General features: G+C 55.5%; 2 protein-coding genes across 3 annotated transcripts in view; one reads left to right on the forward strand and one right to left on the reverse strand.

Annotated features, from left to right (window-relative positions):
• Positions 1 to 271: 271 nt before the first annotated feature.
• On the reverse strand, positions 272 to 98,480 carry ACOT7 (acyl-CoA thioesterase 7; the record flags this gene model as incomplete). Of its 2 annotated transcripts, none has more annotated exons than XM_080692171.1 (9): positions 272 to 370; positions 12,040 to 12,224; positions 24,744 to 24,860; positions 37,713 to 37,799; positions 40,416 to 40,530; positions 44,830 to 44,921; positions 50,386 to 50,542; positions 61,391 to 61,508; positions 98,311 to 98,480. In XM_080692171.1, 9 exons carry the CDS (start codon positions 98,478 to 98,480, stop codon positions 272 to 274), a joined length of 1,140 nt encoding a protein of 379 aa, XP_080548297.1. The 2 variants fall into 2 exon arrangements, with proteins under 2 accessions (XP_080548297.1, XP_080548298.1); XM_080692172.1 differs by lacking the exon at positions 98,311 to 98,480 and adding an exon at positions 72,155 to 72,237.
• Positions 98,481 to 120,569: 22,089 nt separating this feature from the next.
• The window catches only part of ESPN (espin), a gene marked incomplete at both ends in the record, with an annotated part of 39,252 nt that continues 34,413 nt past the window's right edge, over positions 120,570 to 125,408 (forward strand). Inside the window, one exon of the mRNA XM_080691264.1 lies at positions 120,570 to 120,863. Within this exon, the coding sequence (XP_080547390.1) occupies positions 120,570 to 120,863 (294 nt within the window). The remainder of the gene's footprint in view (positions 120,864 to 125,408) is intronic.

A 125,408-nucleotide genomic window follows, 5' to 3' on the forward strand; every position in this document is an offset into this window, starting at 1 on the left:
ATTCGTGGGCTGGATTCCTGACATACCTTATGTGCTGGGAGCCTTCCGGAGCCGGCACCTGGGACAACACTGTGTAGCATTTAGACTGGAAGGATATAAATAAAAGCTTTGGTGGACAGGTTTTTGGGACGGGGCGTAGGTTAACACTGCCACACGGAAACTTCACACGACACCAGCTCTCAGTGGGAAGGGGGTTTTGGCCGTGGGGTGACCCCTAAGGGACTGGGCACGGGGCTGTGGCCGGCGGGTGCACAGGCCTGGCGTGGAGGGTCTAGGGCTGCGGCTCCATGTGGCCCTGCCGCTTCGCCTTCATCTGTAGGTACCGCCCCTTGCCTTCCTCGAAGCGCTTCTTCTCGTCCTCCGTTTCGGGCTGTGGAGCACAGAGAAGGGCAGGTTAGAGTGGGTGCCGAGCACGAGGCAGGTGTGGGCCCCTGGTGTCGGCCGGGATGCGGGAGGCTGGGGACCCCGCCCCCCAGCCTCCCGGGGCTGTGGGCGCCAGGCATGGGCCTCCTGCTGCACCTCCTCACGCGGCAGCCTGGCGGAGCGCAGTGGACATCACCTCCGTGTGGGTGGACTCACAAGCCCCTTGGTAATGAACTTCAGTTGAAAATAATGAACTGTGGGCGGTAAGGTTGGCACAAGAGCGGAGTGGGGTGGAAAGGAAGGAAAGACAGGGACACTGTTGCGACTACCTCGAGAAGGCCCCTCCACCAGGTGCAACAGTGCCCGCTTTTGGGGAGAGAAGGGCCCTATTAGGCTGCCCTGGACCACGCAGATGCTGAGAGTGGCCTGTTGGACCAAGGGCACCTGACTTCCGCGGCCTTCCTCTAGCGACTTGTAAGAAGCGGGGTCCACATCTTCAGCAGGACTTGGCCCAGGGCTGTGCTCTGCCCAGGATGGTCCTGGCTCCTGCCTACTGGCCTGCTGGGATGATGATGGCACTCCCTTCGCTGCGTGGCCCGACCCGGGCAGATGCCACGGCCCCATCCGGTACCGCCCTGGCCGGGATTCAAATCTAATGAGCGGAGCTAATCCTCCTGCGATGCTATTTCATTGCGACGTTTTGAGGGTGTCTGAAAGCCAAGGAAACGGGGCAGTTGCCCTTCATCCACCGTGACACGGAGCCGGCAGCTATTTTTAGGCCTACGTGTTTTACAGACAAATGGTATCCTGGCACAAGAGAACCACTGAGCAGAGGATGTAATAAGTCACACCAAATATCTCCGCCTCAGCCTCCTCCAGAATTGCCCTCTACATGTCACCAGGTGTAAACCGTCCGGCCTGGCCAGCTCGGAGCCAACGGGACACGCGGGTATTTAAAGACACAGGGCAGTGCTCCCTCAGGGGCCGATTCCCCTTTGAAGAGTCTTCAGCGCACACCTAAAAATGGTGGCTTTCCAAGATGCGGTGCGGAAGACGGCCCTTCTGCTGTTCTGGCTTGATCTCTGGCCGACTTCTGAAAAATAACACCCGAAGCTATACGACCTGACTTAAGACGGTCCAGGGAGACGAAAAGCTCTTTGTCAGCTTGAGCAGCAGTTCTAAGGGGGCAGGACCCTGAGCTTCCCAGGCCGCATCGTGCTGCACACAGCACAGAGCTCCGTGCACGGCCAGGCAGGACGTGCTCCATCAGAGCTCCTCCCGCTTCTGTGTGCTTGTGAAGCGTGTCCATGCACGGTTTGACCGGTGGACCCAGGGTCCCTGCCTGACACGCACAGCCAAGAAGCTCCCAGGCGATGCAATGCTGCGGGGCGTGGACTTGCTGTGTGGCGGCTCTGCCCCCACCCTGCCTCAAACGGGGGGGGGGGGCATCTGAAGTGGCCGGCCTCCCGGTACCCCCCTTGCTTGGTGTGGCTGAGGGGAAACTCTCTCCTGCAGCGGTCCACAGCTCTGCGTCCAGCCTGCCTTGCAGGAAATCTTATCTCCAGGCAAAGCAGGGCTAAGGAACTTATGTGGGTCCTGGGGGTGGGAAGCGGGGACTCAGGCCTGATGGCGTCAGGTGCCCCTGACTTGGGAGCAGCTTGGGCAGCAGAGCTGGAGGTGGGGCCGGGTGGGCTGGACCACATGCAAAGCTCCTCCCAGCCCCAAGGCCCCACCCTTTGCTGGGGGCCCTTCCTCTACTAGGGGAAGCATCTGCCCCCCAGGGAGGGGAAAAAGGACAAGAGGCTTGGAAACGAAGTCCTCAAAAGCAAGAGCGTGCAAGACAGTCCCGTGACAGGCGGCCTGACGAGGGGACTGGCCGGAGCCCTCTACTGAGCCTGGGTCCTGCCTGATGTAGGGAGACTTCCAGTCCCACCAGCACCCCTGGGAACGTGGAGCTGAGGGACACTGACCAGGTGCCGGGGTCGCAGCCAATGCCTCTCAGGGAGCAGGGGCCAGGAGGAGCAAAAGGCTCTGCAGAGCCATCACCGCAGCGCCCTGTGGGCCCCTGGGCTGTGCCCACTGGGTACTCCATCCTCTCCCTTGGTGACAGCCCTCATTCCCGTTCCTCTGTGTGGCTGCTACAGGCTGCAGTCCTGCCGCAGGAGCGGGGTGTCTCGGTGGTCCCGGGTTCCCAACTCCAACATGAGATGACCTTTCTGATGCTCTAGGGCCAGATGGGTTTGGGAACCCGCGTGCTACACAGCCCCCACCAAAAACACCGCGCAGCGGCACCAAGGGGCTGGACTCTCCCCGTGAGAGCGCTCTGCTTAACTTGGCTTAACTCGGGCCCTCCGAGGCTGGTCCCCCAGGGCCCCAGGGCTCAGAACACTGCCTGTCCTGGGGTTGGCCGAGGGGCAGCTGGTGGCCAGGTTCTGCGGCCATCCGCTTGCCCCATGCACCCTCAACGCTGGCCCTGACAGCCCTGGGCGATGCTGGGACAGAACCTGACACCCAAGTGCCAGCCAGCAGGCCCACCTACTGCATGCCCTTCCTTGATGGCCTCTTCGTCCTGCCCAGAGCCCGCGCAGCCGCATCTCTGGGACCAGGATGAGAGGGCAGTGTCTCCTTTGATCCTGGCCTCCCGATTACGAGCCCCGTGGCCCCACATGGTGCGCCGGCAAGGCTCTTCTCCGAAACAGAATGCCTCCTGGCCTTCCACACACACACCAGAAGTTCCAACACAACGGACGGCAGAGGAAGCCACTCACAGAGGACACCTGTCGTCGGAGGCCACGAGCGCAATGCCAGAACGAGCAACCCAGAGCCAGAAAGTGGACCAGCGGCTGCCGAGCGTGCCAGGGTTGCAGGGGTTGGCAGACCTGTTATGGTAAGGGTGTGCTTTTTTCTCGGGATGACAAAAATGTTCTGAAATTGTGACGAGATGCACAGCTCTGAATGTATCAAAACCACGCCAGGCGTGGTGGCGCATGCCTGTTAGCTCAGCACTTGTGAGACAGGAGGATCTGGGTTTGGGGCCAGCCTCAGCTACTTAGTGAATTCAAACCAACACTTTCTCTGCACCGGTGACTGACCAAGTCTCGACAGTGGTGGCCGCCGTGCCCTGCCCGTGTGGACCCACCAAATGGCAGAGCCAGGGACTGGCGTCACAGCACCGCAGAGAGCAGCGGTCAGCAGGTGGTGGCCCCAGACAAGGTCCTGATGGCCCGCCCCGATGTGTCCTCCAGCCTCCCAGGCTGCTGCGGCAGGGCTAGGGACCCGCCGTCGGGGAGTGCACGGGCATCTGGAGCCCGTGTGGAGCCACGAGGCAACACTAGGCTGGGTCTCCAGGGCTGAGACTGCGGGAGCCAGGATGGTGTGAGGGCGCCCTAGGGAGGCTCAGGGCGGAGCCCAGAGGGGCCTCGCAGCCCTTAGGTGCAGTGGGGCCCACAGGCTGGAGGAGCTTTCCTGGCCTTGTCTTCCAGGCACAGAAACACCACTTGCTCCAGGCGTTGGTGCTACCCTACAGCCTCAGCAGCCCACAGCCGTCGGTCCAGAGTGTACACCGAGCCCTGGGCGCCTCTGCGGGACGGGAGGAGGCGTCCTTGAGGTAAGTGCTGGGCGTGGCTGCTCTGGTGTCTCCGTGCTGTGCTTAATGCTTGCAGCAGTGAACTCATCAGCCTGGATCTGCCCGCATTGAAGCTGATGCGGCCTGGTGACGGACGTGTGCAGGAGGGTGCCAGAGCGCGGCCAAGGCTTCGCGAGACCCGGGAGCAGGGGCCGGCCGACGGCCATCGCCCCCAGTCTCTGGGATGGTGCTGTGTGCTGCACGTTCCCGGCTGAGTGCGCAGGCGGCAAGGAGCGGTATTCTGCCTCATTAGCCCCATCCTCGCCGAGCGTACCCATTCCAAGGTGCTGATGACCCCTCCCTCAGGTCCCCCGAGGGGCGACATCCAGGCCACTGCCACTGAGGCCCCAAGCGGCCAAGGCCCCGGCTCACCACCGCGGAACAGCAGGAGGGAGGGCAGTCTGCTCTGTGTGTGGTCTCCGGCCCAGGCGCGGTGGGCACTCGGCCTCCCCAGCCATGAGCTAATGAACAGTTCTCCCATCGAGTGCCCAAGGGGGCCGTGTCCCTGCTGGGTGCGGGGCCGGCAGAGCGAGACAGATGGCTCCCTGAGCCCCACCCACCGCACAGCTGCAGCCTCCCCCAGCAGCCCTCTCCGTGGGCAAAGCAAATAAATACATGCAGTGCTGGCTTCTGCTGTCTCATGGAGGCTGGGGCAGTGGGGAGAAGGGGCAAAGCTCTTCCACGGCGAACCAAATGTGTGTGTGTGTGTGTGTGTGTGTGTGTGTGTGTGTGCGTGCGTGCGTGCAGTACTGGGGACTGAACCCAGGGGCATTCTACCTCCAAGCCACACCCCCAGCCCTATTTTATTTTTTTTCATACTGGGGATGAAACCCAGGAGCCTTCTATCTCTATTTTATGTTTTATTTGGATACAGGGTCTCACTAAGCTGCTGAGAGCCTCACTAAGTACCTGAGGCTGCCTTCGAACCTGTGCGATCCTCTTGTCTCAGCCTCCCAAGTTACTGGCATTGCAAGCGTGCGCCACCACACTTGGCTTTTTTTATTTTTATTTGCAAACAAAGTCTTGCTACATCAATGAGTCTCACTACTTGCTGAGGCTGGCCTTGAACCTGCGATCCTCCTGTCTCAGCCTCCCAAGTACTGGGATTACAAGTGTGCGCCGCCATGCCTGGCTTCAATTGTCTCTTTCGGGAGCCCAAGGCTGTCAGTAGTGCAGAGGCCTGGAGACTTGGGGACAGGGCAAGCACGTCCAGCTCACAGCCCCCACCTACAGCTGTGGCCGTGTCAGAGGGAAAGGCGACCGCAGCGGAACTGGAGGGTAGTGGCCCAGTGAGCGGAGGGCGCCTGCTGGGGAAGGGACGGACAGGGCGGAGAGAAGCATGGCTCTGGGCTTTGTGGACCTGGCCGGGAGGCTCTGCTGCCCTGCTTGCCTTCCTGTGAGACAGAGGTCCCAGGGCAAAGCGCTTTTCGTGGTGCCTGGTGCACTGACCTTGTCCGACGCGTGCACACAAGCGTTCACATCTCAGCGCATCTGTGGGATAACCCTGATGTCCTCTTCCACGACCTCCAAGACCAAGCGCTCCTGGAAGCTGGCAGCGGCTCGAAGGACATGGGCTGGTGCCACGCATCTGCCCACAGGAGGCACTGTGCTGGGAGGACAGCCAGCAGCCCGCACACCCGTGGGACCAGCTGGGCCAGGTCCCTCGGCAGCCGTGGACGTGCACAGCCTCCACGCGCGGGCTCTGCCAGCACGAGGCGCCTGGGCCCGCGCCCGCCCGCCTGGTGGCTCCTGGCCCCTGGATCAGCGTCTCTTTTCTCTCTTCTCTTTGTATCTCTTGCCAAGTGCCGTCTTCTGGGCGCTCTTCCACGGGAGGGGAAGCCTGTGGCTTCCAGAGCCCAGGCTGCAAACCCAATGTTTTCCATCTTGCATTTTCTGGGCTTTGAGAGCACACATTGGAGCGCGGTGCAGAGGATGAGTGACTAAGTCCCACTCTCGGTGAAATCAATAGTTTGTCCTTTTTGTAATTACCGAGTGTCTGGTACGAGGAGGACTTCCTGTAGCAAGAGAACAACTTCCTGCGGACCTCAGAGACTCAGCCTTCCTTAATTAGGAAGCCGCGCGGTGTGCCCTCGCCATGCTTTAGCGAGAGACAAGAGGGGTCTTGGGACAGTCATGAAAGCAATTAAAGCGTCGCCTGGCTCCTGGGGATGCTTCTCTGGGCCCGCTGAGGGACGCCAAGTGAAGAAGAGGCCTGCCGGGCCAGGCAGCCGCAGCTCCAGCACTCAGCCCCTACCCTCAGCCCAGCTCAGGCCCCTGCCTCCTGGGGCCCAGCCGCATCTGGGAGGCCACCTGGCAGGGTGTCCACTGCAGCCAGCACACCTGGGCTGGTTATGCCCCCACTGCCCAGCGGAACTCCTGGCAGCAGCCTCCAGCAGGAAGGAGCACTTTCCTGCCCCTGCGCCCTGCAGAAACCCCTTCCTGGTGCAGCAGTGCCTCCGGCTCACTGGGCCAGTGGTGCTTGCCCTGTGGCACCCTCACGCCATCCACTGGCTCTCCAGGGCCCCCGCCTCTTGTGGGTCATGAGATCGTGACGCCCCCGCCCCATCCTAGTCTCTGCTGTGTGACTGAAGCTCATCCGAGTGGGGCCCCCTGCAAACCTCCAGGGTAGCAGACCCCGGCAGCCGGCTAGGCCAAGGCAGTGTGGGGCGCTCGCTGGCAGTGTGTCCACAAAGGGGCAGCTGCCGGGACACGCGGGCCATCAAGAGACACCATGAGCCGGGCGTGGTGGCGCACGCCTGTAATCACAGCGCTTGGGAGGCTGAGAAAGAATCAGCAACCTAGGGAGCCTCAGCGAGTCAGCGAGATCTTGTTTCAAAATAAAACAGGGCTGGGATCCGGGCACGGTGGGCACGCTTGTAACCCCAGCACTCGGGAGGCTGAGACCTGAGGATCGCGGTTTGCGGACAGCCTCAGCTACTTAGTGAGGCCCTTTGCAACTCAGTGAGACCCTGTTTCAAAAGAAAGAATAAAAAATAGGGCTGAGGGTGTAGCTCAGAGGTAGAATGCCCCTGGATTCCATCCCCAGTACCGCAAAAACATAAAAATCTAAAAAATAAAATAAGTCTATGGTATAGCTTGGAGGAAGAATGCTTCTGGGTCCAATTGTGTCAAGTTTGTATGAAGTAAAAGTGTGGAGTGGGAGACCTGAAGTAGTGGGGAAGACCTTTCAGGTTCCAGCATTTTCTATCCCAAGTCAGACACCATGCACTGAGGGCCGGTGGAGAGCACAACTGGACCGAGACTTTGTGAGCACTCCACTACGTGACTCTGGGCTGGCGCACGTGGAGGACGGGGCTTCTCTCCCGAGGCCAGGTGGTGTCCAGACCTTTCCGGAACAGACCCCACGCCTGCCACGCTCCAGAGAGCTGGGCTCCCTGCACTCTCCAGCAACCAAAGAGGGACCTGGACCCCGCCCTGCGGCTACAGCAGCAGAGGAGACAGAGGGCGACAGGGCTGCCAGGGGACGGCGACAGCATCCCACCCCGGGCAGGGCCACAGGCTGGCTCTCCCGGCCCGGGCGTGGCTGTCACCCACAGGGCCCGTGGCACTAGGGTAGGGCACTCCCTGAACTCGAGCCCCTGGCCCAGACAAGGGCCACGGGGTCTGGGAGCAGCCACCCTCTGTTGGCCTGACGGTCCTCAGTGGGGCCGGGTTTGGCAGTGCCAGGGATAGCGGAGGGTCCTCCTGTCAGGGCGGGAACGATACGCCCCAACTCCAGATGTGCCACGTGGACGCAACTGCACCCAAGAACCAGCTCCAGCCCTCCATCACCAGCGCAGAGGACCCCGGACCCCGCCTCCCCCATCCCTAGGGCAGGGAAAGCCCACAGTGGCGTGCTGCCTGGGCACACATGGCTTCCCTAAGCACACAGCAGCCCTACTGGGCACAGCCTCCCCCTCCCCGGCCTGTGGTGGGCACTCACCACCACCACCACCCTCGGCGCTGCCCACTTGGCCCTCCTGCAATGTCTGGGCAGAGCCCCGCTGGCTCCTGGAGGAGAGGGAAGATGGGTGCAGCCATAATATCCTCCCCGCCCCCGGTTTAACTTGGAACACATGTTCTTGTCATTTCAAGGCTGACTGAGAAAGCCTGGGCCCGGCCTGCCTCACCCGCTGTTCATTAGGTGTACGTGGCCCGAAGGAGCGTCCGCTGGCGCTGGCCTGGGCCTCTTTCGCCAGCTTCCTGGGAGCGAGCAGAGCAAGTGAGCTGGTACCCAAGCTCTCCGGCCAACACGGCACAGAGGGCGCGGAGGCCTCCTCTGTGAGGGCCGGGGCGGGCGCGGCCTGCAGGCTAGGAGCCAGGGCACCCTCCCCCCCAAGGCTCTCACCTCCTGGGCACCCAGCATGCTTCCCACCACACGCTGCTGGAGAAAGTCGTCCATCGGGGCGCAGGGTGTGGCGGCGCCGGTGCGCAGTCCCGAGCCCCAGGAGCTGGGTTCCCTGCTGTCCCTTCCTGCAGGCCACCTCCCTGGTCAGTGGCCGGGGCTTGTCCCCACCCTGAGGGCCGGCTGAGGCACCAGCTCCCCGGAGTGTGGCAATTCTGTCAGCACAGCCCTCCCCAGCACCCAGGGTTCTCCAAGAACCGACTCGGAACAGAACAGAGAGGCTGCGCCTGTGTCAGCGCCCCGGGAAGGAGCTAAAAATAGACAGGAGGCTTCAGTGGGGGCGGGGAGGCAGGCGGGGGGGCAGTGTGCACACACATGTGGCCGCATGCAGCACACGTGAGCACTGGTCCCCAAGCGAGCGCTGCGGAGGCCCAGCCATAGCTTCAAGGCCCTCTCTGGGGAGCCTGCCCTGCCCTCCCTGCCAGGAACTATTTTTAGCGACATCGTGGGCCCTGGACACCTCAGCGAAGAATCAAAGACAAGACGGCCTCATCTTTAGCAAGTGAGAGATACCAGCCCGGGTCCACAGGACACCGGCCACACGCAGGCTCCACCCTGGGAAACAGCGCGCCTTCCATGCGGGCAGTGTCCTTCTCCGACCCCTCTGCAGCCCAAGCCGCGCCTCCTCTACTGGGGTCAGCCCTCCTCCGACACTCTGACCAGGGCGCAGGTTTCTAGAAAGGGGGGCCCACGCCTGCTGCTGGGCTGGCTCTGTGAAGGCCACAGGTGTGGCCCTTGCGGCTTCCTGGACCACAGGCCACTCTCCATGTGAGGCTGGGGGGCGTGGGGTACCAAGGCTCTCCTCCCAGAGCCCCTCCTGGCCACAGTGGGGTCTCCCAGGAGAACTTAGGAGGTGCCACGGCACGCTCGACCGAGCGGCCAGGAGAGGGCTCGAGGCTCGGTGGGCAGGCATCACACATGTGCAATTCAGAAGCTGCAGACTACGGATCTTGCCGGAATACCCCACCAATTTGCACCAATACCTTTTTTCTTTTTGCAGAACTAGCAATTTAACCCAGGGGCATTCTACCCCCAAGCTACACCCTGTCCCTATTTTTTAATTTTTTAATTTGAAACAGAGTCACACTTAGTTGTGGGGGGGGCTAAATAGCTGAGGCTGGCTTCAAACCCATGATCCTCCTTGTCTTAGCCTCCCAAGTACTGGGAATACAACATGTCCAGCAGTCTTTTAATTTTTTTTTTTTTTTTTTTTTGGTACTGGGGATGGAACCTAGGAGCATTCCACCTCTGAGCTGTACCCTCAGCCCTATTTTTTATTCTTTATTTTGAAACAGGGTCTCATTGAATTGCAAAGGGCCTCACTAAGTAGTAGCTGAGGCTGTCTGCGAACCGTGATCCTCCCGTCTCAGCCTCCCAAATGTGGGGATTACAAGTGTGTGCCACCACGCCTGGCAGTTTTTTAGTATTTTGAAACAGGTTTCACTAGGTTGCTGAGAGCCTTACCACTTGCTGAGGCTGAGGCTTGAACAGGGCCGAGCAGGGATCCAGCAGTGGGGAGGGGCAGGAACGGGGCAGGGCCAGGCAGGGGCCGGGGGTCAGCCAGGTGTCCAGACAGGGCACACTGAGAAGGGTATTTCATCTGGGCGGGATCACGAGTTTGAGATGTCTGCCTGTCCTTGTGCAATGCGGCAGGGCTAAGCGCATCAGGTTGGGGGCACTGTGGACAGAGCCCACATCCCAGACAGAGGACAGGCTTGGGCTATGGGGGGAGGCCAAGATCTGGGGAACATGTGTTTAGGGGACCGAGGCGTGGCCAGGTTACGTCTAGGGGACTAAGGGACAGCCATGCTTTGCTTAGGCGGGTCGAGGTATGTCCTGCTTGTGTGTGGGGACTTAGGTGTGGTGAACTTGCGTTTAGGGGATCCAGGTGTGGCCTGCGTGTTTAGGGGGTAGAGGCCACGGAGCTGGGTTCAGGAGCAGGCCGGAGGCTCGGCAGCCAGGGTGGACAGGCAGGAGGTGGTCAGGCTGCAGAGTGTGTGGAGGGGGGGGTGTGCCCAGAGACCAGAGGGCCCGGAGAGACCGGCCGCCTGCGGCGCAAAGCCGTGCGGGCGGCGAGGCGCTCAGAGCCGCAGTCCTCAGCAGGGCAGGCGGGTAGACCGTGGGGTCATGGCCCCTCTGTCTTGGCGCTGCCTGCTTGGTGTGTTACTTTTACCAACGCCAGCGGCACAGGGGCAGTGCTGGCAAGGCGGCCCTAAGGGAGATCCCTCGGCCTTGGCCAGGAGTGCCATGCGGAGCTTCTGCATGGAGAGGCCCGTTCCCAACCAGGGGGTGAGGTTCGGGGGAGACGAGGGAGGGGAGCAGAAGGCAGGGCCAGGCTGACGGCTCGGCCAGCCCAGGGATGGAGGTAGGCCTGTGGGGCTTGCCATGGGGAGGTGGCGGGCGAGGACAGGAGGGAGGAGGGGCCGAGGGGTCCTCCCAGCCCGACAGGAGGACCGCCTTGTGAGCCCTGAGTAAGGAAGGTGCAGCCCAGATGGCCGGGTCACAGAGCCATCCTAGACGATTCCCAGGGAGGTCACAGGCACATCGGGGGCCTGGCTGCCCTTCAAGCTCCCGGCTGCCTCCTGCTCTCCTCCCCTTCAACCTGACTGAGCCCCGAATCCAGGTCCACTACCACACCACCACACCACCACAGCACCCACTGCACAGCAACCCCCAGGGCAGGTTGCGCCCCCACAGAGAGGAGGAGGTGGGAAGGTGAGGGGCAGCTGAGGCCCCCCGTCCCCACTCGTCACGGCTGAGGCCTTGCTGGGCTGGACGGGGGATGGGTGAGGCCCTCCCTCTCCACAAGAAATGAGCCGCCATGGGGCCAGCCAGCCAGCCAAGTGGCGCTCCTCGGCTGCAGGCAGAAGCAGCCAGCCTCCGCTGCAACACGTACCCATCACTGAGGCTGTGGCGCACTCTCCTCCGGGAGGCAGAGCACCAAGTGCTCCAGGAGCAGATGCTATGGGGGCGCAGGGGGCCCCACCAGCACTGTGGGAAGTAGGGCTCAGGCTGACAGGGGCCGTGTCGCCTTCGGAGGCCTGCCCTGACCAGGTGCCCTCATTTTCTGTGGGTCCCAGAAGAGCAGTCTCCTCAGTGGCAGACAGGAGATCCAGCTCACAGAGGGAGGCTGGCGGTCTGGTGCTGGCCAGGATGGGAGGAAGCCGCCTCTCGCGGTCACGCTAACCCAGCAGCATCTGAGACCCTCCAAGGCCCGTGCCTGGGCCTGAGACCCACAGCTCTGAGGGTGGGCCGAGGTCGGAGGACGTGGGCCCCTGGGGCAGCAGTCCATGGCGGATTCTTGAAACAGACAGGTGCACACCAAACCTACGCACCCTGTAGCCACCTCTGCAGAGTGAGGGTGGGCCAAGCCTGGCGGCCAGAGGCAGAGAGAGGCCAAGAAGCTCAGGCCCTCTGCTCTGTGCCAGGGCTGGGCTTGGCCTGGATCAGGCAGGACACCTTGGGAGAGCCCAGCCCTCCAACGTGATTAACATGATGCCAAGAGACCCCCGGGCACCACACTCGGTGGCCCGCACCACAGGCAGACGAGCTCAGGGAGTCGGCCCCATCCCGTGCCCACAGCCCACGGAGCAGAGCCGAGACTCCCCCTGGCATGCCATGCAGGCTGCGGCCCGGGCACACTCACCAGGAGCTGCGGCACGGGCAGCGGCTTGCCGTCCTGGCTCAGGGACACGTAGGTGAAGAAGGCACTGGCAGCCCGGTAGCGCTTCAGTGAGTTGTCCACCACGGGGTCGGCGTCCACCAGGACCTCGATCTCCATGGACTTATTGCTTGTGAAGGTCATGCGTCCGGAGATGGTGATCACGCAGCCTGGGGGGACAGAGCGGCGTCAGCGGGGCCTCTGCTGGGAGGAAGCGGGGCAAGACCATGCCACCCAGGGAGTTAAAGATGCTTGGTTAGGAACTACGGGACGCCACAGCCACAGACTATCAGAGCGCCATTAGTAGCCATGGGTGTTACGGCCCTCACGAGCAGGCCTCACGGCTGTCCCCAGGGAGCAGGGGGCCGCAGGTCAGCCTGGCCCACGCAGGGTCCCACCCCGCCCAGAGGAGCGGAGCTGCCACAGCCCGAGACGCGCCTCCAGTGACGATCAATCAGAGCCGGCTCACACAGCGGTTCCGCCACGCTGCTGAGCACCAGGAGGAGCCTCCTAGAGCCTCACTGCTCATGCGGGACCAGCATGCCATGCCGTCAAGTCGCTGGGGCCCCAGGTCCCTCCTGGGCCTCCTGTGATTAGCCCAGCTCCTCCTGTCACTGGGACCACTGCTGCCAGCCTTTCTTTTTGGCACTAGGCTTGAACCCAGGCGCTCTATCTATCACTGGGCCAAACCCCAGGCCTTTTTAATTTTTAGACAGGGTCTTGCTAAGTTGCCCAGGCTGGCCTTGAACCTGCCTCAGCCTCCTAAACAGCTGGGCTCACAGGCAGGTGCCACCATGCCCAGCTGCCAGCCTCAGACCCTGCTGGTCTTGCCATGGGACTGAAGCTTCACCTCTGAGCTGCTGGGTCTCCTGCCGGGCCCCACCCCACGGCGTCTGTGGCCATGACGAAGTCCAAAGTCACCATCCTGCGACACCGTCCCAGTGTCCCTCTCTCCCTCAACTCTAAGCCAGCCTCTCCTACCACGCCTTGGCCCGTGGCGCTCCACCTGGCAGCCCCACCGGGACCTTCTCTTCCACCCCTGCCCTCCTGGTCACAGCCCCCTCTACCAACTGGTCTTGGCCCCCATTCCCTTGACATGGTCTCTCAATTTCACAGAGCTCAGCTTTTCTCAAATAAATGGACACGAGAACCTCCTCTTAGAGGACCCGTAGAAGGAAAGGGAAGTCGTCAGCGCTGGCGTGATGACTACAGGCTGCGTGCACCTGGGGGCCTAGGGGCTGCTGCTGCGTGTCACCCCAGGCCACAGCGCTCCCGCCCAGCAGCCCGCCTCCCAGCGGGCTCCAGGGAGCCTATCTGTGCCGCCACTGCGGCCCCTGTCGCGGGCCCTCCACACACCGTGTCCCCACGGGACGCTAGAGAGCCAGAGCGGCCACAGGTGCCGCATGGCCAGTCCATGTTAGAGGCCCCAGAACGTTCCACGCCACACCTGCCATACTTACGCCGGGAGCTTCGTGCCGGACATGGCCATTTCTGGGAGGGAAGGAAAGAGCCACGTGACTAGTCACGACAGGTGGCACGACATGAACCGTAAGGCGGTCACCACATACCCTGGCACACACGCCTGGGAAGGGCCGCTCGGCTGGTTCTCAGCTAAGGGGCTGGAAGGGTCGTAGGCCCATCCCCATGCACGGCGGCCCTGCCTCCTGCCTGGTGACCACACGTAGGAGGCGGGCCGCTCGAGAGGGAGCAGCACGGGCCCCTCACAGGACACAGGAGCCTGCAGCCCCCACCTGTTGCAAGGGCAACTTCCCGGGGCCGTGAATTCAGACAAGAATCGTGCCTGCTGTCACTGCCCACGACAGCCCTTTCCTGCCGCGGCGAAATCCTGGCTGCTCGCGGTTTAACTTCTGTGTTGGAAATCTGAAGAAACTTAACTTCAATCAAAGAGCTCAAGAATGAAGATGTAGGGCTACAGTGCACCAGCAAACACAAGCAAACAAAAAAGAGGCTGATCCCTGCGCATGGGGCCAGATGACAAGAGGCCCAGGCAGTGCCCGGGCCCGGGCGGGCGTCGCCTGCCGCCACCTCGTGAGAGCGGGGCTCTGCCTTACAGCCAGAGCCACCATGCTGACCGAGCCCGAGGCTCGGCTCTGGCAGGGGGCCTGGGAGGCGCCGGGTCTGACTTGGCTGCCGACAGGCTGAGACTTAACTTGAAACCTGGGGTTGGAAGACCGATCCTGAGTCCCAGGTGCCAGGGGAGGACCCAAAGCTTCCAGGCCCTGCAGCACTGAGGCCTCCTGGGAACCCCCGGGGTCGGGGCTCAAGCTCTGCGGGCACCCCACATTCACCACACGTGCTACACTCCAGCCACGATGGCCTCGCTCACCTTTGCAGCTAAGCTCGAGTGTAGAAGCTGCTCCAGGGATCCCGGCTCCTCCTTTTATGTCTGGGGGACTGAATCCAGGGCATTCTACCTGAGCTACACCCTCCGCCTATATTTATTTATTTTTGCTTGTTTGTTTAGTTATTTATTTTGCGGTACTGGGGATGGAATCCAGGGGCAATCTACCTCCAAGTGACACCCTCAGCCCTATTTTTTTTTTATTCTTTATTTTTATTTATTTATTTATTTATTTATTTTGCAGGTCTGGGGATGGAACCCAGGGGCTTTTGACCTCTGAGCTATACCCCCTGCCCTATTTTTTATTCTTTATTTTGAAACCAGGTCTCACTGAGTTGTAGAGGGCCTCATTAAGTAGTTGAGGCTGTCCGCGAACCACAATCCTCCGGTCTCAGCCTCCCGAATGCTGGGATTACAAGCGTGCGCCGCCACGCCCGGCTCTTATTCTTTATTTTGAAATAGGGTTTCACTAAATTGCAAGGGCCTCACTAAGTAGCTGAGGCTTGCTTTAAACCTGCGCGATCCTCCTGTTTTAGCCTTCCAAATGCTGGGGTTACAAAAGCATGGCCACTATGCCCTGCTTAATCTTTTTATTTTTGAAACAAGGTTTCACTGAGTTGCAAAGGGCCTGGCTAAATAGCTGAGGGTGTCCTGAACCAAGGTCCCTCTGGTCTCAGCCTCCCAAATGCTGGGATTATAAGCATGCACCACCACACCTGACTTATTATTTATTTTGAAACAGAGTCTCACTAAGTTACTGAGGCCCTCAACAAGTAACTGAAGCTGGCCTTGAACCTGCAATCCTCCCATCTCAGCCTCCAAAGCACTGGAATTACAGGTGTGCGCCGCCATATACCCAGTGTCCCTTCCACTGTGCTCTTCCTGGAACAACATTCTAGCCATGCCTGTTCATACCTGTACAGCACCCAGCTCGTCTACCTGACTGATGTTCATTTCACGACCCTCCCAGCTTGGAAGCTTCACGACGGCTTGAGGAGGGGGTGGCCCATGTGGATGTCCCCAGCCCACAGGAACCCAGCACCCCGTCGGAAGCCCAGGGAACCAGGGCCCTCCCTGCCCTGGAGTGCACGGAGGGCACAGGGAGTGGCCTTCAGGGCAGGGGCCATCGCTTCCCTCCAGGGTCATCTCACACACTGTCCGCAGAACAGCTGCCCCAGAGCCGGAACTTTCTTTGTTCCCCGCCATGCCCAGCACCTAGAACGGCCAGGCACATGGAGGTGGGTGGATGGGGGTGCATCTGGGTGCAGAGTGCCCGCACTGTTTGGGCACTTCTCCGAGCTCTGGAGGGCTGGCCCCTAGAGAACAGGGCTTCTGCAACACCGTGGGCGCATCCTGGAGCGGCACTGGCCGAGTCCCCGCCCCCACCCGCCGGTGGGCCTATCCCCTCGGCAGTTTCTAACTACGTCACCTGTCCTTCCAGGGCCCCGGAGGCCTGCCGTTTCATGGGCAATGGCATGGGATCCTGCTGGCTGTCCCAAGTCAGAGAAGGGCGAGCAAACGGCTCAGCTCTGGGCTGGAAGGTGCGCCTGGCCTGGTCTGGGCGTGGGGGGTGGGGGCGGTCACGGCAGGGGAGCCAAGGGCCAAAGGTCTGGAGCTGCCCCCTGGCCTGGGTGCCCTCCTCCACAACGCTCCAGGGTCTTCCTGCTCAGACACAGCCTGAGCCCCGCTCAAGCTGCCGGCCACATGGTCGCCCCATCACCAAGTGCGGAGGCCAAGGAGCCTGTCGGGGGTCAAGGAGGGGTGAGGGCAGCCGTGCCCACGTGGCTCGCCGGGAGCGCAGGGCCTGACGTGAGCTCCCAGTGGGGGTCAGGCCTGCTTCCCACGCGGCCCGGGCAGGAGGAAGGTGGCCTGAGCCCACTCCCAGCTCTGGTGCCAGGGAGGTCACCTCACTGTGACCCTAGAGTCAGGAGTCCGAGTCCACTACCACGGGCCTGCCTCAGAAAGAGCAGAGTGTGCGACCCCAGGCAGGGACGGCCGGCAGCATGCTCAGTTCTGGCGGCCGGCTCCCCACGGAGGTGCTCCACTGGCCGCTGCTCAGATATATCCTAGGTGCCGGGCGTGGGGGGGGGGGCACGCTTGGAAGCCCAGCACCTGGGGGGCGGAGACAGGAGGATCGCAGGTTCGTGGCCAGCCGCAGCTACTTAGGCCCTCTGCAACTCAGTGAGACCCTGTTTCAAATAAAGACTAAAAAGTAAGGTTAGGGGTGTAGTTCGAAGGTACAATGCCCCTGGGTTCCATCACCAGTACTGCAAAAAAAAAAAAAAAAAAAAAGAAAGAAAAGAAAAAAGAAATGTGTCCTAGGACAGGGCCGACTGTTTACTACAAGGGGCAGGCGGGAAGGTTTGTAGAAACATCTGCTGAGCTGGGCACTGGGCCCTGGGACAGGCACAGGGTGGGCCCCTGCGATGCTGGCACGCAGGGCTTCCCGGGGAGATCTGGAGGGGAGTGCCTGGCTCACTCTGCGCCTCTCCAGCGGGGAGAGCAGAGCCCTCTGAGGGAGGCAGGCGGGCTCTCGGTGGGCTCGCAAAGGTGGCGAGGCCAGGCTTCCTCAGGCTGCGACGCTGTGCCAGGGCCCCGGGCTCCATGGCTTTGCAGAGGGGCCTGGGGAATCCAGGCATGCCCACCCACAGAGCAGGGGCAAGCCAGGGAGCTGTACCTCAGAGAACCCCGGTGCCAATGGGCCCCCGGGTGGCAGGCTTGGGTGAGGCTGTGCTGCTTCCCGTGGGCACCCAGCCTCAGAGATACCATGAGCAGGTGACCCAGTGACGGTGATCCCCTCCAAGGAAGGCCCCATGGGCCGGGCTGGCATTTTGGGGGTGACTCCCTCTGTATCATTTTGTTTTTGCGGGTCTGGGGATGGAACCCGGGGGCATTCGACCTCCAAGCTACACCCCTTGCCCTAGTTTTTGTTTAATTTGAAACTGGGCCTCACTAAGTAGCTGAGGCTGTCCGCGAACCGCAATCCTTCAGTCTCAGCCTCCCGAACCACCATGCCCGGCTTGTATCATTATTTTTGTGTGTGTGGTGCTGTGGACTGAATCCAGCAGTATTCTACATCCCAAGCCCTATTTTATTTTGTAATAGGGCCTGGCTAAGTTGCTGAGGCTGGCTGCGAACCTACGATCCTTCGAGGTCTCAGCCTCCCAGGCACTAGGATTCATGGGCATGTGCCACCATGCCCAGCTCTTTGTTGGTCTCTCTTTTGGTGGTTCTAACGTTCTGGTTCCTAAATGGATCTGGGAGCTGAAGTTAAAATCCCTGTTCTCCTGAGAACTCCAGAAGAGAGTGGTGCTGCTGGGCAAGACTGACTCGCAGAGGTGGCTTCGTGAGATGGGGCCTGTGCCAGTCCAGGCTTGAAGGGAGGGGCACACCAAAGCCTCGGGACGGCGGCCTGGTGGGGAGGGGCTCCAGCCAATGCCAGCTATTGTGCCTGGCCCGGTCACGCCAAAGTGACGGCCATCAGGGCCTGCGGGCAGCCAGGAAGAAAGAACACTGCATGGTGATGGAACGCTCCACGTCTCCCCTCAGGCCGCACGCGGTGCCCAGCGCTCGACGGGCGGCGGCGGCCGAGGACCTCGGTTTTTAATTTCCTTTTTCTCTCTGAGGTGGGGTCTTTTTATGCTACCCTGGTGGGCCTCGAACTCCTGGGCTCAAGCGATCCTCCTGCCTCGGCCTCCCAAGTGGCTCGGACCGTAAGTAGGCACCACGGAGCCCAGCTTTAATTTCCTTTCATTTTAATTACAGTTTGAATAGCTATGTGTGTCCAGGGACATCTTTCGGGGCAGCAGGGCTCTTGCCGTGGAGCTGATGGAGGCAGAGTGCGCGGGGCTAACGGGCGGAAGGAGGCTGAGCTGCCTTCGAAGGTCCCTGGACTCGTCAGCAAGAGGGGCCTGGGCCAAGGCCTAGGGGCCACCGCACAGAGCAGGGTCTTCCTACAGTGTCCTCCCGCAGGCTGCTTCCAACACAGCCCACAAGGACAGCCTCGTGGCCAGGACGGCATGCCCAACGTGACCCTCGAGGGCTGCGCCTCAGCTCCCGGCCCTGGATGCCTGGCAGCGCTCCTGCCGCGTGCCAGGTGACCAGAGCAACAGGCTCACAGCTCTGTGACCTCGTGGCCTCCTCAACCTTCTGGACCCCTACTTCCAGAACAGGAAAACGGGGCCACTCCAGCGCCTGGCACTGGGCGGTGGGAGGCATAAGGGCGCCCGGCAGTGGCGGGTCGGGGACGTGAGCGGCCGGGTCCCAGTGGCAACTGCTGTCTGTGGTAACGACCGCCGAGCCTGAGGCTGGCAGGTGCCCCAACCCGACTCCTGCAGGCGGGCGTCCCTCCCGGGGTGGCAGCAGCCAGATTACAGCCGTGTGCCAGGGATTTGGAGAAGAAAACAAAATTATAAAAAATAGCCTGAGAGGTTGCCAAGTGTTTCAAAGTTTACGAGTAGCTCAGCGCTTGCGCTCCAGGAAGGGCCGCGGCAGCGAACCTTAGGACTCCGAAACTGAACTGATACTGGTATTTCTTATGTAACGCTCCGAGGCCTCGCTACGGAGCCCTGTTTTCAACCTGATAGCCTGGAAGCTCACTCCTCAGCCTCCAGTTCTCCCCCACGTTTCCCCAGCCACCCCGTCTGGGTCACGGCTTGTCACCTTTGACCTTCCTCTCTTCTCTGCTGGGCGTCGTGCCCATGAAGCAGATGGCCTCTGTGTCGTTCCCAGTTGCCCGGGGCTCGCAGGGGACACCAGGGTGGACCAGATCCAGTATGTGGATGAAGCACTTCTCCTTTGGTCCCAAGGGCTGGGAGAGAATTAACTTGCTACACAGCTGCTCTGGTGCACGGGCGCGCAGTGGACTTGGAGTGCCAGGCTGTGGGGCCCAGGCTGCACACAGTGTCCCCAGGCGGCTACTGAGGCTGTGAGCAGAGCATCTCAAGACCACGGATGTGGCGTCGGGGGGATGGGTAGTCGGGGGCACAACAGGGGTGGGCTGCTGTGGTCCAGGCAGGAGGGAGGGGCTGTTAAAAGAACCCAGTCAGTCGGGCGTGGTGGCCCACGCTTGTGATCCCTGCGCTTGGGAGGCTGACATAGGAGGATCGCACAGGTTCGAAGCCAACCTCAGCTACTTAGTGAGGCTCTCAGCAACTTAGTGAGACCCTGTTTCCAAATAAAGTATAAAATAGGTCTGGGAGTATAGCCCGGAGGTAGAAAAGCCTCTGGGTTCTACCCCCAGTACCACACACACACAACCCCCCCCCCCAAAAAAAAACAAGTTTCTCTTTCTTTTTCTTTTTTTGTACTGGAGATTAAACCCAAGGGCATTCTACCTCTGTGGGCTATATCTACAGCTTTTTTTATTTATTCTTTTTTTAATTTTTAATTTTTTTTGCGATACTGGGGATGGAACCTGGGGGCATTCTCCTTCGAGCTACACCCCCAGCCCTATTTTTTGTTCTTTATTTTGTAATGAGGTCTCACTAAGCTGTGGAGGGCCTCACTAAGTAGCTGAGGCTGGCCTCGAATCTGAGACCAGCAGCCACTTAGGCTGCTCAAGTGTGGCAGGAAAAGGAGGAGGAGCCTTTGGGCTGTGTCTGAAGGCGGGGCATCCCAGGGTACAGAGGCGGCCCCTGCAGTGGCCCTGGCTCTGGACAGCAGGTTCCACCTCTGAATGTACCCCACCAGCCTCTCCTAAGAGAATGTCATTTCAATAATAATCCGAGTTGGACGTGCACGCCTATAATCTCAGTACTGGGGGGGGGTGGGGGTGGGTGCTGAGACAGGAGGACCGCAGGTTCGAGGCTAGCCTCAGCAACTTAACGAGACCCTGTTTCAAAAATAAAAAGGGCTAGGGATGTAGATTGGAGGCAGAATGCAGCTAGGTTCAATTCCTAGTTAAAAAAAGAAAAATCCTTATGCTATTTTTCCCCCCAGTCCTGGGGACTGGACTCAGCAGCGCCCTGGGTCTGCGAGCCTGTCTTCTCGTCAGTACTTGATTCCTGAAGCTCTGGGGACAGCTGCTGGCCCTTGCCAGGCCGGGCAGGTGAGCGGCCCCAGCAGGAGACCAGGCGGCTGGCTGCTGTGCCCCAGAGCAACCGTTCTCCAGGGTGAATGTGCCCTTCGCCACCGTCTCCTGGGCACACCACATGCAAGAGAGGCGCCCTGGACATGGGAGAGAGCCCACCGCTTAGCGTCCTCACACAAGCCGAAGTGATTTTTTTTTCTTTTGCGATCCTGGGGATGAAACCCAGGGGCATTCTACCTCCGAGGGACACCCCCAGTCCTATCTTTTATTCTTTATTTTGAGACAGGGTCTCAATGAGTTGCAAAGAGCCTCACCAAGTAGCTGAGGCTGGCTTCGAACCTGCGCAATTCTCCTGTCTCAGTCTCCCCAAATGCTGGGATTACAAGCGTGCGCCACCATGCCTGGCTTCAATACAGATGTAAAATAAATAAATAAATAAATAAATAAAAGCAGCTAAAGCGAGCTGGGGTCCGTGGGAGATAAACTCTCAAGGGAGAACACCCAAAGGGTTAAACAGTGATTCCCAGATTCCTTCATGTTACTTAGAGCCTCCAGATGTGACTGACAGTGCGGGACTAAACAGTGCTGAGGATGGCTTTAAGGAGCCGGGCACAGTGCCATGCACCTGTCCTGGCAGTACTTGGGAGCTTGAAACAGGACGGTGGCAGGTTCAAGGCCAGCCTCAGCAACTTACTAAGGCCCTCAGCAACTTTGTAAGACCTTGTTTCAAAATTAAAAATAAAGCCGGGCGTGGTGGCGCACGCTTATCATCCCAGCATTCGGGAGGCTGAGACAGGAGGATCGCGGTTCGTGGACAGCCTCAGCTACTTAGTGAGGTCCTCTGCAGCTCAGTGAGACTCGGTTTCAAAATAAAGAATAAAAAATAGGGCAAGGGGTGTAGAGCTCGGAGATCGAATGCCCCTGGGGGGTTCTATCTCCAGACCCACCAAAAAAGATTAAAAATAAGACGAGGGCAGGGGTGTAGCTCAGACACAGAGTGCCCCGGGTTCCACCCCAGTGCCCACCCCCCCACATACAAAGCAAGGTTAAGGGTCTCCACCAGGGTGGCAGGTCTGGCCCTCACGACTTCCCTGTCATGGCGGGAGGGGCAGCAGCCCATGGCGGGTGCCAGGCCCCATGGGAAAGCAAACACACTGGGTGTCGCCCTTTAGCTGCAAGGTCCCTGGCACACCCATCCTGTGTCCTCAGGCCCCAAGGAGCCAAGTGGGAGGAGCCCGCAGGAAGACGCATGCTGGGGCGGCACCTCTGCCCTCTGCTCACGATTAAAGGTCAGGACCCCGGGGGTGAAGGAGCCGCAGCCGGCGCTGCCCGCAGAGACCTGCGCTCCCCAGAAACGCCGCGGGGCCTGTGCCAAGGAAGTGCACCCTCGACCTCACAGGTGGCACCCCGGAAGACGACAACGCGATGTGACAGCGTCGGCCAGCCCCAGAGGACGCCGGCTGGGAAGTGGGCCAGACTCCAGAGCCGCTATTTCAGTCTGGCCCAGATTCCTTCAGAGCCCAGACAAGATGTCACCTGAGTAAAGCAGCGGCAGCCCTCGCTCCCTGTGAGGAGCCGCTGCTGCGCCCAGGGTCCCAGCGGGAGGCTGCCGCCTGTCACTGCAGCCGGCCTTCACGGCGGGTGGGGGGGTGTGGCTGGCTCAGCCCAGCCTGAGGGACTCTCTCCTGGGCCCCTTGCAGGAAACCAGTACACAGCATACTGTCCTAGGAGCCACCACTTCTGCAAGTCAGTATCTCTTTGCTTTGTAGATAAATGCAACCCTTTCAGTGTGTGTGTGTGTGTGTGTGTGTGTGTGTGTGTGTGTGTGTGTGTGTGTGTTTCTGGGGCTTGAACTCAGAAGCGATTTACCTCTAAGATATATCTCTAGCCCATTTTATTTTTTATTTGGAAATAGTCTCACCAAGTTGCTAAGAGCTTCACAAAGTTGCTGAGGCTGCCTTAGAACCTGTGATCCTCCTGTCTCAGTTTCCTAAGCACTGGCATGTATGCCACCACACCCAGCACACCCCAAGGCCTTAAAAAAAAACCTTTTGAAATAAGATCTTGCTAAGTTGCTGAGGCTGGCCTCAAGTTTGCAATCCTCTACTCACAGCCTCCCAAGTACTGGGATTAGAAGTATAAGCCACCATACCTGGCAAATATAAGCTTTAGAAAAAAATTCTCTGGCTGGGCATGGGGATGCATGCCTGTATCCTAGTACTTGGGAAGCTGAGCAGAAGGATTGCAGGTTTGCAGCCAGCCTCAGCAACTTAATGAGGCCTTCCACAGCCTAGCAAGACCCTATTTCAAAATAAAATAGGGCTAAGGGTGGAGTTCAAAGGTAAAACTCCCCTGAACTCGATCCCCAATACCACACACACAAAAAAAGGTCCCCGTCCAAGCAGTTTCTTGAACTAGCTGCCCCAAGACTCTCACCAACGTAACCCCTAGAACATGGCGTTTAGGAATTACAAAGGAAGACATTCGACTCCAAATACGGTTCATGATTTTCCTTCAGGCTTGGTCATTCCACTGACTGTAATCACCACACACCTCCTCAACTCTCCCTTCCGGGTACTTTCTGGCTGTTGGAGGCGCTGGGGTGCACGGCTTGGGGGCCCTTTCCAGCAGCTTCCTCGCTGCCGGCATGGGTTGACCGTGCCTGCTCTGGGTGTTTCCCTGAGCTGCAAAGCCCATCCGCTGAGGGGCTGACGCGTGGGAAATGGGCTGCGGCCGGGAGACTCTTTTTCCTGGTTCTCAGACACTTGGGGACAACTTAATAGAGAGAGTCCATGGAACACAGGCGCGTTCCACTGTGGATTTTTGAATCTGTGCTTAATTCTGTGGTAATTCCCAGGCAGGAGGAGTTCTAGAAAAAGATGCATGAATCATGACATGTGGGCTCTTCCCCTTCCCCAAAGATCACGCTGCTGTGGGCGCCATGCTCAGAGCACGGGACACGTGCGGACCTCGGGGAGGAGCAAGAGCAGGCAAGACCTGCTTGCTTTGAACATATTTTAAAAGTGACGCCGGGCGTGGGGCGCACGTTTGTCATCCCAGCATTTGGGAGGTTGAGACAAGGAGGATCGTGGTTCAGCTACTTAGTGAGGCCCTCTGCAACTCAGTGAGACCCGGTTTCAAAATAAAGAATAAACGATAAAGCTGGGGGTGTAGCTCAGAGGTCAAATGCCCCTGGGTTCCATCCCCACACCCGCAAAAAAGAAAAGACACAGAAGTCTGTATTTGTGGCAAACACCTATCAGTTGAGATGGGATTCTGCAAGCAAAACAGCAGAGAGCTAGGTCACAGACAGTCCTTACACTAAAGCCCACGTCCGCCACGGCGAGCCTGACCTGCTTCGGTTAAGGCGCAGGCGAGCAGCCACGCCCGCCGACCTCCCGGCACGATGGCCGCTTGCCGGTGTGTCCCGTGGTAGCACATGCAGAGGGCAGGAGGCCGGGGGCTCTGGAGGGCCTGCACCTCCAGTGGGTGGCTCTCCCACTCTATCGGGACACTTCTCCTACACTATCCCCCACGGCCAGGGCCTGGCCTCACCTGGCTCCTTCTACGAGCCGCCTCGTTGGTACGCGGCGCCCACAGAACCAGCCCCAGGCCTGCAACCTCACCCTCCACCTGCAGCCAGAGGCAGGCTGCTGCGAGGGGCCGCAGCGGCACCTCGGGAGACAGGACACAAACAGAAAGCACCCCACTCTGGGAGGGGCGTCCGCTTGACACCCCCGACGCGCAATTGCCCCAGACAAATTGGGTGAGCTGCGCTGTGCCGGCTGCCGAGCCCCGGCCTCTGAACTGGCACCTCACTATGTGCACGGTGGAGACCCCAATATGAGCAAGTCCAGTACGTGCAGACTGGTGGGGGCCACGTTGCTGGGACTCGATAGCTCTCTGGAAGACACCCCAAACAGTGCGGCCGCCTGGGCCAAGTAGGCGCCCTGGGCTTCGGAGGTGGCCCGGCCACGCCCTAGGCCACGGACCACAAATGAGACGCACGGGCCACGGGGCTTGGTGGCAACGGTCATGGTAACCGTGTGCACGGGGCTTCCCGGGGCTCCGCTGAGGGGCACCGTCAGAGGACGAGTCATGCTGGTCTTAGGATAAAGGCTTTATCATATCTGAATAGCAGAGTCAAACTCAATCAGTAAATGCTAGCCAGAGGACAAAGCGTGGGCTCCTGCTCCTCGTGGCACCAGGGTGGACATGGGGCATGAACACAAAGCAAACTGGACCAGGGACCAAAGGGCCGCCCCTTGTCCTCCGGCGTCAGAAGCACTCTCTTACCTTTGCGGATCTTGTCATGAAAATTAATGGCATCCACAGAAGCTGTGACGATGTTGGTTTTGCAGTGGCGGGCTGCCACGATCCCGGCCACCTCGTCCATGAGCTTCATGGTGACGCCTGCACAGAGAAAGGAGATCGTGGCAGGTGAGGCGCAGAGGCGGGACTGTCCATCCTGGCATCATCCCCGCCACCGCCCGCGGCCGGGACTGCAGCCAGCGCTGCTATGGGCCTGGGCTAAGGCCGGTGCAGCTATTTTTTATTTTTTTAGTGGAATTATGGATTGAACCCAGGGGCATTCTACCTCCAAGTTACACCCACAGCCCTTTTTCAAAAAAACTGTGTGTGTGTGTGTGTGTGTGTGTGTGTGTGTGTGTGTGTGTGTGTGTGTGTGTGTGAAACAGAGTTTTACTAGGTTGCTAAACGTCTCGCTATGCTGCCGAGGCTGGCCTCGGAACCAGCGATCCTCTTGGCTCAGCCTCCCAAGAACTGGGACTGCAGGCTTGTGCCCCAACACCTGGCTCAGCTCCTTTTTAAACTGGGCTTTCACAGGAACTTTTGAAAAGAATGTCAGCTGAATGCCCCAGCTGACATTCTTGGCCGTTGACAAAATGACAGCCCTTTTTCCATTCTCCAAAGATATCTCCTCTTGCCAAGAAGGCTTCATTGCAATCCTTGCTGCGAGGGCTGCAGTCAGAGATAATAACAAGTTGGTGGAGGCCTGGAGAACTCAGGACCCTCACACCCCTAGTGGGAATTCTAATTACAGTACTTTGGAGGCTGAGATAGGAGGTTGCAGGTTCGAGACCACCCTCAGCAATGTAGCAAGACCCTGTTCCAAAATTAAAACAGAGCTGGGTGTGATGGTGCATGCGTTTAATCCCAGGACCTGGGAGGCTGAGACAGGAGGAATGCAGGTTCTCAGCCTGCTTCACCAACTTAGTGAGGCCCTCTGCAACTTAGTGAGATCCTATTTCAAAATTAAAAAAAGAAGAAAATAGGGCTGGCTGTGCAGCTTGGAGGTAAAATGCCTCTGGGTTCCATCTCCAGTACTACGCACAATAAATAAATAAATAAATAAATAAATAAATAAATAAATAAATAAATAAATATTTTGGTGAGTCTGGGGATGGAACCCAGGGGCATTTGACCTCTGAGCTATACCCCCTGCCCAATTTCTTTATTCTTTATTTTGAAACCGGGTCTCACTGAGTTGAGGAGGGCCTCACTAAGTAGCTGAGGCTGGCCGCGAACCGCGATCCTCCGGTCTCAGCCTCCCAAATGCTGGGATTACAAGCGTGCGCCACCACGCCCGGCTTGTTTTTTTTTTTAATTATTATTTAAAAATAGGATCTTGCTAAGTTGCTGAGGCTGGCTTGGAACCCATGATCCTCCTGTCTCGGCTTACCAAAATATTAGATCACAGGCATGCGCCAACGCACCTGGCTAAAAGTTGTTTTTACAGAATCAGAGAATAGAAGAGTAGTCACTAAAACTAGGGTAGGGCAGGGGAGGTAGACAGTGGGTACCAGAATACAGTCACATTCCAGGAAGAAGCGTGGTTCTATAGGGCAGGAGAGTGACTATAGTTACCAACAATTATTATATATTTTATAACGTAGTGAGAAGAGTTAGAAAGTTCCAAATACGTAAACATTAAGGAGATGAAAAGTCTAATTAGTAACCCGATCGCCATGCTTGTACATGTATCAAACTATCACACTGTACCCCATAAGCATGCATAGTTATTGCCTGTCAATACAAAATATTAATTTTTCTCTAAGACTGGGGATTGAACCAAGAGACATTCTACCTCTGAGCTACAGGCCCAGCCTTATTTTATTTTGAAAAGGGTCTCACTAAGTTGCACAGGGCCTGGCTAAATTGCTGAGACTGGCCATGAACCTGAGATCCTCCAGTCTCAGCCTCCCAAGTACTGGGATTACAAGCACGCACCACGATGCCTGACTTTTTTTACTTTGAAATAAGGCCTCACCAGGTTGTTCAGAGTCTCACTACTTGGCTGAGGCTGGTCTAGAACCTGTACTCTTCCTGTCTCAACCTCCCAAGTACTGGGATGATAGGCATGTGCCACCACACCCAGCTTACAAAAAGATTTCTCTTGTATTTCTCTCTCTCTCTCTCTCTCTCTCTCTCTCTCTCTCTCTCTCTTTCTCGTGGTTGTGGGGATGGAACCCTTCCACCTCCAGGCTACACTCCCAGACCCATTTTATATTTTATTTGGAAACAGGGTCTCTTAAGCCAGCAGAGGCTGGCTTCGAACCTGCGCGATCCTCCTGTCTCCGCCTCCCAAGCGCGGGAATTACAAGCGTGCGCCACCACGCCCGGCACAAAAATATTTCTTAACAAAAAAATTGTATAATTACCTTCGGTTCTGTGTATAAGATGTATGAATCACAAGTGAATTTTGTCTTTAGGTGTGGGTGCCACCCCCAAGGCGTCTCATTATGCATATGCAAGACATCCCTGAACTTAAAATAATCCCACACCCGAAACACTTCTGGTTCCAAGCATTTCACCAGGAGGATAGGCCACCGGGGTGGCGGCGGCACACCTCTGAACATACTAAGTCAGTAGCTGGAATTTAGGCAAATCGCCTAGCATTTGAAGTCTATCTCAATAAACTGCTACGTAAAATCTTAAAAAGAAGTCATGGAAAGGACACAGTAGGACCAAGGTGTCTTTCAGCCTCATTCCACAGAGGCTGCTCTCGGCTGCACCCACCCCGGGTGACAGGTCCCTCTACACACGAGTCCCTCACCCAGTTACTGTTCCCTAAAACAACACGTATATCATATTAACTTCATTTTAAAAAATCCAATCCCCGGCCGGGCATAGTGGCGCACACTTGTAATCCCAGCATTTGGGAGGCTGAGATAGGAGGATCGCGGTTCACAGGCTCTGCAACTCAGTGAGACCCTGTTTCAAAATAAAGAATCAAGCCGGGCATGGCGGCGCACGCTTGTAATCCCCGCGCTTGGGAGGCGGAGACAGGAGGATCGCGCAGGTTCGGAGCCAGCCTCGCTGGCTTAAGAGACCCTGTTTCCAAATATAAATATATAAAAAATAGGTCTGGGAGTGTAGCCCGGAGGTAGAAGGGTTCCATCCCCAGTACCACCAAAATAAATAAATAAATAAATAATAAAAAATAGGGCTGGGCATGTAGCTCGTGGGTAGAATGCCCTTGGGTTCCATCCCCAGTAGAAAAAAAAATCAATCCGCGAGTGCACGCACGTCACTGCCAACGGGATCGACGTAAGGATGTGAGACTAACGCGCCGGTCACAGCACACACAGGATGCAATCCACACTGTAAGCTGCACAATACGGTCAACCATTTTTGACCTCTAAAGTCAGAGTGGTCAACAGAGGGCTCTCACGGGGTTCAGTCAGCTGTGTGTGCATGCACCCTGGGATATGAAAGAGTTTCTCATTTTTTTATTTTATTATTTTATTTGGAAACAGGGTCTCACTGAGTTGCTGAGAGCCTCACTAAGTAGCTGAGGCTGGCTTCGAACCTGCGTGATCCTCCTGTCTCAGCCTCCCAAGTGCGGGGATTACAAGCGTGCGCCACCACGCCCGGCTGAGTTTCTAATTTTATTTTTGTGGTGCTGAGGGTGGGGCCCAGGGGCTTTTCTACCTCCGGGCTATACTCCCAGACCTATTTTATACTTTATTTGGAAACAGGGTCTCACTAAGTTGCTGAGAGCCTCAGTAGCTGAGGCTGGCTTTGAACCAGGGAGATCCTCCTGTCTCAGCTTCCCAAGCGCTGGGCTTACAAGCATACGCCACCATCACGCCCGACTACTTTTTTTTTTTTTTTAAGGGAGGTCCTGGCAGGGCTGCGAGAGGCTCGGGGTTCAAAGGTTTGAGGTGAGGGCTCCCGTGCTGCTGGGCCTCTACGTGGCCTCTCTGAGGAGCTGCTCTTGGGGAATTTTACATCATTCTGGGGAGCAGACAAGACAGTCTTGCGAGGCTCTCCTGGCCTCTCCCTCTGGCAAGGCCCCAAGAAAGTTGTGGCAGTCCATGCTTGGCCCCAGGACTTCCAGGAGTCAAAAACACAAAACAGAATAGAGGTCACCAGCGAGTCAGGACTCAGACTCTGGAATCAGAGACACGGGGCCGCACACAGCTCACGGCCTGGCTGGGGGAGGGCACAAAGCGACGGACCCGCCTGGGACAAACGGACAGACCACGGTGGCAGGACAGCGGCCGCCGCCGCGGGACTCAGGGCTCAGCCACGCTGCTGGGCTCCTCAGTGCTCTGGGGCGGCAGGGAGCCTGGGATTGGAGGACGAGCTAAAAGGAAATAAAATACCCCAGGTGCCAGGACACAGGCTCCAGAGCCACGTGGACTTGCTGGGGGCAACCACAGGCATGAAGCCAGGCCCCAGGCATGTGGCCGTGGCCGCGTGTACCCACGTATACACATGAAAGGTGTTCGGTGGCAAAGAAGAGCCACAGGCTGAGTTCTAGGCTGATTTTTCTCATTAAAAACTAAGCTGTGGTTGGGCCTGGTGTCGGACACCTGTCATCCCAGCACTTGGGAGGCTGAGGCAGGAGGATCACAGGTTTGAAGCCAGCTTGGGCAATTTTGCCAGACCCTGTTTCAAAATTATAATTATCCTAGCCCAGGATGGCACATGCTTCGAATCCCAGCGCTTGGGAGGCTGAGACAGGAGTATTGCACAGGTTCACAGCCAGCCTCAGCTACTGAGTGAGGCTCTCAGCAACTTAGTGAGACCCTGTTTCCAAATAAAGTATAAAAATAGGTCTGGAAGTATAGCCTGGAGGTAGAAAACCCATGGGTTCTATCCTCAGTACCACACACACACAAAAATTATAATTATCCTAGCTCAGTGGTGGCACACACTTGTAATCCCAATACTTGGGAGGCTGAGACAGGAGGACCGCAGGTTCGAGACCAGCCTTAGCAACTTAGCAAGACCCTGTTTCAAAATAAAGCTGGGTGTGGTGGCACATGGTTCTAATTTCAGAACTTGGGAGGCCAAGAGAGGAGGATTGCAGGTTCGCGGCCAACCTCCACTACTTAGTGAGGCCCTCTGCCACTTAGTGAGACCCTGTTTCAAAATAAAGAATAAAAAATAGGGCTGGGGGTATAGCCTGGAGGTAGAATGCCCCTGGGTTCAGTCCCCGGTACCACACAAAATAAAAATAAATAAATAAATAATTGGGCTGGGTGCATAGTTCAGAGGTAGACTGTCCCTGCATTCAATCCCCAGCACCCCCCCCACACACATTATAATTATCCTGCCGTGCACTGAGTAGCGACATTCAGAGACAGCCCTGATGCTAACGGCCAGGCCTTCTGAGCTGGGACACTAGCAGGGAGACGTGCGGTCAGCTCTGCCCCGAGGAGAAACAACTTTACACCAAGGACTGAATGGATGGAGACTGGTGAATGAGGTCGCTGGACCCGGCCCAGCCCAACCGCCTATCACCAGATGTCACCCCAGGGTGGGGCTTGGAGCCAGACACTGGGAACAGGCACTAGTTCAAGCTTTTGGTGACCAGGACAGTGAGGCACCCAGCGCTGCAGGTGAGGTCTTCACAGCACTGGGCAGCGACACGGCGACAGCCCGGGCAGCAGGCGGGACGCTCCGGGCCCCGGCCTGGGCAGGGTCATGGGGAGCAGCAACGAAGGCAGGGATCAGAGCTCAGGAGGGAGAACCCTCTGGGGAAAGATGACTTGAACCGTCCCAAGTCAAGCACTTGGCTTTATAAAGGTGAGGATTTCGGTTCTGCTAGCGCTAGTGTCTAGGAGGCAGTGAACGCTAGGCATGGTGGCACACGCCTGTAATCCTAGCACTTGGGAGGCTGAGACGGGAGGATCACAGGCTCAAAGACAGCCGCAGCAAGTAGTGAGGCTCTCATCAACCTGGCAAGACCCTGTTTCAAAATAAAAATAAAGCAGGGCTGGGGTGGAGCTTGGAGGAAGAATGGTCCTGGGTTCAATCTTCAGTACCACACACACACACAAAATAAATAAATAAAAATGGCTCAAAGGTAAGCCGGGCGCGATGGCGCACACTTATAATCCCAGCGCTTGGGAGGCTGGGACAGGAGGATCGTGCAGGTTAGAAGCCAGCCTCAGCTACTGAGGCTTTCAAAAACTTAGTGAGACCCTGTTTCCAAAAAAAGGTCTGGGAGTATAGCCCGGAGGTAGAAAGCCTCTGGGTTCCACCCCCTGGTACCACCAAAAAAAAAAAAAAAAAAAAAAAAAAAAAAAAAATGGCTCAAAGGTAGACTGCCCCTGGGTTCAAGATCCAGTACCATAATAAATAAATAGTCCTCCCCAAGTTAGGCATGGTGGTGCACACTTGTAATCTTAATACTTGGGAGGCTGACACAGGAGGATCACAGGTTCAAGGACAGCCTCAGCAAGTAGTGCGACTCTCATCAACCTAGTGAGGCCGTTTCAAAATAAAAATAAAATAGGGTTGGGGGTGTAGCTGGTAGGTAGAGTGCCCCTGGGCTCAATTCCCAGTAACACACACACACACACACACACACACACACACACACACACACACTAGAGACATCAGAGCCAGAGGCAGGCACCTGAGAAGACAGATGTCGCCGGGAACTGCCCAAGGCGCCTGCCACCCCGCCGGTGTTTGCACTCCAGTGACAGCCGACTGAGAAGACCCCAGGGCGGCTTGGGGCCTCTGCAAGCCTGCGCTTAGACTGAACTCTGGCAGCCACTTAGCAGGAAGGGCACTGATCGCCTGGCAGTCGAGCCTGTGCTCCAGCCTGGAGTCCGAGGCCCCTCTTCCCGCCTCTGGTGGGGAGCAACCTGGACCTGCGGCAGCGTGGGTCCAACCTGAGACCTGTCTCCCTGGCACCTAACAGATAATGAGGTCAGTGGCTGTGCAGAGACGGCAGGATGGACACCCGCACACCCTCACCCATCCGACAGGCTTGTAAGGCTGCCACCAGAGCACGCGTTCCTCTACCACGCACACAGGACCTCACGTGGCGACCAGAAAAGCGACATCTGTTCAATCTGGTCAACTAGAACAGACCCAGCAGGGCACGGAAGCCCACGGCTGTAATTCCAGGACTTGGGAGGCTGAGGCAGGAGGATTACAGGTTCAAGGCCAGCTTCAGTAACCCAAATAAGAAATAAAAAGGACTGGGAGTATAGCTCGGAGGTAGACTGTTCCTTGGTTCAACCCTCAGTACCAAAAGCAGTAACAACAAAAACCGGAACAGCTCCCAGCCCTAAGATTGGTAACTTTCTCTGACGGCGCTGCCCTTTCTGGGCACTCTAACTCCCCAGAGGAGGCCACCAGCCATCTTCAACCCTGGAAGCCACTGGCCCACCTTCTACTTTTTGCCCATTAACAAAAACATCAAGCCCCAGGTCCTCTCCGCTGCGCTCTGTCCAGGCTGACTGATGCCTCCTCAGCTTGTCTGTGTAGGCATGCTGGTTTCAACACTGAGAAATAACGCCAGCAAATCACAGTCCACCGCAGGCTGTGCTTGTTGCCCGAGATTCTTAATTTAAAAGATGACAACAAAATTGTAGATATGCTGTCCTTGGAGAGAGCATTCGCTTCAGGAATTATGGGAAGGGAAAGAATCAGCCTCGCTTGGCTACAAACGTGTGGATAAACACTGAGTGCTAAGGATATTTTTGAATATAACATTTAACTGATTACAGTTCTTTGCGTTGCCTTTTTTTTTTTTAAGTATTAACAATATGCTGACTGGCTTAAAAATAGAGGCTTAATTTTATTTTCTCAGGGCCTGGCTGGCTGGCGAGGCTTGCTGGCAAACCCAGAGCAGCAGCCAGCGCTCAGGGCCCCGGGCTGCCGCCTGCCCTGTGGGCGAGGATCTGAGATGCCCCCATTTCTATATTTAATCCCGACTGGCGGCGTGTGGGGGCCGGCCACCTATCTTAAGAAAATGATAGTAACTGTGTCTAGTTTGACACATCCCACCCTTTGGGAATGACAGAGGGTATTAAAAGACCCAGGTGGGTGAGTGATAGAAGCCGGCGCCGGCTGCTCCCCCGGGTCCTGTCACCCAGCATGTCTGAGACCCGGAACCTGAGAGTTCTTGGCACGGGAATCTTAATTAAGGTCATTAATAAGAACTATTTTGGGCAATTAATGCACAGTGTAGTAAAATTTCTAAAGACAGTAACAAAGAGGCAATCGCAAGAACTCTGGGGCGGTCCCAGGTGGAGGGCCTTTGCTTCCCTCGGCAGAGGAGCTTGGGAAACCCAGGGAGACAGCGCGCTGCCTGGGTGCTCACTCCTCACCGTCCTGCGCTCTGCCCCAGGGAGCTCGGGGGTCACAGGTTCGCCAGCCCATGACTGCTGGAGCGTCAACAAGTCAGTGGAGAGAGCAGGGCGGCGGGAAGAGGCCTCAAGCCGGGCGTGGTGGCGCACGCTCGTCATCCAGCATTCGGGAGGCTGAGACCGGAGGATCGCGGTTCGCGGACAGCCTCAGCGACTCATTCCCCCCGGCCCCCTGAGCCGCTGTGCCCACCCCGCACCATGCCCTGCGCTAAGCGGGCAGAGCACTGAGCAAGACAGACAAAGCCCCGCGCGCCGGGCGTCCATCCGGTGGGAGCGTCAGGAGAATGTGCCCAGTGTGAAGAGCGTTCTGGGCCCTGAGCAAGCAGGGTGGGGACAGTCTACTTTACACAGACGGCTCAGGACATCGGGTCCTTTCCTTTTCTTCAGAGACCTGAAGAGACAGGCAGCTGCCGTTGTGGGACGGCAGTGAGCGAGGGAGCCTGGGCACCCGGTCCCGAGCTCCGGGCCCCAGGGAGTGTGGGCTCAGGAACCGTGGGAGGTGAGCCCCGGAGGGCAGGGGGCCTCGGGACCAAGCTCATGGAGGGCTGCCAGCGCAGAAATGGCTCAGACAGGAGCTATGGCCTCCGCCCGCAGCATCCCGAGCGGAGCGTGGTTCCTTCTGTCTGCAAGGTATTGGGAAGGCTGTTCTGGGGCGTGGAGAAGCGGGTGCCCACGAGAGGCCGGGCAGGGGCCGAGGTGTGGACCAGCTGCAGTGCATGAGGTGAGAGCCCAGAGTCCGACCTGGGATGAAGGTGGAGCCAAAAGGGCAGGCGGACGGCTGCGAGGGAGGCCAGAGGCGAGCCAGGGCGCTGGCATGAGCCCTGGCGGCGCCGAGGAGCATGGTGCCCGCACTGCGGCAGGGGATCACGCTGGAGCCCAGGGGAGGGGCCAGGGCTGGAGCAGGTTCACCAGGAGGGAGTCCAGGGGCGCAAGGACAGGCCCAAGCACCCCCATGCAGGCTGGAGGCGGAGGGCACGGCTGGCACTGAATGTCTGCACTGTCTGTCCCTGGCTTTGGCTGTCACAGTGGTCGGGGATGGCTTTCGGATGGCACTGGGCCCACCTGCGGCTGGGAGGCCCGCTGCCCGGGGCCATGCCTACCTAGACAGGGCCCACGCTACACCCCAGACCGGTTTTGTTTCTCATTTGGAAATAAAGTCTCACGAGGTTACTGAGCGCCTCACCAAATTGCTGAGGCTGGCTCTGAACCTGCGATCCTGTGTTAGCCTCCCAAGTTCTGGCCAATACAGCTTCACAGGGGAGTCCCGGTGTGCCTGGCTGACTAGAGGCTCAGGACAGCCACTGTCCTGTCATTCTTTTCCAAAAGCAAATTGACCACAGAGCTGGGGGGCACCACACATGCACCCCACACACTCGCGGACTGTTAGAGCTGGGGGGTCCTCTGCCCAAGAGGGCACTAAGTTCTACGCACCCCAGCCTGTCAGGGACTCCTCTTACCCAGTGGGCATCTGTCTACTCTCCTGACCCAGGTGCCCATGCTGCAATCCTAGGCTGGGGCCACAGGTATGACCAGACAGACCAGGCCTCTGGCTGCAGTGCGTCACGGGCTCAGGGCCAACCTCACACCACACACTGCGTCCCAGGGCAGAGTCCAGTTGGCCACCGCAGGGCGAGGACAGAGACCCACAGAAGGCAGGCGAGGACGTGCCCCGCCCAGGATGGCACAGAGGCGGCGGGGACCCGGGACGGGACACGCTCGGGCCCAGAGCTCGGCGTGAGGACCTGGATCTGGGGTCAGGAGTGTGTGTGTGTGGGGGGCGAGTTGTAAGATGAGGTGTAGAGCCAGCCTCTGCGCCCCACGCCTTCCTCCTCCTCTCCATGGGAGGATCTGTTATTCTTTCCCCAGTTCCAACACTTGGGTATTTTTAATTTTTGGTTTTGAGCAGCACGGGCTCAGAGCTACCCACTTTTCCTCTGTCCCACTTCTCCATGTCCCACCATTTCAACAGGAGAACTCTCCTCCCGGCAGGTTTCTTGCTCTGTCCTGCCCGGTCATCCCCGGGAGGCCTGCTTCTCGGCTCCTAAGTGCCCGTGTTCTAGTTCTGGGAGCTCTGCCTCAGAGGCTCCGCCTCAGGAGCCTCAGGAATCAGTTTAAAACGCTCTCTGGGGCCAAGCGCACACGGCCCTATGAGGCTTCGGTAGTGAGCACTGCAGGCCCCAGAGACCCTGGAGGCTGGAGCAAGAGGACTGCTTGAGCCCAGGAGTTAGGGGCTCAAAAATAGATAAAAATAAGGATCCTTCATCATTACTTGCTCCGTGCTAATACATGCCTTTTCCACAGCAGCTCATCCAGTACCGGAGACCACGCAGTTCCTGAACCCAGGTGGAGGGAAAGGGCCTTGAGGATGGCACTGCGGGGCCGTTAAGACTCAGGCTCTAGCCGGGTCATCTGGGGCCCAGAATCATCAGAACCAGCCGGGACCCTCATTCCCAAAGCTGCGGGTCCCAGCCCTATGCATCTCCCTTGGGGAGGACAGGGGGTCTGTGCTCTTAACAAGCACCATACCTGGCAGCCCTGTCCTGGTTTTAAGAGTGCTTTGTAGGAGAATTAAGAGAAGGTCAAAACAGTTCAGCCAGGTGCACTCCTATAGTCCCAGCATTCGGGGGGGCTGAGACCGGAGGATCGCAGGGTCATAGCCAGCCTCAGCTACTTAGTGAGGCCCTCCACAACTTAGTGAGACCCTGTTTCAAATAAGAATAAAAAATAGGGCTGGGATATAGCTCAGAGATAGAATGTCCCTGGATTCAATCCCCAGTACCACAAAAAAGAAAAAGGGCACCAAGCGTCTTTCTTAAGGAACCCTAGGAAGACAAGTTCTGGACCTAGAAAATAGCTCGTAAGAGGGACAGGCACACCGGCCAGCCGTGGAACGCTCCTCCCCCAGCGGCCCTCTCCCCCAGCACTGACATTGTCAGCAGCACAGAACTCCCAGGGGGCCGTTCATGCCCCGCACCCAGCATCGGACCAGCTGTGGGGCCTGGAGCTTCCGGCCGGCTGGCGGCCGTTGGGATAAGGCTGTAGGTCCCTTCACACCCTTCCTGGTGTCAGCAAGGGAGAGTGACCGGACCTGGGGGCGGATGCTGGGGTCACCATGGGCAGGCAGGAGGGGGAGCACGGGCTCCATAAAAGAGGACAGCTTGATCTGAGTAGACGGTGGCACAGGAGGAGCCCCGAGGTGGAGAGGCCGCCGCAGAGCTGGCGCGGACAAACAGCAGTGTCTTTATGATGGAACAGGGGAGCTCAGCCACCGAGGCCGCCGGGGACGGACCCAGAGCTGCAGAAACGCGGATGAGCTCTCCCGGATCTCACCCTGGGGCTCAGGCCAGCAGCGGCAGCGGCAGTCCTGCCGCCAGTGGAGCAGACACGCACGTCCTGGGTTACCTCCAGGTAACCGCACTTGGGGCAGCACAGAGGTACCAGGGGAGAGGATGCCACCTTAAATGATAAGATGCTGGCTAGAAGACCAGGCCCAGGGCCTAGCATGATGAAGACCGACGGGCAGGTGGGCCCGAAAGCTGGGGCACATCTAGTCAGATCTAGTCCCCGGGCTCACCACGGAAGCCACAGGCAGGCAGCGATGCCCGCCAACACCAGAGGAGGAAAACTGAAGGCCCCGAGTCCAGGCGCCCAACCCTAGAGAAAGGTGAAGGGTCCGAATTCAAGGACCACGAAAGGGCTAAGTGTCTAGGAAAAGCAAACAAGGATCAGGTAAATGGGACTGTATAGACAAAACACCGTAAGCTGGGCACAGTGGCGCACACCTGGAATCCCAGTACTTGAGAGGCCGAGACAGGAGGGTCACAGGTTCAAGGCCAGCCTTGGCAACTTAGTGAGACCCCTCAGCCACTTAGCAAGACCTTATGTCAAAATGAAAAATGAAAAGAGCTGGGTGTAGCTTATAGGTAGAACGCCTCTGGGTTTGATACCCAGTACTCTTCCTGCCAAAAAAAAAAAAAGAGAGAAGCCTTTTATGGGGCTGCTGGAAGGTGTGGGTGCTCAAAGCACCTGGGGGCGGAGGGGCCGTGGGAGCTGTAGTAAGCCCTTGCCCAGCTTCTCAAACCTCCACAGACAGAGCCACAGGTAAGGGCCGCAGCAGCACCCGTTTGGGTCCTCGTTTTCCTCTGTGATCGGCCGTCTACTGAATTGCAGCCTAGCGAAGGTTTGGAATCCAGGGGTATTAGATGCCACTCCCGTCAACAGTGAGGTGAGCTCTGCGTCTACTTGAAAAATGGAACGCAAACCTCCGAGGCGAAGGTGTGTTAATGAGCTCTCTCTTGCCAGCAGGCCCGGCACTTCCCTGGGGACACCAGCAGCCCTGGAGGCTCTACCCCTGACCCATGGGCCGTTATTAACTCGCAGCTCCGAGGTCCCAGCATCACGTGTTTCTGTCTGCAGGGAAGTCGTCATCCATCCGCCTTTTATTTTCAGTTTTAACACAAGCACCGACAGTATTTCAGTAATTTCTTATGCAACCTCTTAGAAGTTTAAATTTATACTTCTCTGAACGCAAGAACCGAAACTGGGTCAGATGGCAGCATGGCTCCCTGGGCCTCAGAGGGCACGGTGGGGGCCAGGGCAATGGCTGGAGGGGCTCCGCTCTTACCTCCGTGCACGAAGCCATGCAGGGTGCAGTCCGAAGGCCCCACCAGGTGGATCAGGCTGGACTGGCTGTAGCTCACGGTGTTCGGCTCTGGAATGGCCAAAGGCAGAGGTTAGTGGTGGTGCAGGGGGCTGACTCCTGAGGCCCAGAGATGACCATCCTGTGACCGCCCAACATGCGCCTGTTACCAAAGGCAGGATCTCTCTAAATGACAGGCTACCGTCCCTAGAGGGGAGGGCTCTCCAGGACCAAGTGGCCACGCTGTCACCAGGGACTCTCGGGTCCCACAAGGCCGTGCCTGCGGGCAGCCCTAACTGCCTCTTGCCTCTAAGCCTGGGCTGCACCGGAACCTCCACCGGGATGCAGGCATTCACCTTTCATTTCTCTTTTATCAAAAGCACTGACAGTATTTACGTAATCTGCACTGCCAGCCCAGTCCCTGAGCCGGCCCGGGATGGCGCAGCCTGGAAGGTGTCTAGGTTCCTCCCTCCCACCGGGCCAGCTTCCTGCAGAGCTCCAGCCACTCAGTGCTGCCACTGCGATGTCTTTAAGAGGCTGCACTGGAGAAAACAGTCAAAATGAAGTCCAGTCTGCAGGAGGCACGCAAGCATCCCCATCCCAAAGCCTCCCATCCTGCCCGGTGAGGCCTCGGCTGCCGGATGAGTGCCAGCCCCAGATGCCCGGGTATGTTTCAGCTGCAGAGAGGCGCGGTCCACGCCTGGCCCTAGGCGAGCAACATTTCTCAGCAGCAAAAAAAACTGGTGGAGCTTGGCCCAGTGGTGCACGGCTGTAATCTCAGTGCTTGAGAGGTGGAGACAGGACAGGTTTGAGGACAGCCTTGGCAATTTAGTAAGACTCACGCGTCTTAGTGAGACCCTGTTCCAAATGGGATGGGGTATAGCTCAAAGGCAGACAGCCCCTGGGTTCAATCCCCAGGACCAAAGGGGGGAAAAAAAGGGCTGGTGGGATGAGGGTGGTCCTGACCCAGAGGCTGGCCACTGGGGTCTCCTGAGTGACCACTGTCATCTACGAGGCTTTGATGTTCCTTGAGTTATGGGCAGAATTGCGTCTATCCATGAGCTATGTCTGCACCACTGGTACCTCAGAAAGTGACTGTCTACAGAGACAGGGCCTCTAGAGAGGTAAGGAAGTTAAAAGGAGCTCACTAGAGTGGGGCCAAATTCAACAGGACTGGTTCCTTCTAGGAAGAGACTACAGAGAGGAATGATCATGAAGACACAGGGGAAGGCGACGCCCACAGCCCAGAAAGGTCCGGGGAGAACCGCCCGGCAGGACCGCCCTCCGCACCTTGACCAGGGACTCCTGCAGCTCGGCGCCCGGGCCCAGGACCCCAGTCGGGGCACCTCGCTAATTAAGCAGTCTGAACCTACCCTTGTGAAATTTCAAACTGTGCAGGTAGCTGCCCAGTCATCACGAAGGACAGAACCAGAACGCAGTGAGCTGGGCCTGCAACGTTTGCTTGCGAGCTCTGAGCATCCGCTGTGGAGGCTCAGGGTAGAGGGGCCTGAGGCTGCGTTTCTGTGGTACTTTGCTTGTAGGACAGGAGCCTGGGCCATCTCCAGTGAGACAGAGAAGAACACAGCACATTCTACAAAGAGTTCTCTCGACACTACCAAATACGACCTAATCGCTGGGTGCAGAGGGGGACAGAGGAATGCCGTTACCAGGAAGACACCATGAAGAAGGGTCGGCCTATCCATGCGGGCTCCCAGGGCTCCTGGAGGGTCATGACTCCAAGATTCCTGCCCTGAATTATATCCATGAACCCCAGGGTTCCTCTTGTGGAAAGGCCTTTCTTGAGGAAAAACACCCCACAATCTATTTGGCGCTTTTTTTTTTTGGCAAATCTGGGGATGGAACCCAGGGGCATTTGACCTCCGAGCTACACCCCCAGCCCTATTTTTTATTCTTGATTTTGTAACAGGGCCTCACTGAGTCGCGAGGGCCTCACAAAGTAGCTGAGGCTGGCCATGGGCCGCAATCCTCAGGTCTCAGCCTCCCGAGTGCTGGAATGACAAGCGTGCCCACCACGCCCGGCCCCTAATTGGGTTTTGCGTGGACACTTTGTGAAGGCCTGGACCACCACTGAGGCTAGTTGGACTCTACAAGGAGACTGGTGCGTGGCACACGGGTCACCGCGAGGAGAGCAGGTGTCCCGAGCCGAGCATCCGCGTGTCGAGCCGGCATGACCCCAGGAAGGAGAAGACGCGAAGAGGGCTGCGCATTCACTCTCGCTCTGTTTTCTGAGCTGGAAATCCTAACAAAGACAAGCTCCCAGCCAGGCATGGTGGTGTGCCCATAATGCCAGCACTTGGGAGGCTGACACCGGAGGGTCCCAGGTTCGAGGCTAGCCTCAGCAATTTAAAGACTTTCAGAAGCTTAGTGAGAACTTATTTAAAAAAACACACACACTAAAAAGGCCTGGGGGTGTAGCTCAGAGGTAGGATGTCCCTGGATTCAGTCCCCAATACCAAGGAAAATAAGAATAAAAAATAAAACAACGAGCAAGAAACAAAGGCCACCAACAAACAGCATCTCCCGGCCGATGCTGGCCAGGGGCCTGCTCAGGGCAGGTGACAGGAGCCTGGGTCCAGAGGGAGCAGCGACCCTGGGAACTCGGACGCCTGGCAGCCCGGGGAGGCGTCAACCGTGGGGTCGGCGTCCGCCAAGTGCACCCCCGCTCACCTGGGTTAAGGGCGGGCTGGACGATGTCCCCGTTCTTCCACTTGGTGTCCATGCGCTCCAGTTTCTGGGCTTCGTACCGCTTCCGGCCCTCCTCCTCCTGCTCCTGCCGGGAATACTGAGGACGAGCCGCCGCAGTGAGGCTGGGCACGCTCGCCCGCTGCCCTTGCCCGCGCCTCGGCTGTCCAGCTCAGGCTGCCGCCCAGTGCCACCTACACTTTGACATTCCTTCCTTTTTTAAATTTTTAGTTTATCACTTGGTACTGGGGATTGGACCCAGAACCATTCCACCTCCAAGCGACACTCCCAGCCTGTTTGGATTTCGTATTTGGTAACAGGGTCTCACTAGGGTGCCGAGAGCCTCACTAAGTTGCCAGGGATGGCTCTGAACCTGCGATCCTCCTGCCTCAGCCTCCCAACTGGGTTTCTGGAACTGGAACCATCCCCCTGCCCCTTCCATGGTAACATACACTTGATAAGTAACAAGATACAAAACAGGTGAAAATATCACGTGGTCCATTCCTCAGGTGACCTGGCTGGTGTCTGGTTGGATCCTTTATGGAATCTCTTTTACTCCCATGAATATATAATAATTCCCATCACACTGCATGTGGGTCTCAACATAACTATGTTTTGCTCTCAGTTATACCCCAGCCCTTTCTTATTTTATTTACTTATTTCTTTTTGCAGTTTTGGGGATGGAACTCAGGAACATTCTACCTCTGAGCTACACCCCCAGCCCTATTTTTTATTCTTTATTTTGAAACAGGATCTCACTAAGTCGCGGAGGGCCTCACTAAGTAGCTGAGGCTGGCCATGAACCACAAACCTCCTGTCTCAGCCCCCCCAAGTCCTATTTATTTATTTATATTTATTTTTGCAGTACCAGGGATGGAATCCAGGGGCACTGTACCTCCAAGCTGCACCCCCAGCCCTATTTTTCAGTCTTTTTTAGTTTGTGAAGCGGGTCTCCCTGAGTTGTGAAGGGCCTTGCTAAATAGCTGAGGCTGTCCACGAACCACGATCCTCCGGTGTCCACCTCCCAAATGCTGGGATGACAAGGGTGCGCCACCACGCCCGGCGGTCCTTTTTATTTTGAAACCAGGCCTTGCTAAATGACCGTGCACTGGCCTTAAACCTGGAATCCTCCTAGATCCTCAGCAACTTGGTAAGACTGTTTCAAAATAAAAAATAAGCAGGGCTGGGGGTATAACTCAGAAGTAGAACGCCCCTGGGTTCAAGCTCAAGTATTAAAGGGGTGGGGGCAGACAGATTTTAAAAAGCCCCAAGGGGCACCTGAAGCTGCATAGAGAATTTGAGCTTCTCCTCCATAAATAATGTACACCCTAATGTTCTCTCATCTGGATTGATGACTGCAGAGCAGAGCTAAAGCTGTGTCTACTCAGTAAAATTGATGGCTGCATCCCAGTGTCCTCAAGAAACGCCTTTCAAAGGCCTTTGGAGGGGCTGGGGCTAGTGCACTCGCCTAGCTTGTGAAAGACTCGGGGCGCCATCCCCAGCACACAAACAGAAAGGGGAAGAAGAAAAGCTTTTTATTAAAAAAGAAAAAAAGAAAGCCAGCCCGGTGTGGTGGTGGCACACGCTTGTAATCCCAGTACTTGGGAGGCTGAGACAGGAGGATCACAGGTTTGCAGCCAGCCTCCGCTACTTAGAGATCTGCAACGGAGATGCTGTTTCAAAATAAAGAATTAAAAACAGGCTGGGGTGTAGCTTGGAGGTAGAATGCCCCTGGGTTCAATCCCCAGTGCCACAAAAAAGAAAGACAGACAGACAGACAGACAGACAGACAGACGAAAAGAAAAGAAAAAGAAAAAAAGAAAAACAGGAGCCAGCCCGTCTTATGACTCCTCACAGTCTCCCGGGTCTCCCAAGCCCGGCCGAGCTCTGCGGGCAGGGCAGCAGCCGGGCCCAGCGCTGGCCCCGAGCCACAGGGTGAAGATGCCTGGCCTCCTCCTGCGTGCTGCCTTTTAATCCGGGAACAAGCCGCTGGAACATTTTAATGAAGGGCTGGCACCTCGCTCTCAGCCCCAAGGGCTCATCAGCCCCGGCTGGTCTGAAGCAGCAGACATCGTGGCCCGCTCTCGGACGACATCTTCCAGCCTCTTCACACAAACACTCAGACCTTTGGAAAAAACCAGCGTGTCTGGCCCCAGGGGCCCGTCAGCCCCTCCGGCCGGGCCAGGCTGCCTCTCCAGCCACCCTGGCGGCTACCTGCAGCCATCACAGGCCTAAACACTGGGAAAATAACATCCTCGCAGGCTAGGAAAGAAGGTAGAATGGGGAGACCGTGGTGTATCCTACATGACACTGCTCACGGCCAGCAGGGCCCTCCCTTGAGATGCACATGTCCAGGAAATCATGTGTGCCCAAGACACCCCATATGTACCTATGTTAATGGGCATTCTACCTCTGGGCTAGGCCCCCAGCCTTATTTATTTATTGGCACTAGACATGGAACCCAGAGGAATTACCTCCAAGCTATACCCCCAGCCTGATTTTATTTTTTTTTTCAATTCTTTTTCAATTTTTTTAAAAAATTTTTTTCTTGCAGTACTGGGGATGGAACCCAGGGGCATTCTACCTCCAAGCTATATGCCCAGCCCTGTTTTTTATTCTTTATTTTGAAACAGGGTCTCACTGAGTTGCAAAGAGCCTCACTAAGTAGTAGCTGAGGCCGTCTGTGAACCCAGATCCTCCTGTCTCAGCCTCCCGAATGCTGGGATCACAGGGTGGGCCGCCACACCCGGCTCTCAATTTTATTTATTTGGACACAGAGTCTCACTAGGTTGCTTGAGAGCCTGGCTAAGTTGCCAAGGCTGGCTTTGAACCTGTGATCCTCCTGTCTCAGCCTCCCAAAGTACTAGGATTACAAGCACACGCCACCACGCCCGGCTTCTATTTTATTCTTTATTTTGAAGTGAGGTCTCACTAAGTTTCAGAGGGCCTCACTAAGTTCATGAGCTGGCGGCAAATCTGCCATCCTCCTGCCTCGGCCCCCCGAGTGCTGGGATGATGGTGTGTGCCAGCTTCTCCAGCTGGCATGGATGTTTGCTTAAGAGTGGTGGGGTCCCTGATCTGGAAGGGCCCTGGCAGCATTGGGACACCCAGGGTCAGGCTCCCGGCATGCACTCGGCCGCGAGCCAGAGAAAGAGCAGCTCTGATACCCTCAGCAACGGCTGCAACCCAGCCGTGAGGATCACACGTGCGCCTCCACGCCCGGTTCAGCTTATCGTTTCCTTTTCTTCCTTCTTTCTTCCACTTTTTTTTCTCTCTTTTTTTTGCAGTACAGGGGATTGAACCCAGGGCCACTCTACCACTGAGCTATATCCTCAGCCATTTTTATTTTTTAATTTGAAGCACAGTCTAAGTTGCTGAGGGCATCCCTAAGTTGCAGAGGCTAGCCTTGAATCTGTGATCCTCCTGTCACAGCCTCCCAAGTACTGGAATTATAGATGTGTGCTACCACATCCAGCATTTGATCAGTTCTCTCTCTCTCTCTCTCTCTCTCTCTCTCTCTCTCTCTCTCTCTTTTTGGTGGTACTGGGGTTCCTGGAAACCCTTCTACTTCCGGGCTACACTCCCAGACCTATTTTTATACTTTTCTATTTGGAAACAGGGTTTCTTCAGCCAGCGCACACGGCTGGCTTTGAACCTGCGCGATCGTCCTGTCTCCGCCTCCCGAGCCACGCCCGGCATTTGGTCAGGTCTAAAAATGTGTCCTACATAATCCATCACATGCACACACAAAGAAAAGCTCCTGGCCCAGCGCGGCTGAGCCTTGGGGCCAAGCTCTCTCGGTGGGCGCATGACCACCTCGGCCTCGGACCTGCGCTGGCCAAGCCTGGGGCAACTGGCCACAGCTGCGGAAAGAAGACTTCCAGGAAGTGCTCGTCCCGCAAGTGCGTGCATGGCGGTGTCAGTCTGCCCCAACCTCCCTGTGATGGGACCCTGGAATGAGCACATATACCCAAACCCATAGTGGCCGGAGGGGAGAGCAAGGCCCCATGGGAGACCTAAGTCGTCACCCCTGACCCCTGGAGCCCAGAGGAAAACCAGTCCCTAGGAGGGCAGCTGCCTGGCCGTGGCAGCCTGGTGGTCCCGGGCCTCGACAGGACATGTCATTCACCATGACAGTGTCGCCAGCCTGCTCTCTGGTCAGGGACCGTGACACAAAGGTCCTCCAGGGTGGAGGGGCGCCTGGTGCATGGGCTCTGAGCAGCTCGCACCCCTTCCTGGGGCGCAGTAAAACAGCCCACACAGCGGGGCCGCCTCCGCACTCCTCAGAGGAGAAGCAGGTGTCCTCCCATCCAGCAGGCCCTGCCAGGCCCTGTGCGCCTCTTGGCTAGAGGCCCCACCACGCCCGTGCATGCACCGAGTCCCGCAAGGGGCCGCTTACCACGACGGGGGGCACTTCGAGGACCTTGTCCACATTCTTCAGCGACAGGGGGACATACCACAGGGTGGCCTTATTGGTCAGCTTCTTGGTACCTTAGGAGAAGAAAGCCGCATGAGCGTGGGGAGGGACCACTGGGCAGGTGCTGCCTCCAGCACTGGACACCCTAGCAGACCAAACGCCGCCTCCTCTGGCCCTTAGCTCCCAAGGTCGTCTTTAACCTCCTAGCGGGGGTGGGTCTCTGCCATTGCACAAGCTTGAACACAGAACCAGAGACCCGCGAGCCAGGGAGAGAGGCTGTGCGGGCCGGCCCTGCCATCGGGAGCAGGCACCGCAGCCCTTGCCCTCGCCGCCCATGGTCCCACCAGCTGCTGGAAGGACCTCAGGCCGCATGCTTTAGGCCTGGGCGGGCCTGGGCTGGCGGGCCCTGGGACTCGGGATCTGCACCTGGTGTTTGCACAGGGGTTTGGTTATGAAAAGGCAGGATGAGATGGAGCCTCTCGGGTGGAGGAAAGACCCAGTACGTGCAAGCGGACCCTCCCCTCTGCCAGGGCTCAGGGGAGGCTCCTGGCTAGAGCTGGACCGGCCTCTTCTGAAAACCCCATCCCTATCTAGATGCTCCCACACACGTCAGACAGAGAAGCCCAGAAACGCAGGTGGCCTGTGCAGACACGTGCAGCCGAGGCCGAGGATACCCCGGGAGGAGGGGCAGGCAGGGTCACCACTGCCCAAAGCAAGAGGCCTGCTGGCTGAGAGCGGCGAGGCGGCCCCAGGGACTTGCTCCACATCCTCTCCTGCACACTCCACCCTGGGCTTTGCAGCCGGCCACCTCAAAGCTCCAACCCAGAAGCTCCCTATTTCAGAAATGGCTGTGGGCTGTGGACTCCCTGGGCGCTGAGCCCAGCCGTGGGGCAGAGCGAGGATCCAGATCAGGGAGGCCTGGGCTGAGCACCACACTCCGGGCCTGCTGGAGCTCAGAGTCCAGGGATTACTGCCCCTTGTCCCTCATTTACACAGGAGAAGCCCAAAACCCAGAGAGGGCAAGGGGTTTACTCGGGGCCACACAGCAAATTGGTGCCATTCTAAACACAGAACTGGGCCTCCCAGGTCCAAATTATTTCAGTGTACATGTAAGGATGCCTTAAAAAAAATGGCTTCTTGCTGGGCGTGGTGGCGCACGCTTGTAATCCCCATGCTTGGGAGGTGGAGACAAGAGGATCGCGCAGGTTCGAAGCCAGCTGCACTGGCTTAAGAGACCCTGTTTCCAAATAAAAATATATTAAAAAATAGGTCTGGGAGTGTAGCCCGGAGGTAGAAGGGCTTCCAGGAACCCCAGTACCACCCAAAAAAAAAAAAAAAAATGGCTTCTGCAACCTGAAGATTCCCGTTATAGAGCAGGGCAGTGAAACCCCAGGAGACCATCAAGGGAAGGCAGGGCGCCCTCCCGCAGCCCCTGCCTTGTGGGGAGAAGCCCGCTGCCGACCAGGGGCCTGAGCGCCTCCCTGGCGCTTCTTTGAGACACCAAGTCAAGCCCCAGGGGGACGGATGAAAGAGGCCACGGCCCATCTCACACCATCCCCGCGGCGCCCTGACACACCCATGCCACCAGAACCTCGGCGCCCGCGCCTGGGAACCACAGGCAAATACTATGGGAAAATATTTTCACCACGCTTTGACTGAGAGCGAATCTGACAACCTGCTTGGGAAATAGAGATTTCCTGTCGGACTCAGCCAGAGCCAGCCTGAGGAGCGGGTTGCCATGGAAACCCGAGTGGCCCGCTGGATCTACAGGAGCGCCGCCGAGCAGAGCAAGGCAAACATGCTAATTGTACGTTTGCCACCATTCAGTGGAGCCGCCGCCAGATCCGCAGCACTGAAAACATCTCTTTTTAGCTCTTGAGAGCCCCAGCTATTCTCTGGAGCTGTTCACAGCAATCGCATCCCCGCTAGCTTAATATTTTGACAGGTGCTGAGGATGAATGAGTGGGTGCTGAAAGGCAGGGGTGCAGGGGCTGTCTGCCTGGTCTCGGCTTGCTCAGCTGCCCCGGGCCGGACGCCACAGCCAAGGTCCAGCGGATGCAGAGTGCAGAGCCGGCTCCTGGGTGCAGGAGGACCAAATGCACGCATCCCGGTGTCCCTAGCCAGTGTCCCATGGGTCACTTGCCCGGCTCCTGGGTGCAGGAGGACCAAATGCACGCATCCCGGTGTCCCTAGCCAGTGTCCCATGGGTCACTTGCCCATTCACCCGGGGCCTGCTGGGTGCCACCAAGAGCCACGCATGCTCAAGGTGGTGTTGGGGGGTACTGTGTGGACCAGGCAGCCCAAGCCAGGCCTCATAAGCTCATGCACAGGCAGGAGACACACAGGACAGACAGAAAGGCCCGGAGGGACAACATGGAGCGGCACAGGTCCAAAGGAGGGAGCAGAGAGGCTGGCGAAAAGATGGACAGGCCCAGAGATCAGGGAGGGGCCTGTGGTCCAGACAGTGGGCTCTGGGCAAAGGGACCAAGATGTGTGCACGCGCGATGGTGCACGCCTACAATCCCAATACTTGGGGGGCTGCGACAGGAGGACCACAGGTCCACAGCCAGCCTCAGCAACTTAGAGAGGCCCCCAGCAACTTAGCGAGACTTTTTTTTTTTTGAAACAGGGTCTCACTAGGTTGATGAGTCTCAATTCTTGTTGAGGCTGTCCTTGAACCTGTGATACTCCTATCTCAGCCTCCCAAGTACTGGGACTACAAGCAGGTGTCATCATGCCTGGCTTGCAAGATCCTATTTCAAAACAAAAAAATTAAAAGGGCTGGGGGTATAGCTCAGAGGTAGAAGCCCCTGGGTTCCATCCCCAGTACAAAGAAGGAAGAAAGGAAGGAAGGAAGGAAGGAAGGGAGAGAAAGAGAGAGACAGAGAGAGGAAGGAAGGAAGGAAGGAAGGAAGGAAGGAAGGAAGGAAGGAAGGAAGGAAGGAAGGAAGTGACCACACATGGAGATGGCCACGCAGCCATCTTGGGAGGGAAAGCCCAAGACCATGGCCCAGCCCCATGGAGGAAAGCAGCCAGGGCTGCCTCCTCTGAGCCAGCACGGGAGAGCCACAGTCCCTGCCCGATGTCCCAGGGAGGACGGGCAGGGCAATCCAGCAGTGTCTATCCCCAGGGCCAGCCCTCTCCTGGGCAGCTCAGGCTCTCTATGCCCATCCCTCGGGGCAGGAGCAGGCGGGGGTTGGGCCTGGGGACACTGGGGTGAGTCCACAGGGAGACGCGTCCCTGTGGTGTGGGGCAGACGGCCGGGTGTGCTCACCAACATGGCACATGGCAAGAGCCTCCGGCCCCTCGGTCCACTGTTGCGCGAGGGATCCCTAGAGACGGTCAGATCATGTCGCTCTAGTCAAAACCCAGCTGAGAGGCAGCCTGGTGGCACACACCTGTAAGGACAATACTCGTACTCGGGAAGCTGAGATAGGACGCACAGGTTCAAGGACAGCCTCAACAACTTGTTTCAAAAAACTTAAAATGCTTCATTCCGTGGTATCGGGGACAGCCTCAACAACTTGTTTCAAAAAACTTAAAATGCTTCATTCCGTGGTATCGGGGATTGAGCCCAGGGGCATTCGAACTCTGAGCTACACCCCAGGCCCTGTTTGACTTTTTAATTTTGAAAGAGGGTGAGCTGGGCATGGTGGCGTACACTTAAAATCCCAGAATTTGAGAGGCTGAGATAGGAGGATTGTGGTTTGTGAACAGCCTCAGCTACTCAGTGAGACCCTGTTTCAAAATAAAGAATAAAAAATAGGGTTGGGGGTGTAGCTCGGAGGTAGAAGCCCCTGGGTTCCATCAACAGCATTGGGGGGAAAAAAAGAAAAGAAAAGAAAAAAGAAATAGGGTACAAGTTTTTGAGAGCCTCACTGCATTGTTGAAGCTGGCCACAAACCTGTGATTCTCATGTCAGTCTCCCATTAAATTAAAATGGAGTAAAATACAAATAATAAAAATAAGCCAGGCGTGGTGGCGCACGTTTGTAATCCCCGCGCTTGGGAGGCTGAGACAGGAGGATCGCACAGGTTCGAAGCCAGCCTCAGCTACTTAGTGAGGCTCTCAGCAACTTAGTGAGACCCTGTTTCTAAATAAAGTATAAAAATAGGTCTGGGAGTATAGCCTGGAGGTAGAAAAGCCCCTGGGTTCCACCCTCAGTACCAAAAAATGAAAAATAATAAAAAATATAAGCCGGGCGTGGTGGCGCATGCTTGTAATCCCCGCGCTTGGGAGGCTGAGACAGGAGGACTGCGCAGGTTCAAAGCCAGCCTCAGCTACTGAGTGAGGCTCTCAGCAACTTAGTGAGACCCTGTTTCCAAATAAAGTATAAAATAGGTCTGGGAGGATAGCCTGGAGGTAGAAAGCCCCTGGGTTCCACCCCCAGTACCACCCCCCCAAAAAAATAATAAAAATATAATAAAAATAAAAGTCATGGGTTCACTTGCTACTGAACGCTGAGCCAATGGCATGCCAGGAGGAGGTGGGGCCTAACTCAGGGCAGACCCTCTGCCTCCCACGCCGGCCACAGCTGGGTGGTTCTCAGCTATGGGGACAGTCCTAACCACCGTGAAGGCCCAGAAACACCTTTCTGCCCCACCCAGCAGGGGCCTTTACCCCTGGTGCACGGCTGAGGCCGGCCTCGGAGGGTCCCTGGCTCCCAGGCGCCTGCACAGAGACCCCAGGCCTCGCCTGGCTCAACACCCCACTGCTGGAGCGGGGCTGATGCAGCTCGTTCTAACTGCCAACCCTGCTGAGGCCACTGGAATGTTCCAGATGGAGAGCTGTGTTCCTGGGCCTTTGGAGAAGACTCAAGGCCCTTCAACAACAGCCTGAAGCCAGCATTCCCGGGGACCGCCACTGCCAAGGAAGGGAGGACGGGAGGGAAGAAAAGGAATAGTTGGGCATGTGTCCCTCAAGGGACCGCAAAGTGTGTGGGGACCACGGGATGCCGAGAACGAGCCAGACAGGGCAAAGAGCCCGCCTTCCCCACCACCGTCTCCGTTAAGCTTATAAAAAGAAGCGTGAGAGCCTGAGGAGCCGAGAGGAAAGGGGTTTCCATGGTTACCACGGAGAGGAGACTGTTTCACTGAACCCAAGGCGAAGGTCCACCAGGGAGCTCCTCTCCCGGCCGATCCCCAGGGCAGGCCGCGTCCTCCACAGAGCCGACCCTCCCACCTTCCAGGAGGGCAGGCAGGGTTGGGAGAGGCAGCAGGGGCTGGAGGGCAGGCGATGCCCTGGCCCACTGCCACCCCTGGCACAGACGAGCTGGCCACGAGAAGGCAGGGGCCAGGGTTCCATCCGCTCTGGCTGTGTGGCCTGGGGTTCCCTGCACACCCTCTCTGTGCCCCCCGCCCCTGCCTAATGAGAGACGCCTGCCCTCGGGGGAACTAGGCGGCAGGCAGAGAAAGTGGCCGGCCCCTGAGTGCCGCCAGCCCTGCATGGGCCTGGGCAGCTGAGGCCGCCACCGGTGCTGCTGCCACCACCGTCTCTGCCGCCCGGCCCAGGCAGCTAGGCCAGAAGCCCCGAAGTTACCTGTGAGGATGTTTTCGGACATCACGTTGACCTGGACCTCGACAGAGTGCTTGGAGGTGTAGGTGATCTCCGCGCTGACGTGCGCCACCTCGCCGATGCACATGGGTGACAGGAAGTCGGTGCGCTCCACTCGGGCCAGGGCAGCCACGCAGCGCTCCTGCGAAGACCCAGAGGCTGGTCGGTCAGCACCGCCCGTCAGCCGCCCTGCCCCGGAGCGCCCCCAACTGCCTCTGCTGTTCCCCTCCGTGAAAGGAAGAGCCTGAGTCTGCATGCGTCGATGCAGTGAGTCTGCGTGGATTCATTCAGGCCTGGGGACCAAACCCGGGCTGCTCTGCCACAGACCTCTATTCTCAGCCCTTTTTTTTTTTTTTTGGTGGTACTAGGGATTGAACCCAGGGGCATTCTACCTCTGAGCTACACCCTATTTTATTTTTTGTTTTAAAACAGGGTCTCATAAAGCTACTGAAAGTCTAGCCGAGTTGCTGAGTGAGCCCCCAACCTGTGATCCTCCTGTTTCAGTCTCCCAAGTACTGTGATTACAGGTGGGTGGCTCTCTCGGCCCTTTTTAATTTTTTTTTTTGGGTGTGTGTGTGGTACTGGGGCTGGAACCCAGGAGCTTTCTACCTCCGGGCTATACTCCCAGACCTATATTTTATTTGGAAACAGGGTCTCACTAAGTTGCTGAGGCTGGCTTCGAACCTGTGAGATCCTCCTGTCTCAGCCTCCCAAGCACTGGGATTACAAGCGTGCATCACGATGGCCAGATTTTTATTTTTATTTTTTTGTGGTACTGGGGATGTAACTCAGGGGCTTTCTACTTGTGGGCTAAACTCCCAAACCTATTTTATATTTTATTAGGAAACTGGGTCTCACTACATTGCTAAGGGTCTCACTAAGTAGCTGAGGCTGACTTTGAACCTGTGTGATCCTCTTGTCTAAGCCTCCCAAGTACTGATTACAAGAGTGCACCACGTTTGACATCTCTCAGCCCCCTTTTTTTTGGGGGGAGGGGCGGTACTGGGGGTGAAACCCTGGGCATTCTACATCCAAGCTATACCCCCAGCCCTATTTTTTTATTCTTTATTTTGTAACAGGTCTCACTGAGTTGCGGAGGGCCTCACTAAGTAGCTGAGGCTGTCTGTGAACCACAATTCTCCTGCCTGTCTCAGCCTCCGGAACGATAGGATTACAAATGTGTGCCACCACGCGCGGCTTCTCAGCCCTTTTTTAATTTTTCGTTTCGTGACAGGGTCTCACTATGTTACTGAGGCTGACAGTGAATTTGTGATCACCCAGCCTCTGCCTCCCGAGTCACTGTGATTACAGGCGTGCTCCACTGCTCCCAGCTAAGGCAATTTACTGACAGCGCACACTCCCAAGTGCAGAAGCATGGGAAGAGAGGGTGTCCAGACGACAGCCTGTGCCATTTTTCTCACTTTTGTACTAGAAACACACATTAGAGCCGGGCGTGGAGGCGCACACTTGTAATCCCAGTATTCGGGAGGCTGAGACAGGAGGATCGCAGTTCGCGAACAGCCTCAGCTACTTAGTGAGGCTCTTTGCAACTTGGTGAGACCTGGTTTCAAGATAAAGAATAAAAAATAGGGCTGGGGGTGCAGCTTGGAGGTAGAATGCACCTGGGTTCCATCCCCAGTACTGCAAAAAAATAAAAAATAAAAAATAAAGAAAAAGAGCCGGGCGTGGTGGCGCACGCTTGTAATCCCCACGCTTGGGAGGCGGAGACAGGAGGATCGCGCAGGTTCGAGGCCAGCCGCGCTGGCATAAGAGACCCTGTTTCAAAAATATAAAATAGGTCTGGGAGTGTAGCCCGGAGGTAGAAGGGCTTCCAGGAACCCCAGTACCACCAAATAAATAAATAAATAAATAAATAAATAAATAAATAAATAAAAAATAAAGAAAAAGAAACATACATTAGTCGGGCGTGGTGGCACATGCCTATAATCCCAGTACTTGGGAGGCTGAAACAGGAGGATCGCAAGTTCAGGGACAGCCTCAGCTACTTAGCGAGGCCTTCAGAATCTTAGTGAGGTCCTGTTTCCAAATAAAAAATAAAATGGGCCTGAGGATGTAGCTCAGAGATAGAACATCCCTGGGTTCAGTCCCCAGGACTGCAAAAATAAACACACACAAATCACTTTGTAATAAAAAGTGGAAGAGACACACAGGTGCCCATGGGAGGCCTGAGAAACAGGAAAGGCAGAAAGGCGGAGCCGCGCCTCCCACGGCCCCTCCAGAGTGTCCTGCCAACAGGGGCTTTGCTGGCGCGCTGGCCCACTTGCCCGCCTCCCTGCTTCACGCGGCAGTCTAGGTCTGCACACAAACGAAGGACGCGCTTTTCCATTCTGACTTTCCTCCACGCAAGGAACGATCTGTCCCTTCTGCTCCTAGCAATCAGTCACTTCAGGGTTTGTTTATTGGCCCTGGGATGGCTTTCTACCTCCGGGCTATACTCCCAAACCTATTTTGTATTTTATTTGGAAACAGGGTCTCAGTTGCCGAGAGCCTCACTCAGTAGCTGAGGCTGTCTTCGAACCTGCGCGAGCCTCCTGTCTCAGCCTCCCGAGCGCGGGGATTACAAGCCTGAGCCACCACGCCCGGCTTTTCAGTGTTTATTTAAATCTTATTTGTTCAAATAGGCAGCCCATTATCATGATTAAAAACTCAGAAGAGAGGAAGGCGTGGTGACACATGCTTGTAATCCCAGTACTTAGGAGCCGTGACCGGAGGATCGCAGGTTCGAAGCCAGCCTTGATAACTTAGGCCCTCCGCAACTTAGTGAGACCCTGTTTCCAAGTAAGAAATAAAACCAGACTAGGGGTTTACCTCAGAGGTAGAATGCCTCGGGTTCAATCCCTAGTGCCACACACACACACACACACACACACACACACACACACACAGTTCCCATTTCCGAGCACTCTACTCTTGCACCCTGTAACGGCCGGCGACTCTACTTTCTAGAACCATCGCTTCAAGGCTGGGGGCCTGGGGCGCAGCACTCGGTCGGAGCACCACCCGAGAACATCCTTAAGCCCTTCCATGATACTCCAGTGCAAAATGGTTCTCTATTTTCTAAAAGCGCTTGGGATTATCTTCTGGGTTCAGGGACCAACGTGTGTGTGAGGGGTGGGGTTCTGGGGGTTGAACCCAGGGGTGTTGTACCTTTTACACCCCCAGCCCTTTTTATTTAAAGCAGGGGCTTGCTGCGTTGCTGAGGCTGGCCTGGAGCCTGTGATCCTCCTGCCCCCCAAGTACTGTGGTTCCGGGGGAGCACCACCGCCCTAGCTCAAGGACCGATACTTAGGTCCAGGTTTCCAAAGTCCTTCTCAAAAGGCAGGCGGTGACCACCGGCCTCTGGCACCTCAGGACATCCTCCCTGGCACGAGAGCCATCGTTGGCACTCAAGTGACACAGGCTGCGCTGTGTTTGAGTGGTGACAAGTGGCTTTGTTTCCGTAGGGGTGCCTGGCACTTTAACTCTCTGCTGGAAACAGTCATCCTTCTAGGACATTGGCTGCAGGAGACGAGGTGCTTCCTTGGCTGCCCCGGCTGGGTGGGCAGCGAGGTGGGTGCCTGTGGGGGGGCTGCACCACATCCCAGTCAGCCCCCACAGCACCTTTTTTAGGAGGGCTGAGGTCTTGGGTGAGCTGCCCGAGGTCACGTTGAGCTGATGCAGGTTGAAGTCCGGGCGTCGGCCACGCTTCCACCAGCTGCCTGCCACCCACGCTCAGGGTGCAGCCCTCTCTCTTCCACCCAGGACTTCACCCACGCCTTGCGAGAGGGACATTCCTGGGCCCAGCCCAGACCCAGAACTGCCTCTCCGGAAGTATGGCCAGGGAGCCTGGGTCTTAGCCCGCTCCTGGACGATCCTCGGGCACACAAGCGAGGGACCAGGACAGCGGCAGCGACTGTAAACATCACTGCGGAGACAGCGCTCAGCAGGGCCACTGGGGCCGGGCAGGGAGGCGCATGGCTCGTGGGTCAGGCCGAGCTGAGGGTGGGTGCAGCCTGCCCACCGCCCAGGGCTGGTGCCTGGCCCCCAACACACAGCATGTTTACAGGAAGCTGGGGTGGAATTTGGACTTTGCCTAACCACCAAGACCATCCACGTGGTTATGGCGCCACCCACTGGCAAGAAGTAGGGAAGGCTGGGGCTGCAGGGAGCCAGGTGGAGATGGCTCCATCTCTGGGTCTTAGACTACCAAGCCGACCAGTCCCAATTAGAGAAAGATTAGGTTAAATCCTGACACCGACACAGTCACACAGATCACTTACGCCATATCATGTGTTTTAATCCAGTGGCTGGCCTCTCCTTCCATGCACATCTGAACCCCGAGTGGAATTTCTTTCAGACACAGAGCCCAAAAGAAGAGTCCTAGCCCAGGGTTCAAACCCCAGCTCTGCAGCCTGCTGCCTCTGGAACCTGGGGCAGTGACTCACTGAGCCTCCTTCTCTTTGTAAACACAGATAATTAATGGTTCCAAGGAGCCCGAGCCCTCATGGAGAGAACGCATGCTTAAGAAACAAAGGCCAGCCGGGCGCGGTGGCGCAGCTTGTCATCCCAGGGTTTGGGAGGCTGAGACAGGAGGATCGCAGGTTTGCAGCCAGGCTCAGCTACTTAGCGAGGCCCTCCGCAACTTAGAGAGACCCTGCTTCAAAAGAAAGAATAAAAATAGGGCTGGAGGTGTAGCTCGGAGGTAGAACGGCCCTGGGTTCCATCCCCAGTACCAAAAAAAAGAAAAAGGAAGAAAAGCCAGAGAGGCGACACTGGGTACGTTAACAACTGTGGGGCAGGTGGGGCCAGTCTGCATCAAGGGGGGCCCAGAGGGCTGGCTCACGTCACTATGACCACTCCAGCCTCGCTGTCCCTGAGCCCCACAGGCGGGCTGTGCCCTTTGGAAAGCTTTGGGCCTTTTCTTTCTCCTCCTCCTCACGCATGTGTGTGTGGTCTCCCTCTCTCACACTGGGGATTGAACCCAGAGACAGTCTACCCCTGACCTACACCCCCAGCTCTGTTATTTTATTCTTTTGAAACAGGGTCTCCCTATGTTGCAGAGGGCCTACCCAAGTTATTGAGGCTGGCTTCAAACCTGTAATCCTCCTGTCTCAGCCCCCCAAGCACTGGCATTACAGGTGTATGCCACCATGCCGAGTTTTTCTGTGTGTGTGTGTGTGTGTGTGTGTGTGTGTGTTAGTGGAGACTGAAGCAGGAGTATTCTACCACTGGCCTACACTCCCAGGATACCCCTTTTTTTGGTACTGGAAATTAAACCCAAAGGCATTCTATCTCTGGGCCACACCAGCGGCCCTTCTTATTTTTTGCATTGAAGCAGGGTCTTACTAGGTTGCTGGGTCATCCTTGAACCTATGATCCTCCGATCTCAGCTTCCTGAGTACTGCGATTACAGGTGTGCACCACCATACCCAGCTACCCCTAGCTCTTTTTATTTTTTATTTTGAAACGGGATCTGGATAAGTAGCTACGGCTGGCCTTAAACTTGCAATCCTCCTGTCTCAGCCTCCCAAGTACTGGGAATACAGGTGTGTGCCACCACACCCAGCACCTCGGAGCTTTTCTGAGCTTGATTCCTTGCCTGCAAAATGGGGCTCAGGGCAGGCCTCTCTCCTATGATGGCTGGAAAGGTTATACAAGATGAGGAGGGCAGCCAAGTGTGGGCGCTGGCTCCTCATGGGAGTCCTTTACACGCATGCTCCAGGTAGGGTGCCGCTGCTAGGCGTGGGCTTCCAGCTCTTGGCAGACATGTACTGAGAGTCCATCCCTGGCCTCGTGCCCATCCCTGCGGTAGCTAGTGGGCCCACCCTCCAGCGGTCCTCAAAGGCTAATCAGTAAAGATGCAGCAGGTTAAGATGATGCCCTGCGAACCACGCAGGGAGCCCAGTCACCAGGAGGTGGCGCGGGCGCCAGACTGGAAGCAGCCTAGGTGGGGCCTGTGAGGATGGGGGAAGAGCAGGCCTGGCAGGGAGAAGAGTCGGTGCCCAGGCTCTGAGGCCGGAACAAGGCAGAGGAGGGGCTACAGGACTGGAGGTCCTAGAGCTGGGCGGGGCAAGGATGGAGACTTGGGCTCTGACTGAGCGAGGCGGACTACCAGGGGCTCACCCCTTCTCCTGGCCTTGAGGCTCAGGCCCGTCCTCCCCTTGGCCACCAGAGGGCGCTCTCTAATGCAGCGGGGTCCAAGCAGAGCTCCAGGGCAGCCCCTCTCTAGAGAACAGAGCCAACCCAGGCCCTCCTTCACCAGGTGGTCCCACCATCAGCTGCAGCCACTCCTGGCTTGGTCCTTGAACTCCCCCCACCCCACCCCACCAAGACAGGCGGCTCACTGTGCAGGGCAGATGAACTATGTGCTCCCGGCTGTCTTCCTAAAATTCATGTGTTGAAAGACCATCACTCCCCCAAGGGAAGGGTGTTAGGAAGTGGGGGCTTTGGGGAGCGATCAGAGCAAGAGGGGAGCCTTCCTGAATGAAGCCAGCGCCCTCATAACGGGGACCACCAGCCAGGCATGGTGGGCACGCTTGTAATCCCAGCATTCGGGAGGCTGAGACCAGAGGATGGTGGTTCGCAGACAGCCTCAGCTACTTAGTGAGGCCCTCCGTAACTGAGACCCTGTTTCAAAATAAAGAATAAAAAATAGGGCAAGGGCCAGGCGTGGTGGCGCACACTTGTCATCCCCGCGCTTGGGAGGCAGAGACAGGAGGATCGCGCAGGTTCGAAGCCAGCCGCGGGTGCTGGCTTAGGAGACCCTGTTTCCAAATAAAAATGTAAAAATAGGGTCTGGGAGTGTAGCCCAGAGGTAGAAGGGTTTCCAGGAACCCCAGGACCACCAAAAAAAAAAAATAGGGCAATGGGCTGTGTGTTGTGGCGCACGCTTGTAATTCCTGCGCTTGGGTGGCAGAGACAGGAGGATCGTGCAGGTTCGAAGCCAGCCTTGCTGGCTTAAGAGACCCTGTTTCCAAATAAAATTATAAAATAGGTCTGGGAGTGTAGCCCGGAGGTAGAAGGGCTTCCAGGAACCCCAGGACCACCAAAAAAAAGGGCAGGGAGTTTAGCTTGTAGGTCGAATGCCCCTGGATTCTACCTTCAGACCCGCAAAAAAATAATAAATAAATTAAAATTAAAAAAATAAAAATACAAGATAGAGTAGGGGGGTAGCTCTGAGGTCAAATGCCCTGGGTTCCATCCCCAGACCCACAAAAGAAAAAAAAAAAGGGCTGGGCATGTAGTTCAGAGGTAAAATCCCCCTGGGCTCCATCCCCAGTACCACAATAAATAAATAAACAAACAAATAAATAAATGGACAGCCTCAGCTACTACTTAGTGAGGCCCTTTGCAACTCAGTAAGACTCTGTTTCAAAATAAAGACTAAAAAGTATGGCTGTGGGTGTAGCTCAGAGGTAGAATGCCCCTGGGTTCCATCCCCAGTACTGTAAAATAAATAAATAAATAAATAAATAAATAAATAAATAAATAAATAAATATATCGCTCTGCTGTCCACGACCCTGCCCCACACCAGCTCTGCCAGCGCCGGGTGTGGGCTAGAGCCCTGGACCATGCAAGATGGGACTTCTGTGGTCTGTGGTCTAAGCCTGTGTATTGGGGTGCACTCAGAGGCATGAGTAGGGCTCCGGCCCAGTGCAGCAGGTGGCCAGCTCTTCCTTCCACAAAAGATGCCTCCGCAGCACGCCGCCGCTAGACAGCACCGCACCCTCAGCGGAGCGCCTCTCAAAGCTAGAAGCAGTCCTCAGGGTGGCCGCTTTACCAACCGCCTTCATGTGACATCCTGAGCCCTTGCTGTTCCAACAGGGCTCGGCACCTTCAGGAGTCACAAGCGACCCTTCATCTGTAAGTGTCGTGAGCCAGCAGCCACGCCACAGCCTCGCGCTCCCCTTCCTGGCCTCCTCTCTCCACGCACCTGCGCTTCCTCCTCCAATGAAGTCTGGAGGCCCTCCGTGCCGTGAGGGCCCGTCCGCCTCCTCCCACATGCCCGTGAGCCTCAGTTTTTCCGCTACCTCCAAATCGCGATGTTTTTTGTTTGTGGATTGAACTCAGGGGTATTTTATGCCTAGCTAAACCCCCAGCCCTATTTTACTTTTTCAAAATTTTTTGTGGTACTAGGGATGGAACCCAATGGCATTCTACTTACAAGCTACACCTCCTAGCCCTATTTTTTATTCTTTACTTTGGAATAGGGTCTCACTAAGTTGTGGAGGGCCTCACCAAGTAGCTGATACTGGCCGTGAACCCACGATCCTCCTGTCTCAGCCTCCCAAGTACTGGGATTACAAGTCTGCGCCACCACACCTGGCTTATATTTTTTTATTTTGAAACAGGGTCTCACTAAATTGCAGAGGGCCTCGTAAAGTTGCTGAGGCTGGCTGTGAACTTGCAATCCTTCTGTCGCAGAGTCCCAAATACTGAGATTACAAGCATATGCCACAAGGCCCAGCTAATGTTTTATTTATTTATTTATTTTGTGTGGTATTGGGGTTCCTGGAAGCCCTTCTACCTCTGGACACTCCCAGACCTATTTTTTATATTTTTGAAACAGGGCCTCTTAAGCCAGCACGGCTGGCTTTGAACCTGCGCGATCCTACGGTCTCCGCCTCCCAAGCGCGGGGATGACAAGCGTGCGCCACCACGCCCGGCCTTATTTTCTTTTGTTACTGGGGATTGAACCCAGGTAATTTTAGCTCCAAGCTACACCCCAGCCCTTTGTAAGTTTGAAACAGGATCTCCCTAAGTCACTGAGATTCTCACTAAGCTGGCTAAGGCTGGCCTCAAGCCTGTAATCCTCTTGTCTCAGCCTCCCAAGTTTAGGACTACAGGTGTAAACCACCGCGCTCGGCTCTTAGGAGACAGGACTTGGATGCCTCAACTGCTCCTTGATCCGGGGGCTGCAGAGTGGGTGGGGTCTGCAGCCATGGAAACCACATGCGTCTCCATCAGTGCTTGTGGAAGACCAGGCACACGGTCAGTGAGCAGTGAGGTTCCCAGAGGAGAGTGGCCCCTGTGAGCAGTAACAATGCCATAAACATCGCAGAGTTAGCATAACCCTTAAGGGCATGGGGATTATCAGAACTGTCAAAAAGCACTGGCTTCCGTGTATATGTGTGTGTGTATGTGTGTGCGCGCGCGTGTATGCACATGTATGTGGCACTGGGGGTTGAGCCCAGGGCATTCCAACTCTGAGCTACACCCCTAGCTCTATTGTTTTTTTTTTTTTTTTTGGAAACAGGGTCTCACTAGGTCGCTGGGCTGGCAGCAAACCTGCGATCCTCCTGTCTTAGTCTCCCCAGTGCCAGGATGACGAGCGGGCACCACCCGCCCAGCTGGCTGCCGCTACTTCAAGTCACCTGCCATCTTAGCCCCTAAAGAGAGCCAGCCTACCCTTCCTTAGAAGCACCGAAGCCAGGAGGTGAGCCGAGCATCGTGATGCACGCCTATAAGCCCAGTATTTGGAGGCTGAGACAGGAGGATAGCAGGTTCAAGGCCAGCCTCAATAACTTAGCAAAATTCTCAGCAACTTAGTTCGACATGGTGATGCATGCTTGTAATCCCAACATTTGGGAGGCCAAGGCGGGAGGATCGTGGTTCGCAGACAGCCTCAGCTACTTAGTGAAGCCCTTTGAAACTGTTTTTGAGACCCTGTTTCAAAATAAAGAATAAAAAAGAAATAGGGCTGGGAGGTGTAGCTCGGAGGTAGAATGAATGCCCTGGCTTCTATTCCCCAGTACCACAAAAAAAAAAAGAAAAAAAAAGAAAAAGAAATAAAAAACCTCTCAGCAACTTAGTAAGACTCTATAAAATATAAAACAAAAATATATAAAAAGGGATTAGGGAGGCAGAGACAGGAGGATCGCGCAGGTTCGAAGCCAGCCGCGCGCGCTGGCTTAGGAGACCCTATTTCCAAATAAAAATGTAAAAATAGGTCTGGGAGTGTAGCCCGGAGGTAGAAGGGCTTCCAGGAACCCCAGTACCACCAAAAAAAAAAAAAAAAAAAAGGGGGGGTAGGGAGTGGAACCCAGAGGCAGAATGCCCCTGGTTCAATCCCCAGGAACAAGGGCAAGAATTACTACAATGTGAGAGATACAAAGCGAACACATTCTATTTAAAAAATTAAAAGAAATAGCGCCAATAGACCTGCTCCACCAAGGCTACTGCAGACCAGTTTGTAAACAACGCACTCTGGCCACGGGCTAGGCGCCGGCCGCCTCTCCCCGCCTACTCGGCCGCTCGGAACCCTGGCCCCTCTCCTCCGCGGCCACGCTGACGCCGGCACCTGTGGGCCTCCCCCCTCTGCCCAGGAGTGCAGGGGGCGCCCGCCGCGCAGCTGTGGGTTCCCTGCAGCGCTGTCTCTTTGCCAGGCCTTGCGATGCAGCTGCTGCGGCTGGGCAGGCCTTCCCTCCCCACCCCGCCCCTCGGAGGGCTGCTCCTCTCTCCCAGGCTGGCCTTCAGAGAAAATGCCAGGCCCCATGACGTGCAGATGACAGCCCGCAGGAGCCCCAAGGCTGTTCTGAATGCAGAGCGCCTGCTGCCCGGCCAGCTGCGGGGCCCCGCCCCTGCGCAGTTCCGGGCCGGGCAGAGCGGGCACGGCAGACAAGCCCGGGCAGGGAGGGCCGCAGGGCAGCATGCAGGCTAGGCACAGACTGGCAGAGCCAGCTGCAGCTATCTGAGGCCCACACTCAGCTCGACCATCATGACAAACCACCATTCCTGTGAGCGTGGTGTGATTCTGACCAGAGCCAAGCCACGCAGCTGGCATGTGGCGGGGTCCTGGAATGGAGGGCCAAGAAGTTGAGGGGGCCTGGCAGCTTTGTCCCTGGAAGACTCCCAGCCTCCTGCCCACACCAAATATCATCCCAAGGGGTCCCGTCCAGGGATGACTGGGCTGGAGCCTCCGGAAGCCCCCCAGGTGTGGAGGGCAAGGAGAGGGAAGGCCCGGCCACCCGCGAGGATGCGCGCTCCTACCCCGTTCTGGCTGTTGCAGTGCCGGGTGCTGATGATGGCCCCCGCCTCCTCGATCATCTTCAGGATGGTCCCTCCGTGGACGTTGCCCGCCACGTTGGCGTCATCTGGCCGCATGATCCTAAAGCAAGGAGAGAAGACGTGAGGACCCCGGGAAGGGGAGCAGGCCCCCCAAGGGCTCCCATGGAAAGCAAGAGCTTTCTGTGCATCTGGGCTCTTCCCAGATGACGTGAGTATCAGAACTGAGCACCGATCTGCCCGGCCGCGAAGGGGCTCCAGGCCCTCCTCCCACGGGAGGCTGAGGGGCGCGCTTTCTCCTCCTGGAGCCAAGGACCAGCCTGCCTGTGGGGAGGACTCTGCCCGGGCCAGGAAGGGCGGCCAGCGATGAGCGTCAGCAAGGCACGAGGCAGGGAGGCGGAGGCTCAGTGGCCGGTGGCCAAGGGGCAGGTGCCAGGCCCAGCAGCAGGACAGGCTGGACCCCAGAAGCCAGTGCTCTCAGGAACCCCAAGGAGCTGGGCAGTCGCATGGCGGCTATTCTGAGAACTGGACACAAGTCACAGCTTCCAGACTTCTGAGGCCCCGCTAGCCTTGCCTGCTGGCGAGTTGAGGAGTTCCCCAGGAAGCCCGAGGAGGTGCCCGGGCCAGGGCCGAGAGCTGGCAGCTCCACAAGGTCAGAGGGCGCAGAAATGCCATCTCCCTTCCCCAGAGAGGAGAGACTGTCCTTTCAGCAGGCTCCAGCAGCACGGGAGCCCCCGGAAACCTTCAGAATCCCAACAAGCCAATTCGGCGCTCCTAAGCGGCAGCCCCGGCAGGCCTGGCTCTCTCCCAGGGCTGACGAAATCCTCCACAGGCCGGAGTCCGGGGCCAGGCACGAGCACCTGCCTGACAGCGGCTACGCCTGCCTGACACCGACCCAGTCACCCTTCACCCCGTGAGGTGTGGCACGAGACCCACGGCCTGCAGGGGCGGGGCAGGGGAGGGCAGGGGGCGCAGAGGGTCCCCAGGAAGCAGTTCCGGGCAGCACACACTGGGTGACTGTTGATGTGCCCAAGGCAACCCTGGAGCACAAAGGAGTGCCACCTGGCTTCTCAGATGCACATTTCTAAAAAGTTGGGGTGTGTGTGTGTGTGTGTGTGTGTGTGTGTGTGTGTGTGTGTCTGTGCGTGCGCGCATGGTGCTGAGGATTTAACCCAGGGGGCATTCTACCACCAGCTACACCCCAGCCCTGCTTTTTTTTTTTTTTTCGGTACTAGGGATGGAACCCAGGGCATACCAAGCGATACCCCCAGCCCTATTTTTTATTCTTTATTTTGAAACAGGGTCTCACTGAGCTGCAAAGGGCCTCACTAAGTAGCTAAGGCTGGCCGCAAACCATGATCCTCCTGTCTTAGCGTCCCGAATGCTGGGATTACAACCCAGCCCTATTTTTTATTCTTTATGTTGAAACAGGGTCTCACTAAGTTGCAGAGGGCCTCACAAGTTGCTGAGGCTGGCTGAAAATCTGCAATCCTCCTGTCTCAGCCTCCCAAGTACTGGGATTACAAAGGTCGGGCCTGGTGGTGCACACTTGTAACCCCAGTACTTGGGAGGCTGAGTCAGGAGGCTTACAAGTTGGAAGCCAGCCTTAGGAACTTAGTACAACTCTCATCTTTTAGCAAGATCCTATTTCCAAATAAAAAATAAAACAGAGCTGGGGGTGGGGGAAAGAGGTAGAAAGTCCCTGGATTCCAACCCTAGGACCACACACAGAAAAGTATTTTAGATTTTGTGTGGTTTTTTTTTTTTGTTTTGTTTTTTGTTTTTTTACTTTTTTTTTGGGAAACAGGGTCTCCTAAACCAGCGCGTGCGGCTGGCTTCGAACCTGCGCGATCCTCCTGTCTCTGCCTCCACGCCCGGCTTTGTTTTTTTTTTAAATTGAGTTTAAGCCTGGCATGGTGGTACACACTTGCAATCCCGCTACTTGGGGGCTGAGACAGGCCCTCCACAACTTAGCGAGGCCCTGGCAACTTAGGAACACCTTGTTTCCAATAAGGAATAAATTCAGGCTTAGAGATAGAATGCCCCTACATTCAATCCCCTGTGCTATAAAAAATAAATAAATCAAAATGAAGCTATAAAAACTGAGTTTATGATATTAAGGGTTTTGAGAGTTTTTTAAGTTTAAGAGGTAGTCAACTATACATCACAAAACGGCGGTATCAACCTGTCTCCCTCCCGTGCACCTTCTGGCTTAGAGGAAAGCCCCCGTGCCTGTCTGTAGCGGGCAGGTGGCCCCTTCCCACATGCCGGCCAGTAAAGCGGGAGCATGGAGGCCAGGCAGACCTGCAGTGATGCTGCCAGGCTGGGGAGAGAGGCACAGACCAACGGCCTCAGCGCCAGGCAGGAAAGGAATCCAGTGGGTGCCCAGGAAGGAAACGCAGGAGTAGCCCCTGGCACAGAAGGGCTGGCTGCCTACCATGGGGCCCAGCCACCAGCGTGCTGCTGCCCACCGGAGGGACCTGGCACTGGGTGCTGCCCCCATGGAGCAAGCACCAGGGACGCTGAACAGCACACCAGCCCCACCCCACACCAAGGGCCACCCCAACTGCCAGCCCACTGGCCGTGGAGAACAAGGCCTCAGCCAGCTCAGTCCAGGCATCAAGGACCTTATTCTGTGTGTGTGTGTGTGGGGGGGTTGCTGGGGATGGAACCCAGGGGCATTCTACCTCCAAGCTACACCCCCAGCCTCTTTTTATTCTTTATTTTGAAACAGGGGCTCACTGAGTTGCAAAGGGCCTCACGAAGTAGCTGAGGCTGTCTGAGAACCTCGATCTTCCTGTATCAGCCTCCTATTACAAGTGTGAGCGTGTTACAAGGTCTCACCAAGTTGCTGACAGCCTAAGTTGCTGAGGAGGGCCTTATTCTTGACTGAGGACTACTGTCCCCTTCAACACAAGGTCCAAAGCCCAGCTCGCGCCCACTGCGTCCCATCCAGGCGCCTGGATCCCTGCCAGGCTATGTCCGGCATCTGCCTTCCCTCCTCCCCAGCCACCGCACCAGCCCAGGCGCGTGAGGTCTCTGGTGCTAAGAAAGACACTCTGTGAGAAGCGCTGCCCACCCTCTTCACTGGTTTATCTTTTTGTGTGTGGGGGGGGATACTGAGGAAGGAACCCAGGGGCCTCTTAACTCCAGGATGCACCCCCAGACCTATTTTATATTTTATTTGGAAATAGGATCTCACTTAAGTTGCTGAGAGCCCCACTAAGTAGCTGAGGCTGGCTTTGAACCTGTATGATCTTCCTGTCTTGACCTCCCAAGTACTAGGATTACAAGGGTGGGCCACCATGCCCGGCCCTCTTTACTTTTTTTTTTTTTAGTAGTGGGGATGGAACCCAGGGGCATTCTACCTTCGAGCTACACCCCCGGCCCTATTTTTTAGTCTTTTTATAATTTGAAACAGGGTCTCACTGGGTTGCGAAGGGCCTCACTAAGTAGCGGAGGCTGTCCGCGATCCTCTGGGATTACAAGCGTGTGCCACCAAGCCCGGCTGCTCTTTACTGTTAAATAAAGGAAAAGGAAGCATCCCAGAAGAGCGAGTGCCACGCTGGGAAGTGTCAGGGATGCCAGGCCGGGGACGCGGGCACAACGGCCTGCGGGATGTGGTCAGATGCAAAGCTCCCTCGCACTCGGGGAAGCCACAGGTCCTGAGTTCAACACAAACCCCCGGTAGTTGGAGCGCAGCACGGTGACACCCATGACTCTACATGCTAGCAGAGCCGTGCGGGGCCTGACCGTGACCCCCCAGGCCCGTGCCAGGCCTGCCTCCCTTCCCCATCAGCCCGGGAGCCAGCAGTGACCAGGACACCAGCTCGCTCAGAGCACACCCTCTTGTCCCAGCCGGCCCTGCCAAACAGGACGTGTGTCCAGTCCTCACCGGTGAAGGTCAGCTCACACACGCGCCACTCCCTCCGGGGCGGCCCTCTGCGTGGGCCCTCAGGAAGCCGAGCAAACACCGCAGGGACTCAGCCCAGTACCCAGAGGAAGTGAGTCCTGGCCACACCCCCCGGGAGGGGTCAAGGGAATGTTTTGAGAAAAGGAGCATTTCTTTTTTTGCGTGTGGCGCTGGAGATGGAACCCAGGGCCCTTCTACCTCTGGCCTACACTTCCAGACCTATTTTATATTTGGAAACAGGGTCTCACTACATTGCGGAGAGCCTCACTCAGTAGCTGAGGCTGGCTTCGAAGAACCTGTGCGATCCTCCTGTCTCGGCCTCCCAAGAACTGGGATTATAAGCGTGAGCTACCAGGCCCGGCTAAAAAGGAGTATTTCAAGGAGGGCCCCACCCCGAGGCCAGGAGCGAGTTCCAGAAACAGAAAGCAACAAAGCTCATGGTGAGGAAGGTGAGCTAGGCGAAAGAGACCGGCAGCCATGGGAGGCCCGGGCCGGGCGGGTCTGGACCCTGGCTGGAGGGAGGAGCCTCAGGGCCAGTGGGGAGGGGGTTCAGAGACCACCTGGGGAACCTCAGCAGCAATGACATGACTCCGCCCAGACCCTGCAGGGCCCTCCCCTGGGTGGGGTAAAGTGAAGCCCTTCAAGGCCTGTGAGAGCCACGCTTCCCTCCCTCATCCCCACTGTCCTGGGGGCTCCAACCTACATCTGCCAAACTGCGGCTAGCCACGCGCACCTGGCCTCCCACCATCCCAGCAGTATCTGATGGAAAGGGGACCGTGCCAGGCATGGTGGCGCACACCTGTAACCCAGGACGTGGGAGGTTGAGATGGGAGGATTCAGGTTCCAGGCCAGCCTCAGCTACTTAGTGAGGTCCTTGCAACTCAGTGAGACCCTGTTTCAAAATAAGGAATAAAAAATAGGACTGGGGATGTAGCTTGGAGGTAGAATGCCCCTGGGTTCAATCCCCAGTACTGCAAAAATAAATAAATATATGTGTAAATAAATAAAATAAATTCCAAGTGCAGCCGGGCATGGTAGCACACACCTTAATCCCAGTGTGAGGGAGGATGAGACAAGAGGATCACAGGTTCGCGGCCAGCCTCAGCAACCCAGTGAGATCCTGTTTCAAACTAAAAAATAAAATAGGGCTGGGGGTGTAGCTCAGAGGTAGAACGCCCCCTGGATTCAATCCCCAGTACCATACAAAAATAAAATAAAATAAAATAAAATAAAACAAGTGCCCAGGAACGCCCAGGCAATTGCACCTGCAGGAAGTTACCCTGCAGGTGAGTCCACACCCAGGGAAGCCAAGTGTGCTCAAAGCCACTGATGCAAAACTGCCGGTTTGTGGAAACTGGCCAGCTCCTCGGAATCCACCACTGGGACGGGGAACCTGACTTGCATTCACACAGGGAGTAGTGGACTTGAGGGGAGGCCAGGGACATTCTGGATACTTTTTTTGTGTGTGCAGTACTGGGGGTGAAACCCAGAGGCTTTCTACCTCTGGCCTATACTCTCAGATCTATTTTATATTTTATTTGGTAACAGGGTCTCACTGAGTTGCTGAGAGCCTCACTAAGTAGCTGAGGCTGGCTTCGAACCCGTGCGATCCTCCTGTCTCAGCCTCCCAAGCGCGGGGATTACAAGTATGCGCCACCATGCCTGGCTCTAGATACATTTTTAGGTGCAAAAAGACAGGCACAGAAAAATGGGGATAGGTGACCTTTCAAAGGTGACCTTTCAACTGATTGGTGGCTCAGTGAGATTTCAGATTTATTTTTTCTTTGCAATATTAGGGATTGAACCCAGGGGCATTCTACCTCTGAGCTACACCCCCAGCCCTATTTTTTATTCTTTATTTTGAAAGAGTCTCACTAAGTTGCGGAGTGTCTCACTACGCAGCTGAGGCTGGCTTTGAACCTGGATCCTCCTGTCTCAGCCTCCCAAGTGCTGGGATTACAAGAGTGTACCTGCTCACCACACCCAGCTCAGATCTCAGACTTTAAACCATTTTGACCCTCAAATTCTCTGAGGCTCAAGACCCATACCCTCTGCATGGCCTTTGGTGGCCCCATAAAGCAAGGCCTGGCCAGGACCCGTCCCGGGAGCACCGCGCCTATGCAGAGGGGCAGGTGAAAGGCAGGGGAATGACCTTCTAGAGCAGAAAGGGCAGGTGCAGATCACACAAGGAGGCCCAGAAGGCCACAAGGAGCCACGTCGTCCCCAGCCTCAAGCACCCTGTGGGCTGGCTGTGTGCCTGTCCTGGGGTCAGCTCAAGGTACAGCCCGGCCGAAGCCCCCTACGCAGAGCCTGTGCCTGGGCTGAACTGTGCGCCTGGAAAAGATCCTGCAAGTCCTAACCCCCGGGGCCTGCCATTTGTAACCAGCTCCCTACAGATGCGGCTGCATTAAGGTGAAGGCATTCTGCCTTTGAGTGGCCCCTAAAGCCAAGACTGATTTCCTTTAAGAACAGGGAAACGGAAGCCAGACTTAGTGGCGCAAGCTTGTAATCCCAGTACTTGGGAGGCAGAGATAAGGGGATCTCGCAGGTTCAAAGCCAGCCTCAGCTACTTAGGCCCTCAGCAAATTAGTGAGACTCTGTTTCCAAATAAAATATAAAATAGGCCTGGGAGTGTAGCCCAGAGAGAGAAAGCTCTTGGGTTCTATCCCCAGTACCACACACACAAAAAAAAGAAACGCTAGCCAGGCGCAGTGGCAATACTTGGGAGGCTGAGACAAGAGGAGCTCAGGCTCAAGGCCAACCTCAACAAGTTGCTAGCAACTCAGCAAGACCCTGTGTCAAAATAAAAAGGACTTGGGGTACTGTGGCTCAGAGGTAGTATGCCTCTGGGCTCAATCTCCAGGAAAGAAAGAAAGAAAGAAAGAAAGAAAGAAAGAAAGAAAGAAAGAAAGAAAGAAAGAAAGAAAGAAAGAAAGAAAGAAAGGAAGGAAGGAAGGAAGGAAGGAAGAAAGGAAGGAAGAAAGAAAGAGGGAGAGAAGGAGAAAAAGAGTGCAGGGAAACTGACAAGACCCAGGAAGGAGGCCAAGGGAGGCCAGGTGAGCTGGAGCGTTGGGTCAGGGAGGCAGGCGGCCGGAAGCCCCCGCACTTCCAGAAGGAGGGCAGCCTGGGACACCTCACTTCAGACTTCAGCCCGGTTTGCGGCCATTGTCGGCTGTGATTGGCCAGGCGAGCCGCGGCCCAGGCCCGCACACAGCCGGCCCCTGCCTGTCCTCCATGCCGCTGGGCTGGAGCCAGCGCCTCCGACTCACTCTGCCTGGGAAATGTCAATGCTAAAATTACAACATTGCTGGAAACCCTGGCGATGGGGTGGGTGCGCCTGGCTTCCTGCACTCCACGGCAGGAGCCAGAGGCCCTGAAGCAGAAGGCAGCGAGGAGCAGAGGCAGGCTTCGTGGCAGACAGTGTCCGCTTGGGGTTCAGGCAGCGCCAAGACGGGCAGGGCGCCTGGGCCCTCCTGAGAAGACCTCACACCAGAGACGCTCAGAGTGCTCCAGCTTCCGTGCCGTGGCAGCAGGCAGGTGCCAGGACGGCCGCTGGGATGGATCGCCCTCTCACGGAGCTGCAGGGGACCTGGGGTGAGGGCGCGCAGGCCAGGTCGCCCAGGCCCAAGGACTTCCAAGGCAGTAGCCGCGCTGGCCGGAGCACTGAGGCCGGGGCTGCTGCTCCTGGAGGGAGAGGAATGCAGGGCTGGCAGGGTCCAGCACACAAACCCCTCGTCTCTCCATGGGGGCTCTTCCAGCGGAAGCCCAAGTGGCACTGAGTACCCTCTTCAACTAGCTGCCTCGGAAGGTTCTGGCAAACTTCTTTCAACCCTCAGAGACCCTACTCCCTGCCCCAGAGGAGGGCAGGGGCGGGAGAAACACCTAGGTCAAACCCAGTTTCAGCAGAGCGTGGTGGCACACGCTGGTATAATCCTAGTGCTCGGGAGGCTGAGACAGGAGGATCGCAGGTTCTCAGCCAGCCCCGGCTACTTAGTGAGGCCCTCCCCAACTTAGTGAGACCCTACTTTAAAATAAAGAATAAAAAATAGGGCTGGGGTATAGCTCTGAAGGTATAGTGCCCCTGGGTTCAATCCCTAACACTGCAAAAAAAAAAAAAAAAAAAAAGTTTTAGCTGGATGTGGTGGCGCAAATTTGTAATCTTAGTACTTCGGGGGCTGAGACAAGAGGATCCAGCCTCAGCTACTTACTGAAGCCCTCTCCATAACTAGATCCTGTCTCAAAATAAAGAAAAACGGGCACGGTGGCACACACTTATAACCCCAGGACTTGAGAGGCTGAGACAAGAGTATTGTAGGTTCAAAGCCAGCACCAGCTACTGAGTGAGGCATTCCGCAACTTAGACCCTGCTTCAAAATAAAGAATACAAAATAGCTCGGAGGTAGAATGCCCTTGGATTCAGTCCCCAATACTGGAAAAAGAAAAAGAATTTTTAAAAAATGGGACTGGGGGTGTAGCTAGGAGGTAGAATGTCCCCTGGGTTCAATCTCTAACCCATGAGTTCAAACCCCAGTTCTGTTAAAAAAAAAAAAAAAAGTTTCAGGAGCTCTTCATGGGCCCCAGAGCAGAATGGGAAAGAGGCTGAAAACCCAGGCAACCCGGCCCCAAGCCCCTAGCTCACACTCTGGAGGGAGTAGGGAGGGACCAGAGGCACCACCTGCAACCCTTGGGTCAGCACACCAGGCCCAGAAGCGCCATGCCCGGGGCAGAGACGGTGGGACACACAGCGCCCCACCAGCTACAAACATGGCAGGAGGACTCAGGAAGAGGGGCATGCAGGAGCTGGCTGGACTGAAAGGCTCCATCCCCAGGGGCTCAGCCCCCGCCCCGAGCCCACCAGGCCGCAGCCCTGCACTTCCTGCTCCAGCCCTGGGTGACCACACAGCGTCAGGCACCCTGCTGGCCTTGAGAACGGCTGCCTGCCAGGCAAAGGGGGCCACATCTCCTCTGCCCACCCCACCACCGCCCTCCAGGGGTCCCTCAGCGGCCCCGCACGGCCTGGATGCGCCAGGCCCCGCAGTACCTGCTCAGCTGGGAAGGCATGGCTGCTCGTGGTGCACCCACACTCGAGTCAGGAACGAGGTAGGACTGGCAGTGGCTGCCGGCGTCACGGGTGCTCACCCTTCTGGCCATAGGGTGAGCGATCACACCAGCTCCCACAGACAGGCCCATGGGGAGCACCCTGGCTGGCTTCCTGGGCTGCCCAATCTAAACAGGAAGAGGCTGCGTCTACCAAAGCCAGTTGTCATGGAAACCTTATTTTATAAATCATTACAACTGCAGTCATTCTGCGAGCCGTTCCGGCTGCCGGCCGGGAGGGCAGACCAGCAGAGTGTAGGCTCTGGACCACGTACCCACTCTGCCAACCCAAGCGGGCACAGTATCCAAAGCGGCCCTCTCCAACCCCAGCCTGGCCCCGCAGCCAGCCTCCCAGAGCTCCTGCAACACAGACAGGCTGGTGGGAGCCCCCAGGCCCAAGCCTGCACCCCGGGGAATGGGGAATCCACACTGCCCCGGGGCCGCCTGGGGACGCAGCAGGCACCCAGCTTCTGCACAGCTTGTCCGTCAGAGCCGGCTGCAGAGGACCCGGGGCGGGGTGGGCTCAGCGCTCCCAGACCTTCCCGAGAGCCCCCCACCCTGTGCCTCTCTCCTCCTCACTCCACCCCCCCCCGCCCCACTGGGTGTCAGGAAGGGAGACTTGAGTCGCAGTGGCCGGGGCAGAGGCCAGATGTGTGACCACCACGACCTCACCCGCACTTGCAACCAGCAGTCTAACGGGAAGCCCCGGGCAGAGCAGCTGGGCACAGGCAGGCTCAGCCACAGGGGATGGACCCGCCTGCCGGCCACACAGGGCCCTCCTTCCTGAGCAGGCCTCCTGCGCAGCCCTGGGCCAGGCTCCCACCCCGGCTATCAAAAGGAACGTTAGATCAGGAGTGCCCAAAGGCTCAAAGGCGCAGACAAGCAGACATCCTCTTATCAAAAGCCCCGGCTTCCGGCCACCAGTCCTAGAAGACTTCCTAATTTGGGGGCCATTTCTGGTAAAAGCAGCCTAGGTAAATTATTACTAGGAACACAAGTGTCATTGCCGGCAAACCCTCTCACTTGTTTGCACAGGGGGAAGGAGGAAAATTCTAGACTGAGGACCATCCACAAGCTGGGTGCTGCCGGCCCTGCTGGCCAGCGTGGGAAGCAGGCTGCCCTGCTCTGCTAGCCCCGGGATACTGCGTGCTGGAAACCAGGCAGAAGGGATTCCAAACACAAGCCCCCAGACCCGCCCCAGATGTCTCCCTGGACGAGCGCGCAGCGCAAGTGTATTTCCAAAGAGCCTCCCACCATGCTGCTGACCGAGGTCCCTGCCCAGGGCAGCGCACCTGCGCGGCGCTAGGTCACCACCACAGGACATCAGCCTGCACGTGGATACAGGTATTGGCTGGGACCCCTACCCACTGCTCCGCCCCGGCACCGGGCACTGCACTGGGCACAGGTAAAGTGCCAAGAAAATATGTCAAATTGAGGACCCCAGGAGAGTGGGCAAGGCCCCAGGCTGCACACCCAGCAGGACCCGGCGCCCAGGACCTTCCTGCACCTGTCCAGTCACTCCCCTGGACCAAAAGACCCAAAACACCATTTCCAGGTGCCCAGGGCCACGTGCTGGGTCCAGCCAAGCCTGCGTCTTCCCTTGAAGCCAAAGGAAAGGCCCCCAAGGCCAGGGATGCCCATCGCAGCCGCAGATCCCAATGCTTGGAAGCCAGAACCCTGCCCAGCCCAGGTCTCCCCAAACACACTACAGCCCCCAGGCCCTCTCGGGCCAGACTCACTGTTTGACCTTCTCCTCGGGCCAGGCCTCGCGGACCCCCTTCCTCAGGACCCGCAGGGACAGGCCCCGCCGCAGGGTGAGCATGGCCTACCCGGCTCACCACTCTCTCCCAGAGCTGCAGCCTCCAGGCTCAGGGAAGGGCCTGGGCCCCCAAAGCTGCGCCCTTTGGACCGGCCCCATCCCTCCAGGCAGGCATTGCCACCTCCCTAAGCAACCCCGGCTTCCTGCTCGGCCCAGCCCAGGCTCTGCAGGGCACCCCACCCATCCCAAATGTGCGGGGAGAGCGGCAGGCCGTCATGGTAACCGTCATGGTAACGGTGGCTCCAGCCATCAAAAGAGGAAGACCTGGTGAGTCACTTCAAAGTTAAGCAACCATGAGGTGCTGCCCCTCATCTACTATGTTAACCCAAACTACTTCGTTTATTTTTTATTTATTTACTTATTATTTATTTACTTTGTGGTACTGGGGATGGAAACCAGGGGCATTCTGCCTCCAAGCTACACCCCTAGCTCTATTTTTATTCTTTATCTTGAAACAGGGTCTCACTAAGTAGTGGAGGACCTCACTAAGCAGCTGAGGCTAGCCGTGAACCGTAATCCTCTTGTCTCAGCCTCCCAAGTACAGGGATTACAAGTATGGACCACTATACCTCCCTTTAAACGATAGCGTTAGATAACTGAGATGTCTGCAGCAGTGCTATTCAGTCACTAAAACACAGAAACAACCCAGGTGTCCATCACTGATGGGGAAATAAGCCAAATGTGGTCGGTCTACACCATGGACTATTACATGGCTGTTAAAAAGGACTGAAGTATCTACCCAGACATCCCCTAACACAAATGGCCCACGGGACTGAAAGAAGCCAGCCACAAAGGTGGCACGCTGCAGGCCTCCATTTATGTGAAAGGCCCAGAAGAGACCGGTCCACAGAAACAGAAAGCTGCCCGAGGGGCCCAGGGCACCGGGAGTGGCTGATAATGCAGCAGGTTTATTTAGGGGAGTGACAGAAATGTTCCGGGCGTTTAACAGTGGTGGAAGTTGCTCAATCTTGAGAATCTATAAGGCCACTGAACTCGATAACCTAAGACAGTAAACTTCTTGACAGAGGAGTTCTGGCTCAATAAAGCTGTCATAAACAGCAGGTGACTGGGAGCGGGCCTGTGGGCAGCAGCAGGCCCCGCCCATTCTGGAGCTGGCCCTGTGGGTGACAGCAGGAGCCTCAGGACACCCTGACCCTTGCCCCAGAGGGCGCTGCTCAAACCAACTCCACAGAAACACAGAGCGGGACAGAGCCTGCGGCTGCGCGCGCCTCACCTCACCCATGCACGTGGGCGGCTCGGGCCTTGACAACACACTGAAGGTGTGCCTGGCCTTGTGGGGGTAGTTTTCTGGGAAATGGGGCACCACTCCACATAGCTCTGAAAGGCATCTACCAGCATTCGGGAGGCTGAGACCGGAGGATTGCGGTTCGCGGACAGCCTCAGCTACTTAGTGAGGCCCTCTGCAACTCAGTGAGACCCTGTTTCAAAATAAAGAATAAAAAATTGGGCAGGGGGTATAGCTCGGAGGTCAAATGCCTCTGGGTTCCATCCCCAGACCCTCAAAAAAAAAAAAAAAAAGGCATCTAGAAGCTGCCACGGTCCAGAGGTGGCGGCTCTACCCCATTGGTCCCACACGGGCCACAAGAGCAGGACCCGCACCAAACCCCAGGGGCTAGGGCCTCAGAAATAAGTAGGAAGGGACAGGTGCCTGGCACTCAGAGGGACACGCCCGGCTGCCGGCACCAGGAAGGAAGAGGGAATTCAGATGAGCCCCACGTCAACAATGTCCTCTAGAACTGGAGGCCACGGTCCTCCCTGGACCCTCAGCCCTGCAGCCCAGAGGATGCTAAAAACTCAGCGACTCCATCCAGGCTCCACAAAGATCGCCCCAAGCTTGGCCGGGCGTGGTGGCGCACGCTTGTCATCCCAGTATTCAGGAGGCTGAGACAGGAGGGTCAGGGTTCGTGGACAGTCTCAGCTACTTAGTGAGGCCCTCTGCAACTCAGTGAGCCCCTGTTTCAAAATAAAGAATAAAAATTAGGCCACGGGGTGTAGCTCGGAGGTCGAATGCCCCTAGGTTCCATTCCCAGACCCGCAAAAAATAAAATAAAATAGAGCTGGGGGTGTAGCCTGGAGGTAGAATGGCCCTGGGTTTATTCCTACTACAAAAAAAAAAAAAAAAAAAGAAGGAAGGAAGGAAGGGAGGGAGGGAGGGAGGGAGGGAGGGAGGGAGGGAAGGAGAGAGGGAGGGAAGGAAGGAAGGGCAGAAGGGCAGGCAAGCCAGCCAGGCGTGATGGCCAACAATGATAACCCCAGAAGGTGGGAGGCTGAGATGAGAGGATCAGATTCAGGGCATCCTCTGTAACGTAATGGGACACTCCGAAATTAGTAAGACCCTGTTTCAAAATAAAAAGGGCTGGGAGATGTAGCTTGGAGCTATAAAAAAATAAAAAGATTATACCAAGTGCTGACAAGGAGGTAGAGGTACTGGAATTCTCCACTGCAGAAATAGAAAATGGCAAGCCGGGCATGGTGGTGCATGCCTGCAATCCCTACTTGGGAGGTTGAGGTAAGAGGATCACAAGTTGGAGGCCAGCCTCTGTAATTATGAAACTCTCATCAACCTAGTTGACACCCTGTTTCCAAATAAAAACTAAAATTGAGCTAGGGATGTTGCTTGAAGGTAGAGCCCGAAGAACCCTCCCCACAACACATACAAAGAAAGAAATGCAAAATGGCACCACACTCTGGAAACAGTGTGGCAGCTTCTTAAATACACCCACTGAGCCGGGCGTGGTGGCGCACGCTTGTAATCCCTGCGCTTGGGAGGCTGAGACAGGAGGATCGCGCAGGTTCGAAGCCAGCCTCAGCTACTTAGTGAGGCTCTCGGCAACTTAGTGAGACCCTGTTTCCAAATAAAATATAAAATGGGTCTGGGAGTACAGCCCGGAGGTAGAAAGCCCCTGGGTTCCACCCCCAGTACCACAAAAAAAAAAAATACACCCACTGTATTCCTATTATGTACCCACATGCACCAACAGAAGTCTGTGTGTCTACAGAGGTCTGTAGATAAGTATTCTTAGCAGCTGGGCGTGGTGGCGCAGGCTGGGAATCCCAGACTTGGGAAAGAAGGATTGCAGGTTCAAAGCAAAGTAGGGAGGCTCTCAGAAACCTAATGAGACCCTGTTTGCAAATAAAGAAATTAAATTGGGCCGGAGGCATAGCTCGGAGGTAGAATGCCTCTAGGTTCAATCCCTAGTGCCAAAAAAAAAAAAAAAGAAAAAAAAATCATAGCAGTTTTCCACGTAACAGCCCCAAGCTGAAAAGCAATCCAAAGGTCCATCCCAGAAGGAAGAACCGCGGTGCGGCCTCACAGAGGAGCTGTAGCCAGCAATCAAGAGGGTGGTCACCGAGCGCGCCACAACTTGGACGAATCACAAAGTGACCTCGCTGGGAGAAAGACACGAGTGCGCAGGGCAGAGAACCCCGAGAGCGCGGGCTGCGGGGCCGGGGCAGAGCAGGCTCGCCGGGGACTCTCCAGGCTGCGCGCCCGTCCACGGTGGCCTCGTGTGGCCTCGTGCGTGCACAGAGCACAGGCGGCCAGGTCGCAGGCTTTAAATCTGTGCAGTTACACCTCAATAAAGCCGTGCAAACAAACGCCCTCCGCGGCACTCCCGCTGCCTGCGGCGGCTCCCCGGGCGCTGACCCTGGGTGAGCTTCCCCCATCTCCCATCAACTCCGGGGGCTGGAGCAGGGACTCAGCTCTAGCCAGCACTCAGTGCCCAGCGTCCCACGACCAGTGGCCCCGGGAGATCCAGCGATGGCAGCACTGCGCCCTCCCTCGGGCACCACCTAGGGCCCCCTGCGGGCACTGGCTGAAGCCCATGGCGACTGGCTGGGATGCCCAGGGTGGAGCAGCGGGCCCTGAGCACTTCTCCATCAACCCAGACCCAGGGCGGTGGTCGCCAAGCGTAAGCAAGCCCCACTGAAGACAACGGCATGGTGGCCGTGGAGAGGCTGGCGCGCGTCCACAGCACCTGCACGAGAGGCGGCCCTGCCACACGCCCCTCGAGGGTCCCAGCGCCTTCACCAGTAACGGAGGGTGAACTGGCTGGCTCCCACCCCGAGGGCTGAGGCGCCCTAAGCTGCGCAGCCGCCCTGCCCCAGGAAGCACCTGGCAGACAGAGCCCTGAGTCATGGCAGCTCGGAAGCCGCTGAGTCACGACTCCCGGGAGGCCAGCCAGGCCTGTGGCCGCCGCTGGGAGCCTGGCCTCCCCTGCTCGCCACTGGCTCAAGCGCTCACGCTACTCTGCCGTCCTGAGAAAGGCCAGGGACAAGCCACCGGGCCGGAGGCGACAGAGCGCGGGTCTCATCGATGGCGGCCCCCAAGGTGTAAGCACCCTTAAAGCCGGTAAGAAGATGAGCACGCGGGGCTGGCGTGACTCAGTAGCACGGCCCTTGCCTGGCTCGCACACAGCACAAGAAAGTAAAGAAAAAGCAGCCGGACGTGGTGGCGCACGCTTGTAATCCCCGCGCTTGGGAAGCGGAGACAGGAGGATCGCGCCGGCTTAAGAGACTCTGTTTCCAAAAAAATAAAAATATTAAAAAAAAATAGATTTGGGAGTGTAGCCCAGAGGTAGAAGGCTTCCAGAAACCCCAGTACCACCAAAAACAAAAAAAAAAAAAAAAAAAAAAAATTGGCCAAGGACCTGAGCAGACACCTGAGGAAGAAATACCTAGACACAGGAGCAGGGCGTGGTGGCCCTGCCTGTAAACTCAGTACTTGGTAGACTTGAGATAGGAGCATCGCAGGTTCAAGGCCAGCATCCCCTACTTAGAGAGACCCTCAGGGACTTGGCGGAGACTGTTTCACACACACATAAGAAAAGGGCTGGGAGGTATAGCTCAGAGGTAGAACACCTGTGGGTTCAATTTCCAGTACCACAAAAAAATAAAAAGCTACACATCTGATGTCATTGAAAACACTGAGATCCCAGGACATACCTGCTAGAGCCGCTGCGTGTGGCAGGGGTGTGCAGCAGCGGGAGCCTGTCTCTGCTGGGGGATGCAAACCGGTGCAGCCACCCAGCACCAGCCAGAGAGCCCTGCACAGCCACGAGCCTGCTCTTTTACTAATTCTATTCTAGATTATGTTAAGTGCATGAAAATACATCAGGACTCAGGGGGTACAAGAAAGTAATTAAAGCAAAATCAAATAAAAAATTATAGGTGAATATGGCTGAATTAAGAACATGAAGCCTTGCCGGGCGTGGTGGCGCACGCTTGTAATCCCCCGCGCTTGGGAGGCGGAGACAGGAGGATCCTGCAGGTTCGAAGCCAGCGGCGCTGGCTTAAGAGACCCTGTTTCCAAATATAAAAAGTATAAAATAGGTCTGGGAGTGTAGCCCAGAAGTAGAAGGGCTTCCAGGAACCCCAGTACCAGCAAAAAACAAAACAAAACAAAACAAAAAAACATGAAGCCGGAGCTGGGCATGGTGGCGCACGCTTATAATCCCAGCATTTGGGACGCTGAGATAGGAGGATGTGGTTTGCAGACAGCCTCAGCTACTTAGTGAAGCCCTTTACAACTCATTGAGACCCTGTTTCAAAATAAAGAAAAAAAAAATAGGGCTGGGGGTGTAGCTCAGAGGGAGAATGCCCCTGGGTTCCACCCCAAGTACCACACACACAAAAAAAATGAAGCCGGGCATGGTTGCCCACACCTGTAATCCCAATACTTAGGAGGCTAAGACAGGAGGATCACAGGTTCAAGGACAGCTTAGCAACCTAGAAAGTTCATCAAGCCGGGCGTGGTGGCGCACACTTGTCATCCCAGCGCTTGGGAGGCAGAGACAGGAGGATCCCGCAGGTTCGAAGCCAGCCGCGCTGGCTTCCGAGAGACCCTGTTTCCAAATAAAAATATAAAAATAGGTCTGGGAGTGTAGCCCGGAGGTAGAAGGGCTTCCAGGAACCCCAGTACCACCAAAAAAGAAGAGAAAAAGTTCCTCAGCAATTTAATGAGACCCTGTTTCAAAATTTAAGAATAGAGGCCAGGCATGGTGGCACACCCTTGTAATCTCTCCGTTTGGAGGCTGAGACAAGAGGATCACACAGGTTTGAAGTCAGCCTCAGCTACTGAGTGAGGCTCTGTTTCCAAATAAAGTATAAAATAGGTCTGGGAGTATAGCCTGGAGGTAGAAAAGCCCCTGGGCTCTACCCCCAGTACCACATACACACAAAAAAATAAACTAAAAAAGTAGAGCTGGGTATGGTGGCGCACACTTGTAATCCCAGCATTGGGAGGACAGGAGAACCGCAGTTCATGGACAGCCTCAGCTACGGCTCAACAAGGCCCTTCGCAACTCACTGAGACCGTGTTTCAAAATAAAGAATAAAAAATAGGGCTGGGGGTGTGGCTCAGAGGTAGAATGACCCTGGGCTCCATCCTCAGTGCCACAAAAATAATAACAATAAAATGGAGCAGGACATTGGTGGCGCATGCTTGTAATCCCAGTACTTGGGAGACTGAGACAGGAGAATTACAAGTCTGTGGCCAGTTTCAGCTACTTAGTGAGGCCCTCTGCAACTTAGTGAGCCCCTGTTTTATTGATTTATTGACTTTGCAGTACTGGGGATGGAATTCAGGGGCATTCTACCTCTGAGCTACACCATCAGCCCTATTTCTTATTCTTTATTTTGAAACAGGCTCTCACTAAGTTACAAAGGGCCTCACTAAGCAGCTGAGGCAGGCCGCGAACCCAGATCCTCCTGTCTCAGCCACTATGCCCAGCTGAGACCCCGTTTTAAATGAATAAAAAAAATAGGGCTGGGAGGCACAGCTTGGTGGTAGAATGCCCCTGAGTTCAATCACCAATACCACAAAAAAATTAATTAACTAATTAATGAAAACGGGGCAGAGGTTGTAGCTTGGAGACAGACCACCCCTAGGTTCGATCCCCAGCACCAAAATAAAAAAAGCAACACAGCAGGGTTAGGTCTCAGACAGCACGGCCTTCGAGGCAGCGCATGCTGGTTTTCTGCGTGCCGCCGCTTCTAAGAGCCTGGCTTCTGTGCGACACAAGACCCGGTGGGGCCTACTGCCATCCGAGGAAGCACAGGACCAGCCACGCAGGACCTGTTTACCCGAGACGCCGCGCATCAAAAGCGATTTAGTTGCCGAAGCTGAGTTCCAAATACCAGTGACACCTGAGCAAACACAGCAACAAAACAGCAGAGAAAAACACAAATAAAAGTGCCTGGCATTTCCTGAAAGCAGTGGCTACCGACTCCGTCTTCTACCTCCACCTGGCATTTAAATGTCTGTGCCGAGGCAGCAGGTGGGTGTCCAAAAGCTGCTAAAATCATAAGCCTAGGGACAAGCTGGGCATGGTGGCGCACCTGTAGTCCCATCTCAAAAAAAAAGGAAAAACACCTGTTGATCGGGGGGGCTTCCATCAGCGGCATCCCCTGTGCGGCTGAGGAGCACCAGGCCGGGCTGGGCTAGGGTGGGGGCCAGCCTTCTTTCCCAGGGTGAGAGCAGGATGCACCCCCATTCTCCTTCCCAGGACAGGGCGTGCGTGTGTGCGGTGCGGTGCTGCGGATTGAACCCAGGAGCATTCTACCTCCAAGCCACACCCCCTGCCCTTTTTATCTATTTTGCATCAGGATCTGGTTAAGTTGCTGAGAGTCTAAGTTGCAGAAGTACTGCACCACCCACCTGGTAGGGATGTGCCATCCTTCAGGCCCAGGGAAGCCCCCAGCCTCATGCTGAGTTGGGAGACCACATCATTCCACCCTTCAGATCGGAGGTCCCAGTCACTCCCAGTACAGGAACACCCTCCCCCCTTCCACCCGGTGGCCGGGCTGCCTCCCCACCTGCCCCTCCGGCAGTGAGCCGGGTAAGGTCGCCCCCAGGAAGACAGGGATCTGGGTCCATTTTCCTGACCTTAGGCCGGTCACTAATGCAGTCAGTTTCCCCCTGGATAAGACAGGGGCATTCCTGTGCCTCCCAGAGCTGAGCACTAGGAGGCCGCGAAAGGCACAGAACAAATCTCAGGATGTGGAGACCCAGGACACCCCGCCGGTCCTGGGCGCCCTGTTCCACATCACGTCACGAGGGCAGGAAAACCTAATGGCGCACACTGGTAATCTCAGTACTTGGGAGGCTGAGACAGCAGGATCGCAGGTTCGCAGCCTGCCTCAGCTACTTAGTGAGACCCTGTTTAAAAAAAAAAAGTGGGAAACCTGACTTGCAAAAACAATTCTTGCTGGACATTCTAGCCAGGCCTGTGATCCTAGCAACCTGTGAGACTGAGACAGGAGGGTCACAAGTTCAAGCCCAGCCTGGGCAGCTTAGCAAGACCCTGTCTCAAAGACCCTGTCAGTGGAAGAGCGCCTGCCTAGGCTGTGCAAGGGCCTGGGGCTGACCACTAGCCACAAACGGAAATAAGCCTTTCTCCTGGTTGCTTCGACTCCCACCGGGAGAGCAGCCGCTCCAGTGTGGTTTAGGATTGATTTTCCTAAGGCTCGCACTCCCAGTCACACTCTGGGGGCCACGGCGCACTCAAGAGCGCGTGTGCGCCAAGCACACTTCCAGCTCTGGAGGCTGCGAGCATGCTGTAAAGGACAGCAGCAGAGCCTGCTGGCTCTTGCCGGCTGCTGCAAGCCCGAGTCTCTGGCCTAAAGCCTGAAAGGGCTCACTGAGGACAGAAGGGACTTGAGGCCATCTGGCATGACCTGGCACAGTCACCCCAGGGACCTGCCCCGAGGCAGGCCTGGACAGTAAGAGCCTGCCACCTGTGCTGGGATGAGCTCGGGCCACAGAGGAAGACCTGCGGGGAGGGAGAGGGGCACAAAGGCCAGGAGGGACAGGGCTGGTATTCAGGAAGGGGAGGGAGGGAGGGAGGGAGCTGTGGGAGCATGAGAAGTGATGGGCTGTGGCCTTTGTGTGCACATCCTCAGGGCCAGAGATAATGGTCAAAGAAAGGGAGCCAGAGCCTGTGTAGGGAGAAGCCGGGGAGGGCCGCGAGCAATGTGGTCAGAATCCTCTGCCCAGCTCTGTGACCTGTGCCGAGGGACCTGACCTCTCAAAACCTGTTCTAAGCCAAGTCAATAAAAGAGGCGTGTCCACAGGGGAAGCACGAAGCTGACCCCTACCTCACACCATCTACAGCAGTTAATTCAAAACAGGTCGGACGCCTAAATGTAAGAGCAAAAACTAGGAACCTGCTCGAAACATGGATCTTTGTCACTTTCCATGTGGCAATGGCATCTTAGCTATGATGACAAAAGCCTGAACAATCAAAAAAGAAATAAGGATAGACTGGACTTCCTCAAAATTAAAAATTTTTTGGTACCAAAAGATATCATCAAGGCTGGGCATGGTGGCGCAGGCTTGTGATCCCAGCATTCAGGAGGCAGAGACCAAAGGATAAAGGTTCAAGGCCAGCCTCAGCTACTCAGTGAGGCCCTTGCAACTCAGTGAGACCCTGTTTCAAAATAAAGAATAAAAAATAAGGGCTGGGGGTGTCTCTCAGAGGTAGAATGCCTTTGGGTTCCATGCCCAGTACCACACACACACACACACAAAAGAGATCTTCAAAGCCGGGCATGGTGGCACACACTTGTCATCCCAGCAGTCAGGAGGCTAAGACCGGAGCATTCGGGAGGCTGAGACCGGAGGATCGCAGTTCGCGGACAGCCTCAGCTACTTAGTGAGGCCCTCTGCAACTCAGTGAGACCCGGCTTAAAATAAAGAATAGAAAATAGGGCAGGGGGTGTAGCTCAGAGGTCAAATTCTCCTGGGTTCCATCCCCAGACTCGAAAAAAAAAAAAGAGATCTTCAAGCTGGGTGTGATGGGGCATGCTTGTAATCCCAGTACTTGGGGAGTCTGAGACAGGAGGATCGCAAGTTCAAGGACAGCCCCAGCTAGTAGTGAGCCGCTCATCTAGCGAGACCCTATATCAAAATGAAAATAAAACAGGGCTGAGGGTATAGATCGTAGATAGAATGTTCCTGGGTTTACTCTCCAGTACCAAAAAAAAATATATCATCAAAAGCAAAAAGGAGCCGGGCGTGGTGGCACACGCTTGTAATCCCCGCACTTGGGAGGCAGAGACAGGAGGATCGCGCAGGTTAAGAGACCCTGTTTCCAAATAAAAATATAAAAAATAGGTCTGGGAGTGTAGCCCGGAGGTAGAAGGGTTTCCAGGAACTCGGGTAGTGACCCTGAAGGGAGCTACTGGACCCCGGAGTAGACAAGAACTTGGTAGGAAACGTCGAGTTCCTTCTTAGGGAACTCCCTTTCATCTTGAGGAAACGCCGGGTTTCCTCTCAAGAAACCCCTATTTCACATACACAAACAAAATATGTCAGGTCTAGCCATACAAAAGAATACTGTGCGGCCTCAGGAAGAGCAGGAAGGCTGGCCAGGTAGATCAGAGGCAGAATGCTTGCCTAACCCGTCAGAGACCCTGTGACCCATCCCTGCAACTTAAAAAAAAAAAAAAAAGGAAATTCTGACACAGGTTACAACATGGATGGGCCCTGAGGACATTTAGCTAAGAGAAGTCAGCCATTATAAAAAGTTAAACCTGCCGGGCGTGGTGGCGCACGCTTGTAATCCCCGCACTTTTGAAGCTGAGACAGGAGGATCGCACAGGTTCAAAGCCAGCCTCAGCTACTTAGTGAGGCTCTCAGCAATTTAGTGAGACCCTGTTTCCAAGTAAAATATTAAAAAATAGGGCTGGGAGTACAGCCTGGAGGTAGAAAGCCTCTGGGTTCCACCCCCAGTACCACACACACACAAAAAGTTAAACCTTGCCCGAAGTCCCTAGAACCATCAAATAGAAAGCGAAACCACAAGGATGGCTGCCAGGGCCTGGGGCGGGTACCACCCCTCAGGAGGAAGGCGCTGGCGGGCTGCTGTGACGACTGTGCGGCACTGGAGGATGTCTTGTCTGGGGGAGTTTTGTGCTGTTGTTGTTTGTTTGTTAGCAGTGCTGGAAATCAAACCAGGGCCTCGCACATGCTGAGCAAGTGCCCTTACACTGAGCTACATCCCCGGCACGACAGAATCCCCCCACACACACACACTGGGGATGGAACCCAGGGACATTCTACCTCTGAGCTACACCCTCAGCTCCATTTTTTATTTTTTATTTTTTTCGGGTCTGGGGATGAAACCCTGGGGCATTCGACCTCCAAGCTACACCCCTGCCCTATTTTTTTTTTTTTTTTTTTTTGGTGGTACTGGGGTTCCTGGAAGCCCTTCTATCTCCGGGCTACACTCCCAGACCTATTTTTACATTTTTATTTGGAAACAGGGTCTCCTAAGCCAGCACGCGCGGCTAGCTTCGAACCTGCGCGATCCTCCTGTCTCTGCCTCCCAAGCGCGGGGATTACAAGCGTGCGCCACCACGCCCGGCCCCTGCCCTATTTTTTATTCTTTATTTTGAAGCAGGGTCTCACTGAGTTGCAGAGGGTCTCACTAAGTAGCTGAGGCTGTCCGCGAACCGCGATCCTCCTGTCTCAGCCTCCCGAATGCTGGGATTACAAGCGTGCGCCACCACGCCCGGCTTATTCTTTATTTTTTGAAACAGGGTCTCACTAAATTACGGAGGGCCTCACTCAGGAGCTGAGGCTGTCCACGAACCCCGATCCTCCAGTCTCTGCCTCCCAAATGCTGGGATTACAAGCGTGAGCCACCACGCCCAGATCCATTTTTTATTCTTTATTTTATTTGTTTGTTTGTTTGTTTATTGCGGTACTGGAGATAGAACGCAGGGGCATTCTACCTCTGAGCTATACCCCAGCTCTATTTTTTATTCGTTCGTTTATTTATTTATTTATTTATTTATTTTGCGGTACTGGGGGTGGAACCCAGGGGCATTCTACCTCCGACCTCCACCCCCAGCCCTATTTTTTTAATTCCTTATTTTGAAATGGGGTCTCTCTGAGTTGCAAAGGGCCTAAGTCATAGCTGAGGCTGTCTGTGAACCATGATCCTCTGTCTCAGCCTCCCAGCCAAATGACAAGTGTGCGCTACCACACCCAGCTTCAGAAATTTTTTTAATTGAAAATAATTAAAGCTGGGCATGGTGGTCCATGCCTGTAGTACTATTACTTGGGAGGCTGAGACAGGAGGATCACAGGTTTGAGATCAATCTCGGCAGCCTCACAGGACTCTCAGCAGCAAAGCCAGACTGTGTGTTTGAGAAATCTAAAAAGCAAGCTGGGCGTGGTGGTGCACGCCTGTAATCCTGGTACTTAGGAGGCTGGGACAGGAGGAGCGCAGGTTCGAGGCCAGCCTCAGCAACTTAGTGAGGCCCTCAGCAATTCAGGGAGACTCTGTTTCAAAACAAAAATTAAAAAGAGCCTGGAGGTGTAGCTCAGCAGGAGAAAGCCCCTGGGTTCAATCTCTAATACTCAAAAATAAATGAGTAAAATAAAATAGGACTGGGGGTGTAAATAAAAAGTAGAATACCCTTGGGTTCAATTCCCATTACCATAAAAAATAAAATAAAAAACAACAAAGGAAATGCCCTGGGCAGTTCTACTCTTGCTCACCCTTCTATGTCGTAACAAACCCACTTCTACAATTGGTTTGACCCTGTCCGACACTTAGTCCAGGGCCTGGGCAGAGCGCCCAGGGCAGGCCTCAATCGCACCGAGTGACAGCAGGACACCAGCCCAAACCCCAGGGTCGCAGCCTTCTATAAATCGGGGTCCCCGGCCCCTCCTCAGGCTTGGTGGCGTAGATAGAAGAAGAAGGCCTCAAGCTCGCAGCACCTCGCTCAAGCCCTGCCTACCCCCGGCCGCTCAGGCCCAGATCCAAGTCTTTCCTGAATACCCTGACAGTTAGCCATCCTCAAAGGGGTCCTATGGGTCAGACGACACAGAACACACAAAATACCCGGGCCGGGGGGTACTGGGGATGGAACCTGTACCAGTACTGGGAAGAGGCTTCAAAATGTATTAATGCACCAGTATTGGGAAAGATTTTCAATTTTTCAAATATATCTTTGGTAGTAAAGAAGCCAGGAGCTTCAGAGAAAGGGCTGCAGGATCCCAGGCACCAAGGGAGATGAGCAGGACAACAGAGATAGTGACAGGGCCTTTTTCAGCGTAAAGAGAAGATTCCCAAGGAAGTGAAAGGATGCCATGAACCTTCAGGAGATCCCAGACTTGGATAACCATGAGAGGATGCCCTACGCGATGATCAATTCATACATTCTGGGGCTTAGGGAAACAGGACAGGCCTACAGGAAGGAACCCCCACATCAACAACTGGCCCTAGCAGGGGCGGAGCTTTGTGGGGTAGGAGACTGGCTATAAGAATACTCTGGGTCCAGAAATCTTTGGTGAATTCGTTCAACCCCCCCCCTTGCCACTCCTGAATGGCAGGGGCTGTGACTGTCTTCTGTATTTCTATCTTTTTAATACACTCTTAAAATCTTCAGCAAACCGGGCGTGGGGCGCACGCTTGTAATCCCCGCGCTTGGGAGGCGGAGACAGGAGGATCGCGCAGGTTCGAAGCCAGCCTCAGCTACTTAGTGAGGCTCTCAGCAACTCAGTGAGACCCTGTTTCCAAATAAAATAGAAAATGGGTCTGGGAGTATAGCCCAGAGGTAGAAAGCCTCTGGGTTCCACCCCCAGTACCACCAAAAAATAAAAATAAAAATAAATAAAAAATCTTCAGCAAGAGTGTGGGCTATTGCATATCTACCCTTGGCTCAAGACAAGAATCTGTGGTTTTATGGGAATCGTTGGGGAGCCTCACAAAGGTCTCCAGGGACAGTTTCCAACCATAAGAGTACAGACCATAACAGAACCCAGGGGCATTTCACCTCCGAGCTACACCCCCAGCCCTATTTTTTATTCTTTATTTTTTGAAACAGGGTCTCACCGAGTTTAAAGGACCTCACTAAGTAGCTGAGGCCGTCTGCAAATCAAGATCCTCCGGTCTCAGCCTCCCGAATGCTGGGACCACAGGCGTGCGCCATGATGTCCGGATTTGAAAGTTCCAATTTCTAATCCGTTTTAAGCCCCCCCCCACACACACACACATGCAGTTAGTTATCTTGATGAAGTAGAACAGAAGGAATAAACTTTAGGTAGAAAGGAGACACACACTGGAAAGTAAAGGAAAAATACGGTTTCAGCCTGGCGTGGTGACGCACGCTTATAATCCCCAAGCTTGGGAGGCTGAGACAGGAGGTTCGAAGCCAGCCTCAGCTACTTACTAAGGCTCTCAGCAACTTAGTGAGACCCTGTTTCCAAATAAAATATAAAATATTTCTGGGTATAGCCCAGACATATAAGGCCTCCAGTTCCACCCACAAAAAAAAGTACATATATATATACACATATGTATATATATACATATATATACATATATGTGTGTGTGTATATATATATATATATATATATATATATATATACACACACACACACATGGTTTTAAAATCTGAAATCTTCAGTTTAACAGAGCTTGATACTTCTTAAAAAGCCAGGCCTGAACTTTTAAGTCATATGGGCTGGCTCAGGAAATTCCTGAGGTAATTAAACCTGAGAGCTTCACCTTTTGTCTGCCTCCAGGAAGATTCCCCAGAAAAAGTTACAGCTTTTGTTAGATGCAGTGGTGCCCTTGTAACCCAGCATCCGGGAGGCTGAGACTGGAGGACTGAGGTTCGCAGACAGCCTCAGCTACTTAGTGAGGCCCTCCAAACTTAGGGAGACCCTGTTTCAAAAATAAAGAATAAAAAATAGGGCTGGGGGTATAGCTCAGAGGTTGAATGCTCTGGGATCCATCTCCAGACCCTGAAAAAAACAAGGAAAAAAGAAAAAGAAAAAAATAAAGTATAGCTCTGAAGAGCTTGGGGCCATTTGGGGGGCACCTTTGCCCCCCCTCTGTGCTACTCCCATGCTTTTCAAGATGGCCCACATTTCCCCTGAATGAATGTGTATCTTTACTTTACTTAAATTAAGACCTCTGCCTTTATCTCCGAATAGTGTGTGCTGAAATTCATTTTTTTTTCTTGCAGTACTGGGGGTTGAACCCAGGGGCATTCTACCTCTGAGCTACACCCCTAGCACTATTTTGTATTTTTTGTTTTGTTTTGTTTTGTTTTGTTTTTTGGTGGTACTGGGGTGGAACCCAGAGGCTTTCTACCTCCGGGCTATACTCCCAGACCTACTTTATATTTTTTTTGGAAACAGGGTCTCACTAAGTTGCTGAGAGCCTCACTAAGTAGCTGAGGCTGGCTTCGAACTGCGCGATCCTCCTGTCTCAGCCTTCCAAGCGCAGGGATTACAAGCGTGCACCACCACGCCCGGCTTGTATTCTTTATTTTGAAACAGGGTCTTACTGAGTTGCAAAGGGCCTCACTAAGTAGCTGAGGCTGGCCGCGAACCGCGATCCTCCTCACTCAGCCTCCCAAGTACTGGAATTACAAGCACGTAGCACCGTGCCTAGTGTGTGCTGAAATTCTTTTCTCCACACAAGAACCCGCAGAAATGACCGGGCTGTCCCATGACAATCTTAGCATACAAAGACTCTCTTGTCAGCCTGGTTTCCTCTAAGTCCTGGGAGCTCTGTGCCAGAGAAGAGCCGGGACTACAGGGATGGTCACGCAGTCTGCCAACAACCCAGCAGAGCTGGTACAGAAAGGGGGTGCATGTGGCCACTGGCCAAGTTTCTGTACAGCTTAGGAGAAATGGAACCCCCAAAGCCATTTATAAGCAGCGCACGGCACCTGTTCGGGATTGGCCTACCTACAAGAAGAGCTCCCCACAGCCCTGCCCCGGCCTTTGGGGAGCAGACACCCTAAGTCCCCATCCCACCCCAGCTGCTTGGGCCACCTGCTCGGCAGTGTGGCCACCCACAGGGAAAGGCCAGGATGGAGCCCGGGGGGCTTCCACTGGTCCCTAGAGGAAGAGCACACCAGGTTTCAGCTAAGGTTGACAGCCTGTGACAAAATCTGCGGACTGCCAATACCCAGCCTCCGCACTCCATTCCCCAGGACTGCATCAGATCCTGCGATCGATCACGCAAGCAGCCGGCAGCGCTGGGGCAGGGGAGGGTGGGGACTTCCTGGACAAACGCCTGCCCAACCCAGCTCATGCCTGTCATCCCAGGACTAGGGAGGCTGAGACAGGAGGAGGATCACAGGTTTGAGGTCGACTTCAGCAACATAGTAAGATCTTGTTACAAATTAAAAAATAAAATAAAATTGGGCTGGGGGTGTAGCCCAAAGGGAGAAGCCCCTGAGTTCAATCCACAGTGTGAAAGAAAGAAAAGAAAGAAAGAAAGAAAGAAAGAAAGAAAGAAAGAAAGAAAGGAAATGAAAAATAGAATATTCCCAGTCATCCTACCTTTTCATTCTGGCGATGTCGAATTGGGCCTGTGGGAGATCTGCCCTGGTTCCAAATGCCGGGAGGGAGGCCAAGCATCTCGCCCCAGGCCACACACGCTCCCGGCCGGCCCCCAGCCTCCCACAGGCGGCCTGCCTCCCGGGCGCCCAGAGGCGCAGCACCCTGGCCGGCAGCATCATGCTGCAGTCAGCAGGCTCGGCGGCGTCCCCAGCTTCCGATCCGCTGGCCTGCTTAGCGGTGAGTGTCCTGATCCTACTGGGGCCTCCCTCAGGGAATCCGGCTAGACGCCTTCTCTCTCTACCACTGGTGGGCAGGGCAGCCGGATCGGCTTCCGGAGCCCATGATGTAAGGAATTCATGACTCGGCCTGAAGTCACAGAGCACAGGCTCTCTGATGAGACGGCAGGGCTGCGCCTATGGGCTAGGAGGATTGCCCTCCTAGATCTCCATCCCTGGACCTTCCAGCCTTACCTCACCCAGGCCCGGCCTCTGCCAAGTGCAACCGCAAGTGCAGACGGAGCCAAAACGCTCCCTGCACATGGGTGCCAGCAGGGCTGGGTGGCTGCCAAGTAGTGCAGAGGTCCTGGTCCAGCCCGGTGGAGCAAGCCAGGCCTAGCCTGGGGGGACGGGAGGGGCTCCAGCCAGCTCCACTGCAGAAAACATCAAAGGCTTTTGGACGTGGGGGGAGGAGGGAACGAGTCCCTAGTTCCATCCTGCGTCTCATAAAACAATGGTAAGGAATCTGTAAACATAGGCAAGCGTGGGTGCATGCGTGCGTGTGTGCGTGCGTGTGTGCGTGTGTGTAGGGAGGGTGGTGCTGGAGATTAAATCCAGAGATGCTCTACTACTGAGCTACCTCTCAGCCTCCCCTTTTCTGACTCTGAGGATTGAACCCAGGAGCATTCGGCCACTCAGCTATACTCTTAGCCTTTTTATTTATTTTCTTACTTACTTATTTTTGGTACTGGGGATTGAACCCAGTGGTGTTCTACCTCTAAGCTACACCACCAGCTCTATTTTATTTCTTATTTTGAAACAGGGTCTTGCTAAATTGCTGAGGCTGAACTCAAACCTGCGCTCCTCCCATCTCAGCCTCCCAAGTACTGGGATTACAAGCCTGAGCTACCACTCTCAGCTCTATTTTTTTTTTTTTAACTTCTGACACAGGAACCCCCTAAATTGCTCAGGCTGTCCTCGAACTTGTTATCCTCCTGTCTCAGCCTCCCAAGTACTGGGATTGCAGATGTGGGCCTCTCTACCTGGCTATTTCAGTAGTCTTCTAAAAGATAACTCATTTCGTCAGGCATTGTGGCACACGCCTGTAATTCCAGTACACAGACAGGGCGAGTTCAAGGCCAGCTTCAGCAATTTAGTGAGGCCCTCAGCAACTTAGTAAGACCCTGTTTCTTTTTTCTTTTTTTTTTTTTTTTGGTGATACTAGGGGTGGAACCCAGAGGCTTTCTACTTCCGGGCTATTCTCCCAGACCTTTTTTATATTTTATTTGGAAACAGGGTCTCACTAAGTTGCTGACGCCTCACTAAGTAGCTGAGGCTGGCTTCGAACCCGTGTGATCCTCCTGTCTCAGCCTCCCAAGCGCAGGGATTATAAGCGTGCGCCACCACGCCCAGCTTAAGACCCTGTTTCAAAATTTAAAAAATAAAATTGGGCTTGGGTTGTAGCTTGAAGATAGAACAACTCTGGGTTCAATCTCCAAGACCACAAAAAAAAAAAAAAAAAAAGAGAGAAAAAGAAAAGAAAAAGATAACTCCTTTTAAAACAACCACAGAGCCAGGTGTGGTGGTGCACACTTGTAATCCCAATACTTGGGAGGCTGAGACAGGAGGATCGCACGGGTTCGAAGCCAGCCTCGGCTACTTAGTGAGGCTCTCGGCAACTTAGTGAGACCCTGTTTCCAAATAAAGTATAAGATACTTATACTTTAGTAGGTCTGGGAGTATAGCCGGAGGTAGAAAAGCCCCTGGGTCCCACCCTCAGTACTATAAAAAAAAAAAAAGAAAGAAAGAAATAGGGCTAGAGGTATAACTCAAAGGTAGAACCTCCCTAGTACCACATACAAAATAATTATTTAAATTAAAAAATAAAATAACCATTAGTGAGGCTCTCAGCAACTTAGACCCTGTTTCAAAATAAAATATAAAATAGGTCAAGGGTGTAGCTCGGAGGTAGAGGCCCCTAGGTTCCATCCCTAGGACCACAAAAATAAATAAATAATAAATAAAATAAAGTAACCACAGGCCAGCGGCAGTGGCACGCACCTGCGGTCCCAGGGTTTCAGGAGGCTGAGTCAGTAGTACTGCTGGGTCCCAGCAATTCAAGACCAGCCTGTGCAACATAATGAGGCCTTGTCTCATAAACAAATAAATGAGCCTGGCGTGGTGGCGCACACTTGTAATCCCAGTGTTCAGGAGGCTGAGACAGGACAATCATAGGTTCGCAGCCAGCCTCAGCAAGTAGCGAGACTGTCATCAAGCTAGCGAGACCCTGTTTCAAAATAAAACTAAAAGGCCAGGCACGGTGGTGCAAGCTCGAAATCCCAGTACTTGGGAGGTTAAGACAGGAGGATCGCAGGTTCGCAGCCAGCCTCAGCTCTTCTCAGCTTACTGAGACCTTGCTTCAAAATAAAAAATAAAACGGGGCTGGGAGTATCGCTTGGCAGTAGAATGCCCCTGGGTTCAACCCACAGTACCACACACAAAATAGAAAATAAACAAACAAACAGGTGTGGGACTCACATCTCTAATCCTAGTACTTAGGAAGCTGAGACCAAGGGTGGCAGGTTCGAGGACAGCGACCTCACAAGCCGCTCGGCACTTTAGGGAGACCTTGTTTCCAAATAAAAACTTAAAAGTGCTGGGGTATAGCTTGAAGGTTGAACACCTCTTGGTTTAATCTCCATTACCAAAAGGAAATAAAACCACAAAGGACGGATCTCACCTAATATGTATAATGGAGCCGGGCATGGTGGCGCATGCCTGTAATCCTAGTACTTGAGGAGGCTGAGACGGGAGCTACTAAGTGAGGCTCTCAGAGCAACTCAGTGAGACCCTGTTTCCAAATAAAATATAAAATAGATCTGGGAGTATAGCCTGGAGGTAGAAGGCCCCTGGGTTCCATCCCCAGTACCAAAAAGCAAATAAATAAAAATAAAATAAAATCTGTAATAGGAATTCCTTAATATCATCAGATGTCAGATTACTGACATTTCTTCCATTATGCCCTATGGTTGCCTGCAGGAAATGGAAGAATAGTGAGAGTAATTCCCCACACCCAAGTGCAGTCCCGGCACTGCGCTAAGCAGGATTCTACCAAAACAAAATCCTAGGAAAGGTAGAGCCAGACGGACACAGGGCCCACGTCTGTAATCACAGCCACTCAGGAGTCTGAGACCGGAGGACCGAAGGTTCAAGGCCAGCCTGGGCAACCTGGCAAGACCCTGACCAAAAATAAAGAGCTGACCAGTATAGCTCAGTGGCAGAGCGCCCCCTGGAGTCAATCCCCAGTATTTTTAAAAAGCAAAACTGCAAAGAGAAAAAACAGGTTTGCCAAGGTCCTGGGGGCAGGGTGGGGGGCCGCAGAGAGAGATTAGGGGGTGATGGAAATATTCTACCCAAAATACAGTGGTCACTGCCCAGAGCATACATTTGTCAAAACTCTGTAAACTATACATTTAAAATAGGTGTGTGTGTGTGTGTGTGTGTGTGTCTCTATCGTGCGCGCGCGCACACACACACACACACACACACACACACACACACACACACACACACTGGATTGAATACAGGGCAGGTTCTACCTCCGGGCTACACCCCCAGCCCTTCCCTTTATATAAACACAGTTTCGGCCAAGCATGGTGGCACACACCTGGAATCCCAGTATTTGGGAGGCTGAGACAGGAGGATCACAGATTCCAGGCCAGCCTCAGCAATTTAGCAAGGCCTCTGGCGACTGTGAGCCTCTGTTTCAAAATAAAAATTAAAAAATAGGACTACAGGGGTAGCTCAGAGGTAGAATGTTCCCTGGGTTCAATCCCCAGTACACCACACACACACACACACACACACACACACACACACACACACACGCAATTATAACAGCAGCAGCAGCAGGGCTAGGGATTAGCATGGAGGTAGAATGGCCCTGGGTTCAATCCCCAGTACCAAAAACTGGTGGTGCAGGCCTGTAATCCTACAAGTTGGGAGACTGAGACAGAAGAATCATAGGTTCAAGGACAGCCTCAGCAAATGGACTCTCATTAACCTGGAGAGACCCTGTTTCACAGTAAACATAAAATAGGGCTGGGATATAGCTTGGAGATGAATGTTCCTGGGTTCAATCCCCAATACCACAAAATAAAGAACTGAAAAATAAATAAACAGAGTCTTGCTAAATTACTGGATACTGGCCTCAAATCTACAACCCTCCTGTCTCAGCTTATCAAGTAATGGAAGTACTGGGATTGCAGGCTTGTGTGTGGCTTAAAATAGGTGTATTTTAGGCCGGGCGTGGTGGCACAGGCTTGTAATCCCCGCTCTTGGGAAGCGGAGACAGGAGGATCGCGCAGGTTCGAAGCCAGCCTTGCTGGCTTAAGAGACCTTGTTTCCAAATAAAAATATAAAATAGGTCTGAAGTGTAGCCCGGAGGTGGAAGAGTTTCCAGGAACCCCAGTACCACCAAAAAAATAAATAAATAAACAGGTGTATTTTATCACACATATGTTATACTTCATAAAGAAGTCTGTGTGTGTGTGTGTGTGTGTTGCTGGGATTGAACCCAGGGAAACTTTTTGCAGTACTGGAGACTGAACCCAGTAGCATTCTCCCTCCAAGCTACACCCCCAACCCTATTTTTTAATTCTTTATTTTGAAACAAGGTCTCACTGAATTGCAAAGGGCCTCACTACTTAGCTGATGCTGGCCGTGAACCTGGATCCTCCTGTCTCAGCCTCCCAAGAACTGGGATTACAAGCGTGCGCCATCATGCCCAGCTTAGATTCTAGGTTTTAATTCCATTGCAAAGTCAAAGACAGAGCCCAAAGCGGGGAAAAATTCCAGCGCCGTAACATACTGAAATTCACATCCATTCAACTAATATTACCACGCCTACCAAAAACCAGGCACCACCATAGGCATTCGCAGTCAGCACAAAGTCATCCCTGCTCTCAGGTGCTGCTGGTACACCTGTGCCTGGTACCAAGACAAACATAGACCCTGTAGCTCTTACACACCCACCCACAAATAGTTCCAAGGCTGTGGGCCTGCTGGACCATCCCGATCCAAGACCCTGTCCACTGACATGGCTATTTGAGAGCTAGCTGTACCTCTCTGGGCACAGGGGAGGCCCCCCCAGGACTTGGGAGGATGAGACAACAGGGATCGCAGATTCCAGGACAGCCTCAGCCACTTAGCAAGACCCTTGGCAACTTGAAAAATCAAAAGGAAGTTAGGCGTGGTGGCCCACACTTGTAATCCCAGCACTCGGGAGGCTGAGACAGGAGGATCGCGGTTTGCGGCCAGCCTCAGCATACTTAGTGAGAGGCCCTCTGCAACTCAGTGAGACCCTGTTTCAAAATAAAGAATAAAAAATAGGGCTGGGGGTGTCACTTAAAGGTAGAATGCCCCTGGGTTCCATCCTCAGTACTGCAAAAAAAAAAAACAAAAAACAAGAATAAGTAAATAAATAAATGAGTAAATAAATAAATAGATAGATAGGGCTGGGGATGTAGCTCAGAGGTACAGTGCCCGAGCTGGATCTCTAGTACAAAAAAAAAAAAAAAAAAAAGGAGAGGAGAGGACAATGACCCACAGGGGCCTGACTGTCCAAAGTCCTGAATTTCTCCTCTGTGAACTCATGTTCTAAAATGCCAAAGGTATCAGTCCTCGCAGCGACCTTAAGATGGGCCCTGTACGGTCCAATTTCCCCGTAAGGAAGCTGAGGTGCAGTGACTGTACCTGGAGCGCCCCACCCGCACGGGCGGGGCGGCACTGGAGCCCAGGCCTTGGGCCTCCTAAGCCCTGGCCCACTTTCCACATAATGAGCTTCTCCCGCTGCCGGCATGCCACCGTTCTGAGGACACTGGCTACACCTTTTTCTCTGACAATCAGAACAACCCATGAGAAAACAGGGGTGCTGGCAGGGCGAGCGGCCTGCTCAGCTCACAGGGCCACCAAGGGTGAGAGGCCAAATCTGCCGCCCTGCCCCAGCCCCGCGGAGCCAGAACCACCGCCCACAGCTGCCATCAACGCTTCCAAAGCGAGCACCTGGGATCCTTCTAACTGTGGGGAGCAGTGGAGCTTGGGCACCCCTGCCCTGCTGTGACCCCCCCAAGCCAGGAGCCCTAGATTTTCCACCTGCTGGTTCCCCTCCTCGCTGGTGGCTCCCGGGCGGTGTCCGGTGAAGTCTTGTTATAATTCATGGCTTGAATGAGCTAGGCCAGGAGGCTCTCCTTTCAACCCTGGTGTCAGCTCAGATGTCCTTAAAGGGCTCCCCATCCTATTCACCCACTCCCCAGGCCCTGGAGTTTCCGGGTCCAGCCCTAGAGACCAGGGATGTCTTCAAGGCTCTCTCTCCCTTGGCAGTTTGGCTCTGCACCTGAGGCTCGCCCCAGGGAAGCACCCTGCTCCTGCAGGGATCCTCTGCAGAGGTAGCTCCCTGGGGCCCACGTGCAACTGTGTGTCAGCAGAGGCATGAGCAGCCCTGAAGGCTCCACGGGTCAGAGGCACATACACTTGTGGATGTATGCAAGTGTCTCAGCTGCACAAAAATCCACCAGCTGGCAACCAGCATGGCGCTGTTCATCTGTAATCCCAGGACTTGGAAGGCTGAGGCAGGGGTATCCAAGATTCGAGGCCAGCCTCAGCAACTTGGCAAGACTCTAAGAAATTTAGCAAGACCCTATTTTTGTTTTGCAGTACCGGAAATGGACCTCAGGGGCATTCTGGCTCCGAGCTATACGCCCAGCCCTATTTTTTATTCTTTATTTTGAAACAGGGTTTCACTGAGTTGCAGAGGGCCTCACTAAATAGCTGGGGCTGACGTGAACCGTGATCCTACTATCTCAGCCTCCCAAGTGCTGGGATTACAAGAGTGCGTCACCACATCCAGCTTAACTCTTTTTTTTTTTTTTTTTTTGGTGGGACTGGGGTTCCTGGAATCCCTTCTACCTCCGGGCTACACTCCCATAGGCTACACTCCCAGACCTATTTTATACTTTTCTGTGTGGAAACAGGGTCTCTTAAGCCAGTGCGGCTGGCTCCGAAAATGCACGATCCTCCTGTCTCCGTCTCCCAAGCACGGGGATTACAAGCATGTGCCACCATGCCACGCCTGGTTTAACTCTTTATTGTGAAACAGGGTCTAAATTATGGAGGGTCTAAATAGCTGAGGCTGCCGGGTGTGGTGGCGCATGCTTGCAATCCCCGCGCTTGGGAGGCTGAGACAGGAGGATCACACGGGTTCGAAGCCAGCCTCAGCTACTTAGTGAGGCTCTCAGCAACTTAGTGTTTCCAAATAAAATATGAAAAAGGTCTGGGAGTATAGGCCGGAGGTAGAAAGCCTCTGAGTTCCACCCCCAGTACCACCAAAAAAATAAAAAAATAAAAAATAAAATAAATAAATAATAGCTGAGGCTGGCTTTGAACCTGCGATCCTCCTGTCTCAGCCTCCCAAGTACTGGGATTACAAGCATGCACCACCACACTCAGCTAGCAAGACCCTGTTTACAGATTAAAAAAATTAAATATGCTTGGGGTGTGTAGCTAGCCTTCTGGAGGTAGAATGCCTCTGGGTTTTATCCTCAGTACCACCAAAAGAAAAAAAAAAAGAAAAAATCCATCAGCTATTAGAAGCTAGTGGGAAAAAGATAGTATGTTTAGACTGGCTACTCATCTCCCTGATGACATAAATAAAAGCCCAACCTTCCCTGGGTAGATTTAAATTAGTATTTATTTTCGAGAGCAGCAAAAAGAACACTGGATCTGGAATCCAAAGACCTGGGTGGGAGCTGCTGCTGGCGCTCTCAAGCCAGATGACCTGATTGAGTTATTCAATTTCCAGGAACCTCAATTTCCTCCTCTACACGGCAGGAGGGGTGGAGAGCCCTGACATCGACCTCCCGGAGAGGTGGGGCAATCCAATCGAGATGAGACAGTTATGAGCTAAACAATGAAGCCCAAGGACCAACCCCCCCCCCAATCAGTCTGATCCAAAGACCTCACTGCAGGCCCAGCTGTGCCCGAATAGCTGTCACTTCTATTACCTCTGCTCCCCAGAGCACCTGAGTGAGGGGGCCAAGACAACCACACAGCAGAGAGCAAGGCAAATAAACGGACCAGGACCCCCTGAGACACCCCCTCTCTGGAAAGTCAAGGCTGACCTTGAGGTCAGAAAGGACCTGAGAAGCTGGGCGTGGTGGCGCAGGCCTGTAATCCCCGAGACAGGAGGATCCCACAGGTTCGAAGCCAGCCGTGCACGCTGGCTTAGGAGACCCTGTTTCCAAATAAAAAATATAAAAATAGGTCTGGGAGTGTTGCCCGGAGGTAGAAGGGCTTCCAGGAACCCCAGTACCACCAAAAAAAAAAAAAAAGAAAGAAAGAAAGGACCTGAGAAGGCGTGGTGGCGCAGGCTTGTAAGCCCAGCATTCAAGAGGCTGAGACCGGAGGATCGCGGTTCACGGACAGCTTCAGCTACTTAGTGAGGCTCTCTGCAACTTCATGAGACCCTGTTTCAAAATAAAGAATAAAAAATAGGGCTGGGGATGTAGCGTGGAGGTCAAATGCCCCTGGGCTCCATCCCCAAACCTAAAAAATAAAAAGAAAGAAAGAAAGAAAGAAAGAAAGAAAGAAAGAAAGAAAGAAAGAAAGGGACCGGAGACAGGACCGGACCGAAGAACCCAGGAGCTCCATTTAACCGAAACTTAAAATATGCCGAGCCTTGAGGGAGATAGGCCGTGCCTCAGGTGGATATGGCTTGGACCCAAGGTCAGTGGGATGCCCAACCTCCACGCGCCCAGCGCTCACTGCTGGTGGTCCATCAAGTAGACCGCAGCGCAGGCCGCCGCCACCACAACCACAGTGCCGATTCCGGGTCCTTAGCCCAGGCACGAACGCCAGCTCCTCTCTGCCGGGAGGAAAGGCAGAGTAACCTTGAGGCTGCCCTCCCCGCCGCCCGGAGGAAAGCGAGCTCGCTCCTGATCTGCAGCTCCCTCCGGGGGCCCAACATCCGTGGAAGCAGTCCGGGTGAAGGGCAGGCGAGGTGCGCGCATCTCAGCAATCCCTTGCCCCCTTTGTGTAGGATGCTTCCAGCCCGGGGACCAGCCATCCCCCGGCTGGGCATGAGCGTTTGGAGATGGCTTGACGGCAGAGGCAGTGCGCGGGGGGCGGGGCGCAGCGCTCTCCCACACCAGCCCCCCCCGGGGCAAGCCCGGCCCCGGCTCCTGCCCTGCACCCCCGGGCGCCGGGGCTCGCTCTGCAGCGCGGCGGAGAAAGCCTCTCAACCCTGCAGGAGATCGGACGGGGGCTCCGAGGCCTGTGGCCCGACGCCCCCCGCCCGCGGCCGCCCGCCCGGCCCGGCCTCCACCTCCCAGCAGCCCGGGGACCGCGGCCACCGCCCTGGGGATGCGGGGAGGCGGCTGGGAGGCGCCCGCAGGGCCGCGCGGCGCATCCCTGCGCGGGGAGGCCGGCATCCGCGGGCGGCATGGCGCCGGGGCTCGCGGCCGCTCTCACCGGCAGATCTGGATGGCGGACGGCGTCTCGACGGTGGGGCCCGACATGCTGGCGGCGGCGGCGGCGGCGGCCGAGGACGGCGAGAGCGGAGCGCAGGTGTCGGGCGGGCCGGGCGCGGAATGAATGAGCCCCGGCGGCGCCATCGAGGGGGAGGGCGGAGGCGGAGCCATGGCGCCGGAGAGGCGGGGCCTGCGAGGCGGCGGCGAATCGGACGCGCGCGCCCCGCGCTGGCCCCGCCCCCGCGCAGGCCCCGCCCCCCGGGCCGCCAAGGCTGCGGCGCGGGCGCGGGCGGCGGTTCCGGCGGCGGCGGGGCGCCGCGGGCCGGGCTTCCAGAAGGTTCGGCGGCGGTTGCGCGGCGCGGGCGGGCGTGCGTGGCGGGCGTGCGTGGCGGGCGGCTCGGGCGCGCGGGGCGGGCGGCGGACGGCGCGGGCGCTTCCTGCGCGGCGGCCGAGCCCGGAGCCCGGGGCGTGCCCTGCGCCCGCGCGGCGATTCGCTGCCCGCGGCCGGCCCGGTGAGGTCAGCGGGGAGGGCCGACCTGGCGCCGAGCTCCGAGGGCCGCGGCCGGGACGCCGCGCCCGCCTGGCCCGGCCCCAAGGACCGGCCGGGACCGCGGGCGCATGCGCGGAACCCCGCTGGGGAGGCTGAGGCCCGGGATCGCAGGTCCGAGGCAGCCTCGGCAGCTTAGGAGGCCCTTTGCACCTCAGAGGGACCCTGTTTCCAAATAAAGAATTTAAAAAAACTAGGGCCAGGGGTGTCGCTCCGACGTAGAATGCTCCTGGGTTCCACCCCCCAGCGCCATCAAATAAAATAGGAGCCGGGCGTGGTGGCCGCGCCTGTCATCCCAGCATTCGGGAGGCGGAGACAGGAGGATGGCGCAGGTTCGAAGCCAGCCTCCCTGGCTTCAGAGACCCTGTTTCAAAAATATATTTAAAAAAATTATATATATATATATATATATATATATATATATATATATATATAATCTGGGAGTGTAGCCCGGAGGTAGAAGAGCTTCCAGGAACCCCAGTACCAATAAAAAAAAAAAAATTCAGTGAAGTCAGGTATGGTGGCACACACCTGTAATCCTAGTACTTGGGGGGCTAAAACAAGAGGATCCCAGGTTCATAGCCAGCTCAGCAATTTAATGAGACCCTGTTTCCAAATTTTTTTTTTTTTTTTTTTTGGTGGTACTGGGGATGGAACCCTTCTACCTCCAGGCTACACTCCCAGACATACATACATACATACATACATACAGAAACAGGGTCTCTTAAACCAGCACGGCTGGCTTCGAACCTGCTTGATCCTCCTGTCTCCACCTCCCAAGCGAAGGGTCCACTACCACACCTGGCTCAAATAAAAAATTTTTAAATAGTGTTGGGTGTGTAACTTGGAGGTAGAATGTCCCTGAGCTCAGTCCCTAGTAACACACACACACTAAGCCAGGCCTGGTGGCACACGCTTATAATCCCAGCATTTGGGAGGCTCAGACAAGAGGATCATGGTTCAAGGACAGCCTGAACTATTTAGTGAGGCCCTCTGGAACTTAGTGAGACCCTGTTTCCAAATAAAGAATAAAAAATAGGGCTGCGGGTGTAGCTCGGAGGTAGAATGCCCCTCAGTGACACCTCCAGTACTGCCAAAAAAAAATAAAAAAAAATACAAGCCGGGCGTGGTGGCGCACGCCACTTGGAATCCCAGCACTCGGGAGGCTGAGACTGGAGGATTGTGGTTCGCAGACAACCTCAGCTACTTAGGCCCTCCGCAACTCAGTGAGACCCGGTTTCAAAATAAAGAATAAAACATAGGGCAGGGGGTGTAGCTCAGAGGTCGAATGCCCCTGGGTTCCATCCCCAGACCTTCGGGGTGGGGGGGGGGGACATGTATGGGGGTGGGGCGAGGGCAGCTCAGAGGCAAAATGCCCCTGAGTACAATCCCCAGTACTAAAAGAGAAAAATATGAGCTAAGAATTCTGTTTTGGGAGCTGGGGCCTGTAGCTTTGTGATAGACGCCGGAGCACCTTACTCCACCAGAAGAAAACAGTTTTCCAGGGTGAATTAAGGTGATGCGAGTACTAAGGGCCGTCGGTGTGTTGAAGCACCTCGCCGCTTCCCGTGGGTCCTGAGTGCAGGAAGGCGGGCAGTGCCCTCGTCTCATGAGTGAGTGCTCACCCTCCCCGCGACCCGCGGACATGAAACGATAACCCGGGGCCAGCCCTGAGTGCGCGAGGCCCCGTGCCGGGGCAGCAGGGCACCGATCGGCACACCAAGCCTGGCCGGCCTCGTGGGGAACCAGAGAGGCTCCTCGGAGCCTGGGCTGGTGGTTCGGCGTGAGACAGCCTGCCCCTGGCAAAGAAGGGGGAACAAAGGAGGTGTGGGGCAAGCCTGCGCGGTTGAGCAAGCGTGCGGCCGCCTTTTGGCCTCTGATAGTGTCTGCCAGCACGCTCACTTGGTAAACGCCAGGGGGGGCCGGGAAGAGCAGCCCCACCCCTGCTATGAGTGTGTCCACAGAGAAAACAGCAGTTGCAGGTGATCATCCATGACATGCCTGTGTGCAGGGCTGGGGCGGGCATCTTCCCTAGGACTCCCTCCCCGACTGCAGCCACAGAGCTGGTGGGTGTACACGGTCCCTCGCCTGCCGCAAGCCTCACCTGCACATCTGGGTGGCTTCCTGCTTCTACCTCAAGCTACTGAGTGTGTGTGTGTGTGTGTGTGTGTGTGTGTGTGTGTGTGACTGGGGATGGAACCCAGGGACATTCTACCTCCGCGCTACACCCCCAGCCCTGTTTTATTTTTATTTTGAAACAAGGTTGACGAGAGTCTCACTACTCGCTGAGTCAGGCTTTGAACCTGCAATCCTCTCATCTCAGCATCCCAGGTACTAAAATTACAAGCGTGCGCCACCACATCCATCTTAGTCATTTCTCTGTGTGTGTGTGTGTGTGTGTGTGTGTGTGTGTGTGTGTGTGTGTGGTGTTGGGATTGGAACCCAGGGGCTTCCTACCTCTGGGCTATCCTCCCAGACCTATTTTCCATTTTATTTGGAAACAGGGTCTCACTGAGTTGCGGAGGGCCTCACTCAGTAGCTGAGGCTGTCCATGAACCTCGATCCTCCTGTCTCAGCCTCCCAAGTGCTGACATTACAAGCAGGCACCACCACTCCCGGCTTCTTTTTTGTTCTTTATTTTGAAACAGGGTCTCTCTGAGTTGCAAAGGGCCTCACTAAGTAGCTGAGGCTGTCCGTGAACCACAACCCTCCTGTCTGAGCCTCTGGGATTGCGAGTGTGGCCACCACGCCCGGCCTTCGCTAGGTCAGCCCTATGGCTTGCTCTCAGCAAAGCTTCTCAGAAGAGCCGCGGGCACACACAGCCGCCCTCTTCTCCGTGGGCCTCTGGACAGTGCTGCCGTGGTCTCGGTCTCAGCGCTTCACTTGTCAAGGCCCCCGGCTCCCCAGTATTCCTCGTCGGCAGTCCTGTCCTTAGGCAGCCTGGAGCGCAGTGGCCCTCTGGAAGCTCCTGCCCACTTCAGGACACCATGCTCCGCTTCCTCTCTGAGCATCCTCTCCCGCCCTGCTCGCATCTCGGGACTTGGACTGGCCCCGCAGTGCCTGCAGTCGTCTCCGGGCACGCGCCACCGCACCTGGCCCTGGACCACTCTACCTAGACAAAAGTAGGGTGACAAAGAGGCCTTCCCTGCAGGGCACAGGGCAACCCGTGATCCCAGTACCGGGAGGCTGAGAGCCAGTGCACGTTGTTTCGGCACCAGGGACTGGAGCCAAGGGTGTGCTACCTCTCAGCGATATCCTTGGCCCTTCTTGAATTTTTTCAGAAGCTGAGACAGAAGGATCACAGGTTCAAAGACAGTCTCAGCAATTTAGTGAGGCCTTTTACACCTTAGTGAGCGGCTGTTTCAAAACAATAAAAAAGCTGAGCATGGTGGCGCACACTTGTAATATCGGTGGCATTCGGGAGACAGAGACCAAAGGATCGCGGTTCGCGGACAGCCTCAGCTACTTAGGCCCTCCGCAACTCAGTGAGACCAGGTTTCCAAATAAGGAATAAAAAATAGGGCTGGGGATGTAGCTCGGAGGTAGAATGCCCCTGGGTTCCATCCCAAGTACAAAAATAAAATTAAAGTTAAAATTATAGGGAGCCAAGCTTAGCGGTGCACACTTGTAATCCCAATACTTGGAAGGCTGATACAGGAGAACTGAAGATTCGCTGCCAGCCTCAGCTGCTTAGTGAGGCCCACCCCAGGTTCAATCCTCAGTACTGCAATATATATATAATATAAAACACTGTACTGAAATACATATAATATATAATATATAATATAGTACTGCAATATATATATATATATATATATATATATATATATATATATATATATAAATGGGGCTGAGGTTATAGCTCAGAGGTAAAATGTTCTTGGGTTCAATCCCTAGTAATTAGCACACACACACACACTAAAAAAAGCCATTTCCTTTGATGAGCAATTCTACAACTAGGTGTATATACTAAATGTTGAACGTGAATGCATTCAGATAGACTTTTTTGGGGGTGCTGGGAGGTTGGACCCAGGGGCATTCGACTTCCAAGCTAAGCCCCAGCTCTTATTTTTTTTTCCTTTTTTTGCAGTACTGGGGATGGAACCCCAGGGGCATTCTACCTCTAAGCTACATCCCCAGCCCTATTTTTCAGTCTTTTTTGTTTTTTCTTTGGTGGTACTGGGGGTGGAACCCAGGGGCTTTCTACCTCCGGACTATCTTCCCAGACCTATTTTATATTATTTGGAAACAGGGTCTCACTAAGTTGCTGAGAGCCTCACTCAGTAGCTGAGGGTGTCCGTGACCCATGATCCTCCGGCCTCAGCCTCTCACATGCTGGGATTACAAGCGTGCGCCACCACACCCAGCTAGTCTTTTTCTTTTTTGAAACAGGGTCTCACTGAGTTGCGGAGGGCCTCACTAAGTAGCTGAGGCTGTCTCTGAATCGCCACCCTCCTGTCTCAGCCTCCCGCATGCTGGGATGACAAGCGTGCGCCACCACACCCACTACTTCTATTTTGAAACAGTCTCCTTAAGTTACTGATGCTGCCGGGAGTGGTGGCACACGCTTGTCATCCCAGCATCCAGAGGCTGAGACCGGAGGATCGCAGTTCCCGGCCAGCCTCAGCTACTTAGTGGGGCCCTCCGCAACTTAGTGAGACCCTGTTTCAAAATAAAGAATAAAAAATAGGGCAGGGGGTGTAGCTCAGAGGTCAAATGCCCCTGCATTCCATTCCTAGACCTACAAAAAAAAAAAATTACAGAGGCTGGCCATGTACCTGAGAGCCTCCTGCCTCAGCCTCCCAAGTACTGGGTTAGAAATGCATGCCACCACGACCAGCTTTCAGGTATACTCAAAACCGGAGTCTTAAAACACTCTGTAAAACAAACTCCCCACTGTCTGTAATAACTCCAGATTGGAAACAAACCAAATGCCCGCCAACATTAGGCCACAGCCGGCAATGGCGGCACAAGCCTGTAATCCTAGCACTCGGGAGGCTGAGACAGGAGGGTCACAGTTGGAAGGCCAGCCTCAGCCAGTGAGTGAAGCCCTCAGCCACTCGGTGAGACCCTGCCTCAAAATACAAAATAGGATCAACATGGTGGCACATCCTAGCGCTTAGGAGGCTGAGACAGGAGGATCAAAGGTTCAAAACCAGCCTCAGCTACTGAGTGAGGCTCTCCACAATTTAGTGAAACTGTTTCAAAATAAAGAATAAAATAGGGCTGGGGTATAGATCTCAGGCAGATATCTTTATCTCTTTCTCTCCCTCACCACACACATACACACACACACACACACACACACACACACACACACACTTAGATCAGTAGCGTGTACTACACTCAGGAATAAAATACCAGTCAGGACAAACAATGGGCTTCAGTGACATCAGGAAGAATTGGTCTTGAGGACTTGAGGACAGGGAAAGCAATGAGGCATGCCGGGTCCAGCTACGTGCACAGCAGCGCAGAGCTCTGCCAGGGGAACAGAGCAGGCGGAAGACCATGAAGAAAACGCAGAGCCAGGAGGGGGTGGCACATGCCCGTCACTCCAGCTCTTGACAGGCTGAGACAGGAGGATTGCAGATTTGAGGCCAGCCTCCTCAATTTAGCAAGACGTCAGCATCCTAGTAAGATCTTGTCTCAAAATACAAAGCAAAAAGATGGGCGTGGTGGCACAAGCTTGTAATCCCAGCATTTGGGAGGCCGAGACAGGAGGATCGTGATTTGCAGAAAGTACCATAAAAAAAAAAAAAAGAAAGACCAACTTGTGTGCCGGGCGGGCATCTCTCTGCCGCTGCGTCCTGTGCCTGATACCTGGGGGCGCGGCAGGCCCGGAAATGTCCTCTCCCCTGAAGCTCAGTGTAAACTAGTCAGCGTCTCCTTTCCGGGAGACGCTGCCTTTGTGCTGGGCCTTGTTCCAAGGCTTTGTTTATTTATTTATTTATTTATTTATTTATTTATTTAGATACTAGCAATTGAACCCAGGGGCATTCTTCCTTTAGATACACTCCCAGCCCTATATATTTTATTATTTATTTTGGGGGTTTTGGGGTGTTTTGTTTTATGGTACTGGGGATGGAACCCTTCTACCTCAAGACTACACTCCCAGATCTCCTAAAATATATATATATATATATATATATATATATATATATATATATTTTTTTTTTTTTTTTTTTTTTTTTTTTTTTTTTGCGGGTCTGGGGATGGAACCCAGGGGCATTCGACCTCCGAGCCACACCCCCTGCTCTTTTTTTTATTCTTTATTTTGAAACCTGGTCTTACTGAGTTGCAGAGGGCCTCACTTAGTAGCTGAGGCTGTCCACGAACCACGATCCTCCAGGTCTCAGCCTCCTGAAGGCTGGGATTACAAGCGTGCACCACCCCCCCCGGCTATTCTTTATTTTGAAACAGGGTTTCACTGAATTGTGGAGGGCCTCACTGAGTAGCTGAGGCTGTCCACGAACCGCGATCCTCCTGTTTCAGCCTCCCGAATGCTGGGATTACAAGCGTGCGCCACCAGCCCTGGCTATTCTTTATTTTGAAACAGGGTTTCACTGAATTGTGGAGGGCCTCACTGAGTAGCTGAGGCTGGCCACGAACCGCGATCCTCCTGGCTCAGCCTCCCAAGTACTGGAATTACAAGCGTGCGCCACCATGCCCAGCTGTACCTGGCCCCTTTTTTAAGAATGTGAGACGGTCTCCTTTGGTTGTCCAGGTTGGCGGTGAGCTTGCAGTTCTCCCCTGGATCCTGTTTGCTCTGGACTCTATGGGTGGCGCACCTGGATTCCTGCGGTCAGCCTGGAAGCCTGTGCAAGCCCGAGAAGGGCAGCTCTCCGCCCTGGGAACAGAGAGCATCCCGGGGACAACAGCGGCTCTTCTTGGGGAACAGACTCCACCCAGACCTTACCGTGCAGAGTCAGTGCCCGATCCCTAGACACGGCCCGCGCAGGAACCTAAAAGCAGTAGAAGATCCATTTGAAAACAGGCCCCGCCTTCCAAGAGGAGAGGCCAACAGGAAACGGGCCACTACAAGGAGAAGAAAAACACCGGCGAGTTCAGAAGGGACATACTTTAAATTTCCAAAGGAATCGCTTGGCTATCACTTCTTCAGCTTTTAAACAGGTCAGACTTTAAACCTGGAATTACAACCACGCCCCGGTGCCTGCAGTACTGGCCTGGTGCCTGGTTCTGCCCGCCTGTGGCCTGCGGCGCCGCCTGGCGGCGGAGTGGGCCACTGCACGCTCCGGCCGGGCCTGCGATTCTACACCGCGGAAGGGACTTCACGCGTTTATCTCACCCATTCTTGCGGTGGTCAGGGTCGAATCCCCGGGACCCTAGTGCAAGGGACGAACTGTATTCTAAAACTCCTTACTCAGAAGTGTGTGTGTCAGCCGGCGCGGTGGGCACGCTTGTCATCCCAGCATTCGGGAGGCTGAGACGGGAGGATCGCGGTTCACGGACAGCCTCGGGTACTTAGTGAGGCCCTCTGCAACTCAGTGAGACTGGCCTCAATATTGCAGTCCTCCTGCCTCAGCCTCTCTAGTTCTGGGATTGCCGTTTTTACGCGTACCGTGGGATTAACTACAACCATTATTTTGCAAACATCACCACCATCCATCTCCAGAACTCTTTTCCCCTTGCAAAACTGAATCTCTGCTCCCATCAGACACCAGTCCCCCGGCCTCCGCTGTACAGCTGCGGCCATTGACCCACAGGGAACAAGACCCTCTGGAGGCAGGCCTGCAGGTCCGAATTTGTCAAGCTGCCCGTAGAGACACGAGGGACAGGGAAGCCGGGCGTGGTGGCGCACGCTTGCAATCCCAGTACTTGGGAGGCTGAGACAGGAGGAGCACGGGTTCGCAGCCAGCCTCAGGAACTTTGTGAGGCCCTCCACCACTTAGTGAGACCCTGTTTCAAAATAAAAAAGAATAGCCGGGCGTGGCACACGCTTGTAATCCCCACGCTTGGGAGGCGGAGACAGGAGGATCGCACAAGTTCAAAGCCACCTTAGCTACTTAGGCTCTCAGCAACTGTAAGACCCTGTTTCCAAATAAAATATAAAATAGGTCTGGGAGTAAAGCTTGGAGGTAGAAAAGCCCTTAGATTCTACCCTCAGTACCAAAAAAAAAAAAAAAAAAAAAAATAGGACTGGGATGTAACTTGGAGGTAGAATGTTCCCTGGGTTCTATCCCCAGTACCACAAAATAAATAAACAAACATGGTTGGAATGTAGCTCAGGGGGCCCCCGGGGTTCAATCCCCAGTACCTAAAAAAGAAAATAAACTCCAAGCTGTGCGGGCGGGTAGCTGTGGCCCCCCAACCGCAGGAGCAGCGGGGCACATGCCCAGCTTGGCTGCGCTTTCTGTGGCTCCCCGTCCCTTCGGGGAGGCCCTCGCCGCCACCCAGCTCAGGGTCCGCGCCTGCTCCTGCTGCCCCCTAGTGGAGCTCGGGTGACCAGACACCAGGGGTAGGTGTGTTTCAAGCGCCTTTCTCACGCCCCTGAAACCAGTATTCATGTTTTATTAGAGCTGCTTTAAGTGCCCGGGGCTTTGCCAGAACCTCTGAAATCCCCAAGTGAACCTAGTAACTCACTGGGAAGCCTCGGTGGGTGGCCGCCTTCACCCTCAGCACATGCCCAGGCAGCTCTCGAAAGGGCGGCCAAGCCAAGGGGACCCAGAGGCACGGGCACTCTAGGAGAAGCCCACACTAGATCTAAAGCTGGGCCCGCGGTGTAGCTTAGTGGATGAGCGCTTGCCAAACACACGGCGGTACTGGGTTCCACCCCCAGCACAGCAAAGAAGAATAATTATTTATTTATTTATTTATTTTTTATTATTATTATTTTTTTGGTGTGGTACTGGGGTTCCTGGAAGCCCTTCTACCTCCGGGCTACACTCCCAAACCTATTTTTACTTTTTTTTTTTTAATTTGGAAACAGGGTCTCCTAAGCCAGCGTGCGCGGCTGGCTTTGAACCTGCGCGATCTTCCTGTCTCTGCCTCCCAAGCGCAGGGATTACAAGCGTGCGCCACCACGCCCGGCAAGAATAATTATTATTACTATTAAAATCAGAGAAAATAATGGCATGCTGGAGTAATTCTTCTCTAGAACAATTTTTACCAGCGTGGTGTGTCTCTGAAAAGTACAGAAATCAATGAAAGTGAAAAGTAAATATGGACAGCCGGGCGTGGTGGTGCACGCTTGTCATCCCAGCCTTGGGGAGGCTGAGACAGGAGGATCGCGGTTCACGGACAGCCTTGGCTACTTAGTGAGGCCCTTCACAACTCAGTGAGACCCTGTTTCAAAATAAAGAATAAGAAATAGGGCTGGGGTGTAGCTCAGAAGTAAAATGCCCCTGGGTTCCATTCCTAATACCCCAAAAATAAATAGATAGATATGGAGTTGGGCGTGGTGGTGCATGCTTGTAATCCCAATATTCAGGAGGCTGAGACAGGATGATCACAAGTTCCCAGCCAGCCTCAGCTACTTAGTAAGTCCCTCCACAACTTAGTGAGACCCTGTTTCTAAATAAAGAATAATGCCGGGCGTGGTGGCACACACTTGTAATCCCTGCATTCAGAAGGCTGAGACAGGAGGATCCCAGTTCATGGACAGCCTCGTTTATTTAGTGATGCCCTTTGCAACTCAGTGAGACCCTATTTCAAAATAAAGAATAAAAAAATGGGGTTGGAGTGAAGCTTAGAGGTAGAATCCCCCTGGATTCCAACCCTAGTACTGCAAAAAAGAAAGAAAGAAGGAATAAATAATAGGGCTGGGTGTGCAGCTCAGAGGTAGAATGCACCTGGGTTCCATCCCCAGTACCAAAAAAACAAGTTAATATGGCCTTGATGTAGGTGTGTGCCCAGGCAGAAGCTTCCAGACCCCTCTGTGATGGAGACCACCGACCTGGATGCAAAAAGACCTCCTCTTCTGCCCCACCTCCACGGGCGGGCTGAGGGACTGCGGCGCCAGTCTCTTGCAGATGATCCTTGTAAGCTACATTCATTCCGCTCCTGGCCCAGGGGAATCGGCGGAGGGCGACTCACCCGCAGAAGCCTGGGCACACAGGCGGGGCCATGCACTTGAAAGTGTTTACAAAATGAGTTCTCCTTGGCAACCACTCTTTTATCCGTACACTCATGGGACTGGATTTGACCTCTCCTAATCACCTGGTGCAAGAGGACCAGGTGGGGGCGTGTCGCAAGCCCAAGTCTCCTGGAACCCCAGGCAGCTCAGAGCTCCAGCTGGCCTTGGGGTACATAATCCTCTCTCCAGATTTATTTCTGCAGTACTGGGGATGGAACCCAGGGGCCTTCTACCTCCAGGCTACACCCCCAGAACTATTTTATATTTTATTTGGAAACAGGGTCTCACTAAATTGCTGAGAGCCTCACTAAGTAGCTGAGACTGGCTTCGAACCTGCGCAATCCTCCTGTCTAGCCTTCCAAATGCTGGGATTACAAGCGTGCGCCACCACGCCCAGCTCCCCCAGTGGTTTTATGAGAAACATGGGAGCCTTCTCTCCAGTTGGGGCGACAGCCAGTCGGAGTTAGATTCAGCCATGAGCCGAGCGTGGTGGCGCACGCTTGTAATCCCTGAGCTTGGGAGGCTGAGACAGGAGGATCGCACAGGTTCGAAGCCAGCCTCAGCTTCTTAGTGAGGCTCTCAGCAACTTAGTGAGACCCTGTTTCCAAAAAATATATAATAGGTCTGGGAGTATAGCCCGGAAGTAGAAATCCCCTGGGTTCCACCCCCAGTACCACCAAAAAATAAATAGATTCAGCCATGGAGCCACGTTGGAATGTGAATTCCAAGGGCTGGCCACTAAGAGGCGGGACTTGTTAAGGGGCACACCGAGCCCCTGTGGGCTGGGTGCGGCTCGGTGGTGCATCATTACTTAGGATGGACAAGGCCCAGGGTTCCATCCCCAGCACTGAAGAAAAAGAAAAAGCCCCTCTGTTTGAAGCGTCTCCTCCTCCCACAGAGAAAGCACCTCTGCCGGCTCAGCTTCAGCCATGGTGCAGGGTCTTGGGCACAGCTGGAAGCTGCCAGAAGGAGGGGCCGGCAGTGTCCACGGAGGGGACTGTTGGGTACCATTGCTCACAAGCCCCGCTGGCAGCACCTTCCGAGACCTTCTGGGCAGCTCCTGCACATCCCCATGAGAAACTCTGGGTCGTGGCCTCAGACCCAGAACCCTGCGCATGCTGGGCCCGGCTGGCTGCCTGACTCAGGCTCCCCAGGTGGCTGAACCCGTGAGTCACCGGCCTGTCCACGCACCCCCACCCCCGAGGATTTGCATTCTAACTGGGGCCAGGCCAGCGCAAGTCAGGAACTGGGACCCAGGCAGGTTCTTGGGCCGGTCGGCTCCCAGGGTGGACTTGGGCAGGGCATTCCTGTCCCTTATTCTCAACAGTGCCTGGCAGCCCAGGCCACATTCGTCTTTCTGAGAAACACTGGCCCGCACGGAGCAAATATTTAAAAGTGATCCCAAGGGTCTGGGGGTGGAAATCAAGGCAAAAACGGGCTGTCCAAGGTCCAATCACACCACGTGTTTGTTAATCCACCGTGTTTATTGACCTCCCGCTGTGGGCCCAGCACGGCACCCCAGTTGTCTTGACGCAGATTTATTCAGTAATGCCCATGGCTTCCCCGCATCCTGCCACCTGAACCAAAGCCCAGGTTGCCGTGGGTTAGTGGGGCACAGGCTGATTCACTGACTGTCCCCATCAGCCCTGTGCCCGTTCCCCTGGTGACCTGGTCCCCAGCGCAGACTGATGGTCTGGGGACTAAGACTCTTAACCTTCCTGGGTTCTCGGGAAGTCCCCAGGAAATGAAGTCTTGACCAAGAGTAGCTGGAGTCCTGTGTCTGGGGCGCCCACACCCGGGATCCCCGCTCCTCCCAGAGTCCCCGAAACCGCGCTTCCAGGAACCAGCCACAGGAGTGGCGGGAGTGGTTTTGCCCGGGAAAAGAGGCAAGGTGTTTCCCCTTCCTTAACGCGCTGCCCCCTCTAGATTTCTGCTGACCGGTGGCACTGCCCCTGCGCTGGGCTGGGGCCTTTAAAGCGACAAGCTTCTTTCTTATCCCCCCCTTCCAAACACCCCAATGCCACCTGGGCTGGTGTATGGGGCGCAGGTTACACTGATGCTTGGGGACATAGGTCCTTCTGCAAGCCGACCCTAGGAAGCCCCTAGGGCCCCGTCATTGGCAGGGCGAAGGGGATGGCTCCCCACCCTCCTTACCCCGCACTCCGCTCGGGCTGGGCCCCGCACGCCCCTTAGGCTCCCAAGCCCGGCCGGGGCGGCAGTGCCAGGGCATGGCAGACGGCTGCGCCTGCCTGGACACCCAGCCTGGGGTGAGGCAGGGCGGCTCCCTTCCTCTGCTCCAGCGACCCTCCGAGGCCGGCGGTCTTCCCTACGGTCACAAGCATCCGCCTCCGGGTCCCTGGTTATGGGGACGGCCGCGGCCAAGAGTTCCCCGGCCCGTGACCCGCTGGGGGACTACCAAGGGCGCCAGAGGCCGGGGCGGCCCGGGGGCGGGGTCGGGGGCGGGCCAGGAAGGCGCGGTAGCCGTCGGCGAAGCCGTCGAGGGGCGCGGGGGGGGGGGGCGCAGGCAGCTCCTGCAGGAAGCGCACGGTCCTCTCCAGGATGTCCGCCTTCTCCAGCTGGGAGCCGCGAGAGCTCTGCGCGGGGTGGGGGCCGCCGCCCCCCCGCCGGCCGGGCCCCCACCCCCCCAGCCCAGCAGCGGCAGGACGGCCCCCGGGGCTGCCCGGGCCCGGGTCGGAGCGCGCGCCTGCATTTCTCCAGCAGCGGCTTAGGGTCTGCGGGCGGTTGGGGCGGGGGTCCCGCGCCAGCTCCCACCTGGCGCAGCTCGGCCGCGCCCCCGGCCCGGCGGGGCCGCCCCGTGCGCGGTGGGCCGGGGCGAGGTCCGGCCTTAAGCAGGCGCCCGGCTCCCGGGAGGGGCTGCCGCGGGCGGGGGGCGGTGTCCCCAGGGCCTGGGTGCGCAGACCTGGAGCCCGGCGGCCGCAGGGTCACCCCGGCCCCGGCAGCCGGCGGGCGGGGGAGTGAGGCCCGAGCCAGCGTGCGCGGTGGTCGGCCCGCTGCAGGGAGCGGCCGGAGCTCCGGGCTCTGAACGCCCCTGGCGTCCTTGGCGGCTGCCGGCCCGGTGGGCACGCTGTCACCCCGGCAGCCTCAGGCTCGACCGGAGGATCGCGGCTCGGGACGGCCTCGGCCACCTAGTGAGGCCCTCTGCAGCTCAGTGAGACCCGGTTTCAAAATAAAGAATAAAAAATAGGGCTGGGGGTGCAGCTCGGAGGCAGAATGCCCCTGGGTTCCATCCCTAGAACCGCAAAAAAAAAAATAAAATAAAATAACCCACATACACACACACAAGACTATAAAATAGTGCTGGGGTTGTATCTCGGTACAGTGCCCCTGGTTCCATCCTCAGTAACACACACACACACACACACACACACACACACACACACACACGGCTGGCGGGGTGTAGCTCTGAGGTAGAACGCTCCTAGGTTCAATCCCCAGTACCGCAAAAAATAATAAATAAATAAAAATAAACCCTCGGGCCGGGCGTGGTGGCGCACGCTTGTAATCCCAGCATTCGGGAGGCTGAGACCAGAGGATCACAGTTCCGGACAGCCTCAGCTACTTAGGCCCTCTGCAACTCAGTGAGACCCGGTTTCAAAATAAATAAAAAATAGGGCTGGGAGTGTAGCTCGGAGGCAGAAAGCCCCTGGTTCCATCCTCAGTAACACACACACACACACACACACACACACACACACACACACACACGGCTGGCGGGGTGTAGCTCTGAGGTAGAATGCTCCTAGGTTCAATCCCCAGTACCGCAAAAAATAATAAATAAAAATAATCCCTCGGGCCGGGCGTGGTGGCGCACGCTTGTAATCCCAGCATCGGGAGACTGAGACCAGAGGATCACGGTTCGAGGACAGCCTCAGCTATATAGTGAGGCCCTCTGCAGCTCAGTGAGACCCAGTTTCAAAATAAAGAATAAAATAGCCGGGCGTGGTGGCACACGCTTGTAATCCCAGCATCTGGGAGACTGAGACCGGAGGCTCGCGGTTCTTGGCCAGCCTCAGCTACTTAGTGAGGCCCTCTGCAACTCAGTGAGACCCGGTTTCAAAATAAAGAACAAAAAATAGGGCAGGGGGTGTAGCTCAGAGGTCAAATGCCCCTGGGTTCCATCCTCAGACCCGCAAAAATAAATAAATAAATAAATAATAAAATGTAGGCAGGGGTGTAGCTCGGAGGTAGAATGCCCCTGGGTTCCACCCCCAGACCCGCAAAAATAAATAAATAAATAAATAAAAATTAATTAATTAAATAATTAAATAAACCCTCGGTTTTGGAGGGGGAAAGCAAGCCCCAAAGAGGAGACAACCGGGGACCCCTTGAAGCTCATTCTCGTTTCCAGGGCTCCGGGCTCCAGACCCCCCGCCGGAGGTCACCTGCTGCGGGCCGGCAAACAGGGGCCGGCTCCCCGAGGCCCCCGGGCACGCCTCCGACGTGTGGGGGTTGCTGCGGCAAACTGGCAGGCCACCCCCGCCCATCTGCTGCGGGCTCCCTCCCCGGCCGGCTGGCGGCAACGGCCGCCCTGCGGACCGCACCGAGAACTGTGGGGCAGGCGGCCAGATGCAGGGCTGGGGCAGCGCCTAGCCACGGCGGGGCGGAGGGGTCGCGGTCCAGCCAGCCCTGTGCAGGGTGCTGCCATAGCTCCAGCCCACCTCTAGCCCTAGTGCCCCTCCCTCAGCGCTCCTAGCAGCGTAGGAGAAGGCAGTGCCCAGCAGGAAGGGGCCCGGAGCAGCCTGGGCAGGGGGCTCGGCCACCCTCACCCCCGTCTGAGACATACGAGGGCCTTGGTCACCACCTGCGGAGCTTCCGTGCGGAAGCTGACCCCAAACCATCGCAGTCCTAACAGCATAAAGCAAGCAGGCAACACATTTGTGCGGCTAAAGCTTGGGCGCGCCTGAACCCCTGTCCCTGTCCGCGGTGGAGTCCAGCTTGCCTAGGGGCTAGCCCCCTTGGAGGTCATTAACTATTCTTTAAGGGGTACAAAAAAGCCCTCGTGGTGGTGCAGCTTGGAATCTCAGCATTCGGGAGGCTGAGACCGGAGGATCCCGGTTCACGGACAGCCTCAGCTACTTAGTGAGGCCCTCTGCAGCTCAGTGAGACCCGGTTTCAAAATAAAGACTAAAAAATAGGGCTGGGGGTGCAGCTCAGAGGTAGAATGCCCCTGGGTTCCATCCCCAGTACTGCAAAAAAAAACATACAAAAGGACTTTGTAGACACACACACACACACACACACACACACACACACACACACACACGGCCCAAGTCATACACTGGCTCACTCAGTTCTGCACCCACAAGCCCCAGCACCAACATCTCCTCGGGGAGAAGCTGATGCCAGCTCTTCAGGGGACGGGCTGGGGATGCAGTTCCTCCTGGTACATCCTTCCAGGCTGTGGGTACCACTGGAAGACCAGAGGGACCAGAGGGCAGAGAAGCAAATTCCTTTGTGATGCCAGTTACCCTTGATTGTGTGTGTGTGTGTGTGTGTGTGTGTGTGTGTATGTGTGTGTGTGTGTGTGTGTTATGGAGATTGAACCCAGGGGCATTTTACATCCAAGCTACATCCCAAGCCTTATTTATTTATTTATATTATTTTTACTTTGTTGTACTGGGGATTGAACCCAGGGACATTCTACCTCTGAACTATGCTCACAGCCCAATTTTTCTTTAGTTTGAAAAACAATTTTTCCTTAGTTTGAAACAGGTCTCATTAAGTTGCCGAGAGCCTCACTAAGTAGCTGAGGCTGTCCTCAAACCGCAATCTTCCTGTCTCTGCCTCCCAAATGCTGGGATTACAAGCGTGAGCCACCATGCCCGGCTTCTTATTCTTTATTTTGAAACAGAGTCACTAAGTTTTAGAGGGCCTCACTAAGTAGCTGAGGCTGGCCGCGAACTGCCATCCTCCTGTCTCAGCCTTCTGAATGCTGGGATTACAAGCGTGCTTGTATTTAGTGAGGCTCTCAGCAACTTAGTGAGACCCTGTTTCCAAATAAAGTATAAAATAGGTCTGGGAGTATAGCCCGGAGGTAGAAAACCTCTGGGTTCCACCCCCAGTACCACCAATAAATAAATAATAGGGCTGGCTGGGGGGGTAACTCGGAGGTAGAATGCCCTGGGTTCTATCCCCAGTATTGAAAACAAAAACAAAAAACGTTGCAATCCCAGCACTTGGGAGGCTGAGACCAGAGGAACAAATGTTCAAGACCCGCTGGGCATGGCGGTGCAGTCCTGTAATCTCACTACTTGGGAGGCTGAGACAGGAGGATTGCTAGATTGGGGCCAGCCTCAGCAACTTAGACTCTGTTTCAAAATAAAAATAAAATAGATCTGAGGGTATAGCTCAGGGGTAGAGACCCTGGGTTCCACCCCAGTACCTCTCTCTCTCTCTCTCTCTCTCTCTCTCTCTCTCTCACACACACACACACACACACACACACACACACATACACACACACACAAAGTTCAAGGCCAAGCTGGTTGTGATTGCACAAACCTGTAATACTAATACTTGGGAAACTAAAAAAGGAGGGTTGCAGGTTCAAGGCCAGCCTCAGCCATTTCATGAGACCCTTAGCAACCTAGTGAAACATTGTTTCAAAATAAAAACTAAAAAGGAAGCTGAACATGGTGACCTCAAACTTGTGATCCTAGCATTCAAGGCTGAGACAGGAGGATTGTGGTTCGTAGACAGCCTCAGCTACTTAGTGAGGCTCTTTGCAACTCAGTGAGACCCTGTTTCAAAATAAAAAATAAAAAAATAGGGCTGGAGGTGCAGCTCGAAGGTAGAATGCCCAACTGAAAAAAAAAGGGTGTCTGAAGCCAGGCATGTTGGTACATGCCTGTAATCCCAATACTTGGGAGGCTGAGACAGGAGGATCACAAGGTCTAGGGCAGATTCAGCATGTAGTGAGACTTTCATCAACTTAACAAGACTCTGTTTCTAAATACAAATAAAATTGGACTGGGATTGTAACTCGGAGATGAAATATCCCGGGGCTCAATCCCCAATGCAAAAAAAAAAAAAAAAAGAAGGTGGCTGAGCCAGGAGGACTGCAGGATCACAGCCAGCCTCAGCAACGTAGCAAGACCCTCTGCAATTTAATGAGACCCTATTTCTTTTTTCTTTCTTCTTTCCTTTTTTTTTTTTTTTTTTGCGGTACTGGGGATGGAACCCAGGGGCATTCTACCTCTGAGCTGCACCCCCAGCCCTATTTTTTATTCTTTATTTGGAAACAGGGTCTCACTGAGTTGCAAAAGGCCTCACTAAGTAGCTGAGGCTGTCCTCGAACTGCAGTCCTCCTGTCTCAGCCTCCCAAATGCTGGGATTAATAGTGTGCGAGACCCTATTTCAAAATAAAAAAAATAATGTGGCTTCTGGGTGTAACTCAGAGGTAGTATGCCCCTGAGTTCAATCTCCAGTACAAAAAAGAAAAAAAAATACTCCCAAAACCATGGTTGGGGATGCAGCTCAGTGCTCGCGTGCCCCTAGGGCCAATCCCCAGGAGCACCCATTTCAGTTTCCTGTGCTGTAAAATGGGGGTGATAGCCATACCCCCCTCGCCATCCAGGTGGAGCGTGGCACAGCGCCTGGTATGGGGTGAGGGTTCCATATCTGTCACGCTGCTGGCGGAGGCTCTTTAGGGCTGCTGGGAAGGACCCAGTGGACCCAGGGGACGTGGGAGAGCCCGGAAAGGACACGGAGTCCTGGCACAGGACCTGGCTCCCAGCCTGCATTTCAGCTGTGTCTTCAAGGGAGCCTGAGAAAGTCAGGAAAGTGGCACAGGCTTGTAATCCCAGTCCTTGGGAGACTGAGACAGGAGGATCGCAAGTTTGTGGCCAGCCTCAGCTACTAAGTGAGGCCCCCCGCAACTTAGTGAGACCCTGTTTAAAATAAAGAATAAAAAGAGCCGGGGGTGTATTCATTTCGAGTAACCCCTCCATGCCAGTGTGGTATGGAGCTGTATTTCTATTTTCTGTATTTCTATCTTTCTAATAAACTTCTTTAAACCTTAAAAAAAAAAAAAAAAAAGAGCCAGGCGTGGCAGCACACGCATGTAATCCCAGTACTTGGGAGCAAATCCCAGCATTTGGGAGGCTGAGACCAGAGGATCGTGGTCGCGGACAAGTCTCAGCTGCTTAATGAGGCCCTTTGTACCTGAGTGAGACCCTGTTTCAAAATAAAGAATAACAAATATGACTAGGGGTGTAGCTTAGTGGTAGAATGCTTTGGGGTTTCATTCCAGTGCAAAAAAAAAAAAAGTAAATAAAATAAAGAATTAAAAATAGGGCTGGGGGTGTGTCTGGGAGGTAGAATGCCTCTGGGTTCAATCCCCAGTACTGCAGAGAAAGAGAGAGAGAGAGAGAGAGAGAGACAGACAGACAGACAGACAGAGAGAGGCAGAGACAGAGAGACAGAGACAGAGAGAGAGAGAGAGAGAGAGAGAGAGAGAGAGAGAGAGAGAGAGGGAGAAAATGGCCAGCAGGGGTGCTGGTCAAAGCCATGTGATATAGATGAGTGTGTCCAGGGCCAGGGGAGCCACTTTGGGGGTGGACGGATGTGTAATCATGGGGGAGGTACTAGGGAACAGCACCCAAGACAAGCCACTTAGTCCCAGCACCCCTGCCACTTGCTGGCCTCGGCGGGCACCCGCCTCTTGGGCATGCTGGAGGAGGGCGGCCACAGCGGGCAGCCCAAGCACTGGCCCTGCCGTGTACTTGGCAGCGAGGCTGTCTGGAATCTAGAAACTGCTGGGAGGAAGTCCCAGGTCAGGAGCCCCAGGTCCCGTCAAGAGAGGGAGGCTGTCGGTCATGGTGGCGCAAGACTGTAATCCCAGCACTCGGGAGGCTGAGACAGAAGGATAGCAGGTTTGCAGACAGCCCCAGCTATTTAGTGAGGCCCTCGGGAACTTAGTAAGATCCTCTTTCTTTCCTTCTTTCTTTTTTCAGTACAGGGGATAGAACCCAGGGACATTGTACTTCCAAACTACACCCCTAGCCCTATTTTTTAGTCTCTTTTATTTTGAAATAGCGTCTCACTGAGTTGCAGAGGGCCTCACTAAGTAGCTGAGGCTGTCCGGAAACTGCGATCCTCCAGTCTCTGCCTCCCGAATCCTGGGATTATAGCATGTGCCACCACACCCAGCGAGATCCTGTTTCAAAATAAAGAATAAAAAAATAGGGGCCGGGCGTGGTGGCACACATTTGTAATCCCAGCATTTGGGAGGCTGAGACAGGAGGATCGCAGTTCGCAGACAGCCTCAGCAACTTAGGCCCTCTGCAACTCAGCGAGACCCTGTTTCAAAATAAAGAATAAGCCGGGCGTGGTGGCGCACGCTTGTAATCCTTGAGCTTGGGAGGCGGAGACAGGAGGATCGCGCAGGTTCGAAGCCAGCCGCGCTGGCGTAAGAGACCCTGTTTCAGAAATATAAAATAGGTCTGGGAGTGTAGCCCGGAAGTAGAAGGGCTTCCAGGAACCCCAGTACCACCAAAAAAAAAAAAAAAAAAAAAAAGAATAAAAAAGGGCTAAAGGTGTAGCTCAGAAGTAGAATGCCCCTGGGTTCCATCCTCAGTAATTCAGAAAAGAAAAGAAAAGAAAAGAAAAGAGTCAGAGAGAGACAAACAGACACGAGTCCAACTGTGTGCACGTGTTTGGAAGCCGTCTAACCATGCAGGGCGGGGTGGCCCTGCTTTTGAGGGCGCCGGGGCGTGCACCGTGCACAGCGCCCCCGGGCGGCGGCTCCAGGGCACGGTACTGGATGCCGCCCCAGAGTCCTGGACGCACCTTGGATCTGCGGCGCCTCCAGACCCGCCGGGCGGCAGCAGGCTGGGCGCTGGGCGAAAGCCTGCCGAGGGCTGGGCTCCGGTGGGAAACCAGGGCACAGACCGTCTCAAGGCCGCCCGAGGCGCTCGCTGCACCGGCGGAGCCCCGCAGCCCCCGCCTCCGGCAGCCTGCGCTCATGCCCGGGGGCCTGGCCGGCTCCGGCTCCCACGAGCCCGCACCCGGCTTGGCGCACAGGCGCTGGCCCGCCCGCCCCCGGCCGCCTTCCTGAGCCCCTGCGCGGGCCACCTCTTGCTGGAGACAGCGCCGGGGCGTCCCCACGCTGCCCGCCCGAGCCCCCCGCCCCTAAGCTCTCTCCCCCTGCTCGGCAGCCCCTGGGCGATCTGAATCTGCAGTGTCCACACCACAGTTCAGTGCACGCCAGGCTTCCTCTCCATCCTTCTTCCTCCTTCCCTCTCTCCCTCCAGCTTGTGGGTCTGAGGGGTCCCCAGAAAACTCAGGGCCCGCACGCAGACCCAGAGGCCCCCACTCCCACTTCAGGCCCTGTGGTCTCCAATGTCCAGGCCCTCCCAACCTGGAGGGACTGCCCCTTCTATATTTTCTTTTTCTTTTCTTTTCTTTCTTTTTCTTTTTTCTTTTTTCTTTTCTTTTTTTTTTTTTTTTTTTTTTGTTTTTTGAAGGGATGCTGGGCATTAGCCCAGGGACATTCTGCCTCTGGGCTACATACCCCCAGGCCTATGGTGTGTGCATGTGTGTGCGTGTGCGTGTGTGTGTGTGTGTGTGTGTGTGTGTATGTGTGTGTTACTGGGGCTTTCTACCTCTGGGCTACATCCCCAGACCTATTTTACTTTTTCTTTAGAAACAGGGTCTTGCTGCCGGGCGTGGTGGCACACGCTTGTAATCCCACTTGGGAGGCAGAGACAGGAGGATTGTGCAAGTTTGAAACCAGACTCTCTGGCTTAAGAGACCCTGTTTCCAAATAAAAATATAAAAATGGGTCTGGGAGTGAAGCCCAGAGGTAGGGTTTCTAGGAACCCCAGTACCACCCCCCCCAAAAAAAAAATAGGGCTGGGGGTGTTGCTCGGAGGTAGAGTGCCCCTGGGTTCCATCCCCAGTACCAGAAAATAAATAAATAAATAAATAAATAAATAAATAAATAAACAAACTTAAAAATAGGTCTGGGGGTATAGCATGGAGGGTTCTATCCCTAATACCAAAAAAGTCTCTCTCTCTCTCTCTCTCTCTCTCTCTCTCTCTCTCTCTCTCCTCCATGCTAGGGATTGAACCCAGGGGCACTCTACCTCCAAGCTACATCCCTAGCCCTACTTTATTTTTATTTGAAAACAGGGTCTCATTAAGTTGCTGAGGGGCTCTCTAAGTTGCTGAGGCTGGCTTAGAACCTGCGACCCTCCTGTTTCGGCCTCCCAAGTACTAGAATTCAGGCGTGCGCCTCGACCCCAGGCTGGAGTCTCAATGTTTTGCGTGAGTCAAATCAGGAGCGAAGCCCCTGCGCCCACCCGCCCGGTGGCCGGCGCGTCCCGGCCGGGGGCGGAGGCGGCGGGGGCGGGGCGAGGCGCAGGCGCGAGGGGCGGGCCTGAGGCTTAAGCCGGGGCCCGCGGGCCCCCGCCCCAGAGCGCGGCGGAGGCGGAGCGGAGCGGAGCGCGGGCCAGCGCGGAGCCCGGCGGGCGGCAGCCGCTCCGCCTCCCGGCTCCCTGCAGCCCCGACGGCAGGGCCGCCGGCTGCTCCCGGCGAGGCCTCCCGCATGGCGCCCCGGGGGTCGGCCTGAGCGCGGGGTCGGGCCGCGGGCGGCACCATGGCCCTGGAGCAGGCGCTGCAGGCGGCGCGGCTGGGCGACCTGGACGTGCTGAGGCAGCTGCACGCCGCCGGCCAGCTGGGGCCCTCGCTGCGCGACCCCCTGGACGCGCTGCCCGTGCACCACGCGGCCCGCGCCGGCAAGCTGCACTGCCTGCGCTTCTTGGTGGAGGAGGCAGCCCTGCCCGCCGACGCCCGGGCGCGCAACGGCGCCACGCCGGCCCACGACGCCGCCGCCACCGGCCACCTCGCCTGCCTGCAGTGGCTGCTCCTGCAGGGGGGCTGCGCGTTGCAGGTGGGTCCGCGCCGCTCTGGGGCTGCACCCCACCCAGGAGAGGGCCCGAGCCCCTGGCTCGCAGGTGGGTGGTGGGGTTGGGTCCTCCCGACCCAGCTCAGTCCCGCACGGACCACCTTCCGGGTGTCCTGAGTTGAGTGCTTGAGCAGGGGCCTTGGCCCCTTCCTGGAAGAGCTGCCAGGAGAGCTGGGCTCCCTGGGGCTAGCCTTTCCTGGGAGGAGTGAACCCTGGTCCTGGAGGGCTGAGGGGGACCAGGGCGCAGGGCTTGGGTGGCGGGGTCCCAACGCCCGTGCCCTCCAGGACCAGGTCGGGAATGTGGGCAGAGTCCCACCGTCCACCTCTGGCTAAAATGCAGACGTAGCTGGGCCAGTGTGGTGCCGGGACCTGGGGTCTCCCCGGACATCAACACCTTTGGTTTTCCCAGTGCCACCTCTCAGCCCCACTGGCCACTCAGGAGTGCCCTCGCAGGGGGCTTGGCTGATGGGAAGGTCACCCACCCTGGGGACCCAGAGTCCCGAGGCAATTGGCATGCTGGAGAGGTGGCGGGAGGCGGAGGTGTTGGAGCAGGGTGGGGTGAGGAGGGAGAGGCCACAGGGCCAGGGCCAGATGATCTCCTAGGCCAGGGTGAAGAACTGGGGTGCTATTCTGGTGGAAGAGGGCAGCCAGGGGAGCGAGAAAGTAGGACTGATCCCCCCCCACAAAGACCATCTAGAAGGGGGGAAAGAGGGACCACACTGGATGTATCCTGAAGATGGCCACCCCCCACCCCGCCCTCCAATGGCAAGGCCCCCCTTCCCATCCGGCCCCTTATCTCCCGCCGGCCCTATTATCAAAGGTTCCTGGCCACGTGCCCCATGCTCCCTCTGGGGAGGTGCTTGCCTCCCCAAACCCCGTGTTCCACCCTGGCCGGAAGCCTCCCTCTCCTCCCTGATCCCGGTGTCCAGCCCTGGCCGGAAGCCTCCCTTGCCGCTGCGGAGGTGGCGGAGGAGCTCGTGGCCTGGTGCCCAGCTTATCAAGTCTCCTGCCCTCCAGCCCGGCAGGCTTGAGTGCTGGGCACAGAGGTGGGAGGCAGCGATGACCTCGATCCCTGTCCTGCCCATCTGAGAGAGACATAAGCAGCTTAGGGGGTGGGCCTCAGGACTTGAGGCTCTCCAGGCCTGAACAGCTGGGGCACTTCAGGGACAGGCCAGAGCCCAGAGGCTGGTGGCCTCTGCACTGCCACCACCACCCAGAAACCCTGATGCATAAATCAGACCCACTGGAGCTCAGATCTGCAGTCCTCAGGGCCCATGGGCCTTTTTTTTTTTTTTTTTTTTAAAGGGTCTGGGGATGGAACCCAGGGGCATTTGACATCTGAGCTACACCCCCTGCCCTATTTTTATTCTTTCTTTTCTTTTCTTTTCTTTTTTTTTTTTTTTTGAAACAGGGTCTCACTGAGTTGCAAAGGGCCTCACTAAGTAGCTGAGGTTGTCCGTGAACCACACTCCTCCTGTCTCAGCCTCCCGAATGCTGGGATTACAAGCATGCACCACCACACCCGGCTCTGTAGGCCTTTCTTAAGGGTCTCAGGACATCTTTCACCATGGTCTGCTCAAGTGACCTCTAGCCAGCCCAGTTCCCTGGGCTTAAGGGGACAGACTGAGCCAGGCATGGTAGCAATACCCCTGGAATCCCAGTCCTCTGGAGGTTGAGACAGAAGATTACAGGTTGACAGCCAGCCTCAGCAATATTTTTATTTTTATTTATTTATTTATTTTGCGGTGCTAGGGATTGAACCCAGGGGCATTCTACTTCTGAGCTATACCCCTGGTCCTATTTTTTTTTATTCTTTATTTTGAAACAGGGTCTCACTGAGTTGCAAAGGGCCTCACTAAGTAGCTGAGGCTGTCCATGAACTGCCATCCTCCTGTCTCAGCCTCCCAAATGCTGTGATTACAAGGGCGTACCACCACACCTGGCTCAACCTCAGCAATTTAATGAGGCTCTCAGCCACTTAGACCCAGTTTCAAAATAAAAAAATAAAGTAGGGTTGCCCTTAGAGATCAGAAGTAGAATGCCCCTGGGTTCCATTCCCAGCACTAAAATTAAAAAAAAAAAGAGCTAGGCAAGGTGGGGCACACTTGTAATCTAAATACTTGTGAGGCTGGGGTAGGAGGATTGCAGGTTCACGGCCAGCCTCAGCTACTCAGTGAAGCCGTCTGCAACTCAGTGAGACCATGTTTCAAAATAAAAATAAAGTAGATATGGGAGTGTTGGCACACACTTGTAATCCCAGCCCTTGGGAGGCTGAGAGGAGGATCGCACAGGTTTGAGGCCAGCCTCGGCTATTTAGTGAGGCTCTCAGCAACTTAGTGAGACCCTGTTTCCAAATAAGGTATAAAATAGGTCTGGGAGTATAGCCCGGAGGTAGAATGCCCCTGGGTTCCACCCCCAGCACCACAAAAAATAAATAAATAAAGTAGGACTGAGGGTATACATCGGAGGTAGAATGCCCCTGGGTTCCATTTCCAGCACCAAAAATAAAAATAAATAAATAACTTTTAAAAAAGGGACAGACTGAATCCCCCTCTCTGCACACAGATAGCACACAAGCAGGGCTGGTGGCTTTCTCAGCTCCCGGGGGTCATTTATTCTCTGCCCCACGGCCCCCCACCTCCTTAGGGGGGTAGCTGGTCTGTTGTCCCACCCCTACAGCTTGACTGATGATTGCCAGTGCCCCGTTCCCCTGGACCCCGTGCCCCTTCTCCTCTTCCTGCTGAGATCCACCTGCCTCCGCCACATCTGACCGCAACGCCCTGTCCCATCCCAGTGGGCGTGTCCCCCTCACCCCTCCCCTGTCACCTTCCCCTCATCCCTGCGCTTGGTGCTGGGAGGTTGACTGATTCTAGCACCATACCCAAATGTGCCAGCCTCGGAGTCCAGAAGTCAGGGTTCTTGGTAACTTGCTCCCTACCCAAGTGCCATGAGCAGGGGCCACCACGAGCCCACGCCTACGCCACTGGCCCGCTGCCCCAACACCCTGCCCACCATGCCAGCGACTTCCTCCTCCGCAGGACCAAGAACACAGGCTGTTCCCATGGCCCGCCCCGGGGAGCCTGCAGGGGGGCAGTTTCCTGCACGGAGGTTGGGTGGTCAGAGCTGCCCCACGGTGGGGCCTCTGCCCCACGGTCACGGAAAAGGGGGACAAAGGTGGACATGGGGTGTCCTCCACCGTCCTAATGCCCGCCTGGCGTACCCCAGCAGCCTGCACTTCCAGGCACTGCTCATCCCAGTGATGTACTGGCTCATTCGGGCATTCCGTGGGTGTCAGGGCCGCGGCCTTGAGCCTGCATCCGGGGTTCCTGCTGAGACATCCTGGGAGCCCCTGTGCACAGGGGTCTCTGTTGTACCCTGCCGGCCTCTGAAAGCCACAGGCTGCTGCTGCTCAAAGGCTGAGGGTCGAAGCCGACCAGTTAGCTGCCCAAAGACAGAAGCAAGATTTGAAAGCTGTGCCGGTTGTGGTGGCGCACGCTTGTCATCCCCGCGCTTGGGAGGCGGAGACAGGATCACGCAGGTTCAAAGCCAGCCTCACTGGCTTAAGAGACCCTGTTTATAAAATATATATATATATATATATATATATATATATATATATATATATATATATATAGAGAGAGAGAGAGAGAGAGGTAGGTAGGTCTGGGAGTGTAGCCTGGAGATAGAAGGGTTTCCAGGAACCCCAGTACCACCAAAAAGACAAAAAAAGATTTTTTTTTTTTTTTTGCGGGTCTGGGGATGGAACCCAGGGGCATTTAACCTCCAAGCTACACCCCCTGCCCAATTTTTAATTCTTTATTTTGAAACCGGGTCTCACTGAGTTGTGGAGGGCCTCACTAAGTAGTTGAGGCTGGCCGAGAACCGCGATCCTCCGGTCTCAGCCTCCCAACTGCTGGGATGACAGCGTGCGCCACCACGCCCAGCAGCAAAAAAAAGATTTAAAAGCTGTTCGTGGTGGCGCACGCTTGTCATCGCAGTTGGGAGGCTGAGACAGGAGGATAGCGGTTTTCGGCCAGCCTCAGCTACTTAGTGAGGCCTTTGCTACAGTGAAACCCTCTTTTAAAATAAAGAATAATTGTGTGTGTGTGGGGGGGGGTACTGGGGTTCCTGGAACCCTTCTACCTCCGGGCTACACTCCCAGACCTATTTTATATTTTTGAAACAGGGTCTCTTACGCCAGCGCGACTGGCTTCGAACCTGCGCGATCCTCCTGTCTTTGCCTCCCAAGCGCGGGGATTACAAGCGTGCGCCACCACACTCGGCATAATTTTTAAAAATAGGGTTAGGGGTGCAGCTCGGAGGTAGAATGCCCCTGGGTTCCACCCCCAGTACCACCAAAAATATAAGATTTAAACTCCTGGGATTGCCGGGCGTGGTGGCGCATGTTTGTCATCCCCGCGCTTGGGAGGCGGAGACAGGAGGATCACGCAGGTTCGAAGCCTGCCCTGTGCGCTGGTTTAGGAGACCCTGTTTCCAAATAAAAATGTAAAAATAGGTCTGGGAGTGTAG

This window comes from Muscardinus avellanarius (assembly GCF_963383645.1).
Source record: "Muscardinus avellanarius genome assembly, chromosome: 3".
NCBI lineage: Eukaryota > Metazoa > Chordata > Mammalia > Rodentia > Gliridae > Muscardinus > Muscardinus avellanarius.